The 118,297-nt window shown below is 41.5% G+C and overlaps 4 protein-coding genes across 4 annotated transcripts in view; 2 read left to right on the top strand and 2 right to left on the bottom strand.

Moving 5' to 3' along the window:
- Positions 1–9,341: 9,341 nt before the first annotated feature.
- LOC139158371 (cholinesterase-like) lies at positions 9,342–22,478 on the bottom strand. The gene is made up of 4 exons (XM_070735674.1): positions 22,463–22,478; positions 15,624–17,148; positions 12,682–12,836; positions 9,342–9,379 (listed from the first exon to the last, which is right to left on the bottom strand). Exons 1-4 carry the CDS (start codon positions 22,476–22,478, stop codon positions 9,363–9,365), a joined length of 1,713 nt encoding a protein of 570 aa, XP_070591775.1. The 3' UTR covers positions 9,342–9,362.
- Positions 22,479–28,690: 6,212 nt separating this feature from the next.
- Positions 28,691–46,557, bottom strand: LOC139158370 (cholinesterase-like). The gene is made up of 5 exons (XM_070735673.1): positions 46,432–46,557; positions 40,202–41,723; positions 38,421–38,575; positions 37,658–37,706; positions 28,691–28,707 (listed from the first exon to the last, which is right to left on the bottom strand). Exons 2-4 carry the CDS (start codon positions 41,716–41,718, stop codon positions 37,672–37,674), a joined length of 1,707 nt encoding a protein of 568 aa, XP_070591774.1. The 5' UTR covers positions 41,719–41,723; positions 46,432–46,557; the 3' UTR covers positions 28,691–28,707; positions 37,658–37,671.
- An 18,383-nt stretch (positions 46,558–64,940) lies between these two features.
- On the top strand, positions 64,941–96,296 carry LOC139158369 (killer cell lectin-like receptor subfamily B member 1B allele C). The gene is made up of 6 exons (XM_070735671.1): positions 64,941–65,279; positions 70,555–70,653; positions 81,379–81,555; positions 87,300–87,454; positions 91,092–91,198; positions 96,138–96,296. Exons 1-6 carry the CDS (start codon positions 65,189–65,191, stop codon positions 96,247–96,249), a joined length of 741 nt encoding a protein of 246 aa, XP_070591772.1. The 5' UTR covers positions 64,941–65,188; the 3' UTR covers positions 96,250–96,296.
- Positions 96,297–107,681: 11,385 nt separating this feature from the next.
- The window catches only part of LOC139158368 (killer cell lectin-like receptor subfamily B member 1B allele C), a 13,850-nt gene continuing 3,234 nt past the window's right edge, over positions 107,682–118,297 (top strand). The window contains exons 1-4 of the mRNA XM_070735670.1: positions 107,682–107,774; positions 110,201–110,365; positions 113,296–113,450; positions 118,046–118,155. Of these exons, the coding sequence (XP_070591771.1) occupies positions 107,744–107,774; positions 110,201–110,365; positions 113,296–113,450; positions 118,046–118,155 (461 nt within the window). The 5' untranslated portion in view covers positions 107,682–107,743. The remainder of the gene's footprint in view (positions 107,775–110,200; positions 110,366–113,295; positions 113,451–118,045; positions 118,156–118,297) is intronic.

Here is a 118,297-nt window from a genome sequence, read left to right as displayed (position 1 = left end):
CTCCTCTCCCTTACAATTTCCAGGATGGCCCTGCAAGATAGATCTGACCCCATTGCAGGCCGCTTCCAGTCGCCTGCCTTGTGTTTGACACTCCTGCTCTATCGTCGCCTCAAATGCCACCCATAACCATGAAGATCTCGTTTAGATGAATAATTTCCTGAACTGCAGTAATTAGCTGTTTCTCAAAATTAATTTTTTAAAAAAAGTTTAACTAAGAAGAACTGGAGGCATAAATCATGTTTCAATCTGTCCCCTGAATTTGAAGATTGTGCTAAATACCTGTGAGGGGTCCTTGGTCCTCTCTGAGCTTAGCTGTCTTCTTGCAGATGTTTCAGTACCCAAACTAGTAGCATCATTAATTTTAGTGGTGCACTGACAACGTTGCCATTTCAGTAATGAAATGTCTGCAGCATACAAGAAAATAACCAAGTTGTGAGAGCATTGAGGATTCCTCATTTCAACCCTGAGCTATAAATATTCTCTTTTACTGATTCCTATTTATGGATTAAGGGGATGGGTCGGCAGGTAAGGAAACTGGGTTTGTTGGCTGGAAAGTCAACAGCTCAGATTCGAATCCCAAGCACCATGCAATGAGGTGAGTTCCCCCCAGCTCCTGCCCCTTTAGCAGTTCAAAAGCATGCAAACGCAAGTAGATAAATAGGTACCATTTCAATAGGAAGGTAACAGCATTCCATGCACCTTAACCTACAGTCATGCTGGCCACATGACCATGGAAGCATCTTTGGACAAGGCCAGCTCTCTCAGCTAAGAAATGGAGATAAGCACTGTGCCTTAGAGTTGGACGCAACGGGACAGGAGAAAGCTTTGTTAAGGTATTCATGAACTGGGAGAGCCATGTTAACAAGGTTAGCCAATGAAGAGGCATAGCAACTAAGTCAGCCAATGGGAGCTAACCACTTCTGAGTCTGTGCAGAGAATAGAAACTGGAGCTTAAGCTTAAGGCTGGGTGTGGCTCACTCCACTCTGCACTCTCCTCTCTGTACTCTCCGCTGAAATGAAACTAACTCCTGCTTGTGTTTACTTGAAGAAATAATCTGCTAATGGTATTGTAAATTCATCTGTTATTATGTTTATAAAAAGTTATTGAATCCAGCTCAATCACTCATCTGTCTGTGCTTCTGGTTTTCAATTCTGCAAAAGCCCTTCATGGCACCGGACCAGGGTATCTACGAGACCGCCTTCTGCCACACAAATCCCAGCGACCGGTTAGGTCCCACAGAGTGGGCCTCCTCCAGGTCCTGTCAACAAAACAATGCCGTTTGGTGGGGCCCAAAGGAAAAGCCTTCTCTGTGGCGGCCCCGGCCCTCTGGAACCAACTCCCCCCAGAGATTAGAATTGCCCCCACCCTCCTTGCCTTTCGTAAGCTCCTTAAAACCCACCTCTGCCGTCAGGCATGGAGGAACTGAGATATTCTTTCCCCCTAGGCCTTTACAATTCATGTATGGTATGTTTGCATGTATGGATGTTTGGTTTTACAATAAGGGTTTTTAGTTGTTTTAGTATTGGATTTACATGCTGTTTTTTGTTACTGTTGTTAGCCGCCCCGAGTCTACGGAGAGGGGCGGCATACAAATCCAATAAATAAATAAAATAAATAAATAAAATACTTTAATAAACTTTACCTTTTTTATGGACGATATTACCTTGACTCTGAAAGCTTAGCTGCCAGCACTTCAGTCAATCATATATCTTGGGTCTCTCTATATGCTGCTGGCAATTATTTAATTTAATTTAATTTAATTGACTTCTATGCCACCCAATCCCGTAGGACTCAGGGACCAGTTCCTGGTTTCAAACTTTCAGCTTTGGGCCCATCATCTGTTTTCCGTGAAGGAATATTGGCACAGGGAATTCTGGACTCTCCTTCATAGTTCCCTCTAAGCTGGGTAGTGAGCAATCGCTCACTTAAAAATCATAATCAACTCAGAGTTTTCCAAACCTGCCCAGAAGCCGAGAGGGAAAGAGTGAGAGGGAAGGAGAGAGAGAGGAAGAGATAGAAACAGAGAGAAAAAAGAGAGGAAGGAAAAGAGAAAGAAAAAGAATGGGAGTAAGGAAGAGAGAAAGAAAATCAAAATCTAGTTTGAAACTAGCTCAACTATTTAAGTGGCATTTTGATATTGATAGAGTTGCCCTATTATGAGCTCACTGTTATAGACACACAGTACAGTATTTTATTTTGAAATTCTCTGAGGCAAAACAGGGTGGGTTTTTTATTTGTTTGTTTGTTTGTTTGTTTGTTTATTTATTTATTTATTTATTATTTTTGTGCCGCCCAGTCCCGAAGGGACTGCCGCTCAGACACGATACTTTTCCGCCCACCCACCCCAAAAATTAGAGGGAACGCTGCTCTCCTTCTCTTATCTCTATCCCCTTATGTATTTTAACATCATTACTACTACTAGCCACATAACTGGAGTCAAATATTTATGGAAGGATAGAAGCCCAGCTGTCTTTAGATAGCAATAGCACTTATACACACACTGCCCCACAGTGTTTACAGTATTCTCTGGCCATTTACAATGTAAGCGTATTACTTCCAACAGTCTGAGTCCTCATTTTACTAACCTCGGAAAGATAGAAGGCTGAATCAACCTTGACTAAGATTGAACTCCAGGTTGTGGGCAAAGTTTCGCTGCAATACATATTATTGTACAGACGAAAGAATAGAAGGAATAATGAGAGGGATACAAAAAATTAAAATAGAGAAGTTTCAGGAAATGGAAAGGAAAATATATCTAAAATGGTATAGAACTCCTGCCCAGTTGGCATATATGATTGGAGGACTAAGCCCTAAATGCTGGCATTGTGGTCGTGCAGTGGGATGGTACACACATCTTTGGTGGGAATGTGAGGAGATTCAAAAGTTCTGGACTTTAATACTGAAAAATATAAATGGAATAGTCAAAATGTATTGCGGGTAGGATGGGACATAATAGAAGGAGGTATTAAAGAAACTCAAGGAATGAAGACAGAAGAACAAGAAGTACTAAGGACTAAAGGGTTAAATAAGGTTCAGGAGGGAAGTGTTTTTAATAGGAAAGTGAACACAAGAACAAGGGGACACAATCTGAAGTTAGTTGGGGGAAATATCAAAAGTAACGTGAGAAAATATTATTTCACTGAAAGAGTAGTAGATCCTTGGAACAAACTTCCAGCAGACGTGGTTGGTAAATCCACAGTAACTGAATTTAAACATGTCTGGGATAAACATATATCCATTGTAAGATAAAATACAGGAAATAGTATAAGGGCAGACTAGATGGACCATGAGGTCTTTTTCTGTCGTCAGTCTTCTATGTTTCTATGATAAAAGCTGCTCATGCAACTATAGTATATGGAGGAAGGATAAAAGTAAATGGAAACTAAATGGACACTAAATGGACACTAAAATGATGGAATGATTATATATTTGAACAAGTACAAATGGAAATAACTCATATTATCTCACTGAACTGTTCACGGGATGAAAAAGCTGAAAGGATAAGAAAAAAATGGAAACTTTATTTTGCATGGGTGGAAAGGGATAAGGCCAATGAAGACATAAAGAAGAAATTGTCTAGAACTCTGACCCGGCTGGGGCTATGAAGAAAGAACTGAGGGAAGGGAGGGGGGGGGGGGCATGGGCGAAAAGTAAGAAAATAAAAATAAATATTTTTTAAAAAAATGCAGTCCACAAGACAATGTATTGCAATTATATTAACTAATGAACTAAATAAATTACACTGAAGAACCTGCAAAAAGAAAAAAAAAGTTTCGCTGCAATAATGCATTCTAACATTTGTGCCACCACGGCTCCTTTAGATGCTAAGTGTTGTGATTCAGTCTGAGGCTCCTCAGGGAACGGCTGGACCTCTGCCAGCTCCATGCTCAGAGGGGGAGGACGAGGAACAGGAGGAGGAGGAGGAGGCCCAGGCAGACGGGGAGGAGGAATATCAGGCCGAGGGAGAGGGAGAACAGCCTGAGTCCCCCAGGGTGGAGCTCTCCCCAGCAAGCAGCTTGGAGTCCTTAGATGAGAATGCACAAGCCATCATCGATCTCAGGCAGAGAAGAGCAGCACAACGAAGGGGACAATTAGCCAGGTATTTCCAGCCCTAAATAGGCAACAGCTGGGTTTGGGTGTGGTTCTCTCCAGAAAGGCTGAAAAGGCAGGCCCACCCTTCCTGTATTGTGGAGTATTATCTTTGGGAGTCCTGGGACCTGGCTGTGATCTTTGGCATCTCTGATTCTGGCTTGTGGCCTTGAAGGCTGAAACCTTGGGGGGGGAAGGCATGGGTCTTATTCTCTACAGTGGTGTGTGTGCCAGCAAGAAGTCTGCTGTATTGTCTGGCCGTCATGACTCTGCTGTGAAGCCTCATAGCCTGCCTGTTTGGAAGAACAGGTTTTTCTCTGTGTTTGTTTTTCAAACTATAAAGTGCCTTTGCTTTTACCAGCGTGTCTGGCTGCTTTTTTCAGTTGGTGTTGAAGTCTGGGGGCACCCAGACAGAACACTAAGCAAACATAGAGGCATTTAATAACAACAACAACAACAACAACAATAATGGTAATGATGGTAATGATGGTAATGATGATGATGGTAATGATGATAATGATAATAATGATAATAATGATGATGATGATGATGATAATAATAATAATAATAATAATGATTATGACAATGATGATGATAATAATGATAATGATAATAATAATGATGATAATAATAATAATAATAATGGTAATGATGGTAATGATAATGATGATAATGATGATAATGATAATAATGATAATGATAATAATAATAATGATGATGATGATAATGATAATGATAATGACAATGACAATGACAATGACAATGACAATGATAATGATAATGACGATGATGATGATGATGATGATGATGATAATAATAATAATAATAACAACAACAACAACAACTTTTTATTTTTATGTGTCAGGACCTCCGTTTGCTTGCGGCGCCGCTGTGGCGTCCTTTTTCATAAAAATAAAAATAAATAAAAATTAAAAATCAGTTAAAATAAAAAACGATGGGATTCCAGGGGTGGAGCTTTGACGTCACGTATGCCGGCAGGTTGCTAAGGACGCCAAGGTGATCACTTCCTGGATTCCCGGGGCGGCACTAGAATAATGGAGAGAGGATGGAATCCAGGAAGTGATGACCTTGGCGTCCTTAGCAACCTGCCGGTATACGTGACGTCAAAGCTCCACCCCCGGAATCTCTTTGTGGGATTCCCCAGCTCCTTTTGTGCCTCCCTCCCAGCCGACAGCTCCCTGGTGTTCGCCTTCCTCCGCTGCCACCGGCGCCTGGCTCCTCCTCCTATTCTCAGCAGAGGACAGCCAGGTGGTTGGCACAAACGCCAAACCAGAGCACAAATTTTTTAAAAAATTCGGTTTCGGGTTCGGTATGCCGAACACCACAAAATTCGGTACGGACCTTAATTGTACAGGTTCGGTTCTCCCAACATTAATTACAGGTTCAAGTTTGACTCAGCCTTCCATCCTTCCGAGGTGGGTAAAATGAGGACCCGGATTATGGGGGCAATATGCTGGGGCTGTTAAAAAGTGCTATTGCTAACATGTTGTAAGCTGCCCTGAGTCTAAGGAGAAGGGCGGCATAAAAATCAATCAATCAATCAATCAATCAATCAAACAAACAAACAAATAAATAAATTTTACATCTTGCAATATGGTAGAATCTAGAAATTTGAAGATCTCTACTATTGCTACTGTGTTGTCTAGTATTGTAAGAGTTGGAAGCATGGGCAGATTTCTCTTAAAGTCTATCACCATTTCTACAGTTTTGAGTGTATTCAACTCATGTTCATCCATTGGCACTTTATGTTTAAGAAAGTTTTTGTACTATTCACAGTACAGAGTGCCAGCTGGCTGAGTTAGTTCACCTGGGAGGCAGATCTACGGTAAATATTCCACCTCTTCCTCAAAATGCCTGAATTCCAGGAAGGATTTCAACATCACATTGTTAATTTCTCCAGGTTATGTAACATGATAATCAATCATTACATATTGGTCTATTTGCATAGCTACTCTTCCCTTCATGGAGGAGATATTTCATCAAACTGAACATTGCAATGATACCACTGCTGTCCTAAATGGGCAAAAACAATTACAGGTAATCCTCGACTTATAACAATTAGTTTAGTGACCATTCAAAGTTACAACGCCACTGATAAAAATGACCTATGATCATGCAGATGATGCCTGTTTCAAATGCCTGGCATTTGATTCATACTTATGACGGTTGCAGTGTCCCAGGATCATGTAGTTATCTTTTGTGATCCTCTAACAAACAAAATCAATGAGAAGGCAGATTTATTTAATAACCATGTTACTAATGTCAACTCTGAAGGAAAGAAGCCATCTTTTGCTGTCTCATAGTTGCCACAGACTCTGAAGCGGAGAAGGGAAAGGGAAATAGTCAAAACAAAGAAGATTTCTCAGGAGAACCAAGGTCATTCCAACAGGTGACAGTTGAAAGAGGAGAGGAGTGACCAAGTAACCTACCAACTCTTTCGATTGGACCATGTGACCTGTAATACCTGGAGAGGGAAATGTTTGCTCTTTTAACTATGCTAAAACTGCTGGAAACTTTAGAGTTGGTTTTCAGTAGCTGTGTTGATACAATGTATCCAAAAAACTGATCAACCTGTCTTGGAGTTCTGCTCTTGTTGTGTTACTTGGATTGCTGATAGAGAACTTCTATGATTCATGCAACTGAGCAAAAAAGATTTTTAAATGGGGTAAAACTCATTTAACGACTTATAACAGTTCATTTAGTGACCATTCAATATTACAATGGCACTGAAAAAAGTGACTTATGACTGTTGTTCACACTTATGACCAGTGCAGCATCCCCATGATCGTGCGATCAAAATTCAGAAGCTTGGAAAGTGGTTCATATTTATGATGGTTGCAGTGTCCCAGGGTCAAGTGATCAGTTTTTTGCGACCTCCTGTGAAAAGTCTGAGGCAGCTCATTTTTAAACGGTTCCTTTATTTGTTCAGCTCTTATTCGGAAAGTGACTTCAGCAAGGAACGCGTCTGGCTTTACACAGCGCCAGACGCTCCTTTTATACTTTTTGACTTCCCGCCGAAACCCAACTGTCAGCATCTTAGCCAATCAGAGGCGTTTAACAAAATGCAACTATTTACATTGCTTCTATACATACTCAACATCCTGACCATCAAAGTCAACGGAAAACCCAGATTCATTTAGCCACCATGTAACTAATTTAACAAATGCAACAACTCTGGGAAGAACCTCATAAAATGGGGCAAACTCAAGGGCAGGCTGCTACCCGGAAGAGGGGAAAACGCAGTGGGGTAGCCAAAATGGAGCTTCATCCCAGAGCACCCAGTTTGCACTGAAAGATGTTGAAATAAAATGCAGGGCATCCTGCATAAGCCACGGCCACAGTGTGGTAGTAAAAATTTTGGTAGCCCTTCACTGGGAAAACTCACTTCATGAATGTTTTCACTTAAGAGCATATATTTTGGGCTCCATTTGTTGCGTCCTGTCGGCTGCCAGCAGAGCTAGTAGTGGAATCCGTCGAGGAGGAGAGGGAGGGGGAAGGGATTCGCTTTGGGGTCTTTTGAAGGCTGTGATTAGGAAGCAGAATCAGAGGCAGATGCAGAGCGGGTGTCTCCTGTCCGCCCTCAGGTGGAGAGGCAGCTGACTTCAGGGATTGAGTTGACTGAGTGGGAGCAACAGATGGGGCCCATCCCAGATTTGTGTATGCAAAGAGAAGAGAGGAGAGGGGAATGGGGGGGATGGAATGGGGGAGAGGAGAGAGGAGGGGAGAGAGGGGAGGGGAGAGAGAGGAGGAGAGGAAAGGGGAAGGGAAGGGAGGGAAGAAGAGAGAGGAGAGGGGAGGGGAGAGAGGAGAGGGGAGGAGAGACAGGAGGGAAGAGGAGAGGAGAGGGGAGGGGAGGAAGGCAACAAGCTGATTCTCAGGAGAAAAAAAGTGGAGGACACTTGTTGTGTACATAAGCATGCTGCTTAAATTTGCATGCTGATCACTGATTGGCCACCCATGGGCAACAACGTTGAATGACTATCAGAGCAGACCACCTCCAAGGCAAGTTCTTAAAAGCGGCTTCCCTGGAGGCTGCTGGCATTCACTACAATAAAGTCTTATTCTAGCTACAGTGACTCCAATTCCTTTTGCTATGTGGCCCCCACCCAGTCACATGACCGCACAGCCACTCCCAAATTATTCCTAAATATTGAACCATTGCATTAAATCAGTCCATTCTATAGTTTCAGGGATTATGATATCACTAACCCTTAGGACTACTGTGTTCAGGCCAGGTTGATCTGATTCAATGCCCCTATATAGAGAGTTTATATGGGGAGCAATCCTGTGCACATTTCCACAATCACAGTGTCCCATTATTCCCCGCAGGCATGTATTAGTTCACAATCACAACAATAATAACAACAACATTCAGTGATACATAGAAACATAGAAACATAGAAGACTGACGGCAGAAAAAGACCTCATGGTCCATCTAGTCTGCCCTTATACTATTTTCTGTATTTTATCTTAGGATGGATATATGTTTATCCCAGGCATGTTTAAATTCAGTTACTGTGGATTTACCAACCACGTCTGTTCCAAGGATCTACTACTCTTTCAGTGAAATAATATTTTCTCACATTGCTTTTGATCTTTCCCCCAACTAACTTCAGATTGTGTCCCCTTGTTCTTGTGTTCACTTTCCTATTAAAAACACTTCCCTCCTAAACCTTATTTAACCCTTTAACATATTTAAATGTTTCGATCATGTCCCCCCCTTTTCCTTCTGTCCTCCAGACTATGCAGATCGAGTTCATTAAGTCTTTCTTGATACGTTTTATGCTTAAGACCTTCCACCATTCTTGTAGCCCGTCTTTGGACCCGTTCAATTTTGTCAATATCTGTTTGTAGTTACAGTCACAGTTACAGTTACAGTCACAGAACCAACACAGTCTGTAGAGTGTGAAGTTGCACAGTTGCTTTTGGGATCTTCAGATGGAATAAGAGAGGCTACCACTAAGGCCTGAAAGACCAAAAAATTGCTACTCCTGCAATGAGAAAAATCACAATCAAAACCCATTCATACCACAATGACCACATCAGGGTTTTTTTTTAATGTTTATTCTTAGCCGGTCTTCTCCAGGAATCACTTGCCACTCTAAGTTCTTCGCTAGTCCTTCTACATGTGTGTGGTGGTCCACTCTTTGTCTTTAGTTTGGGCTGCTGTTTCAGTGGTCAACAGGATTTGGTAGGTCCTGTCCCAAGCTTGGCTAGGTTTTTCCTCGTGTCAGCTTTTATCAGGACCCAATCACCAGGCTGGAACCTCTGAATAGCAAAATCAAGAGGTATTTGTGTTAGTAGTCTTTTGTTTCTGAGGCAAAATAAAGAAGAGGAGAGACTAAATAGACAGTTCTTTACTGACATACCTTTAGTTTCATATTGTGGTAATCCAAATATAATTGACAAATTAATAGTAAAGTTATTCGGATGGTATCATTACAATTCTATGGAGTTTAAATTTGACTATATAAGTTCGAAATATAAGCAAAATAAGAATGAAAATGTAAATTGTGTTAATCTCAACTTATATATGTTATCTCTACTTAGTGAAAAATTACTATATATTAACTTGATGTATTCATGAAAATCACTTTTTATAGTCACAGCATTAAGTTTTTACCTTTGTGATGTGTACCACCTACAGTTCACATTTTGGAAATACTCATTTAATGTTTTGTTATGTCCTATGTGTTATGTTTGTTTGTTTTTTTCCTTTTTATAATCAATAAAAATTAATTAAAAAAAAACATAATTTAAGAAGGTAAAGTTTATTTTATTTATTTATTGGATTTATATGCCACCCCTCTCCCAGGACTCGGGGCAGCTTGCAACATATAATAAAAAACAATAAAATACAATGGCTAAATCCAATTAATTAAACTAGATAACTAACCTAAAATACCCAATATATTCAAAATCAATTGTACACATTCAGACCTCAGCCATGCATAATATTCATCAGCCAGGGGGCCCAAGATCTAATTGTCCAAACCATGGCGACATAAGTGAGTCTTAAGACTCTTGCGGATGGCAAGGAGGGTGGGGGCAGTGCGCTTCAGCCAAAAGATGATGATCCAAAGTCAGTTGTGGATCAAGGAGGATGCCCAAGTTGTGGACCCCCCCCCCCCCCCGAGTAATGGACGGACAGATGGAAGTGTCCTTGGGCAGCAGGGTTGAATCTGAGCATGTTAACACCCATCCAGACCCTAACACTAACCCCCTCAGAGAAGGTCCGCAACTTGGGCGTCCTCCTCGATCCACAGCTCACATTAGAGAACCATCTTTCAGCTGTGGCGAGGGGGACATTTGCCCAGGTTCGCCTGGTGCACCAGTTGTGGCCCTACTTGGACCGGGAGTCACTGCTCACAGTCACTTATGCCCTCATCACCTCGAGGCTCGACTACTGTAATGCTGTCTACATGGGGCTACCTTTGAAAAGTGTTCGGAAATTTCAGATCATGCAGAATGCAGCTGTGAGAGCAATCATGGGCTTTCCTAAATATGCCCATGTTACACCAACACTCCGCAGTCTGCATTGGTTGCTGATCAGTTTCCGGTCACAATTCAAAGTGTTGGTTATGACCTATAAAGCCCTTCATGGCATCGGACCAGAATATCTCCGGGACCGCCTTCTGCCGCACAAATCCCAGCAACCGGTTAGGTCCCACAGTGTTGGCCTTCTCCGGGTCCCGTCGACTAAACAATGTCGTTTGGTGGGACCCAGGAAAAGAGCCTTCTCTGTAGCGGCCCTGACCCTCTGGAACCAACTCCCCCCAGATATCAGAGTTGCCCCCACCCTCCTTGCGTTTCGTAAGCTCCTTAAAACCTACCTCTGTTGTCAGGCATGGGGAAATTGAGATTTTTCCTTCCCCCTAGGCTTATAAAATTTATGCTTGGTATGTCTGTATGTATGATTGGTTTCTTAAATTAGGGTTTTTAAATTCACTTAAATATTAGATTTGTTTATATTGTCTTATTATTGTTGTTAGCCGCCCCGAGTCTACGGAGAGGGGCGGCATACAAATGTAAAATAAAATAAAATAAAATGAAATGAAATGAAATGAAATGAAATGAAATGAAATGAAATGAAATGAAATGAAATGAAATGAAATGAAATGAAATAAAATAAAATAAAATAAAATAAAATAAAATAAAATAAAATAATAAAATAATAAAATAAAATAAAATAAAATAAAATAAAATAAAATAAAATAAAATAAAATAAAATAAATAAAATAAAATAAAATAAAATAAAATAAAATAAAATAACATAACATAACATAACATAACATAACATAACATAACATAACATAAAATAAAATAAAATAAAATAAAATAAAATAAATAAAATAAAATAAAATAAAATAAAATAAAATCAGCCTCCAGACACTGGCACATCACTTCCACTGCTTCACTGAGTGGACATGGAGAGACTGGCAGTAAAGTCAAGTTTTAGAGATTGCACTATGAGTGAGATGGGAGATTTCAATATTTATATTTATTAGATTAGTATGCCACCCCTCTCCAAAGACTCGGGGCAGCTCACAAAAACAACAACCACACAATACACAGAATACAAATCCAATATTAGATAAAAAGCTAAATTTAAAACCTATAAATATTAAAAACAATTGTTACTGCACAATCACACCATTCTCATGTATTACAGTCAGAAAAAAGGTGGGGGGGGAGAAATAGTTAATCCCCCCATGCCTGGTGACATAGATAGGTCTTCAACATCTTGCAGAAGGTGGGAAGAGTGGGGGCAATTCGAATCTCCAGGGGGAGTTGATTCCAGAGGGCCGGGGCCGCCACAGAGAAGGCTCTTCCCCTGGGTCCCACCAAATGGTATTGTTTAGTCGATGGGACATGGAGAAGACCAACTCTGTGGGACCTAATTAGCCGCTGGGATTCATGCGGCAAAAGGCGGTCCTGCAGTATTCTGGTCCGATGCCATGTAGGACTTTATGGGTCATAACCAACACTTTGAATTGTGCCTAGAAACTGATAAGCAACCAGTGCAGCCCGCAGAGTGTTGGCAAAATGTGGGCAGACCTAGGAAGCTCCACGATAGCTCTCATGGCCACATTCTGCATAAATGATTTAAATAAATGTATAAATGCATTATATAAATGATGTTTTAAAATATCTTTTTCATCAACCACTACTCCTTTCCAAATGAAGCTGCCCTTTGCAATTGACTTAGAGGAATTTTATCAATGACGATGATGGTCAAGTGGTGAGCCCGATGTTTTGCGATTCACTATTGTTGTTGTTATCTTTATGTGGTCAGCTAAGGCTTACTTAAAGGACATTACTAGAGACTCAACTTATGGGACGTCATGAAATTTGCTTGCTCTACAAAATTTATCACTGGCGTTACAAAATTGTCCAGTGCAAAATCAAATGAATGTTTCAGCAAAGACTATAAGTAAGATCAAGTTTTAGAAATTGCTCTATGTGTGAGATGGGCGATCTCTACATTTGATATATAAATGATTTTTAAAAAATATATTTTTCATCAACAACGACTCCCTTCCAAAGGCAGAACTAATAGCTGACCTTACCTGTCTCTCCAGCCTCTGAAAAAAGTCTGTTTAAAAAACCACAGTGTTCTACCACCCTTTCCTGGAATGGCTCGGTATTAAGAAGGAAGAAATTCTGCTCTCTGGCATTATAGAGTGGCCACTCATCCTTGGTGGCTGCTGACCCAGTGGGATTCCTGTGGAGAAAGAAAAGGACATTGATGGAAACTAATCAAGGGGAGAACCAATCTAGAAATACAGTGGTACCTCATGATACGAACTTAATTGGTTCCAGGAGGAGGTTCGTAAGGTGAAAAGTTCATAAGATGAAACAATGTTTCCCATAGGAATCAATGTAAAAGCCAATAATGCTTGCAAATCCTTCAGGAAAATCCCAAACTTTAGAAGGGAGGCGAACAGAGGGCAGGGAAGAGCAGTTAAAGGGGGCGGGTGAAAGAAGCAAAGCTAGGCTAAAGGGTGAGTGGGAAGGAAGAAAGGCAAGGGGGCACCCCTCCTTTTTCTTTCTTAAAAAGACACCCCCCTCAGTGCTTGCAAAAACGCCGTCCTCCTAGTTAATTCAGTGGAGTCTTTTCCCCCCTCCAAGCCACCCCTCCCTTTTCTTTCTTAAAAAGATACTCCCCTCAGTGCTTGCAAAAACGCCATCCTCCTAGTTAATTCAGTGGAGTCTTTTCCCCCCTCCAAGCCACCCCTCCCTTTTCTTTCTTAAAAAGATACTCCCCTCAGTGCTTGCAAAAACGCCGCCCTCCTAGTTAATTAAGTGGAGTCTTTTCCCCCCTCCAAGCCACCCCTCCCTTTTCTTTCTTAAAAAGATACTCCCCTCAGTGCTTGCAAAAACGCCGCCCTCCTAGTTAATTAAGTGGAGTCTTTTCCCCCCTCCAAGCCACCCCTCCCTTTTCTTTCTTAAAAAGATACTCCCCTCAGTGCTTGCAAAAACGCCGCCCTCCTAGTTAATTCAGTGGAGTCTTTTCCCCCCTCCAAGCCACCCCTCCCTTTTCTTTCTTAAAAAGATACTCCCCTCAGTGCTTGCAAAAACGCCGCCCTCCTAGTTAATTAGGTGGAGTCTTTTCCCCCCTCCAAGCCACCCCTCCCTTTTCTTTCTTAAAAAGATACTCCCCTCAGTGCTTGCAAAAACGCCGCCCTCCTAGTTAATTAGGTGGAGTCTTTTCCCCCCTCCAAGCCACCCCTCCCTTTTCTTTCTTAAAAAGATACTCCCCTCAGTGATTGCAAAAACGCCGCCCTCCTAGTTAATTAAGTGGAGTCTTTTCCCCCCTCCAAGCCACCCCTCCCTTTTCTTTCTTAAAAAGATACTCCCCTCAGTGCTTGCAAAAACGCCGTCCTCCTATTTAATTAAGTGGAGTCTTTCCCCCCCTCCAAGCCATCCCTCCCTTTTCTTTCTTAAAAAAAGGGGGGAAGAAACCCCTTCATCTTAGCAGCAGCGGCTTGGGTTCGTAAGGTGAAAATAGTTCAGAAGAAGAGGCAAAAAAATCTTAAACACCGGGTTCGTATCTTGAAAAGTTCGTTAGAAGAGGCGTTCGTAAGATGAGGTACCACTGTAAGGAGAAATTTCCTGACAGTGAGAACAATTGATCAATGGAACAGCTTGCCTTCAGAAGCTGTAATACGCTTCATTATTTGTTTGTTTGTTTGTTTGTTTGTTTGTTTATTAGATTTGTATGCTGCCCCTCTCCGTAGACTCGGGGCGGCTCACAACAATAACAAGAACAATGTAAAAAACAAATCTAATAATTAAAAAAAACACTAAAAACCCCATTATTAAAAGCAAACACACACACAAACATACCATGTATAAACTGTATAGGCCCGGGGGAGATGTCCCAGTTCCCCCATGCCTGACGGCAGAGATGGGTCTTAAGAACTTTATGAAAGGCAAGGAGGGTGGGGGCAGTTCTAATCTCCGGGAGGAGCTGGTTCCAGAGGGTTGTGGCCGCCACAGAGAAGGCTCTTCTCCTGGGTCCCGCCAAACGACATTGTTTAGTCGATGGGACCCGGAGAAGGCCAACTCTGTGGGACCTAACCGGTCGCTGGGATTCGTACGGCAGAAGGCGGTCCCGTAGATATTCATTGCTGGAGGTTTTTAAGAAGAGATGGGACAGCCACTTGTCCAGAATGGAATAGGGCCGTGATGGTGATCCTCTGGCACACATGATACAGGTGGCACATGGAGCCATATCACAGGCCACACGAGGGGTTGCCTTATGTCAGCTCCAGCACGCATTCACATGCTGGCCTGCTGATTTTCAGCCTTGGGAAAGGCCGTTTCACCCTCCGGATGCTCCAGGGAAGCTTCCCTGAAGCCCTGGAGGCAAAAAAAAAAATCACCCCAAAAAATCACCCAATGGACAAACCAGAACTTCCGGTTTGCTGTTGTGCTGTTTTTATTTGCAGTTTGGAGGGTTCAGGGAAGCTTCCCTGAATTCCCGGAGCCAAAAAACCCGCCCAATGGCAGGAGCTATCTCCGTTTCCCACCCCCCTCGGCAGCCCGAGAAGCCCAGAATGTGGCTTCAAGTTGTTGGGGTCCAGGGATCAATTATCTCAGAAAAGCAGCCAATTATCCCTAATTGAGGGCAGCTTCCACACCAAAGGATTCTTACCCCCCTGCCCCATCAGCTTAGGCGGCTCTTCCAAACCGCGTGCTCTGAGCGACTGGCAAGCAGCTGCGTCAGCTCTTGCCAAAACTCTTGTGACCCTTCTGGCTCAGGGAGAACAGACAATGATCTGATCCACGGCACTCGGAGTAAGGGGAGTGCATACATTCGCCACCGTGCCTTCCGTCCCCTGTAGTAATGTTTCTATTTTACTTGTATCATGTATATAAACATTGTAAACATTAATATGTACTCGATGAAAGAAAACAATAAAATAAAATAAAGTGCATTTGTTGAACGGAAGGGCTTCATTTGCATTTAAAATACCAATCTGTAGAAATAAAGTGAACCACTTACCCACTTCTGGCAAACTCTGCCCAGTAGTGCATCATCTCACGGCTCAGTCTGGCTTCAGCCTCTGTGTATGTTTGATTGACAGGCATCATTGACTCAAGGGTTCCAAACACAAAAGGAACCTCAGCACCGTGAGATGCCCCAATCCATTCAGGCCAGACTGACCATGAAGGGCGATGTGTGAATAAATAGGCATATACAGGACTCCCAGTTTTCCTGGTATTTCCTACAACTTTCCTGATTGGGCATGCATAGAGCCAATCTGTATAGAATTGGGACAGAGCGGAGCGGTATTGTGCTGGGCCCTGTTGTCCTTCACTGTACTTCATTGCAATAGTCCGAATAAAATCTTCAGTTGCATTGGGCACCAACAGCCCTATCCCTTTCAGAAGCTGCTCCTGATTGATGAGATTGTCGGTGATGTTAGGGAAAACATAGTGGACAAGAGGGGCCGCTTCATCAGAGGTTGCACCTATGAGGACTGGTTTGATCTGAATTTGCCCCTCCTCCATGAGGTTTTCTGGATCACCAAGTAGAAACTCCCCATCTATAGTTGGCTTGAAGGGAAAATTCAAAATGAAGCCACCTTTGCGGAACAGAGCTATTTCATGCTGAATAAGTTCAGAAACATTTTTTGTTTGCAGACAATGCGCAAGGCTGATATTATTGTCCTTGGAGCAACCTAGCAGACGAACAAATTCCAAAGCTAACCGTTTGGCTTCCTCAGGAGACCTCCAAGAATCGAAGCCATTGGCTGTTCCACTCTGGATCACCGCTTGGGCAAAAAGGTCCTGGCTTTTTGGTGTGAGAAGATGGAAATTCACAGAAGCTGCTCCAGCACTGTTTCCAAAAATGGTCACCCGAGAAGGATCTCCCCCAAAGACAGCTGCATTCTCTTTTATCCACTCCAGGGCCAGTTGCTGGTCCCATAAACCTAGGTTCCCTGGAGCAGCTGGTGGCAAGTACAGAAAGCCCAGGGCTCCCAAGCGATAATTGATGGTGACCACAATGACGTTCTCAGTGGCAGCCAAATGTGTCCCATTGTAGATGTCCACAGAAGACGTGCCGAATGCAAAACTCCCTCCGTGTATCCAGACCAAAACTGGCACTGGTGAGGAAGATTGTGAATGTGGCACCCAGATGTTGAGGGAAAGGCAATCTTCCGACAGTGGTGTTTTAGGAGACAATATCTCTGCTTCAGGGGTATCCCGGGAAATAAATTGAGGACAGGAATTACCAAAGCTGGTGGCTTCCAATGTTTGATTCCATGGCTGATGTGGGAGAGGTTTCTGGAAACGCAACTTCCCCAGGGGAGGCTCAGCATAAGGAACGCCTAGATAGGCTGTCACAGATCCATTGTCAGATAGGAACTGCTTGCCCTTAATAGGGCCACTGCTGGTTATGACCACTGTGTCCTCATTAGAAGCAGAACTGGAGGCTAATGGACAGGAGATGAGGAGGAGGAGGCAGCATAAGAGAGACGGGCATAGCAGACAAAGCATTGCAACAGTAGGATGAGTCGGTGGACCTGGAAAAAGTTATAACCAATATGACATTACAGTATTCATGATTACTTTATTGTGATGATGGGGCTACTTTTTTGCTGAGGACACCAGTGGTGAGCAGGGAATGACTTAGTCAACTTTGCCCTTCTCCATGATGTATGGAGAACGTTCTAGAAGGACCGCTTAGAACTCTTGATCACTGATCCCCTTGTTCAGCAAATGGATAGTTTTACACAGAATTACTAGATCTTCCCAATACAGTGTTGCTATGTATTATCTGTGCTCTAACATTCTAACTTATTTTATTTTTATTTTATTTATTTTGTCCAATACACAATACATAAAGAAGAAAATAGACATGTAGTAATATATATAAAGAAAAGGATAGAAGAAAATATATAAAAATAGAGGAGAAGATATATGAAAGGAAGAAAATATATATGATATATGAGATAAAGGAAAGACAATTGGACAGGGGGCGAAAGGCACACTAGTACACTTATGTACGCCCCTTACTGACCACTTAGGAACCTGGAGAGGTCAATTGTGGATAGTCTAAGGGAGAAATGTTGGGGGCTAGGGGTTGACACTATTGAGTCTGGTAATGAGTTCCACGTTTCGACAACTCGATTGCTAAAGTCATATTTATTACAGTCAAGTTTGGAGTGGTTAATATTAAGTTTGAATCTGTTGTGTGCGCTTGTGTTGTTGCAGTTGAAGCTGAAGTAGTCATTGACAGGCAGGATGTTGCAGCATATGATCTTGTGGGCAATACTTAAATCATGTTTTAGGCATCATAGTTCTAGGCTTTCTAGACCCAGGATTGTTAGTCTATTTTCGTAGGGTATTCTGTTTCAAGTGGAGGAGTGAAGGGCTCTTCTGGTGAAGTATCTTTGGACATTTTCAAGGGTGTTGATGTCCGAGTTGTGGTATGGGTTCCAGACAGATGAGCTGTATTCAAGGATGGGTTTGGCAAAGGTTTTGTAGTGGTGAGTAGTGTGAGATTGCCGGAGCAGAAGCTACGTAGGATCAGGTTAACAACTCTAGAAGACTTTTTAGCGATATTGTTCCAGTGGGCTTTAGCACTTAGGTCATTTGATATTAGTATTTCAAGGTCTTTTACTGAGTGGGGGTTGGCTGTGAGAATTTGTTTATTCAGTTTATATATGAGGTTTGGATTCTTTTTGCCGATGTGGAGGGTAGAGCATTTGTTGGTTGATATTTGAAGTTGCCAGGTGTTAGACCAATCTGAGACAAAGTCGAGGTCTTTTTGGAGAGTAGATGTGTTGTCCGTGGTGTTTTTACATCGTCAGCAAAAAGAACACAGTTGCTTGTGATATGATCGCAGAGGTCGTTGATGAAGAGAATGAATAGAGTAGGACCTAGTACGCTGCCCTGGGGAACACCACTTTTGACAGGGACGGGGTGGAAATGGCACTTCCAATTTTGACAACTTGTTGCCTATTTGTCAGGAATGCAGTAATCAAGCTGTGGAGGAATCCTGAAATGCCATAAGATTTGAGTTTTAGGAGTAGTTTGTCGAGGACCACTGAGTCGAAGGCTTTGCAAAAGTCAATATAAATTGCATCAATGGATTTTCCTTGATCTAGGTGGGTAGTCCAAATGTTTTTGCAGTGAAGTAGTTGTAGGTTGCAGGATAATTTCTTTCTGAATCCAAATTGTTTGTTACAGAGTAGGTTATTAGATTCTAAGTAAAGGTGATTGATTGATTTATAATTGATTCCATGATTTGTTATCATTGTTACTTATTCAGAATCCTGTTCTGGAACCTGGTGTACTAAACCCTATCTTGTAAATTATGGCTAAGGTATAAGTGAAATAAATAACAATGCTGCTACCTTGTCAAGACCTTGACTATCTGTCAGAATGGTCAAACAATTGGCAACTCCAAATCTCAACCAACATGTTTTGTCTTATACATTGGCACAAAAAATCCAAACACAAAATACAAATTGGGTGGGTATGACCTTGTAGACAACCCTTACTTTGTCGAAGACCTTGGAGCAGGGGATAAATTCTTCCAGTTCGGACTGGATTGGGTGTACTGGTAGAGTTGGCTGCTGGTGGTTCGCAGAACTGGCAATGATGGCTGGCGGGCCATGACCCCAAACCAGTCCTCCCGTCACTGCTCACTCGACCTGTCCCACCCAGTCTCTTCTCTGCAGCTTGCCTGCCTGAAGCGCTACACCCCTGATTTGCCTGCCAGTTAAGCCTGTGAAGTCGCAGCATACCTAGCTGCCCAGTTCCCCCCTACCATCCCAGCCTGCCTTCCCTACTCCATACCCCGCCTGCAGGCCTGACATGCTTTCCTGCCTTCCAAGTGGCCTTCCCAGTCTTCCCCTGGCCAACATGCCAAGGCAGGCAAGAGGAAGGCCTCAGCGACATATTAGAAATTGTCAAGGTTTTTTCCTGCCTGAAAGAGACAATATTATGTAAAGCTCAGTATGCTAACCTGGGAGTGGTATAATCTGAGCATGTGCAAGAATGAAGAAGGAGAAGGGTGGAATTTAGCGTGGAATTTGCTCTTGATGTTTCTGATGGAGAAAGATGTCTGTAGAAAGTGTTCCTGTAAATATGGTACTGTAATATTTATTTGTGCACCTATAAAATTTGTTCTGAATCTCAGCCACATGCAGTCACTTGTTTCTCAAGCTTCTGGGTTTTAAATGCGAACTCCGACAGGTTATGCAGTGAAACCCAGAGAGAAATATAAAACTTATAAAACATAAGACTGCATGGTGAATTTAAAGGCTGAGAAAAGTGGATCAGGATGGCTGAAATTGACCTTTAGGATAGTTCAGTCCCAAAGCTGGGAAAGAAGAATTATTTAATATGGGCTGCTAAGATGGAGTACTATTTAAAGACAAAAGACTTGTGGGACATTTTTGAACCCACCCACCCCAAGTACTTACAGCAGCAGAAAAGAAAGCCCATGTCAAGGCTATGGCTTATAAGTCTCCAAGATGAACAATTTATGGCAATGGCAGATATAAATTCAGCTAAAGAGCTTTGGCAAAAATTGAGAGCCATCCAGGTGACATAAATGAACCTGCTTGCAATGTTGTACAATTATGTTTAGGGCTTGTATGCAGCCAGGGGACAAAAATGCAATTTTTATTTCTGTAACTACAGCATCTGTCTGGAACCCATACCACATTTCAGACATTAACACCCTTGAAAATGTCCAAAGATATTTCACCAGAAGAGCCCTTCACTCCTCCACTCGAAACAGAATATCCTACGAAAATAGACTAACAATCCTGGGCCTAGAAAGCCTAGAACTACAGCGCCTAAAACATGATTTGAGTATTGCCCACGAGATCATATGCTGCAATGTCCTACCGGTCAATGACTACTTCAGCTTCAACCGCAACAACACAAGAACACGCAACAGATTCAAACTTAATACGAACCGCTCCAAACTTGACTGTAAAAAATATGATTTCAACAATCAAGTTATCGAAGCGTGGAACTCATTACCGGACTCAATTGTGTCAACCCCTAACCCCCAACACTTCTCCCTTAGACTCTCCACGATTGACCTCTCCAGGTTCCTAAGAGGCCAGTAAGGGGCGTACATAAGTGCACTGGTGTGCCTTTCGTCCCCTGTCCAATTGTCTTTCCTTTCTTTTACCCATCATATATATTCTCTTCCTTTCATATATCCTCTCCTCTAAGTTCACTTTTACCCTTATATATATATTACCACATGTCTATTTTTCTTCCTATGTATTTGTGTATTGGACGAATGAGTGAATGAATGAACGAAATAAATAAATAAAGAAAGAAAGAATGAAAGAAAGAACAGTTTAGGTGAGAGCTGGAACACTATTTAAGCTATATTTGAAAGCAAGCCAGAAGGAGAGCTGAATTTAGAAAGATTAAAGTCATGCTTGCTGAAAGAGAAAATAAAATGTTTCCATTCCTAAACTGAGAGCAGAATTGGCTAACTGTTAGTGGAACTTGCATCAAATTGCCTGCATTGCCTAGCGACCACCAGCCAGAGAAGGAAGTTCCAGAAGGGATATCCTACAGAGAACGCCCACATGTCAAGAGTTGCTACGTTTGTGGGGAGACAGACCATTTGCAGAGGAGCTGTACAAAAGCAAGAAGTTTGCAGCAAAGACTTTTGCAGAAAGACTTTGCAAGCAAGAAAAGCACACGAGGACCACATCGCAGTTGCAAAGGGTTGCAGCAAAGAAAGCAATGTAAAGTGGTTAATAGACAGCGATGCAAGTCAAACTATTGTAAATAAATACTGTAATTTGTTTTGCAGATTTTCTCCACAGAACCCTCTAGAGCAAAGGACAGTCACTATCCCTGGTAGGCAGCCTTGAAAAGAGCCATTACACATCTGTCCATAATTGAAAGCAGTTAAAGAACCTGAAAGCCAATAACAGATACCTGAGATACAAATACCTGTGTAGCTAAGCACTCAGCCCTCCTGTTCCTTGCTGCACAGCCAGAGCTGGGTTCCTGCCTGTTTGGACTGGTAACTATAGAACCGTGAATTAAAAACAGGGACTGGCATTGATGAAAACCAGAACCTACCCCTGTGCCCAGCCAATGCAGGGCTACAGGGAAGTCAGGGGGCCAGAATTGAGTACTAAGTTGATGTCTCTGGAGGTATAAATGAACAATTTCCCCAACTCTGAAAAGCTGACATACCATGATGATACATCTAATATCACAAAACATCCCTGGTGCTTGATAAGTGGACAAAAATGCCAAATCCACTCTGAACATTTGGGTAACTGTGCGATGAACCAGTAATAAAAATTTCTAATCCAGCCTAAACATTCCCCTGACTATGCTTCAAGTCATAATACAGGGGGTGGACAAAGAAATGGAAACACTTGACTTTTTGGCATTGTTTGAACATGTTCCAATCAATCAAAACTTGACATATTTTAATGTTTTTTTAAATTCTGTTATTTGATGTGTTTTTTTAAACTACCCTTTTTTTTTACAGAAATTTAAGGAAATTGGTTATAACTTTCTAGAAATGGCAGACCTCTCAGACTTTCAAAGAGGCCAAATTGTTGGTGCTCGAATGGCAGGCGCTAGTGTAACAGAAAGTGCCTGAATGTTTGGCATTTCAAGAGGTAATGTCTCAAAAGTAATGACTGTTTTTGAAAGTGCACGTCTGGTCGAAAGTTGAAGTTGTCTGAGAGAGACGGTCGGACTCTAAAGCGAATTGTTAGAGCGGATCGCAAGACCACAGCTCCTAAAATCACTGCAGAGCTCAATAGACACGTACAGAACCCAGTTTCCACAAAAACTGTTTGAAGGGAGCTTCACATATCTGGGTTCCACAGAAGAGAGCAATCATGGCCTTCCCAAGATATGGGCTTCCCAAGATATGCCCATGTTACACCAACACTCCGCAGTCTGCATTGGTTGTCGATCAATTTCCAGTCACAATTCAAAGTGTTGGTTATGACCTATAAAGCCCTTCATGGCATCGGACCAGAATATCTCCGGGACCGCCTTTTGCCGCACGAATCCCAGCGACCGGTTAGGTCCCACAGAGTTGGCCTTCTCCGGGTCCCGTCGACTAAACAATGTCGTTTAGCGGGACCCAGGAGAAGAGCCTTCTCTGTGGCAGCCCCGACCCTCTGGAACCAGCTCCCCCTGGAGATTAGAACTGCCCCCACCCTCCTTGCCTTTCATAAAGTTCTTAAGACCCATCTCTGCCGTCAGGCATGGGGGAACTGACACATCTCCCCCAGACCTATACAGTTTATATATGGTATGTTTGTGTGTATGTTTGTTTTTAATAATGGGGTTTTTAGCGTTTTTTAAATTATTTGATTTGTTCTTACATTGTTCTTGTCATTGTTGTGAGCCGCCCCGAGTCTTCGGAGAGGGGCGGCATACAAATCTAATAAATAATTAAAAAATAATAACAGCTGCAAGGTGTTTCCATTTTTTTTATCCACCCCCTGTATATTAAATAATACATTCAATTCAAGCCATAATTCAGTTAGTGAGTCTTAGGCAAAAAGGTACTTACAAAAGAAATTCAACTTGTTGGCTTGCAGACTGTCAATGGCAATGCTTGGAAGAAGATTGACTGATGCTATATAAAGTGCTCAAAACACTTTGATTCATGTGTCGAGATGATGCATTGGAAAATGTTTTTATATCCTAATCTTCTTGCCCACATTTTTATCCCCCCCGCCCATTCTAATTATACACAAAACAAGGAACAAGGAAATCAACTCTTTTGGATTTATACCCATGACGAAGCCACATGAAAGGAATAAATCGGTTCTGAGAGTCATTCAGGAATTTTAGATGCTCCTTATACATCGAGACCTAATTGTAAAATGAAAATAAGTTTCAGCTGACTATCCTGTCATTTCACATCCAAATTCCTCTTGCAATACTTTAAATAGTTTTTAAAATTTGATTGAACAAGCTGGTGAGGAATTCTGGGAGTTATAAGCCCACACATTTTAAAGTTGCCAAGGTTGAAAAACATCTACAGGGATCTCCCTCAGTTTCTTTTTTATCCTGGAAAAACCCTTTTAATAAATTTCAAGTCTTAAGGAACCCCTGCATAAAGATCACAGAAATATAAAAACATTGCAATACAGTTAACTTTCTAAACCTAGACAATACATGTTTTACAAGAGCATAGCAATAGGCTAGCAGCTCAGTTACATTTAAAAATGTCCATTAGGGTGAACAGTAGCATAATTCAAGGTGGAAAATTAATTTACAGATTTACAATGGGGGTTTTTCCTGTCACAATCTCTTGTAGAATCTCTTGGTCTGAGGAATCCCAGTTGAGAAAGGCTTCAGTATTAATATAATATATGAGTATCTTCCAAACTCCCCCTTCAATTTTCAGATAGGGATTATTCAAAAGTAAATTTAGTATATTGATTGTTCTGCCTGGCCATGGGCCACCCAGAAACGAAGTAATTAATCAAACACACACACACTCACAGACTTGTAAAAAGGAAGCAAAGAGGTTCTCTTTATGTATAGAAAATTGCAAGCCTCGGTGTCTGCCGGAGTAATGTTAGTTTATGAGTCCAACAGTTCAGAGTTAATCACTCAAGTCAGCATAGAATGAGCCGGTGCAGCAGGTAGAGTGCTGTACTGCAGGCCACTGAAGCTGACTTGCAGATCTGAAGGTCAGCGGTTCAAATCTCGTCACCGGCTCAAGGTTGACTCAGCCTTCCATCCTTCCGAGGTGGGTAAAATGAGGACCCGGATTGTGGGGGCAATATTGCTGGCTCTGTTAAAAAGTGCTATTGCTAATGTGTTGTAAGCCGCCCTGAGTCTAAGGAGAAGGGCGGCATAAAAATCAAAAAAATCAAATCAAATCAAATCAAATAAAAGCCTTTCTGGCTTATGTCAGCCAAATTAACTCATGGCTTGAGCGTCAGAATGTCCAAACATATCCACAGCAAACAAAAACCACAATTCATCAAAGTCTTACTACAAAAACTGAATGATAAACTCCCATATCGTCATCTGCAAACCTCCCCTTTTTTCAAGGCTGCAGCAGTGTCATTAATTCTTAGCACCTGTGACCTAGAATCTGTTTCTGTATTTCCGCAGTTGCTCTTGGCGTCCCAGCATTCTCCTGACCCGAACATTGAGAATAGGATCATTCATTAAATCCTCCCCATCTGATTCAGATGAAACTCTAGCTGGAGATCTGACTGGCTCCATTTCCCTCTCTGCCTCTCCAACCCCTTCCTCATTCCTTTCTCCTTCTGGTTCACTGTCTGATTCCTCCTCCAGCTAAATGGGTCTTCTGTGATCAGGCGGCTCCCACTCTTCTGAGTCAAAATCAGCAGCCATAGGAGCTGGCCTGAAGCCAACCACAACATTGATAAGGGTCAAAATTATACATCTGTTTCAATACCTCCAAATATGCTTTGCAAACGTTAATATAGGAAATACAAAACAATTTTGATTAAAAGCTGATATCATTCAAGATAGGTCCTACAATATATTTCTAACCTTGTCCATAGTTTTGAAGTTAATTGCTTGGATTCTTTAGAAAAATCGAGGTCATACTGTTATTATGCCACCAGACTAGAAATTTGGGGCCCAGACAAACCTAGAATTTTGCCATCTTCGATCTGACCTAAGCATAGTACATAAAATTATCCGCTAACATGTCCTACCTTTCAATGAATGCTTTAGCTTCAACTACAACAATACACAAGCACACAATAGATACAAACGTATGGTAAACTACTGCAAACTTGAATACGAATTCAGTAACAAAGTTGTCAATGAAAGAGTAGTAGATCCTTGGAACAAACTTCCAGCAGATGTGGTTGGTAAATCCACAGTAACTGAATTTAAACATGCCTGGGATAAACATATATCCATCCTAAGATAAAATACAGGAAATAGTATAAGGGCAGACTAGATGGATCATGAGGTCTTTTTCTGCAGTCAGTCTTCTATGTTTCTATGTTTCTATGTTTCAATGCCTGCAATACAGTACCTAACGCTATGGTTTCTTTCCCAAACCCCCAAAACCTTAACTTTAGATTGTCTACTGTCAACCTCACCCCATTCATAAGAGGTCTTTAAGGGGCATGCATAAGCAGTAACAGGCAGCCAAAAATTTTACTGCCACACTGTGGGTATGGCTTATTTTGTGGGTGTGGGTAGATGCTGGCCATGTGACCAGGTGCCCATGTAGCCATGTGACCAGGCTTGAACAATCATCATCATTCAAGTGAACTGTTAAGTCCTCGACTTACAACCTCACCAGTGTTGCTCGCTGGGGTGACAATTTGCTTTGTGTTTCCCGTGCTCTCCTTCCTGGGTCATCCCCTGCCTCAGGCTGGGTAGCTAGGTGAACGGGTGCCAATCAGCTGTTGAGAAAAGATGGGGGAGGAAAAGGGCGCCCTGCAACTCCTGCTGGTGCTGCTCTCCCTACCGTTTTCCGAGAAGGAGGAGGAGAATGGGTGGTTTTTTAAAAAAAATATTGGAAAGCTAAGGGAGAGTTACAAGGTTATTATTACCGCACAATGCCTTTTCATCTCAGTTGTGGGCAGAGTGAGGGCTTCTCAAGGGGAAAAAGACCACAGCGCAGACCTCTTTGGCGTGGCTCACCTCGGCTCAGCTCTCCTTTTTTTCCCCTGCTGCTACTGCTGCTTCATCTGTACTCCTCGTTTTTTCCTATTTTCCTCCTTCCTGGCCTCGGGAGGTGGCCGCATGAGGCTGGGGGGGAGCTGGGTAGGAGAGAGGGAAGCTTGCCATTATTTCATATTTTTTTAAAGACAGATTTTTTGGGGGGTTTTAGGACTATCCTCCTTATCCAATCCTCCTGAAAATTATTCAGGTAGTCATTTCTATCTTTTTAAACATTGCTAAGTGTGATTTTTCAGTTCTCTTGTAACAGTATGCTCCTTGGCCCAGTCTAACAAGTGTGTCTTTTATTGTATTTGACAGTATCATCAATGGAATCCAGACTGAAAGCACAAAGAGTAGAGAGGAGTCTTCCCTGAAACCTTTCAAGAGGACATTGAGAGTTTGGCATATAGGAAGGTAATGGAGGTAGTTTCAGTAGATAGTTGCTAAGGGAAAAACTCTGAAAATCTCAACTCTTTAATGCTATGAATTTCTGCTAGTTGGGCAACAGGTGGACTTACCTTTCCAAACCAGTACACATGGATGTTTTTTACAGCACGTGAGGAAAACATCTCTAATTAAATGGATCATGTCTTAATTTAAGCATCCTGCCTAAATTGGTTTCTCCACATCAAGGCATATTAAAATAACTTTGATTGCAATACCTAGAATATCAAACCTGCCCATTTATTAGATCTAAGGAGCTCACCCCCATGAAAAAGATATGTGAGTCATTAGGTTACAGCAAAATTTTGCAGAATTCTGGTTTCTTTTATTTGTTTTTCCATATTGTATCAAGTTCTTATATTATTATTATTATATTAAAGGCATTTTTATCTTAAGAACTCAGACAGTATTTATTAAGAGGTTCTTTTTGAGGGAGAGGGATTAATTAAAAGCCTGCCTCAAATCAATATATAATAAATTACTTCTAGCAATTTATTATTTTAACAGCAAAAGTGATGTGGGTTTTAGTTGTCTCCTTATTTGTCTTCCAAGATCCCACCAGTCAGTCTCTGAAAGGAAAATGGATGCTTCTGGAAGGTTCTCTGGTGCAGCTTGTCATCCCTTCCTCGCTTTAAAGAGAGAAATAAACACGCAACCTAGGTTTTCAAATGGTGCCTTTGAGATATGGATGCCATTTTCAAAGAGGTTCAACCCAAGTGGCAGCCTTCATAGTAGGCCAGTTCAACACACAAGGAAAGCAGAGGTTCCAGGATGCTCTTCTCTGTAGTACGGTAGAATAAGAAAATTTTATTTAGTTTTGTTTATTATATGTATCTCGCCTTTATAATTTTTACAAATAACCCAAGGTAGAGAACATATCCCCCATTCCTTCCTACTCCCCCCTCCCCAAAATAACAACCCTTTGAGGTGAGTTGGGCTAAGAGAGAATAACTAATCTAAATCTGTCTATTTATTAGACGAGATCTCAGAACCACTGAACTATATCTTTCAAATATCCTAGAGCACTGGGGAACTGCTGGGGGACTGGAAAAAAGCTGATGTAGTTCCCATCTTCAAGAAAGGGGGGAAAAAACAGATCCAGGAAACTATAGACCTATCAACCTGACCTCAGTACCAGGGAAGATTTTGGAAAAGATAATCAAACAACGAATCAACAAACACCTATAAATAAAGTAATAACCAAAAGCCAACCTGGATTTGTCAAAAACAGATCATGCCAGACTAATTTTATAGCAATCTTTGACAAAGTGACAAAATTAGTGGACAAGGGGAAATCTGTCGATGTGGTTTACTTGGACTTCAGTAAAGCTTTTGACAAAGTAGACCATAACCTACTACTAAATAAAGTAGAAAAATGGGAGATGGACAGCAACACCACCAGATGGATTCAAATCTGGCTAACTAACTGCACTCAATGTGTAGTGCTCAGTGGAACTACATCTACATGGAAGGATGCATGCAGTGGAGTACCCCAAGGCTGTGTTTTAGGCCCAGTACTCTTCAACATCTTCATAAATGACTTGGACGAGGGGATACATGGGGAACTTATCGAATTTGCAGATGACACCAAACTGGCAGAAATAACCAACACTCCAGAAGATAGGCTCAAAATAAAGAAGGATCTTGACAAACTTGAACAATGGGCTCTATCTAACAAAATGAAATTCAATGTGAAAAAAGTAAGGTTCTACATTTAGGCAAGAAAAACAACATGCACAGGTACAGTATATGTTGTACGTTGCTCAACAGTAGTAACTGTGAAAGGGATCTTGGAGTTCTAGTGGACAACCATTTAACTATGAGCCAGCAGTGTGTAGCAGCTGCCAAAAAACCAACACAGTTCTAGGCTGCATTAACAGAGGGATAGAATCAAGATCTGTGAAGTGTTAATACCATTTTATAAGGTCTTCGTAAGGCCACACTTGGAATTCTCCATTCAGTTTTGGTTGCCACAATGCAAACAGGATGTTGAGACTCTAGAAAAAGTGCAGAGAAGAGTGACAAAGATGATTAGGGGATTAAAGGCTAAAACATATGAATAACGGTTGCAAGAATTGGACATGACTAGTTTAATGAAAAGAAGGACCAGGGGAGACATGATAGCAGTGTTCTAATGTCTCGGGTTGCCACAAAGAAGAGGGAGTCAAGCTATTCTCCAAAGCACCTGAGGGGAGAACAAAAAGCAATGGGTAGAAACTAATCAAGGAGAGAAGCAACTTAGAACTAAGGAGATGGGTTTATCCTCTATCCTGGTGCTCCTTGACTTCTCAGTGGCTTTCGATACCATCAACCATGGTATCCTTCTGCACCGACTGGAGGGGTTGGGAGTGAGAGACATTGTTTTAGGGTGGTTCTCCTCCTACCTCTCTGGTCGGTCATAGTCGGTGTTAGTGGGGGGGGGGGTCAGAGGTCAGCTCCTAGGTCCCTGCCTTGTGGGGTACCTCAGGGGTTGGTCCTGTCCCCCCCTGCTGTTTAATATCTACATGAAACTGCTGGGTGAGATCATCCAAGGGCACGGGGTGAGCTACCATCAGTATGCTGACGATACTAAGCTATACATCTCCACTCTGTGTCCACTCAGAGAAGCAGTGGAAATAATGTGCCATTGTCTGGAGGCTGTCAGGGTCTGGATGGGTGCTAATAGGCTCAAACTCAATCTTGACAAGACGGAGTGGCTGTGGGTACTGCCTCTCAAGGACACGTCCATCTGTCCATCCATTACTCTGGGTGACTTTAGAACACCAACTTTCAGCTGTGGTGAAGGGGGCGTTCACCAAGGTCTGCCTGGTGCACCAGTTGCGGCCCTATTTGGACAGGGAGGGTTTGATCATGGTCACTCATGCCCTTATCACCTGGAGGTTCGACTACTGCAATGCTGTCTACATGGGGCTATCTCTGAAGAGCACTCAGAAACTGCAAAGTGTGCAGAACGCAGCCGCATGAGAAGTCATGGGCTTACCCAGACATGTACATATCTATCCAACACTCTGCAGACTGCATTGGCCACCAATTGGATTCCAGACACAATTCAAAGTGTCGGTTATGACCTATAAAGCCCTACATGGCATCAGGCCAGAATACCTATGGGACCACCTTCTGCCGCATGAATCCCAGTGACCAGTGAGGTCCCACAGAGTTGGCCTTCTCCAGGTCTCATCAACTAGATAATGCTGGTTGGCAGGGCCTAGGGAAAGAACCTTCTCTGTGGTGGGCCCAGCTCTCTGGAATCAACTCCCCCCGGAGATCCACACTGCCCCCATCCCCCTTGTCGCCAGGCCTGGGGCCATTAGATTCTTGCCCCCTGGCCGATGAATGAACTGATTGAATGAGAATGTTTTTTTAGGGTTTTTAGTTTTAGATTATATATTTCATTAATTGGACCAGAAATGTTATGTATTGTTTTACTATATGTTGTGAGCCACCCCAAGTCTTCAGAGAGGATCCTTTCTTCTTGCATATTTACTTTGGTGTTGAACCAGAAAGGTAATGTGTATTTTATGGATTTGCTTTTGATTAAAACCTGTTTTCTTTTACATTCAGAGCTTGTATTCTTAACACTTGTTGCCTGTTATTTATCCACTTATGCAGAGATCCGGAAATGCCATAAGATTTTAGTTTTAGAAGTAGTTTGTCATGTACTACTGAATTAAAGGCTTTACATGTCTATATCAATTGTGTCTATTGCTTTACCCTGGTCGAGCAGTGAAGTCCATATGTTTTTGCAGTGTAAGTGTTGCAGGGTGCAGGACATTTTTTTTCTGAAGCCAAATACTTGTTAGAGAGTAAGTTGTTTGTCTCTAAGTAGAGGATAATGGGTTGGTTTATGATTGATTCCATGACTTTGCATGTGATATAACATAAAGAGATGGCAAGGAGCTGGTTCTGAAAGATATTTCATAGATGATGCTATGCTGGTTGAGAGCTTTTTAAAGAAGTAGGCACAAAATCTATCAGGGCCAAAAGATAGAGATGGATTTGGGTTATGCAATGCCTTTTCAAAGGCATCTTCTGTGAAACCATCATGTAGTACATCATTGTGATTTGTTGTGATACAATTGGGAAATGTGGGGCTTGATCCATTGCTGTTTACAAAGACTGAACCAAAGAATGTGTCGAAGAGGTTGGCCTTAACAGTTTCATCATTACAGTCTTGGCCCTTTTAGTAGTGGGATAGATCTCGAGTCTTTAAGTTTGTTGTTTACAAAATTATAGAAGGCCTGGGTGGATTTTATGTGTAGTAAATTTTCCTCTTGTTTGCTGTGATAACTGATAGTAGCCATAGTCTTCGGAGAGGGGTGGCATACAAATCTAATAAATAATAATAATAATAATAATAATAATAATAATAATAATAATAATTATAATTATTATTATTATTATTATTTTGATTGAAGATTTCTTATTGTTATGGGTAATGAGTCACCTCAAGGAGGGTGGCCTAGAAATCAATCAATCAATCAATCAAACAAACAAACAAACAAACAAACAAACAAATAGTTTTTCCTGGTTTGGGGGTTTATTAGTGGTATATAGCGTATAGTTTGTTGGTTCTTTTCACTTCACACACAAAAAATGTTATAATGATCTTTGGCAGTGTTGCAGCCAGTAAACCCAGTTTGCCAATCAAGAGATTAGAAGTCGTCAGTTATGAGATCCTAGTTGGCTTTTCTGAAGTTATACTTTGGGACTCTGTCATTATGATCGTCTTTGTAAGGAGATAAGTTGAGACCAAAGTCAATTATACTCTGGGTCACTGTTGGAAAACAGTTCATTTATTTGAAGAGTGAGTTGAAACCATTGCAGAAACCATTGCAAGACAGTTGTTGATTCTAGTGCTTTTTTTTGTAACTAGTTGATTCAGTCCCTTTGTACATTCGTTTAGGGTCCAATTAATATGAGATAGATTGAGGTCACTGAGAAAGATAAGAGGGTATGGGCAAGAGGCTGCCCATGTTCGTAATGAAGTTAGTTTGTTCACATGTACAAGATCATAATCAGGGGCTCTGTTTAGGGACAGCTCACATATGATGGTCTCAGGAAGAGAAAGCTCTTGTGTAACTTGAATATTTTTTTAGATTTAAGAATTTTTTTAAATAGAAGATACCAACACTACCTCCTCTATGGATTCCATGGTCGGACCTGTAAATATGACAGTCTCTTACTGTGATAATGGAGTCATGGAGGGATAAATTCAGCCATGTCTCACAGGCAAATATAATGTTGAGTACTGTATACCCATATTAGTAAAAGGAGGAATTCTGTATTGAGATATTCATGAACTAGGAGTGTCAGTGGTAATAAGGTCAGCCAATGAATAGACACTCAGTCAGCCAATAGGAGCTAACTACTACTGAGTCTATGCAGAGAAACTGTAAGGTTAAGCTTAATGTTGGGTGTGGTTCCACTCTCCATTCTGTACAGTCTATTCTCTGCATTATGTCTCCACTCTGCACTAGAAACTGCTTGCTGTTTTACCTGCAAATGATTGAAAAGAAAATACTCTGCAAATGGTATTGTAAATACTGTATCTGTTATTATGATTATAAAGAAGTTATTTAATTCTTTATATGGTGTAAGCTTCTGGTTTTACTTTACACCAAACTTCAATATTCTATTATTTTGTTTACAAGGCTTCTTGCATTAAGTAGCTTGCATTTGAGGTGCTCTGTATTCCCTTTATACTAAATATGGTGGGGTTTATGGAATCCAAATCCAGGACCCAAAGCATGCAATCAAGTCTTGCTGCGATATTTACTGTTGACAGTGTACACTGGAGAAATTCCCTTGAGAAAATAGTGGGAGGAACTCTTGCAGAGAAAAGGATTCTGTCAAGCTGGTCCCAGCTTGGATGTTTAGGAAAGAAAGATCCTCAAATCCATTTGTAGTGAAAGGTATACTTTTACTAAAGTCACGTGGTTATAACGCAAGAAATGTTTATCTGAGTATTCCTGTGTACCTCTTTTCCGCTTCTCCAGGGCCCTCCCATCTTGACCAATTTTAAGACTTCAATAATATTAGGAGTTTTGGTAACAATAGCAATAGCATTTAGACGTACAGTGGTACCTCTACTTATGAAATTAATTCATTCCGTGACTAGGTTCTTAAGTAGAAAAGTTTGTAAGAAGAAGCAATTTTTCCCATAGGTATCAATGTAAAAGCAAATAATGCGTGTGATTGGGGAAACCACAGGGATGGTAGAGGCCCTGTTTCCACCCAGGAGATTCCTAGAGAGGCCCCACAGAGACTTCTCCCCACCTTTTCCGGTTATAGTTTCGGAGGCTCAGGTTTGTAAGTGGAAAATGGTTCTTGAGAAGAGGCAAAAAAAATCTTGAATGCCTATTTCTTATCTAGAAACGTTTGTAAGTAGAGGCGTTTGTAGGTAGAGGTACCACTGTATATACAGCTTCACAATGCTTTACAGCCCTCTCTAAGCAATTTACAAAGTCACCATATTTATTTATTTATTTACTTATTTATTTATTTTGTCCAATACACAATGAGGGTTTTAGTGGGTATATATCTATATACACATAGTAAAATACATGATGAAGGTTATAGAGGAGATACTCATAGTAAAATATATCTAAGAAATAATAGAAAAGAAGGTATAGTAATAGAACATATCAATGAAAGAATAGAAGAAGAGATATAGGAATAGAAAAAAGGTATAGGAGATATAGGAAAGCAATAGGACAGGGGACGGAAGGCACTCTAGTGCACTTGTACTTGCCCCTTACTGACCTCTTAGGAATCTGGATAGGTCAACCATAGATAATCTAAGGGTAAAGTGTTGGGGGTTTGGGGATGACACTATGGAGTCCGGTAATGAGTTCCACGCTTCGACAACTCGATTACTGAAGTCATATTTTTTACAGTCAAGTTTGGAGCAGTTAATATTAAGTTTAAATCTGTTGTGTGCTCTTGTGTTGTTGTGGTTGAAGCTGAAGTAGTCGCCGACAGGCAGGACGTTGCAGCATATGATCTTGTGGGCAATACGTAGATCTTATTTAAGGCGTCTTAGTTCTAAACTTTCTAGGCCCAGGATTGTAAGTCTAGTCTCGTAGGGTATTCTATTTCGAGTGGAGGAGTGAAGGGCTCTTCTGGTGAAGTATCTTTGGACATTTTCAAGGGTGTTAATGTCGGAGATGCGATATGGGTTCCAAACAGATGAGCTGTATTCGAGAATATCTTGCCCCCAGCAATCTAGGTCCCCATTTTACCCACCTCGGAAGGATGGAAGGCTGAGTCAACATTGAGCCTGGTGAGATTCGATATGCCAAACTGGTGGCAGCTGGTGATCAGCAGAAGTAGCCTGCAGAACTGCAATCCAACCACTCTGCCACCCTGGCTCTTTAAGAGCTTTAAAGTTTAGTGCCTCTTTGGAGGAGTTTGCATTTCATGGCAAGATGCCAGTGAAGCAAAGTAAGCGGAAGCCATTATTTATTTATTTATTTGCTTGCTTGCTTGGTAGCTTGGTTGGTTGCTTGTCAAACATGTACAAGATAGCAAGTATAGGCATGAACATAAACATGTAATGCTCTCTACATGGGGCTACCTTTGAAAAGTGTTCGGAAACTTCAGACCGTGCAGAATGCAGTTGCGAGAACAATCCCATGTTACACCAACACTCCGCAGTCTGCATTGGTTGCCGATCAGTTTCCGGTCACAATTCAAAGTGTTGGTTATGACCTATAAAGCCCTTCATGGCACCGGACCAGAATATCTCAGGGACCGCCTTCTGCCGTACAAATCCCAGCGACCAGTTAGGTCCCACAGAGTTGGCCTTCTCCGAGTCCCGTCAACTAAACAATGCCGTTTGGCGGGACCCAGGGGAAGAGCCTTCTCTGTGGTGGCCCCGGCCCTCTGGAACCAACTCCCCTCAGAGATTAGAATTGCACCCACCCTCCTTGCTTTTCATAAACTTCTTAAAACCCACCTCTGCCATCAGGCATGGGGGAACTGAGATATTCTTTCCCCCCAGCCTTTGCAATTTACGCATGGTATGTCTGTATGTATGTTTGGTTTTTATAATAAGGGGTTTTAAAGTTATTTTAGTATTGGATTGGATTGTTGCATGCTGTTTTTATCATTGTTGTTAGCCGCCCCGAGTCTACAGAGAGGGGCGGCATACAAATCCAATAAATAAATAAATGAACAAAGGAAGTAAATACATATAAATGGGGACAATAAGATAGGGATGGTAGGCATGCTGGTGTGCTTATGGTTACACCCCCCTTTCTGGACCTCTTAGGAATGGAGTGAAAACAGGTAGACAGCTTGAGATTGAAGCTGTGATGGTTTGAAGCTATAACAATGGAGTCGGGTAGAGCATTCCAGGCGTTGACCACTCTGTCGCTGAAGTCGTATTTTCTGCAATCAAGTTTGAAGCGGTTTACCTTGAGTTTGTATCAAATGTTTGCCCGTGTATTATTGTGGTTGAAGCTGAAGAAGTCATTGACAGGCAAGATGTTGTAGCAGACAATTTTGTGTACTATGCTTAGATTGGACTGCAAGGCAGCACAGTTCCAGATTTGTCCAAGGCCAAAATTTCAAGCCTGGAGGGATAGGGAAATGTATTTATTTATTTATTTATTTATTTATTCATTCATTTATTCATTCATTCATTCATTCATTCATTCATTCACTTATTCACTTATTCACTTACTCACTTACTTACTTACTTACTTATTTTGTTTGTTTATTTGTTTATTTATTTGTTTGATTGATTTTTATGCCGCCCTTCTCCTTAGACTCAGGGCTGCTTACAACATGTTAGCAATAGCACTTTTTTAAACAGACCTAGGCTATTGCCCCCACAATCCGAGTCCTCATTTTACCCACCTCGGAAGGATGGAAGGCTGAGTCAACCTTGAGCCAGTGATGAGATTTGAACCGCTGACCTTCAGATCCACAAGTCAGCTTCAGTGGCCTGCAGTGCAGCATTCTACCTGCTGCGCCACCCCGGCTCATAGCAGACCTGACAAATTCACTTATATTTACACATTTCGAAATGGAGGTGGATTTATATGCATGCATAAACATTGGTGATTAATAATATAACTGATCTTAAGTTATTAATTGCCCTTCTGTTACGGAGAGAGGATAATGGTCTTCGTTAGAAGAAATATTTTCATGTTGCGATTCAGGGATGCCCATAGGAATGTTCTGATAACACTTATCACTGGGCTACAAGGAGACATTTGCAATGTCTCCATTTGTCTGTTAAATAATCTCATTCATACGGAAACTGATTTCACCCACAGGTTCAATTTCATTCTTACATTTTCTTTTTCTGAGCACTGTGTAATTTTCTCTGTAAGTTACTCTTCGTGGCTCATTCCTTCCCTCCCTATGCCCAAGATCTGTGCTTGTTTATCTATTTATTTTTATTTATTCATTTGTCCAATACACAATACATATGGAAGAGAATAGACATGAAGTAATATATATAAAGATAATATGTAAAAATAGAGGAGAAGATATATGAAAGGAAGAAAATATATATGATATGTGCGATTGTTGTGGTTCAGCCTGAGGCTGCTCAGGGACCAGCTGTGTCTCTGCTGGCTCCATGCCCGGAGGAGGATGACAGCGAAGAGGAGGGGGCTGAGCAGTCGGACGGGGGAGGGGACAGCCAGGAATGGGATGAGGATGAACAGCATGAGAGCGCGGGGGGGGGGGCTCTCCCCAGCCAGTAGCTTGGAATCATTAGGGGATGACGCACAAGCTGTCATTGACATGCGACAGAGACGTTCAGAGCAAAGAAAGGGGCAGTTAAAGAAATATTATCACCATTGAATTAGGAACAGCTGGGTTTGGGTGTGGTCCTCATCAGCAGGGTTTAAAAGGCAGGCAAGCCCTTGAAGCCATGTGGAGTGTTATCAATTGGAGTTACGGTGTCCTGCTTTGTTCTCGGCGTCTCTGTTCCTGGCTTGTGGCCCAGCAGTTTGGAAGACCCGTGAGAGGTGTAGGTCTGCTATCTACAGCCTCGGCTTGGCAGCAAGAATCCTGTATTGCTGCATGGACTTTTGTCTTCGTGGATATATCTGAAGATACAGCATTTTCCTGTTTGTAAGGACATTTTTTGTTACCTGTGTTTTTCTTGAATTTTATAAACTGCCTTTGCCTTTTACCGGTGTGTCTGGCTTCTCTTTTTGGGTTGGTCTTGGCTTCCGGAGTGACCCAGACAGAACAGAGATAAAGGAAAGACAATTGGACAGGGGACGAAAGGCACACTAGTGCACTTATGTACGCCCCTTACTGACCTCTTAGGAACCTGGAGAGGTCAATCGTGGATAGTCTAAGGGAGAAATGTTGGGGGTTAGGGGTTGACACTATTGAGTACAATAATGAGTTCCACGCTTCGACAACTCGGTTACTGAAGTCATATTTTTTACAGTCAAGTTTGGAGCGGTTAATATTAAGTTTGAATCTGTTGCGTGCTCTTGTGTTGTTGCAGTTGAAGCTGAAGTAGTCATTGACCCATAGGACATTGCAGCATATGATCTTGTGGGCAATACTTAAATCGTGTTTTAGGCGCCGTAGTTCTAAGCTTTCTAGGCCCAGGATTGTTAGTCTATTTTCGTAGGGTATTCTGTTTCGAGTGGAGGAGTGAAGGGCTCTTCTGGTGAAATATCTTTGGACGTTTTCAAGGGTGTTGATGTCCGAGATGTGGTATGGGTTCCAGACAGATGATGAGATCTAGAGGTTTCCCCAGGTTCCTCTTCCACAAAGGCTATGGGCATCAGCTAGGAGAGGTTCCATTTCACACAGTGAACCAGAGCCACAAAAGTGCTACTTACGGTAACAATGGTTTGGAATGCCGATGTGAAATTACTATTTAGAAGGAAGTCTAGCCCCCTTCTGAAATCATCCAATTGGATCCCAATTGACGGCCGTTACTACAATCAAGCATTGGATTCCTACCTCCTGTCTTCTTCCTAGTCCGATGAAACAGAATCACCTTTGGACTCGTCTGCAGAACAAAGAAAAATGAAATATCAAGAAAGGTGTACATCTTATCACTAAAGCATCTGAATCTAGAAGTAGGATTCTGAGGATTCCATCATTCATGGCATAATATATATTTATTAAATATACAGTATATCAAAACATTATTGTTTGTCACATGGTCAGCCTGATGTTTAGACTGGATTTGACATTTTTATCCATCTACTTTGTCCTTTCCAAAAACCTGGAATGGGCAGGTATTTTTCAACGGTATTAAAGTTATCATTGCAGGATGTAAGCTATTCCAAATGAAGCTGCCTTTTGCAATTGACCGAGAAGGATTGATTGATTGATTAGATTTGTATGCCGCCCCTCTCCGTATCAATGATGATGGTGGTCAAGTGGTGAGCCCGATGTTTTAGGATTCATTATTGTTGTTGTTGTTGTTATCTTTGTGTGAGCAGCTAAGGCTTACTTAAAGGATATTACTAGATACCCAACATATGGGACGTCATGAAATTTGCTTGCTCTACAAAGTTTATCACTAGCATTACAAAATTGCCCAGTGCAAAATCAAATGAATATGTTTCAGCAAAGAATGGTAGTAAAATCAAGTTTTAGAAATTGCTCGATGAGTGTGATGGGCGATCTCTACATTTGATATATAAATGGTTTCTTAAAATATATTTTTCATCAACGACTACTCCCTTCCAAGGGCAGAACTAATAGCTGAACTTACATGTCTCTTCAGCCTTTGAAAAAAGGCTCTTTAAAAAACCACAGTGCTCTATCACCCTTTCCTGGAATGGCTCAGTATTAAGAAGGAAGAAATTCTGCTCTGTGGCATTATAGAGAGGCCACTCATCCTTGGTGGCTGCTAACCCAGTGGGATTCCTGTGGAGAAAGAAAGGGACATTGATGGAAACTAATCAAGGAGAGAACCAAGCTAGAAATAAGAAACTTCATGATAGTGAGGACAATTGATCAGTGGAACAGCTTGTCTTCAGAAGCTGTGAGTGCTTCATCGCTGGAGGTTTTTAAGAAGAGATTGGACAGACTCTTCTCCAGAATGGAATAGAGCAGGGGTGAAATTCTGCAGGTTCAAACAAGTTCTATGGAACTGGTGGTGGCCGTTATGCACAATTCGGAGAACTGGTAAAAGGCACCACTGACTGGCCCCTCCCTGCCCCTCCCACTCACTCCTTCTGTCCTCAGGCTCATACACACAGAGCAAAAATGAGAAGGAGACAAGAAGCAGCCAGGTTGAATGCTAGAAGACTTGGCTGAACTTTACTGTCAGTTCTGTGGGTGAAACTTGGTGGGGTGGTGCAGCCCCACCTTGTGATGAGTGACATCAAGTTGGACACACCCGCTCAGTCACATGACCTCCACCAAGCCACACCCAGAGACCCAATAGGGAAAAATGTGAATGTCACCCCTGGAATAGGATCTCCTGCTTGGGCAGGAGGTTGGACCAGAAGACCTCCAAGGTCCCTTCCAACTCTGTTATTCTGATGTAGCTCTTTTCCAAAGAGACTGGTTTTGACTTGAGAAACCTGCTACCGAGGGGAACTGCCAAAGGGGACTTTGAAGCAAAGGTGGAGTTTGGCTTGGTGAAATCTCTTTTGTTTCTCCTTGCTGATCCAAACCCAGGTCATCTCTTCATAGAATCTTAGATCTGCCAGTCCCAATCCTCACATGCTGGGCACCCTCCATCTTGTCAGTTTACCCTTCACTACTTACTCCCTTGCAAGCATTTTCTTGTTCTTTTAATAGTAGAATAATGCACTTATGATTCACTTAACAACTGTCTTGCTTAGCAACAAAAATTCTAGGCTCAACTGTGGTTGTAAATCATAAACTACAGTGGTATCTTGGTTTTCGAATGATTTAAAATTTGAACAAATCGGTATTTGACCAAGAAATTCGTAAAAAATTTGCTCTGAAATCCGAACAAAGATTTGGAACTCAAACACCCCAGATGAACCGAGTCCAGCCAAAGGGCGCACATGGTGGCGGCAGAGGCAGGAGCGGAGGCCGCGTGGCAGCAGGAGGCGCAATCTGGGCAGCAGCGGCTGACAGAAGACACGTGGGGCTGCCAGACAGCTGAGAGGCCCCACAGTGGCATCGGCGGCAGGGATGGCCACGTGGGCCACCAAATGGCTGAGGGCTCTGGGACAGCAAGATCAGCGGTGGTGGTGGCGGTGATAGCCGCATGGGCCACCAGACATTTGAGGGCCCTGGGGCAGTGAGATCAATTATGCTGATAGTTTCCTATCTCCCATATTTTGGTTCTCAACCAAATCAGTTCTCGACTACACTTCCAGAACGAATTATGGTTGAGAACCAAGGTACCACTGTACTTATATTAATACAACCTGAAAACATATGCAAAGGAATAGCATGCATTACTTCATGGCTGCATTACTTTAGATATAAAGTACATTTGTTGAATGGGTTGTGTTTGTGCTTTCTTCATATTTACAATAGAAATCTATAGAAATAAAGTGAACCACTTACCCATTTCTGGCAAACTCTGCCCAGTAGTTCATCATCTTACGGCTCAGCCTGGCTTCAGCCTCTGTATGTGTTTGATTGACAGGCCTCACTGATTCAAGGGTTCCAAAAACAAAAGGAACATCAGAACCGTGAGATGCCCCAATCCATTGAGGCCAAATTGACCATGAAGGGCGATGTGCAAATAAATAGGCATATACAGGACTCCCAGTTTTCCTGATATTTCCTGCAGCTTCCCACAATGGGCACGAAAACATCCGATCTGTATAGAAGTGGGACAGAGCGGAGCGGTATTGTGCTGGGCCGTGTTGTCCTTCACTGTATCTCGACGCAATCGTCCGAATAAACTCTTCGGTTGCATTTGGCACCAACAGCCCTATCCCTTTCAGAAGCTGCTCCTGATTGATGAGATTGTCGGTGATGTTAGGGAAAACATTGTGGGCATATGAGGCCGCTTCATCAGAGGTTGCACCTATTAGGACTGGTTTGACCTGTATTTGCCCCTCCTCCATGAGCTTTTCTGGATCACCAAGCAAAAACTCCCCATCTATGGTTGGCCTGAAGGGAACATTCAAAATGTAGCCACCTTTGAGGAACAGAGATATTTCATGGCGAATAAATTCAGAAACATTTTTTGTTTGCAGACAATGTACTATGCTGATGTTATTGTCCTTGGAGCAACCCAGCAGATGAACAAATTCCAGTGATTTTTGTCTGGCTTCCTCAGGAGTCCTCCAAGCCCAGAAGGCATTGGCTGTTCCACTCTGGATCACCGCTTGGGCAAAAAGGTCCTGGCTTTTCGGTGCGAGAAGGTGGAAATTCACAGAAGCTCCTCCAGCACTGCATCCAAAAATGGTCACCTGAGAAGGATCTCCCCCAAAGACAGCTGCATTCTCTTTTATCCACTCCAGGGCCAGCTGTTGGTCCCATAAGCCTAGGTTCCCTGGAGCAGCTGGTGGCAAGTACAGAAAGCCCAGGGCTCCCAAGCGATAATTGATGGTGACCACAATGACATTCTCAGTGGCAGCCAAATGTGTGCCATTGAAGATGTCCACTGAAGAAGTGCCCATTAAATATCCCCCTCCATGTATCCAGACCAGAACAGGGACTGATGAAGAAGGTTGTGGGTGTGGCACCCAGATGTTGAGGGAAAGGCAATCTTCTGACAGTGGTGTTTTAGGAGACCATATCTCTGCTTCAGGGATATCCTGGAAAATAAATTGAGGACAGGAATCGCCAAAGCTGGTGGCTTCCAATGTTTGATTCCATGGCTGATGTGGGAGAGGTTTCTGGAAACGCAACTTCTCCAGGGGAGGCTCAGCATAAGGAACGCCTAGAAAGGCTGTCACGGGTCCAAGGCCAGATAGGAACTGCTTGCCCTTAATAGGGCCACTGCTGGTTATGACCACTGTGTTCCCACTGGAACCAGAACCAGAGGCTAATGGAAAGGGGAGAAGGAGGAGGCAGCACAAGAGAGACGGGCATAGTAGACAAGGCATTGCAGCAGTAGGACAAGTCATTGGACCTGGAAAAAGTTACAACCAGTATGAGATTATTCCTATACTCTATAAGCAAGGTTGGGCTGCTAGCCGTAACTAGTGTTGGGCGAACCCAACAAAGTGTGGGTTCGGCAAACTCACCTGAACTTTGCTGTGAAGCTCGGGTGAGTTTGCCGAACCCAAACCCGAGCAGCAGCAAGCCGCCGCGGTGTCATTTTCTGTAAAAATAAACAAGAAGGTGGGGAATTTCCCGCCTCCTTTTTCTTCCTTTTATTTTTACAGAAAAGGATGCCACAGTGGTGCTGCAAGCAAAAGTAGGTGGGGAATCCCATGATGGGATTCTGGGGGCGGGGCTTTGACGTCACGGCGACTACTTCCTGGCCAGCCGAAACGGGGAGGAAGGAGTCTCTGTGATGTCAAAGCCCCGCCCCTGGAATCCCTTCGTGGGATTCCCCACCTCCTTTTGCTTGCCGTGCTGCAAGCAAAAGGAGGTGGGAAATCCCACGAAAGGATTCCCCACTCTCCTCCTGGGCAGCGGCGTTTCGGGGTGTTCGAGCAAACGCCAAACCCGAACCCAAACTTTACCCAAACTTTTAAAAAAGTTTGGGTTCGGGTTCGGCATGCCAAACACTGCAAAGTTCAGCACGAACCTGAACTTTGCAAGTTTGGTTTGCCCAACACTAGCCGTAACGCTAAATTGGGTTCACCACTGCGGCTCATGAGTGCTTGTGGGGCCAGTGCAATTTTACTTCTGCATCTGTGGAGATAGCAAAATTGCTGACGGAGCTGCAGGTGTGCCTGTGTTTTGGAGAGGTTGTTTTGCTTCCGTGCATACTGAAACACGGGCACATCTGCAGCTCCGTGCGTGATTTTGCTATCTTCACATGTGCACAAGCAAAATCGCGCTGGCAGCGAGTCCAATTTAGCGTTCTGGCTGGAGCCCACCCCTGTCTATAAGTCCACCTTATGCCAGGTCGTGATTACTTTATTATGATGGTGAGGCTACATTTTTGCTTATGGAACCAATGGTGAGCAGGGAATGACTTAGTCAACTTTGCTCTTCTCCATGATGTATGGAGAACGTTCTAGAAGAACTGCTTAGAACTCTTGATTACAGATCCCCTTGCTCAGTGATTGGACAGTTTTACACAGAATTGCTAGCAGATCTTATACAGGGTTCACAATACAGTGTTATTATATATTATCTGTGTTCTAAATTTCTAATTTATTCCAGAATCCTGTTCTGGAAAAATTAAAAATTCTGCAGACTTACTCACTTGTCAGTTTTAAAGGGATTATTTTTTATTCAAAAGAAGAAAGAAGCTTCCGAGATGACCAGGCTGTATCCTGCTCACACACACACACACACACACACACACACACACAAATCACGAAAACAGCAATACTGTATTATATATTGCAAGAAGATGCATTGACCAACTGGATTCTGTCCATAAAGGCCCATGAGACATTTTTATATATTTATTATCTCATTTTTCATTTAATTATTTTACAAAATATTTACACATATATTCTATATTTATCTTATTGCGTTCAAGTTTCCTTTTTTACCATCCTCCCTTCCTTTTCTTTCTTCTTCCTTTCCCTTCCTCTTTCTCTTTCTAAAACTCCTTAGAAACATAGAAACATAGAAGATTCCTCATGGCCCATCTAGTCTGCCCTTATACTATTTCCTGTATTTTATCTTAGGATGCATATATGTTTATCCCAGGCATTTTTATGAATATGAATAATGTTGAAGAATATAAATACAGTACTTCTCTTCCCTCTCTCCTTCTTCTCTTCCCTACCTCTACTCCTGCCCTCTTTCCTAGCTCTTTTCTCTCCTCTCCTCTTCTTTCCCCCTCTTTCTTTCTTCCTTCTTCTCTCTTCCCTTCCTCCTTCCTTTGCTGTACTTTTTCCATTTTTCTGGGATTTATTTGTTTATTTATTTATTTATTTTATATATATATATATATATATATATATATATATATATATATACACACACACACACACACACACACACACACACACACACAGATAGAATTGTCGGCTATCAATAAAATTAACTGCCTTGGAAATGGCCCTGGGTTGGGCCGAGAGGCAAAAAAGGAGCTGTGATGTTCCTTCAATATACCAGGGTGATTCGACACAAAATGTAACCCTTCCCTGGTACAGAGCTGAAGGGATTGGATACTGTAGCCTAGAGGATAATTCTCTGCCTTACAAGGCAAAGGTTGCAGGTTCAAGTCCCAGTGGTTATGGCTAGCTGATGAGGCCAAAATAAGGCCGAAATAGATCTATCCTAGTCTCCCTTAATTTTCAAATTCAGCTTAAACATGTGACATATATATATATATATATATATATATATATATATATATATATATATATACACACACACACACATAGTAAAATACATGATGAAGGTTATAGAGGAGATACTCATAGTAAAATGTATCTATGAAAGAATAGAAAAGAAGATATAGTAATAGAACATATCAATAAAAGAATAGAAGAAGAGATATAGGAATAGAAGAAAGGAATAGGAGATATAGGAGAGCAATAGGACAGGGGACGGAAGCCACTCTAGTGCACTTGTACTCGCCCCTTACTGACCTCTTTGGAATCTGTATAGGTCAACCGTGGATAATCTAAGGGTAAAGTGTTGGGGGTTTGGGGATGACACTATGGAGTCCGGTAATGAGTTCCACGCTTCGACAACTCGGTTACTGAAATCATATTTTTTACAGTCAAGTTTGGAGCGGTTAATATTAAGTTTAAATCTGTTGTGTGCTCTTGTATTGTTGTGGTTGAAGCTTAAGTAGTCGCCGACAGGCAGGATGTTGCAGCATATGATCTTGTGGGCAATACTTAGATCATGTTTAAGGCGTCTTAGTTCTAGGCTTTCTAGGCCCAGAATGGGATGGTATTTTAGCAACCTTTAATTCTTTTATACAGTCTTACATTTTTCATATTTTATTCCATATATATTCCTTTAATCAATTTCTTTTATCTTTGTCTATTAATACACTTCAAATTTAAGATTTTCTCCCCCCATTCCATATCCCCTCCTCTCTTTCAAGTGTTGCATCTGGGTTACCTCATTTGCTTATATTCAAACATATTTATTCATACTCATTTTTTAACCATCTATAAAACTTCCCCCAAGTCTTGTAATATAATGAATCCTCTTTATCTTTTAATCTTAATGTTAATCTGTTCATTTCAGTGCAGTCCAAAATTTTCTTTATTATATGCTCATCTCCAGGAATGATTCCTGCTTTCTAATTTTGCGCAAATACAATTCTAGCTACATTCTGTATGTATTATTAAATATATATCTTATTTTTTGTATTTTTCTGGTAAAATTCCTAAAAGAAAGATTTCTGATTTTAAGTCTGGCTTTTCTTCCACCATTTTTCCTAACCATGTTTGTATCTTAATCCAAAATTGTAAATGTCCACCACATATGATAATAAGAACCTGGTATTTTCTATCATTTCCAACATTTTACTGATTTGTCTTTTAAACATTTTTTTTCTGGTGACATATGCCATCTATAAAACATTTTGTACAAATTTTCTTTATATACAGTTGCCATGATTAATTTGTAATTTCCTTTCCATATTTGTTGCCATTTTTCCAATTATATTGTATATCCAAAATTCCTCATCCAAATTATCATTGTTTCTTTTACCACTTCTTCCTCTAATTCAACAGATAATTATATAATTTCTTAATCATTTTTCATCACTCCCTATCAATATCTCACTATCAATATCTAAATATATGTTGTTTTTTATCTTTTTCATATCTTGATTGTATTTGCAAATTTGTGAATCAGTCTGTCTTAATTCTGTTTCTCTAGCTCTTGTTTTGTTTTCATTTCTCCTATTTCTGTCAAGCTATCCTTATGTCTTATAACATTTCTTAAGTTAATAATATTTGGACGTACAAGTGCTTCCATTGTTGAAAGCCCCATTGTTATTTCCATATAATGGTTTCCTTTTACTTTTTCCCACATTCTTGACAATCTGTTTCTTAAACAATGCTTCTGAAAATATGAATGTATTTTATTCTTCCCATACCACAAAAAAGCATGCCAACCTACTTGCAAACCATGACCTTCCAGAGTTAATAATCTTACATTTCACAGCAGAATACATTCTTTCAACCATGTTAATGCTGCTGCTTGATAGTATATTTCCAAATTTGATACACCCAAAGGACCTCTCAATCTTGCTTCCTGTAGAAGTTTCATTTTAATTCTGGCTTTCCTCCCTTGCCAAATGAATTTCCTTATTATCTTATTTAACTTTTCAAAAAAAGGTCTTTCAAATTTAATCAGAATTGTTTGGAACAAATATAACATTTTTGACAATTAATTCATTTTAATTATCAACCTTTAGCACCAATCAATGGTATTTGTGACACATTTTTAAATGTTCAGTTGACTGAGTTTTATGTTTAATGAATAAAAGAGATAATAATAATAATAATAATAATAATAATAATAATAATAATAATAATAAGACAAATTCGCCATTAGTCAAAGGCATCCCATGTCACCCCATGACATCCCATGACAACACCTCTAACAGCATAAAACATCAGTATCTGCCTATCCCAGGTCCTTGATAAATAGACAAAAATGCCATAATATATTAAATAATACATTCCATTCAAGCAATAATTCAATTAGTGAGCCTTAGGCAAAACGGTACTTACAGAAGAAATTTGTTTTGTTAGTTTGAAGACTGTCAATGGCAATAATTGGAAGAAGACTGACTGATGCTACGTAAAGTGTTCAAAACACTTTGGTTCACGTATCGAGTGGATGCATTGGAGAATGTTTTTATACCCTAATCTTCTCTTTATCCTCCGCGCCCATTTTATACCCTAATCTTCTCTTTATCCTCCGCGCCCATTCTAATTATATACAAAACAAGGAACAAGGAAATCAACTATCCTGTCATTTCACATCCAAATTCCTCTTGCAACAATAGTTTAAATGGTAAACCTGATTGAGCAAGCTGATTGAGGAATTCTGGGAGTTAAAAGTACACACATTTTAAAGTTGCCAAGGTTAAAAAACGGTGATGTGCAGGACCTTTTCTCAGCCTTTTTATCCTGGAGGAACCCTACAATAAATTTCAAGTCTTAAGGACCCCTGCATAAAGATCACAAAAATATAAAAACATTTTTATTTATTTTATTTATTCATTTGTCCAATACACAGATACATAGGAAGAAAAATAGACATGTGATAATATAAAAGAGGGTGAAAGTGAACTTAGAGGAGAGGATATATGTAAGGAAGAGAATATATAAGATAGGCAAAAGAAAGGAAAGACAATTAGACAGGGGATGAAAGGCACACCAGTCCACTTATGTACGCCCCTTACTGGCCTCTTAGAAACCTGGAGAGGTCAATCGTGGAGAGTCTAAGGGAGAAGTGTTGGGGGTTAGGGGTTGACACAATTGAGTCCGGTAATGAGTTCCACGCTTCGATAACTCGATTGTTGAAATCATATTTTTTAGAGTCAAGTTTGGCGCGGTTCGTATTAAGTTTGAATCTGTTGCGTGCTTTTGTGTTATTGCGGTTGACTGGTAGGACATTGCAGCATATGATCTTGTGGACAATACTCAAATCGTGTTTTAGGCGCCATAGTTCTAGGCTTTCTAGGCCCAGGATTGTTAGTCTATTTTCGTAGGATATTCTGTTTCGAGTGGAGGAGTGAAGGGCTCTTCTGGTGAAATATCTTTGGACATTTTCAAGGGTGTTGATGTCTGAGATGTGGTATGGGTTCCAGACAGATGAGCAGTAGTCTAGGATGGGTCTGGCAAAAGTTTTGTAGGCTCTTGTGAGCCTACAAACATTGCAATACAGTTAATTTCTAATCTAAATAAGAGCATAGCAACAAGCTAGCAGCCAAGGTACTAGATTTAAAAATGTCCATCAGGGTGTGCAGGAGCATGGTACAATGTACAAAATTAATTTACAGATATACAATGTGTTTTTTTCCTGTCACAATCGCGTGTAGAATCTCTGGGTCTGAGGAATCCCAGCTGAGAAAGACTGCAGTATTAATATCCTATGAATATCCTCCAAGCTCCCCCTTCAATTTTCAGACAGGGATTATTTGAAAGTAAATTTCGTATATTGATAAAGACCAAAATTATACATTTATTTATTTTATTTATTTATTTTGTCCAATACAAATTGAAAGTTAAAGAGAATAAAAACATGTAGTAGTAAATATCAGGGAAAGGATAGAAGAAAAGATATGAGAATAGAATACGTCAATGAAGAATAGAGGAAAGGATGTATGAATGGAAGAAAAGATATATAAAATATAGGAGAGACAATTGGACAGGGGACGGAAGGCACACTAGTGCACATATGCTAGCCCCTTACTGACCTCTAAGGAACCTGGTGAGGTCAATTGTGGATAGTCTAAGGGAAAAATGTTGGGGGTTGGGGGTTGACACCCATGGAGTCCGGTAATGAGTTCCACGCTTCGACAACTCGATTGCTAAAGTCATATTTTTTACAGTCAAATTTGGAGCGGTTGTTATTAACTGCTGTTCTGTTCGGGTCGTATGTGACCCGAAGCCAAGTTTGAGTCCCTGTAAAAAATTTTCCCTGCATATCTGAAACTTGAAATTTCATGACTATTCATCATTTCAGGGGTTCTCTCTATGATAATTTTTTTGGGGGGGTGGGGGGCTTAGTTTTTGCTGGGCAAAAAAAGTTAAAAATCTTCTGTTCCCGGGTCACCCTGACCCGGACCGAAAACTCTTCATTTGCAGTGCTTATGTTTGGTCTTTTTGAAAGCTTTTTTCACTTGGAAAGTAGTCTGAACATTTCTGCACACAATGATATGAAAATTGAAATGAAAAAAGTAATTCTTATTGGTTTATTTTGCTGATATAATGCACGCCCCCCCGTTTTTGTGAAAGTTTTTTCAATTTATGGATAGTTTTGCTTGCAAAATGCATTCTATTTTACTGAAGTTGGTGTGGGATTGGTAGCTTGAACATTTCTGAATATAAGAAAAATATAAAGGAACTGAACAAAATGATTCTTACTGGTTTTTTAACATCAGAAATAAGGCCTCCCCCCCCCCTCAGCTGCTTGCAACCATTTTCACTTTTTTTTTTTTTATGCTCCAAATCCGAAATATTATTTAAAATCTTAGGCATTTATTTACTCAATTTAACAATGCTGACCATCAAAAAAATATTTGTGGGGGTGGGGGAAAATTTTTTTTTCTGGGCAAAAAAAAAGTCACACTTAGTCTGTTCGGGTCATATAGACCCGGACCAAAATGATTTTTTTTAGGCACTTGAATTTGGTCTTTTTGAAAACCTTTTCAACTGGAAAACTAGTTTGAACATTTATGAACATAATGATATGAAAATTGAACTGGAAAAATTGAGACTTATATTTTTATTTTGATCAAAAAGCCCCTCCCCCCATCCTTTTTTAATTTCGTGTCAATTTCTATTTTTAAGGCTACAAATCCCTAAGGAAATTTCCCCAAAAAGGTTTGATATACTAAATTGAACATTTCTGAATATAAGAAAAATATAAATGAACTGAAAAAAATGGTTCTTATTGGTTTATTTTTGCCACAAAAGGGCCACCCCCCCTCGGCCTTGCTGTGTGCCATTATTGTCACTGTTTATACATATTTGTCTAGAAATATTTGGAATATCCTTTTGAAAATCAACCACATTGTAGCCAGAGAACTAATTTTATGAAACAAATCCATTTTACTAAAAAAAAGTATGTAAGTTTGAAATTAACAGCATAATTTTTATATAAATTGAAATAATTGAGGCATACTGTATGTGCAAAATAAACCAATATGCATCAATTTTTCCAGTTCAATTTTCATATCATTATGTTCAGAAATGTTCAAGCTACCAATCCCACACCAACTTTAGTAAAATAGAATGTATTTTGCTAGCAAAACTATCCATAAAGTGAAGACTATGTAAAAAAAAACGGGGGGGGCGTGCATTTCATCAACAAAATAAACCAATATGCATCAATTTTTCCAGTTCAATTTTCATATCATTATGTTCAGAAATGTTCAAGCTACCAATCCCATACCAACTTTAGTAAAATAGAATGTATTTTGCAGGCATAATTATCAATAAACCTAAAGAAAATTCACAAAAACGGGGGGGGCAAAATAAACCAATAAGGATTAATTTCTTCAGTTCAATTTTCATATCATTGTGTGCAGAAATGTTCAGACTACTTTCCAAGTGAAAAAAGTATTCAAATTGACCAAACATAAGCACTGCAAATGAAGAGTTTTCGGTCCGGGTCACGGTGACCCGGGAACAGAAGATTTGTTACTTTTCTTAAACAGAACAGCAGGGTTAAGTTTGAACCTGTTGCATGCTCTTGTGTTATTGCGGTTGAAGCTGAAGTAGTCGTTGACAGGCAGGATGTTGCAGCATATGATCTTGTGGGCAATACTTAGATCATGTTTAAGGCGTCATAGTTCTAGGCTTTCTAGACCCAGGATTGTAAGTCTAGTTTCGTAGGTGGAGTGAAGGGCTCTTCTGATGAAGTATCGTTGGACATTTTTGAGGGTGTTGATGTCCGAAATGCGGTGTGGGTTCCAGACAGATGAGCTGTATTTGAGGATGGGTCTGGCGAATGTTTTGTAAGCTAGTAGTGTGAGATTGCCGGAGCAGAAGCTACGTATCTAATAAGTTCCAATACCCTCCAAATATGCTTTGCAAACTTTATCTATCTATCTATCTATCTATCTATCTATCTATCTATCTATCTATCTATCTATCTATCTATCTATCTATCTATTTATCAGATTTGTATGCTGCCCCTCTCTGTAGACAACAATAATAAGACAATATAAACAAATCTAATATTTAAGTTAATTTAAAAACCCTAATTTAAGAAACCAATCATAGGAAATACTATGGTACCTCTGCTTATGAACTTAATTCGTTCTGTGACCAGGTTTGTAAGCAATTTTTCCCATAGGAATCAATGTAAAAGCAAATAATGTGTGTAATTGGGGAAACCACAGGGAGGGTGGAAGCCCTGTTTCCTCCCAGGAAATTCCTAGAGAGGCCTCAGGGAGGCTTCTCCCCGCCTTTTCCGGCCCTGTTTCCTCCCAGGAGATTCCTAGAGAGGCCCAGCAGAGACTTCTCCCTGCCTTTTCCGGTTACAGTTTTGGAGGCTCGGGTTTGTAAGTGGAAAATGATTCTTGAGAAAAGGCAAAAAAATCTTGAACACCCAGTTCTTATCTAGAAAAGTTCGTAAGTAGAGGTGTTCTTAGTTAGAGGTACCACTGTACAGAACAATTTTGATTAAAATCTGATGTCATTCAAGAGAGGTCCTACAATATATTTCTAACTGTGTCCATAGTGGGTTTTGAAGTTAATTGCTTGGATTCTTTAGAAAAATAGAGTTCATATTGGTATATATGGGCAATCAGAAAAAAATGAATGAGGGAAAGATTTTTTAAAAATCCTGTTATTGTATTCTAGCTATAATTAAGATAAAGAAAATTTAATGGTTTGTCATTATATTAAATTGATGGCACATAATTAATCAATTAATCAATATGGGGATTCCTCCAAATCTATGCGTCTGTCTGTCTGTCTGTCTGTCTATCTATTAATATATGTAATATGTTTATATTACAACTCCTAGCTTTTCCCCAGATCTCACTAGATTTTAACCATTTATTTATATTCAAATTTATCTGCGACAATTTGAAATAAAGCCAATTTAAAACATCAAGTAAAACCCCAGTTTTTACAGTTGCATAAACATGTTAGACAAGAGGAAATTTATGTAACTAATTATCTGAGTAACCTAATAATATGCCAAAGTTGTATCTATTTATTTTGGAATGGAGCATTTATACTGTAACAGTGAACAAGACGTAATGTTATTACAGTATTACATGAAGTCCACAGAGGACAATCTGTAATCGTCTCAGCTTTATTTATGCTCACAGGGGATTTGATACTCAACAAAACCAAACAATATTCCAATAAACATAACTCTATGTTGATAAATATTGCTGTATTGAACATTTGTTTATACATATCCTGCCTTTGATATTTGTATAAATAACTCAAGTCAAAGAACATAACAAATGCTCTTTTTTTTTTGTATTTTCCCCACAACAAAAATCTTCCCCACAACAAAAGCAAAATGACTTAATGTATTATTGGCATAGAAAACTGTTGTGGTTAGCTCTGGCCCAGCTCCTGCCCCAAGGACTGTGGATGTGGGGGAGACATCCACATGCTGCAGGCCTGTTTTGCCCCCGGTGGAATCTGCTGGTGAAGGCTCCTCTAACCAAGAAGACATGAGTGACAGGGAGGAGAAGAGTGTGGCAGACAGCTCAGAAGGAGATCAATTATCTAGCTCCTCCTTGGATTCAGAACAAGAGTTAATGATACAGCCACGCATGCGGAGAGTGATTCATAGGCAACAACAACTGAGAGATTATTATCAAAGAAAATGAGGCCACCTGTGGTTGGGTGGGGCTGTGGTAATTAGTGAGGCTGCTATAAATAGCAGCCTGTGGGGTTGGCCATTGTGGAGGATTATCTGATCGTTTGGTGTGTTTCATGACTGCCTTACTGACTTTGACCTTTTGTGTGCTGATTTTTCCCTGCTTTGAAACTAAACCAGAGCATTTAGGGTTTACCCAGCGAGCGTCTGATTCTCCCTCGCTAGATTCTGAACTCATAGCCCCATCCTGTGGCTGGTCTCCCACCTGTTCTACTACTTGTAACCCCGGGCCCCCCACTAATTCATAAACACTATCTGAATCCGAGTCCTCAATATCTTCATCATCCTCCAAATGATCAGGAGTATGTACAACAATTATAAATAAATGACATTACATGATTCCTTAGCTGCAGTGATTTGCTTAACAACTATGGCAAAAATTAGGTTGTAAAATTAGGCCTGACTCACTTAACAGCTGCGTTTCTTTACAATGGAAATTATGGCCCCGGTTGTGATCCGAACTCAAGGACTACCTATAGATAAAATCTTGTCTCCTCCAATAATTTAGAATCTAAAGGCAAAGCCACTTTCGCCTGTCTTTCTTGCGAAATCCAAATTCTTGTAAATGTGGAAATTATTGAAGGAAGAGAAAAAGCTATTTTTTTTCTTTCCTACACCGTGGCTAATAAAGCTGACAAGGTGTGTTGAACAATTATCATTATTATTATTATCATCATCATCACACCAGGGGATTTCCCAATAGGAAGTTATAAATTAATCTTCCTCATCCTTCACCTACACTGTAAAAAGGAACATTGCAAAAAGGAGTATATACACCAGGAGTGTCAAACTCAAGGTCCTTGGGCAGGATCTAGCCAGTGAGGTGCTTAAATCTGGCCCACGAAGCCAGCTTGGAAATAGCAAAAGAGTGGTCTGTGGTGCCTTTGGCAGGCAAAATGGGATGCAGGGGGGGCATTTTGGCCAACAAACTGCTGCAGGATGCATCCATCCCAACTCTTCCCCTCCCCATGGCTCTTGAAAAAAATCCATTTTGACACCCCGATCTACACAAAACCGTTGACTCTTTGATATAGACTTCCTTCTTCCTGTTCTTCTCATAGGTGCAGAAACCACAAAGTCAAAATGCTCCTGGTGTTTCTTATTCAGAGACTAATTATTTCAACTTTAAATTCTCACCCTCCTAAATCTTTGCTCCAGTCAAGTCTCAACTTGCCCAGAACTTCTTTCTGGGATATAAAATGGCTGTGGGGATCTGCTTGGCTGGTTCAGATATATCGTTGCAACTTGAGCATTTCAACATGTTTTCTATAAGAAAGAATAGTTCCTTCATGCTATATACTATATACCAGTGATGGTGAACCTATGGCATGGGTGCCACAGGTGGCACATGGAGCCATATCTGCTGGCACACAAACTGTTGCCCTAGTTCAGCTTTAATGTGCATATGTATGCCGGCCAGCTGATTTTTGGCTCACACAGAGGCTCTGGGAGGGCATTTTTGGCTTCCAGAGAGCCTCTGGGGGGATGGGGATAGGAACGAACCAAGGTCATTCCAATAGGTGGCAGTTGAAGGAGGAGAGGAGTGATCAAGCAACCTACCAACTCTTTTGATTGGACAATGTGACTTGTGACACCTGGGGAAGGAAAATTTTGCTCTTTTGCTAAAACCGTGGGAAACTTTAGAGTTGGTTTTCAGAAGCTGTGTCAATATAATGTATTCAATAAACATGTTCTTTGAGGAATCAATCGACCTCATAGTTCTGCTTTTGGTAGATGCATTACTTGGAATTCTGACAGCTAACCTAAGAACTTAAACAACTCTGACAAAAAAATATTTTAAAACGGGGCAAAACTCGTTTAGTAAGTGTCTTTCAATAGAATTTTTTTGCTCAGTTGTGGTCATAGATCCAGGACTACCTGTACTATAGTCATAGTGAGGGAAAACTCTACTGCAGTGAAATAACAAAATATTTTGCTATTAACACTTTAACCAATTTTTTTCCTATACAAAGGAAAATGTGGTATTTTTGCTGCAATGAAATTGCCCACAAATTTCACAGTGTTCACAGTGAAAGCTTTTCATTAATTCATTCATAACTGAGCCAGTTCCATTTGCAGTGAGGAGACCAAAAAAGCACTGCCAATTGGCCCAGTCAGATCATTTGTTGCCCAAATGGTCAGTGCTTAGTGTGGACCACTGGAGAACGCCACTGCTGCTCAGGCCTCCACTTGAGTGCTACATATAAAATACACAGTGGCATTATAATTGCTGAAGTATGTATCTCCTCAGTTAAATTATTCTGCTTCAGTTCTCTGAACCTCAATAAGAATTTAATAATTCTTAATAATATATCTTTCAAAGGTAAGCCATGTTTTTCTTTCTTTCTTTCTTTCTTTTGTTCTTTCATTCTTTCGTTCTTTTTTTCTTTCTTTCTTTTGTTCTTTCATTCATTCTTTCTTTCCTTCCTTCCTCCCTCCCTTCTTTCTTTCTTTCTTTCATTCTTTCATTCATTCTTTCTTTCTTTCCTTCCTTCCTTCCTCCCTCCCTTCTTTCTTTCTTTCTTTCTTTCATTCTTTCATTCATTCTTTCTTTCCTTCCTCCCTCCCTCCCTTCTTTCTTTCTTTCATTCTTTCATTCATTCATTCTTTCTTTCCTCCCTCCCTCCCTCCTTTCTTTCTTTCTTTCATTCTTTCTTTCCTTCCTTCCTTCCTTCCTCCCTCCTTTCTTTCTTTCTTTCTTTCCTTCATTCTTTCTTTCCTTCCTTCCTTCCTCCCTCCCTTCTTTCTTTCTTTCTTTCTACCTGGAAATAGTGAACCCTTTTTGGCCCCCCCACCCCAGCACTTTGAATCCCGCCGGCCAAGAGCCCTCGGGCAGCAGCTTCTGCCAGACACGGGCAATGAGCGGGACAGAAGGGCGAGGAGAATCAGGAGGCTCCTTTGGCGGCTGGGGGCTGCCTGGCTTTGTGATTTTGGCTGGGGGGGGGAGTTAGGAAGGTCCTACTTCTCCCCCCCCAGCCAAAATCACAAAGCCAGGCAGCCCCCAGCCGCCAAATGAGCCTCCTGATTCTCCCCGCCCTGTGGAGAAGTGTGGACAGCTGCGTCACTAAGCTCCACCCCTCCATAACCCCACCCCCATATGACCAAAGCCCCACCCCCACCCCCACCGGGCCATGGAAAACTGGTCTAGCTTAAAGCCGGTCCCTGGTGCAAAAAAGGTTGGGGACCTCTGCAATACACAATACATATTGAAGAGGGTAGACATGAAGTATTATATATAAAGAAAAAATATAAAAGTAGAGGAGAAGATATATGAAAGGAAGAAAAGATATATGATATATGAGATAAGGAGAGATCATTGGACAGGAGACGAAAGGCAGGCTAGTACACCCCTTACTGACCTCTTAGGAACCTGGAGAGGTCAATCGTGGATAGTCTAAGGGAGAAATGTCCAACCCTCCACTCAAGTAGGTGTCCCTACACCTTTTCAGACAAATGGCAGTCCAATATCCCTTTGAAAGTCTCAAGTGTTGGAGTTCTCACGACCTCCGCAGGCAAGCTAGTTGATCGCTCTCATTGTCAGAAATGTTCTATTTATTTCCAGGTTGAATCTCTTCTTGATCAGCTTCCATCCATTATTCCTTGTCTGGCCTTTTGGTGCTTTGGAAAACAGCCATACCCCCTCCTCTCTGTGGCAGCCCCTCAAGTATTGGAACACTGCTATCATGTCATCCCTGGTCCTTTTCCTCGCCAGACTGGCCATGCCCAGTGCCTGCAACTGCTTTTCGTATGTTTTAGCTTCCCATCACCTTATCATTCTGGTTTCTCTCTTTTGCTTTTTCTCTAGAGTTTTAATGTCTTTCCAAAACTGCATGAAGTACAGTGTACTCTAGGTGTGGTCTAACTAAGGCTTTATAGAGTGGTATTAGTACCTTCTTAATCCTAGATTGTATCCTTCTGTTAATGCAATTTAGGATTGCATTGGCTTTTTTGACTGCCCCTGCAAATTGCTAGCTCATATTTAGTTGGTTGTCCACCAAGACTCCAGATCCCTCTAGCAATCACTACTGTTGAGTATGGTTTCACCCAGTTTATATGTATATCTTTGGTTTTTCTTACCTAGGATTTTACTTTTCTCTGTATTGAATCTCATTTTATTACTTATCAGGCAAATCTGTTGTTTCCCAGATCAATAGCTGCCCATTTTTTATTATTCATTTATAGGGCTGTAGGAGCTCCTATCTGTCTCATTTAATTATTTTTGGATGGGATGGGTGTGTTGGATGTAATATTCTGTTTTCAGAATATTATATCCAACAATGTCCTTGAGATTGCTGGTAGCTTGGCTAGCTTTTATGGAAGTTGGTGTCCCAAGTTGTCCTATGTTAATTAAAAGCAAATATTATTAATGCCTTTCCAATAGGTTTCCGGTCACAATTCAAAGTGTTGGTTATGACCTATAAAGCCCATTATGGCACCGGACCAGATTATATATGAGACCGCCTTCTGCCGCACGAATCCCAGCGACCAGTTAGGTCCCACAGAGTTGGCCTTCTTCGGGTCCCATCGACTAAACAATGCGGTCTGGCGGGACCCAGGGGGAGAGCCTTCTCTGTGGCGGCTCCGCCCCTCTGGAATCAGCTCCCCCTGGACATTAGGACTGCCCCCACCCTCCTTGCCTTTCGTAAACTCCTCAAAACCCACCTCTGTCGTCAAGCTTGGGGGAACTGAGAAACTTTCCACTTGCCTATGTAGTATCTGTGCGCAACATGACTGTGTGTATGCTTTTATTTACTGAGGTTTCTCCTTTAGATTTTTTATATGTATAATTGCTATTTTAGATTTTAATTATTAGATTTGTCATTATGTATTGTTTTTATCACTGTTGTGAGCCACCCCGAGTCTACGGAGAGGGGCGGCATACAAATCTAATAAATAATAATAAATAATAATAATTCTGTTAAAGATGCCTTTATATTCTGGTAATTTATTATTCTTTGTGAGCAGTAAATAACATCCTTCACTGCACAAACTTTAAGATTTCAACAACATCAGCAATTTGGTATCATTATTATTAATGATTGAATTTATTGTGGCCACCAGATATAAAAGAAGTAGGGCCTTCTAACCTTTTGGAAGCCAATTTTTCAAACAATGATTTTCTCTTACAGAAAGCAAAATACAAACATCTGGAAGAGCCATGGTGGTACAGTGGTTAGAATGCAGTACTGCTGCCTACTTCTGCTGACTACCGGCTGCCTACACTTTGGCAGTTCGATCCTGACCAGCTCAAGGCTGACTCAGCCTTCCAACCTTCCGAGGTGGGTAAAATGAGGACCCAGTTTGTTGGGGGCCAATATGCTGACTCTGTAAACTTCTACTTTTATTTATTTTATTTATTTATTTTGTCCAATACAAAATACATATTGAAGGGAATAGACATGAAGTATTATATATAAAGAGAAGATATAAAAATAGAGAAGATATATGAAAGGAAGAAAAGATATATGATATATGAGATAAGGAGAGACAATTGGACAGGGGATGAAAGGCAGGCTAGTGCACTTATGTATGCCCCTTACTGACCTCTTAGGAACCTGGGGAGGTCAATCGTGGATAGTCTAAGGGAGAAATGTTCGGGGTTAGGGGTTGACACTTCTGAGTCCGGTAATGAGTTCCACGCTTCGACAACTCGATTGCTAAAGTCATATTGTTTACAGTCAAGCTTGGAGCGATTAATATTAAGTTTGAATTTGTTGCGTGCTCTCTTGTGTTGTTGCGGTTGAAGCTGAAGTAGTCATTGACAGGCAGGACGTTACAGCATATGATTTTGTGGGCAATACTTAGATCGTGTTTTAGGCGTCATAGTTCTAAGCTTTCTAGATCTAGGATTGATAGTCTGCTTTCGTATGGCATTCTGTTTCGAGTGGAGGAGTGAAAGGCTCTTCTGGTGAAGTATCTTTGGACATTTTTTAGGGTGTTGATGTCCGAGATGTGGTATGGGTTCCAGACAGATGAACTGTATTCAAGGATGGGTCTGGCAAAAGTTTTGTAGGCTCTGGTGAGTAGTGTGTACTTCTTCTGACTTCTTTCCACTTCTACGTAAAACAGATAACAAGTTGGTAGATGTCCCTTCATAGTGATTATCAGATGGGGGACGGGTAGAGACTACGAATTCCTGCTCTGAAGAAATAACAACTTAAAAAAAAACATACTGGGAGTGGCATTCATTTAATAAGAGACTGCACACTACAGAGAAAGAGACAGTGGTCAGGCTCGTGAGAATAATATGTTTTCTGTTTGCAAAATAGCTTTTAAGCCTGCCTTTTTTTTCTGACCAGACTTAGTAGCTAGCATGTCTTATGATGCACAGGAAATAAGAAGTTGTTCAAAAATGTGTGGTTTCAGCCAATGCAGCAAATAATGTCTGAGCCAGTTCTCGGCAATTGAGAATTTTTTTAGAATCTCTCCATGACTGTAAAAAGTAAAGTAATATCTGAAAAACAGATGCTATATTCTGGTCAATGCAGGGCTGTCTTCCTAAATGCAATTTGGCTTTGCCAGATGTAATATAACATGGTTAAGCAGCCCTAACACATCCCTTGTCTGATGTTCTGCTACATTAGGACTGCAATTCTCAAAAATTATTTATTTATTTATTTATTTATTTATTTATTTATTTATTTATTTATTTATTTATTTTGTCCATTGCACAATGAGAGTTATATTGGGTATGCATATAATAAATATATAATGAAGGTTATAGGGGAGAAGAAATAGGAATAAAATATATCAGTGAAAGAATAGAATAAATATAGGAAAGAAGAATGGTATAGGAGATATAGGAGAGCAATAGGACAGGGGACGGAAGGCACACTGGTGCACTTATGTATGCCCCTTACTGACCTCTTAGATAATCCAAGAGTAAAGTGTTGGGGGTTTGGGGATGACACTATGGAGTCCGGTAATGAGTTCCATGCTTCGACAACTCAGTTACTGAAGTCGTATTTTTTACAGTCAAATTTTGAGTGTTTATGCTCTCTACATGGGGCTACCTTTGAAAAGTGTTCGGAAACTTCAGATCGTGCAGAATGCAGCTGTGAGAGCAATCATGGGCTTCCCCAGGTATGCCCATGTTACACCAACACTCCGCAGTCTGCATTGGTTGCCGATCAATTTCCGGTCACAATTCAAAGTGTTGGTTATGACCTATAAAGCCCTTCATAGCATTGGACTAGAATATCTCAGGGACCGCCTTCTGCCGCACGAATCCCAGCGACCAATTAGGTCCCACAGAGTTGGCCTTCCCCGGTCCCGTCGACTAAACAATGTCGTCTGGTGGGTCCCAGGGCCCCGACTCTCTGGAACCGGCTCCCCCCCCGGAGATTAGAACTGCCCCCACCCTCCTTGCCTTCCATAAACTCCTTAAAACTCACCTCTGCCGTCAGACATGGGGAATTGAGGCATCCCCCCCTCCCCCAGACCTATACAATTTATGTATGGTATGTCTGTGTGTATGTCTGGTTTAATAATGGGATTTTTTAAATGTTTTTTTAAAAATTTATTAGATTTGTTGTGAATTGTTCTATTGTATGTTGTGAGCTGCCCCGAGTCTATGGAGAGGGGCGGCATACAAATCTAATAAATAAATAAATAAATAAAATAAATAAATAAATAATATTAAGTTTAAATCTGTTGTGAGCTCTTGTGTTGTTGTGGTTGATCCAAACTATCATCCAATGGTTAGAATTGGAATCCCAGGATATGTTGAACTACAATTCCTAGCATTTTGTGCCTTTGGCCATGCTGGTGGAGTTTGTGGGTAGTGATTGGACATTGATTAGACAGTTTCTTCTCCAGATTTATTACAGTTGTGGACCTCCAAATATTCTTCACTTATGCTTTTCCAACTTATGGTTTCTCAATCATGCAATATTAAAAGAAAAAAATATTAATTATATGGAAGAAGAAATTAAATATTTTATGGAAATTAATTGGAATGATGATCTCACAGTACAAAACCTTTGGGACACGGCAAAAGCCTATATAAGGGGACTGACCACCATATATACTATAGGAAGAAGCAGGAACAATAATAGAGAGGTTAATGAATTACAGAAAAAAATAGGGGACCTGGAACAAAAACTAACAATAGGATCAAGAATAGAGGAAAACAGGGAGGAAATTGAGCTATAAAATGAATATAATAACACAGGAAAAATTAGGACAAAAAAATTGAAAGACAAAACAATACTATTTTGAGCACGCCAACAAACCAGGTAGGTGGTTAACTTATAAATTAAGAAAGGAAAAGGAAAATAAATAAATAACTAGAAGATGATAAGGGACATATAAAAACGACACAGGGACTAATAGAAGAAATAATATTTAATTACTACAGAGAGCTATATAGGAAAGAGGAAATTAAAACAGACGATATTCAAAAATACTACAACAGAGAATATAAATGTATAACAGAAATTGATAGAGATATATTAGAAGAAGAAATAACAGAGAAGGAATTGGAAGAAGCAATACGAAAACAAAAGAATAATATAATGCCAGGGCCAGATGGCATGACAGCGGAGATGTATAAGGAATTGATGAACCCATTAAAGAAGTTATTACCAGTACAGTATTGTTTAATGAAGTTTTAGAGAAAGGCTTAATCCCTCAAACATGGAAAGAATCAATAATTACCTTGATCCCCAAAGACGAAACAGAAAAAAAAACCAAAACAAAATTTTAGGCCAATCTCTCTACTCAATGTTGACTACAAAATATTTGCAACAATAATTGCAGAGAGATTTCAAAACATAGCTAATAAATATATATACAGTATTCTGATCAGAATGGATTTCTTCCAAATAGATACTCTATATTTGAGATAATATAAGAACAATCCTAAATGCATTGGAGTACTACGAAATTAATTCAGGAAAATCAGTAGCATTTGTATTTCTCGATGCTCAAAAAGCATTTGACACATTTATGCACTTGTAGTTTTTCTCACCATAGTGTTCATGTGGTGGGAGAAGCTGAGCTTGTCCAAATTCTCTATTCTCCAATTATTCATAATCCAGGAGCCCTGTTCCCATTACCCTGCCATATCTCCGAGAGGCAGGGCTGGCTTCACCAATCATTCTTGGCCCAAGGGGATTTCAAGCACCTGGGATGCGGCTTGTCTCATCAAATCCAGGTGCTTCAGCCTCTAATGTTCCTGTAGCAAGCTGCCTGATGCCAGTATCTTATCTCCGTAGCGACCCAGCAACAGAGCTGTGTTTCTGTAGTGACCTGGCACATCAGGGTGCTTGACAACTTCTAGAGTTTTCTATTTTTTTATTGTTTTCTTGTAGAAAATTTGAAACTGGAAATAAAAATTACATTTGGGGGGGGGGGGGGAAAGCATTTGACAATTTGAACTGGGATTTTTTTATTAATAAATTTAAAATGATGAAATTTGGACCAAAATACATAAAAATGATAGAGGCAATCTACACAGAGTAAAAAGCTAAATTAATTGTAAATGGAGAACTAACAAAACAATTGAGCATCCAAAATGCATTAAAACAAGGCTGCCCAATGTCCCCCTTGCTTTTTATATTTACGTTAGAAACTCTATTACAACAAATTAGACAAAGCGTACATATACAAGGCCTCAAAATTAGAGAACAAGAATACAAAGTGCAAGCTTTTGCAGACGATATAGTCTGTATATTGGAAAACCCACTTGAATCAGCAGAATACCTTCTTAAAGAAACAAACAAATTTGGGAAAGTAGCACGTATGAAAATACAGTAAACAAAACTAAAACTAAATCCAAGATAATAACTAAAAATATGAGTAATCAACAGAATCAAGAATTAGAAAGACATTTAGCAATACAAGTGGTTAAAAAAACTAAATACTTAGGTATTGTTATATCTGCAAGATGTAGAACATTAAAAAAGGATCGCTACATCATATTAAGCAAACAAATAGCTAAGAAATTAGAGAATTGGAATAAACTCCCGATTTCACTATTGGGAAGAATTTCAGCTATTAAAATGTCCATACTTCCCAAAATACTGTATTTATTTCAATGCATTCCAATCAAATTAGACCAAAAATATTTTCAAGATTTAAACAAAATGATAATGAGGTTCAGTTGGGTAAAGAAAAAAGTGAGAGTAAGATTAAAAGACTTCCAAGATAATAGATAACAAGGAGGATTCGGAGCACCAGACATAGAGTTATACTATCAAGCAGCAGAATTGCAGTGGTTCACTGAGTGGATAACATTAAAAAATGTCAGATTATTAACTTTAGAAGCACATGAACTGCAAACACGTTGGCATAGCCTTTTATGGTATGGGAAACATAAAGTACACTCACATTTCTATAACCATAATTAGATAATCCCTTCATAAAATCTGTTTGAAAATTAAATCCTGCCATTATATAGAAATACCTGTATGGATCTCCAGTATGGAGGCTCTCATATATCCAAAGGTAATAAACCTACAGAGAATATTAAAGTACAAAGAAATATTGGATGCTCAGGGTAACTTAAAAGACTGGGAAAGTATAAAACGAAAAGGCATAACCCTAGACTGGTGGACATACTATCAAATCAAATCCAAATTTAATGAAGATAAAAAGAAAGAGGGAATTGCAAACAAAAGAACTATTGGAACTAGGAAGAAAATTCATAACTAGAATATATAAATATTTATTAAATTATAATATGGAAGTAGAAATTGTCAAGGGATGTATGATCAGCTGGGGAAGGAATTTTGGATACAGTATAAACTTGGACCAATGGGAGAAAATTTGGACCTCCAATTATAAACTGACAAAAGCCACATCTTATAAAGAAAATTTATATAAAATGTTCTACAGGTGGCATCTTCCACCTGCGAGACTTGCAAAAATGTACAAAAACATGGACCCTAAATGTTGGAAATGCCAGGAAAAGGAAGGAACTTATTATCATATATGGTGGTCATGCCCTAAAATTAAAAAACTGTGGATCAAAATATATAAATGGTTAGAAGAAATAATACAACAATAGATTAATATGGAACCAGAAACTTAGGGGAAAAATATAGGTACATCAATCAAGACATTTTTACAGCAACAAGAATAGTAATGGCACAACACTGGAAACAACAAAATACCGAGCGATAGGACTATTATTTTAAAAATATTAGAGTGTGCAGAACTGGACAAATTAACATATACATTGAACAACAAAGAAGACAGAATTTTATGAAAGCTGGAATATGTTATATAGCTGGATAGAGAAAAGAAAGGAAACAAGGAGAGTAGAGGAAATAGCAGAAACCTGTAGAGTGTAAAAATATTGATAGAGAATTAGGGAATGGATAATAATAACATCTTAATGCTTGCATGTTGATTGGATTATATAAAATGTAGATACTGAAATATTGATATTAATAAGAAAATAGATTGAAAGTAAAAAACTGTAAAAGAAATACATTTAACTGTATGAAATATGACAACAATATAGTTTACTGTAAAAAGAAGAGATTTAGAAGTTGCATTTTTTTTCTTTTCTTTTTTTCTTTTTTCAATTTTTTTCTCATTCTTTTTTCTTTTTTCGCTTTGTTTGTATGTCTGCACATATGTATTTATGTTATGTTATGTGTGTACAAGTCTAATCAATGTCCTGAATGTATTTTAATATTTATATCCACTAAAAATTATTTTTAAAAAACAATGGTGATCAAAAGAGAAGGTTGCAGCAATCACCATTTGTCAAGGAGAGCTTCTCAAGGACTTCCTAAACGGACCTTAGAAATACACATCTGGTTTTAGTGGCAAAGAACGTGGCTAGGCTACAAAATGGGAGTTACATATGATGTTGCAATTCTTTCTCTAGGGCAAGGGAATCGCCATGTGATGTAACAGGACTTTCCCCCCCTTCGTTAAACTGGGCGGGGGCAAGGGCAGCACGTATCACAGCCAGCCCATGAGCTACGAGTTTGACACCTAGGGGGCAGTGAAGGGCTCTATTTACTTTTCCCTACTGGTACAAGATCCTGAAACTGGTGTCGGCACACCCAACACATGTGCACGCACCTCTGTGCAAGATTTTGTTTCTGCACATGCACCCGAAGTGGTATCTCGCATGAGGACACCTGTGTGGGCGAGATTTCGGCAATTTTTGTCCCTTTTTTTTTGCTTCTGCGCATGCGTCCTTGCATGAGATTTTACTTCGGGTGCATGCAAAGAAGCAAAATATCACACGGAGGCATGTGCACACCTGTTGGGTGTGCGCGCAGTCGGGTCGGTCTCCAGAACCCATCAAAAACCACTAACGGATCGCTGATCCCATTTGTACCGGATGGGGCCCATCACTGCTAGGGGGTGAAGATAGATGAGATACCATTTTAACTTGAAAGTGGGATTTCAGAAATAGACAAATAAAATCCACTCATTCTCAATGGGCAGATTATACTGGACGGATGAAAATGGGGAGGGTGAACATGAAAAGAGAGCAGATGAAACGGCGTGTCCTGGATTGGGGCATAGTTGCCATCCTGGGCTACTGTAGTTTCTTTTGTGTGGGTGGGTGCAGAGGTATTCCACCTGTTGAACCTCCTGGCCTGTTAGTGGAGATCACAAACATAGAATGAAAAAGAGGGCTGTGTGTGAACTTTTAGTCTTAGTTTCCTTTGTAAAATGCAACATTGACTCTTAGCTTCACTTGCACTGTTGTCTGGAAACCACCTAGAAAAGAACACATTCATATTCTCTTAGAGATTTTCCTCTTTTCAGCGTAGGAGCACATAACCACAATTATACATGGGCAGAGAGAATATAATTAACACTTAGGAGAAGTTATAGGTAGCATAGATCAGCAACACTTCCGTTACTCATGTGCGGGCGTATTAAGAACGCCTCGCTTACACCTAACCTGTCTATTTTGGGTTGCAGTTGACCATGGATACCGGTCTGGTCTATGCAGACATCATATGTTCTGCAGATTCCTCATCGAGAAGAAGCTCAAATTTCATTGCTGTTCCACAGGCAGGTAAGATCATTTATTTCAGGACAGCCTCTCGGACTGAGAAAGGCAACATTCTTTCTGAAAGGTCTTCCATTTCAGCCTTTTATATATGTATATATATAAATTATATAAGTAGAAGCCCATAGCCAGTAGAGGGTAGGAATAAGGGGTGCAAATAAAGACCCAGATTTAAGTTATCACTTGGTTGCAAAGCTCACTTTGAGCCAGTCACAATATTTCCCAGGTCAATTTCTCTCCAAAGATTGTTGCTGTAGAGATAACAGAGGGGTGGCACACTACATATGTGTATTTAGCTTGTAGGAAAAAAAACCATTAGATATCATGCAATATTGATTGTAATAACAGAAACAAGTATAATATCCGAGATACTGCTGACAAGAGTGGCTCTGCCTTGTTGCATCTTCTCATAGAGAAAACAGAAAGAAATTCTTTGCACTGGATGTCCTGCAGGTTAACTTTGCTCCCCAGTAATTGTACAAAAGTTACACAAAGCTTAGGGGTCCTTGATGAATGCAGTAATGCAGAGCACTGCGGACTTTGGCACATTAAAAACAAACTGTGGTTGCATTGTTCTGTCATGTATAAAACATTGGCAAAGTGGATCTCTAAAAATACTTGTAAGAATGCAATGGGGAATAGGTATCAAGTACAATTTGAACAGAGTTCTATGTTGGTTAGCTTTGTGCTAAGAGAAAGGCATATTTTATTTCCCTGTGGTTTTACAGATACCAAGAGCTGCCAACCATTACCTCTAAAGGTTAATGTGGCTTGGTACTAGAAATTGTTCTAAATGTCTTGTTCTTCACCTACCCATGCCCATCAATCCTTGAAACAGAGAAACATAGAAGATTGACGGCAGAAAAAGACCTCATGGTCCATCTAGTCTGCCCTTATACTATTTCCTGTATTTTATCTTAGGATGGATATATGTTTATCCCAGGCATGTTTAAATTCAGTTACTGTGGATTTACCACAGTCTTGGTACTTGAACTCTGAAATTTGATCAATTTGAACTTTGATAGGGATCTTCCTCTCTTATCTTCTGAGATAGAAGAACACGGAGAGCCTTTGTTGTTCTTTTTCTTCAATGTCAAAATTGGTTCTCATTACAATTGTTTCACATGTGCTTATTTGCGTCTGTGGAGATTTTCACAGGTCTTGGTTTTTTTGTTTGTTTGTTTGTTTGTTTGTTGTTCATTTTGTTTGTTTGTTCGTTTGTTGATTTGATTTGATTTCTGTGCCGTCCTTCTCCTGGGACTCAAGGCAGCTCACAGCATGTAGAAATCAAACATTACATATTAAAATCCGCATAATTAAAAGTTGCAACATATTCATGCATCATCCATCATACATTCATTAATTGGGTGGGGCAAGGTATTAAAATTTGAATGGCCCCAGACCTGCCAGCAGAGGTGGGTCTTTAAATGTTTACACAAGACAGGGAGAATGGAGCAGTATGGAACTCGGAGTGGACATTTTACCCACCTCGGAAGGATGGAAGGCTGAGTCAACCTTGAGTCGGTGGTGAGATTTGAACTGCTGAACTACAGGTAGCAGTTAGCTGAAGTAGCCTGCAGTGCTGCACTCTAACCACTGCACCACCCCCACTCTGAACATCCTCAGGGTTCTGGAAAGTAAATCTTGTCACCCATAGTGTTTGTCTTTTAGAACAGGGGTGTCAAAATGGCGGCCAATGGGCTGAATGTATAATATGTGGGCCATACCCACCCCAGTTCTGCAAAAGGAAAAAAAAACCTTAAATACATTCAAATTTTACTTCAAAACTGATTCTTCTTTTTAAAAAGATCAGTTATAATTCACTTAATTCAAATTGAATCAAATTTGAATTAAAATGATTGAATTTGTAAGCCGCCCAAATTCAATCAGCTTAACTTGGCATATTAGCAAAAATTAAGAAAAATGTAACTGTCATGCATTTCATCTGAGCAAGTTTTAAAATTCTTTGTCCAATACAGAGTGCTAATATAAACTGCAAAATAATTTGGCATGTATTGATTTATGAACAGCTCCTAGAAATTGTAATGTAATGTTGTTATTTCTGATAATACTTAATGGACTTTTGCTGTTTAATAGAGGGGGTTGAGATATGAAATGAAGAAATATATTTTAAGGGATGGTAATAACCTGTTAAAATGGCTAAGATAATGAATTTGTTGATCAGAAGGTCAGCAGTTCAGCGGTTCGAATCCCTAGTGCGTAACAGAGCGAGCTCCCACTACTTGTCCCAGCTTCTGCCAACCTAGCTGTTCAAAACCATGTAAAAAATGCAAGTAGAAAAATAGGGACCACTTTGGTGGAAAGGTAATAGTGCTCTGTGCACCTTCGGTGTTTAGTCATGCCGGCCGCAATACGACGGAGACGTCTTTGGACAGCGCTGCCTCTTCAGCTTAGAAACAGAGATGAGCATTGCCCCCTAGAGCCAGGAATGACTAGCACACATCTGCAGGGGAACCTTTACCTAATCAATTGTTAATGTAGATTAATATAGATTATACTTGCTAGGAACGACTAGCACATATCTGCAGGAGAACCTTTACCTTATAAGCTGTTAATGTAGATTATACTTGCTTGGGATTTTTCTTTTTCCTCTCTCTTTTCCTTTTTCTATACTTTTAAATTTATTCTGTAGTTTTTACTTGTATAATATAATTTTTAAGACAATTTATTTATTTGTTTGTTTGTTTGTTTGTTTTGTATACCGCCCCTCTCCGCAGACTCGGGGCGGCTAACAACAACAATAAGACAATATAAACAAATCCAGTATTTTAAGTTAATTTAAAAACCCTAATTTAATAAACCAATCATACATGCAGACATACCATGCATAAATTTTTTTGTAAGCCTGGGGGAGGAGAATTACTGGGTGGGGGAGAGAAAGTTGACTATAGCCAATACCATTGTTTGGAAATTTATTTATTTAAATATATTTTATGTCCTTGCTATTTACTACACAGCAATGTGTAACCAACATTTAAATTTAACTATAATTTCAATCGGGAAACTGTAAGCATCTTAAACCCAGCCAAGTCTAAAACTCTGGGCAATTCCTGGAAGCCTCGCATCAGACAAATTAGCCATCAACAAGCACATAAATATAAACAACATTTGTGTACCATTCAAAAGAGACAGTCAAAAAGCTTAAAGCAGAATATCATTTCCTCAGCCAGCAATCAAGATACAGATAAACAGGGATTAACATCAGAATTAATACCATACCAATAATCAAGCAATAAACAATATCCCAATTAAAGAATTACTAACTCGGTTAGACAATCAAGCCCTAAACAACAGCTTTATCAAGAAACTAGCAAAAAGGGAATAATATTCCCAACAACATTGCTGGGGCAAGGCATTGTATATAAACAGAAAGCAAATCCCACTTCTTTTAGCACTGATGATGTTACCTGCTTCAGTAACGAAATGTCTGCAAGAAAACAACCAAGCTCAAAAATTCAAGCTTGAGCTGCAAATATTTTTTTTTCTATTGGAAACATTTGGATTAAATAAAATGGACTAAAAGCATTAAAAAAAAAAAAGTAACACAGGACAAAATGCAGTCTGCTGGGTAATACATAAAACAAAACCAAGTTTTTAAAATTATACTTTTATTCATTAAATAAAAAAGCAAAAATGAAGAAAAGTGAAACAAATGCATACACATTTGCAATACAGTGGTACCTCTACCTAAGAACGCCTCTACTTATGAACTTTTCTAGAAAAGAACCGGGTGTTCAAGATTTTTTTGCCTTTTCTCAAGAACCATTTTCCACTTACAAACCTGAGCCTCCGAAACTGTAACCGGAAAAGGCAGGGAGAAGCCTCCGTGGGGCCTCTCTAGGAATCTCCTGGGAGGAAACTGTAACCGGAAAAGGCAGGGAGAAGCCTCCGAGGGGCCTCTCTAGGAATCTCCTGGGAGAAAACAGGGCCGGAAAAGGCAGGGAGAAGCCTCCAAGGGGCCTCTCTAGGAATCTCGTGGGAGGAAACTGTAACCGGAAAAGGCAGGGAGAAGCCTCCGAGGGGCCTCTCTATGAATCTCCTAGGAGAAAACAGGGCCGGAAAAGGTGGGGAGAAGCCTCCGTGGGGCCTCTCTTCGAATCTCCTGGGAGGAAACAGGGCCTTCACCCTCCCTGTGGTTTCCCAAATCACACACATTATTTGCTTTTACATTGATTCCTATGGGGAAAATGGCTTCTTCTTACAAACTTTTCTACTTAAGAACCTGGTCACGGAATGAATTAAGTTCATAAGTAGAGGTACCACTGTATAAGATGGGGTGAAAAGGGGACAGAGTAGTAACAAAAAAGGCATGCCTCCAAGTGGGAAAAACAACAAAATATATAAAAACGTCCTACACAGCAGTGGATTGTTCCCTGTTTGGCCCAATTCTGCAAACCGATAGCGGCGGCAGTGGGAGACTCCACCCACCTGCCCAGGATGCTTCTGTGCCTGCACAAGAACACACATGTCATGAGAGAACCAGTAGTGACAGGTTTTAGAACCCACTACTGATCCTACAATACATATTTTAAAATTGAGTGGCAAAATGAGAGGGAGGAAAGCTTGTAACAATCAGAAAGGGAATTTGGAATAAGGAAGCAAAAGTTTATTTGGCAAAGGCTTGGAATATCACATGCCTGCAACAGAAGGTCAAGGAGGACATGTTGAGCTGAGCGATTCAATAACTTGCCTTTCTAGCATGACTTACTTACTTACTTACTTACTTACATTTATTTGTTTATTTGTTTGTTTATTTATTTATTTATTTGTTTGTTTGTTTTTGTTTGTTTGTTTGTTTATTGGATTTGTATGCCGCCCCTCTCCATAGACTCGGGGCGGCTAACAACAGTGACAAAAAAACAGAATGTAAAAATCCAATACTACAACAGTTAAAAACCCTTGTTATAAAACCAATCATACATACAAACATACCATGCATAAAATGTAGAAGCCTAGGGGGAAAGATTATCTTAATTCCCCCATTCCTGATGGCAGAGGTGGGTTTTGAGGAGCTTATGAAAGGCAAGGAGGGTGGGGGCTATTCTAATCTCTGGGGGGAGTTGGTTCCAGAGGGTCGGGGCCGCCACAGAGAAGGCTCTTCCCCTGGGCCCCGCCAACTGACATTGTTTAGTTGACGGGACCCGGAGAAGGCCCACTCTATTTAGTAGAAGTGTCAGACGATCTGCAAAATACATAAGATAAAGCTCGTATCTACTTAGGTTAGAGTAACATCCCAAATGTTTTTATTTGAATTTTGCAGATCACAGAATATGCCCTCGTTGGCATCGGATTGTTCTATGGATTTCTTGCACTGGGAATGTTCTCTTGATGGTGGCTGTGATACTGATGTGGGTTAATGGTAAGTATCGTAGGAGGGGAGAGCACGACAAAGCTCCATAAGTAAGAATGAAATGTACTCAGCAGACACCCCTTTCCGATTCAAGGATTAAAAGCATCCCTTCTCGTAGAAGGGTAAATAAGACAGCTTCTCAGATCCAGTTTTCTTTATAAAATACAGTGGACCCAGCTTTAGCATCCTTCAAAACTTGTCCCCTCCCCACTCAGGTTAAGGAAGTCTTAAACAAGGGTGGGTGCTGACTTACCTTGCAGCCGGTTCACTTCCTCCCAGGCCATGTGCAGTGCTGAAAAATCTGCAAATAAATAAATAAATAAAAGCCAAAAACAACATAGTGACCGTATACACCGTTCCAGAAATGAAACTTCTGCACATGCTGAGAAGGAAAAAAAATATTTAAGGAAATTCAAAAATTTCTTTTTAAAAATCCAAAACCAAGAGGGTGACCACATGCACAGTGCTGGAAATCCTGCTTCTGCACATGCTCAGAAGAAAAAAAAATCAAAAAAAGGTGGCGGTGCCCATGGACTTGCACCGACTGAACCAGTTCTGTGATGTCATTGTGACATCACCAGAAGGTCACCAGTTCAGGTGAACGAGTCAAAACTGGAGGAACCCACCTCCCCTCCTAGATTGTATCAACAGAGAAATAATATCAAAATATTATTATTATTATTATTATTATTATTATTATTATTATTATTATTAATTAGTTTTGTATGCCACCCCTCTCCGGAGACTCGGAGCGGTATCAAAAACACATGAAGTGTTATGGCTACTTTAAGATGTACTGGGATTAATAATACCATAACAAGATCAATCCAGACAAGACGGAGTGGTTGTGGGTACTGCCTCCCAAGGACACGTCCATCTGTCCTTCCATCACCCTGCAGGGAGAGCTTTTGCCCCCCTCAGAGAGATTCACAACTTGGGCATCCTCCTCGATTCATGGCTGACTTTAGATCATCATCTCTCAGCTGTGGCAAGGGAGCGGTTGCCCAGGTTCGCCTGGTGCGACAGTTGCGGCCCTATTTGAATAGGGAGTCTTTGCTCACAGTCACTCACGCCCTTATCACCTCGAGGTTCGATTACTGCAATGGTCTCTACATGGGGCTATCTTTGAAAAGTGTTCAGAAACTACAAATTGTGCAGAATGCAGCCACACGAGCTATTATAGGCCTACCAAGATATGCCCATGTCTCTCCAGCACTCCGCTGACTACATTGACTGCCAACTGGTTTCCGGACACAATTCAAAGTGTTGGTTATGACCTATAAAGCCCTACATAGCATAGTACCAGATTACCTATGGGACCACCTTCTGCCGCATGAATCCCAGCATCTGATTAGGTCCCACAGAGTTGGCCTTCTCTGGGTCCCGTCAACTAGACAATGTCATTTGGCGGGTCCTAGGGGAAGAGTCTTCTCTGTGGGGGGCCCGGCCCTCTGGAATCAACTCCCCCCAGAGATTCACACTGCCCCCACCCTCCTTGCCTTTTGTAAGAACCTGAAAACGCACTTATGTCGTCAGGCCTGGGGTCACCAGACTCCAGCCTCTGCCCAGTAAATGTATTGGATGTGACAGTATGCATGTGATGGTTTCATTTTAAAAGATTAGTTTTAAGATAATTTTTAAATTAACTATTTTATTAATTGGCTTAGAAATGTTTTACATATTGTATCTTTTTTATCGAAATGTTGTAAGCTGCCTCGAGTCCACGGAGAGGGGCAGCCTATAAGTCAAATAAATAAATAAATAAATAAATAAATAAATAAATAAATAAATAAATAAATAAATGAATGAATGAATGAATGAATAAATAAACAAATAAACAAACAAACAAACAAACAAACAAACTGTAATACTGGGTCTAGTTTTGGACACCACAATATAAAAGAGGTGTTGAAACTCTAGGTAGAGTGCAGAGAAGAGCAACAAAGATGATTAATGGACTGAAGGCTAAAACGTACAATGATCAGTATCCCAATCACGTTACTGTATGTCTAGAGTTGTGCGTGGATGTTAACTGGTTTGTATTGGATATTGAGATTGTATTTGTGATTAGAAGTGTAAAGAGATTATTCTACCTTGTTGCTGTATATAATATAACATGGGATTTTTGCTGAAATTTTAAAATTAAGGGAGACTAGGATGGCACCATTTCGGCCTTGTTCTGGCCTCATCAGCTAGCCACACCCTTACTGGGATTTGATCCGGCAGCTTTTGCCTTGTAAGGCAGAGAATTAACAGCTGAGCCACCAGACCTGATCCCTTCAGCTCTGTACCATAAAACACACACACACACACACACATATGTCACATGTCTTTGCTGATTTGAAAATTAAGGGAGACTAGGATAGATCTATTTCGGCCTTATTTTGGCCTCATCAGCTAGCCATACCCTCACTGAGACTTGAACCTGCAGTCTTTGCCTTGTAAGGCCGAGAATTAACCTCTAGGCTACAGTATCCAGTCCTTTCAGCTCTGTACCAGGGAAGGGTTACATTTTGTGTCGAATCACCCTGGTATATTGAAGGAACATCACAGCTCCTTTTTTGCCTCTCGACAATATATATACAATATATATATATTGTACTGGTTTATGTGTCTGAACAGTCCATTACTATTACCATTCACACCTAATGCTGTTTTTGAGTTGTTTTGTGGATATATTTTTCCCTAAACAATCTATCAGTGTGCATGCACATTGGCGAGCTGGTCTTCACACATGCATTCATGCCAAAAACTGGAAGACCAGGTGGCCAGTGTGCATGCACATGCTGGAAACCAGGAACACATGGGCCAGGCAGCTGCTCTTCCCGTTTACAGCATGCACACCAGGGGTGGGTTCCTCCTGGTTTGGACCAGTTCACCTGAACTGGTAGCATCCTGCTGGTGATGTCATCATGACATCATCAAACTGGATTGGTCGGTGCCGGTTCATGGACGCTGCCATTTTTTAAAAAAAATTGAATTTCTTTTTTTCCTTCTGAACATGCGCAGAAGCTGAGTTCTAGCACTGTGTATGCGGTCGCCATCTTTTTGGGGGCTTTGTTATTTCTTTATTTATTTCGGATTTTTCGTTTATGTCCATGAGGTGCGCCGACGCAGTGTGGGATGGAGCGAACCGGCAGTAAGGTAAGTTGTAACTCATTTCTGACGCGCATGCTCCCATTTCAGTACTCAATGCCAAAAAGGTTTGTCAACACTGATATAGGGTGCCATTCTTGAACATGAGGTTGGACTAGAAGAGCTCCAAAGTCCTTTCAACTCTGTTATTCTATATTCTAAACTGAATTGATCCTGAGTGGACACAAGTGGGCACAGTTGGAATGTTCAGAGACTGCAGCTAGTCCAAAATTTATTATTTATTTATTTATTAGATTTGTATGCCGCCCCTCTCCGGAGACTTGGAGCGGCTTGCCAAGGCATATCCATATCTCACGATCACTCCACGAGCTGCATCAGCTACCGATTGGTGTCCAAACGCAATTTAATGTGTTGGTCATTACCTATAAAACCCTACATGGCTTAGGACCAGATTACCTATGGGACTGTCTCCTGCTTCACATATCCCAGTGGCTGGTCAGGCCCAACAGAGTCGGCCTTCTTCAGGTCCTGTCAGCCAAGCAATGCCGACTGTCATGGCCTAGGGGAAGGGCCTTCTTTCTGGCAGCTCCAGCCCTTTGGAATCAACTCACCCCAGAGATTCGCACTACCCTCACCCTCCCAGCCTTCCGAAGGTTTTAAAAAGACACCTCTATTGGTAGGCCTGGGGCTATTTAGCATTTATCAAGATCAGGCCTACCTGAGAGAATATTCCAAATTGCAGAGAGAAGAATTGTATAACTTGAACAATGTAAAACTGCCTAGTCATGGTGAATATGCAAACTATAATGTAACCTGATTGGCTGACAAAAGTACATAATGCACCTTTGCATAGGTGTTGGTGTGGCTTGGCTTGGCTTGAAGATATTGTGGCTAAGTATAGTTTAGAGTGGCTTGTAAATTAGGTGGATTGTGATGGATGAAGAATTGTACTTGTTGTATCCTGTAATGGCTACCTTGTAACTCTGTAAATAGTTTGTTCCTCTTTCGGCGCTGTCTGAGGCCAAGCAGGAAGTCGCTCCTGATTGGCTCAGACGCGGCCGGCTCTGGCTTTGGCGGGAACCGCAAATATATAAAAGGAGCGGTTTCTCCAGCCAGAGTCAGTCGGTACTCGCTGAATTGTCACTTTGCCTTGCTGAGCTGTCACTTGTTCTCTGAGCTGAATAAAAGTACCGATTGCTCAAAACCCTGTCTCTGGGTCTACTTCACTGGCGACGAACGGACGGAAGAAACTTCGCGTGCAACATGGACAAAATCCAGATCGGCCAGGCTCCGGAAATCTTCGATCCCGAGAAATCGACATGGGACGAGTACATGGCCACCTTCGAGATCTTCCTCGAGGCGGCGGGAATGCAGGACGCCGAAGCCGATCGCAGACGGGCTATTTTCCTTAACTACTGCGGCGCAGAAATCCGCAGACTAGCCCAAACTCTCACCGAACCAGAACAAGCAAGAGCCACAGCGTGGGACGTCCTACAACAAAAACTGGCGAGCCACTTCAAGCCGACCAAACCAGCCATGGTTTTTCGGCACCAATTCCACATGATGGTTCAGAGAGAAACCGAGTCGATCAGCCAGTTTACAACGCGGCTGCGAACGGTACTTGCTCAATGCAAGTTTAAAGACCCGGAAGCTCGCCTCACCGACGCCCTGGTTTTCGGCATGAAAAGCAACACGGTGAGAAATAAACTCCTCATCGAAGAAGAGCCGACTCTACAAACCGTAATTAAACTGGCGCAAACCGCAGAAGCAGCCGACGCGGCGGCGAGAGAACTGAAAGAGCACGGAAGGCGAGAAATCATTGCGAAAATCGACTCCGTGTCTCCCAGCGCCGTGGAAACAGACAACCCCAGCCAACAAAGTTCCAGCGGAGACAACTGCCTCCTGGTGCAAGACCAGCCGAGACACCTGAGAGCTACTCACCCAGCCCCCTGCGCGGGCTGCCGGGGAAATCACCAGCACCATCGATGCCCCTTCCGAGACGCTACATGCCGCCGTTGCAACCGGAGAGGCCACATCGCCATCGCATGCAGAGCAACAGCGCCAGAGGACACATTTGCCACACCGCAATACCAGCGACCTCAAAACCAGACCCCCCCAAGCGCGAGAAAGGAGACCATTCCGCAACGCGGGTCAAAGGAACTACTCAACCGCTAACCGCGACTACTATAGAGGTAACTCTCAATTTTCCGTGAATAACACGGCAACCAAAAAGGGGGCTAAAATTGTTATATCACTGTTACTCAATAACCAACCTTGCTCAATGGAGCTGGATACGGGCTCTAGATATACCATCATGCCCTGGGAAAAATTTAAACTGTATATGCCTAATGTATCTAAGGCTGACCTAAATCAAACCTCTTTGGTGATTAGAGACTTTCAGGGGGGAGTAATCTCGGTCTTGGGAACAGCAAATGTACCTATCGCATTCAAGAATGTTAAATGTACCCTTCCCATGCTTATTGTAACAGGGGCCAAGCACTCTCTTCTGGGTTTAGCATGGATGGAACCACTGGGGATCGAGATTTCGGGTGTGTGTAATGTAAACTGTTGTGATATGCCTAACTTTGTGAAAGAGTTCCCTGAAGTGTTCAGCCCCACACTGGGATTGTATAAGGGGCCCCCTATATCTTTCTCTATTGACCCCAAGGTCCCACCGATCAGACTAAAACCTCGCAGGGTCCCCCTGCCGCTCCTCCCCAAACTAGATATACAGCTGGACAAACTCATTAGCCAAGGTATTTTGGTCCCTGTGGAGCAGGGGCCATGGGAAACTCCCATAGTTACCCCTCTGAAGCCAGATGGCTCTTTAAGAGTTTGCGCTGATTACAAATCAACCCTAAACAAGGCACTCCAACACCACCCCTACCCCATCCCGGTTGTGCAACAACTGCTACACTCCCTGGGGGAGGGGAAAAGGTTCGCAAAGATCGACCTGGCGCAAGCTTACCAGCAACTCCCGGTCGATGAACAAACAGCAAACGCTCAAACAATTGTAACGCACAGGGGGGCTTTCAAATGCACGAGGTTACAGTTTGGGGTAAGCATAGCCCCAGGAATATTCCAGAGCATCATGGAACGCCTATTGTCAGGGGTAAATGGGGCCATTCCATACTTTGATGACATCTTAATTGCAGGGGAAAACCAGGAACAAGTAAACAAAAGAATAAGGGAAGTACTTAAGAGGTTACAGGACAAAGGTTTAAGAATCAAGCCTGATAAATGTGTCTGGGGAACCAACAGTATAGAATTCCTAGGATATAAAATAGATAAGGAAGGTATCCACCCCACAACAGAGAAGCTGAGAGCAATTAGAGAAGCCCCAGAGCCACGAGATAAGAATGAGTTGCAGGCATTTTTGGGCCTCCTTAATTTTTATTCCGTTTTCTTAAAGCAGAAGGCAACAGTAGCAGAGCCTCTCCATCGTTTACTCCAGAAGGAAGCCCGCTGGACATGGGGGAAAACTGAACGTGAAGCTTTTTCTCAAATAAAAAATTTATTAACCTCTAAAAGTGTAGTAGTCCAATATAGTGCTTCACTACCCATTAGGCTCACGTGCGACGCTTCGCCGTACGGCATAGGAGGAGTCCTAGCTCACGTTCTACCTAATAAGACAGAGGCCCCAATAGCATTTTTTTCTAGAACCATGACCAGCACAGAAAGGAATTATAGCCAGTTAGACAAGGAGGCTCTAGCATTAGTGGCAGGGGTAAAGAAGTTTCACAATTACATTTTTGGAAGAAGCTTTGAGCTAGTCACGGACCACAAACCCTTACTAGGCCTGCTAGCCCCCAACAAGCCCACTCCACCTTTCATGTCTCCAAGACTAATCAGATGGGCTCTTTTCCTCTCTGGGTATCAGTATGAGCTCACCCACAAGGGGGGGAAGGAAATCAATCATGCAGACGGCCTAAGCAGATGCCCCATAGCAGACTTAGTGGAAGACCCTGTTCCTTCCACAGATGTGTTAATGATAGAACTCGAGGAAAACCCACTAACCACAGCAAAAGAGGTAGCTGCACACACGCAGCAAGATCAAATCCTTAAACAAGTGGTGAACTGTGTTCTAAAGGGATGGCAAAATGATGTTGTGAAAACTGAATTGTGTGATTTTAAAAACAAAAGACTTGAATTATCGTATGTAAAAGGTTGTTTACTGTGGGGGGATAGAGTGATCATTCCCAAAAGCCTAAGGGGAAAGGTACTCAAAATGTTACATGTGGGTCATCCTGGGATTGTCAGGATGAAGAGCCTGGCAAGGGGGCATTTATGGTGGCCAGGGCTAGATGCTGATATTGAAAATTGGGTTTCAAAGTGTGATCCGTGCCAAGAGTCACGACCCAGTCCCCCCAAAACAACTCCAGCTGAGTGGGAACAGCCTGCTGGTCCTTGGTCTAGAATCCACATTGATTTTGCTGGCCCAGTGGGGTCTCAGTATTTTTTAATAGTGGTTGATGCTTTCTCAAAATGGTTGGAAATAATAGCAATGAACAACATAACCACAAGTGCCACTATCAAGGTATTGAGCAGACTGTTTGCATCCCATGGTTGCCCAGATCTCTTAGTGTCTGACAATGGGCCACAGCTGACAGCCAGGCAATTCGAATTGTTCCTAGATGGCCTAGGGGTCAGGCATGCCCTCATCTCGCCTTATTCGCCCTGGGCTAACGGATTGGCAGAACGTTACGTACGGGTGGCAAAGGAGGCATTGCGCAGATCAGGCCCTGGAGATGTGCAACAGAACTTGGACCAATTCCTACTCACCCAACACATTACCCCTAACTCGCACACACATGTAAGCCCTGCAGAGTTATTGATGGGAAGGAAATTGTGGTCACCACTAGACAGGTTAAACCCAAGGTTCTGTGTTAATAATAACCAAATGTGTACAAAACCTGAAAGGGAAATGTATTTGGGACAAAATGTATATGTAAAATGTTTTGATGGAAATGTAAACTGGATGAAGGGAATTATTGTTAAGCAAAATGCACCTAAGACCTATGTTGTTAAACTAGAGGATGGTCGCTTGTGGAAACGACACATAGACCACATTCGGAAGCGAACAGAAAATCAATTGCCACAAACCGCTGACATGGACTCTCCCCCTTCAACAGACTTTAGTACATTGCCCGAAATAAGAGACACGCAAAGAGACTTATCGGGCCAGGGGGAACCATCCAGCGACGCCGAACCATCCTCGTCCTCCGAAGCCTTCGTTGGGCCCGCCAGGCCAAGTCCGCAACACCGGGAGAACAGCGGCGAGCCATCCTCCACAGTCGGTGGCGAAGGAGAAATTGAACTGCGCAGGTCAGCGCGAGTTCCTCAGAGGCCCCACCGATTGGACGACTTTGTCACATGGCTTCTTGATGGATGTGTCCAACTATGAGGGGAGGGGTGTTGTATCCTGTAATGGCTACCTTGTAACTCTGTAAATAGTTTGTTCCTCTTTCGGCGCTGTCTGAGGCCAAGCAGGAAGTCGCTCCTGATTGGCTCAGACGCGGCCGGCTCTGGCTTTGGCGGGAACCGCAAATATATAAAAGGAGCGGTTTCTCCAGCCAGAGTCAGTCGGTACTCGCTGAATTGTCACTTTGCCTTGCTGAGCTGTCACTTGTTCTCTGAGCTGAATAAAAGTACCGATTGCTCAAAACCCTGTCTCTGGGTCTACTTCAGTACTAAATATTGTAACTGAGAATAGTAGGTAGAGAATTGTGAGTACTTTGTATATTAACTACTAGAGAGCTACAGTGTAAATAGTTAGTGTAGTAAATATTTCCTAAGAAACTCTGTAGTACAGGTACATTCTTCAATTATCCTCAAGATAAAGGTTCCTGGTCTGAGGCAGGCTGCTTAGCTGCTGTGGCTATCTGGGTGGGCTAGCTTCTGCAAAACGCTATTCCAACAGCATTTGGCATCTTGCTCCGGCCGATAATATGAGAGTACGATTGTGATGGACGGATGTGGTTGACTGGTTTTTAATGCCAATGGGTTTTAGAATTTAATTTTAACTTTGGGTTTCTTACGTGCTATATTTTTGTATTTGCTTTTACTTTGTGAGCTGCCCTGACTCCATGGGAGAAGGCTAGAAATCCAAATAGATAGATAGATAGATAGATAGATAGATAGATAGATAGGTAGGTAGGTAGGTAGGTAGGTAAGTAGGTAGGTAAGTAGGTAGATGATAGATAGATGGATAGATAGATAGATAGATAGATAGATAGATAGATAGATAGATAGAAAGATAGGATAAAAAACCAATGACCCAATAAATCACATTGTTTATGTTCTGTGACCAAATCTCAAAGATAACTGCTGTTCTGACCTAGTAAGAGGGGATAAATAATAAAAAGACTATTGAGGTGGGATTGTTTTATTGTATGCTGTGAGCCGCCCTGAGTCTACGGAGAGGGGCGGCATACAAATCTAATAAATAATAATTATTATTTAAAATACTCCAATGTCATGTTGTAATTTGTACCTCGTTTCTCTCTTTATCATTGTTTACAGGCTTAATACATTTATGTTGAAGCTGCAATGTGATTTGATTGCCATTAAGAGAGCCAGGGCTTTGGCTGCAACAATATACAACGGGGCAATCCCATCTTAATGTTGTACTTGCAGACAATTCTCTCAGCCTTTCCCCTAGTTCAGTGAAGGCAAACTTTTTTTGGTTCACGTGCCAAAAGGGGCGTGTGTAGTGTGGTAGCACGTGCCTATACCAATTCCCTCTCCCCCAACACTCACGTGAACCCCCTCGATCTGCCCCCACGCATGCACATAGGCCTTTCTGAAGCCTGATAGGTGGGGGAAAAAATCCCAATGGGCAAACCGGAAGTTTTTGGAAAACTTCTGTTTTGCTGTTGTGCTGTTTTTTGCATTCTGGGGCTTCTGGAAGCTTCCCTGAACCTTCCGTAGTGCAAAAAACAGCACAACGGCAAACCGGAAGTGCATTTTCCGAACTTCCCTGAAGTCTCTGGAGGGCAAAATGGCCTTCCCGAAGGCCAAAAATCAGCTGGACAGCATGCACATGTACACTGGAGCTGAAACATGGCAAAATCTCACATGCCCTTGAATATGGCTCCGCGTGCCAACATCACAGAGCTAGTCCATCATCTTTTTCATCAGGCACTTGTCTTGCTTAATAAAGAGATCAGGAGAATGCAAACCATCGCATGGTGTTTTGTGGTCTGTCAGTTTGTTTAAAGAAGAAATCGCCCCAGGTGAAAATACTAAAGAGACCCAGTTTGGTGTAGTGGTGAAGGGACCAGGCTAGAAGTCAAGAGTTCTAATCCCACCTTAGACATGAAACCCAGTTTGGTGACTATGAGCCAGTCACTGTCTCTCAGCCCACCCTACATTACAGGATGCTGTTGCAGAGAAAATAAAAGGAGGAGGAAGTATTGAGTGTGTTCTTTGCCTTAAGTTATTTATAAAAATAATAAAAGCAGAACATCAGCAAAATAATAAAGTTTGTTAGAGGCTAAATGGAGCCTTAGTACTGTTTGAATATTATTATGAATCCTTGGCAGAATCCAGATGGAACTCTCTCTATATCCAGAATGCAATATCTGTGACGTGCAGTTTTAATTATGTAATTATAATTCTGGCTTAATGTTTTAATAGGCCTGGGTGGCTGTTACTCAACAGCAAGTAACAGAACCTCACAAAACTCCCAGGAAATGACTGGAATTTCATATACACATCAATGCAAAGAAGATGAAAACAAACCAAATAAAGAATTAGAAAAATTCAGGACTTGTCTAAGGCAACATTTGTGTAATGCTACATATCCACTTGCAGGTAACGCTTTCTATTTTTAACTGAAATGTTTCCGTGACCTTTGTTATAATTTTCTCAGAAATTTTGATACCCAAATATATCTATAATCTCTTATTGATTGCTGAATTGCATTTCTGGAATGCCCATCTTCCTCAAGGAGACATCGTCTACCTCAGGGATGGGTTCCTCCCAGTTTGGACCGACATCATGTTGATGTCACCGAACCATATCAGTCATTGCTGTTCCATGGGTGCTACCCTCTTTTTTCTTTTAATGACAAACCATTTTTCTATATATATTACATTTTCCTGATAAAGAAATAAAGGGAGCCTAGTACAGATATATATCAAACTACAGTGGTACCTCATGATACGAACCCCTCGCCATACGAACAACCCGAGATACGAAACCGGGGTTCAGAAATTTTTTGCCTCTTCTTACGAACTTTTTCCGTCTTACGAACCCGCCGCCGCCGCTGAGAAGCCCCGTCGCTCGGCTGTTGCTTTTTGAAACAGCCGGGGGGCTTCTCGGCGTCCTCCTGAACCCAAACGCCAAACCCGAACTTCCGGGTTCAGCGTTCGGGAGGCCGCCGAGAAGCCCCCGGCTGTTTCAAAGGACGACAGCCGGGCGGCCGGGCTTCTCGGCGGCCTCCCGAACGCCGAACCCAGACGTTTGGCAAAAGTTCGGGTTCGGGAGGCCGCCGAGAAGCCCCACCACCCAGCTGTCGCTTTTTGAAACAGCCGGGGGGCTTCTTGGCGTCCTCCTGAACCTGAACGCCAAACACAAACTTCCGGGTTTGGCGTTCGGGAGGCCGCCGAGAAGCCCCCCGGCTGTTTCAAAAGGTGACACCCGGGCGGCGGGGCTTCTCGGCGGCCACCCAAACCCGAACTTTTGCCGAACTTCCGGGTTTGGCATTGGGAGAATGCTGAGAAGCACCCAGCTGTTTCAAAAGGTGACAGCCGGGCGGCGGCGGTTTTTTGCATTTTCTTTTCATTGCACGCATTAATTCATTTTACATTGTTTCCTATGGGAAACAATGTTTCGTCTTACGAACTTTTCACCTTACAAACCTCCCCTGGGAACCATTTAGGTTCGTAAAATGAGGTATTACTGTATTTAGTTCTCATCAGCTAGTCATATCCTTCTGGGATTTAAACTTGGGCTGCTTGCCTAGCGAGATAAGTTAGAATCCAACCCTGAGATATATATGTATATAATCAAAAGAATAGCAACAAAGTATAATCATGGAAGCCATTGAAATAGAAAAACACCCCCACAATATGAACAAACATGATGATACTTCCCACCTACCAGACATCTGAAAACCAGCCCTCATTAACAAACATATCCCAGCCATACAAACTGAAACCAGACACAGAACAACACAGGACACTACCACCACTCGCCTCCACCAGACCCAAACACACACACACAGAGAAGACCAAATAAAAACCTCAAACTCATCCCTGACTAGACAGAGTGGCTGTGGGTTCTGCCTCCCAAGGACAATTCCATCTGTCCATTCATCACCCTGACACACACTACAAAACAGCTAAATAGTCTGCGAACTCCAACTACTCAGGATATCACCCCAATACACAAACATCAACTAATCAGCATACATCCATTACATCAATGACCCCAGGTGTTACCCCACTGACTCACCAGGAAGTTTCAACACAGCTTGCAGCTGCTGAGCCAGAACTCCACACACACACACCAGTATTTATAGAGGGAAAGCAGCTCAGGTCTCGCTGTGTTCGCCCTAGCACAAGGACAAAAGCTCCAGCGTTTGGATGACGAGTGGGACATTGTCAAAACATTGCCAGAAATCTCTGAAACTTACACGGGAAGAAACCCGAATATGCCAAGACCTTCATACACACACACACACACACACACACACACACACACACATACTGTATACTGTACATATATATACTGGATACTGTAACCAGGGCCACCATCAGGAATTTTGGGGCCCCATACAGCCTAAGTGTCTGCCCCCCCCCCGCCATTTTAAAACTATTTTAAGTCGCCAAGCCACTCCATCCCCCGGGGATCATTTCCCGCTTCACGCCAAGCGAGGCGGTCCCATAGGCCAGTGTTTCCCAACCTTGGCAACTTGAAGATATCTGGACTTCAACTCCCAGAATTCCCCAGCCAGCAAACGCGAGGAGCTGGAAAGGACGAGGGGAGAGAAAAAGCAGGGTACCAGCAGTCAGGCGGGTGTCTTGAGGGGGCACTCCCATCTGGAAAGAAGGGAAGAAAGGCGAGGGCGAGCTATGAAGGAAGGAGGGAGGGAGGGAGGAATGGTAAAAGGGGCGATCAAGAGAGGAATGGGTGAATGAATGGACGGAGGGTGGGAAGGAAGGAAGGAAAGAGGGAAGGGACAGGAACAGAAGAAGGGTGCAAAAAAGCAAGGAAAGGTGTGAAAGGGGAGAGTAAGAGAGGAAGGAGTGAAAGAAGGGAATGAGGGAGGAAAGAAGGGAGGAAGGAAAAGGAAAGCAAGAAATGGAGGGAGGAAAGGAAGGAAGGAAGGAAGGAAAGAAAGAAAGAAAGAAAGAAAGGGGGAAGGGACAGGAACAGAGGAAGGAAGCAAGGAAACTTATGAAAGGGGAGAGTAAGAGAGGAAGGACTGAAGTGAGGGAGGGAGGGAAGAAGGTAGGAAGGAGAAAGAAAAGAAGAAATAGAGGAAGGGTAGGTAAAAGAGAGAAAGAAAAAGAGCAAGAAAGAAAGCAAGAAAGAGAGAAAGAAAGAAAATGAAAGAGAAATAAAAATAGAGAGAGGGAATGAAAGAAATGGAAGGAGGGAAGGAAGGAGAGAAAGAAAGAGAAAGAAAGAAAGCAAGAGAAAGAAAGAAAGGCAACTTCAAAGAAAGGCTCACTGAGCATCTCTCACTCTCTCTCTCTTTCTATCCCTCTTTCTTTCTTTCTCTTCCTTTCTCTCTCTCCTCTTCCTTTATCTCCTCTTTCTCTCTCCCTCTCTCTTTCTCTCCCCCCTCTCTCCCCCTTTCCCTCTCTCTTTCTCTCTCTCCCTCTCTTGCTATCTCTCCCCCCTCTCCCTCTCTCTTTCTCTCCCCCCTTTCCCTCTCTCTCTCTCCCCCTCTCTTGCTATCTCTCCCCCCTCTCCCTCTCTCTTTCTCCCTCTCCCTCTCTTTCTCTCTCTCCCCCCTCTCTCTTTCTCTCTCCCCCCTCTTTCTCTCTCTTTTTCTCACTTTCTCTCTCTTGTTTTCTTTCTGTCTCTTTTGCTTTCTCTCTCTCTCTCACTCTTTCTCTCTTGTTTTCTTTCTCACGCTCTTTCTCTCTCTTGTTCTCTCTCTCTTGCTATCTCTTTCTCTCCCCCCTTTCTCTCACTCTCTCTTTCTCACTTTCTCTCTATCTTGCTGTCTATTGCTCTCACTCACTCTCGTTCTTTCTCCGTTCTTCTCAGCGGTGATGCGTGCACGCCCTGCCTGTCTCACCTTTGCCGAGAGCACTTTCGTCCCGGGCTCTCAGCAAGGGGGTTGCAGGAGAGATGTGGCAGGCATTCTCTCAGCGGAGGCTGGCGAATGTGATATTCAATGTCGGGGGTGCACGGGCGGTTGCGCGCGCTCCCTATCTTCCTGCTAGCCCACTCGGAATATTCAAAATAAGAAAAGTCTGTGCCGGTGAAGGTTTTTCTTATTTTGAATATTCCGAGTGGGCTAGCAGGGAGATAGGGAGCATGCGCAACCGCCCGCGCGCCCCCGACATTGAATATCACCTTTGCCAGCCTCCGCTGAGAGAACGCCTGCCCCGTCTCTCCTGCAACCCCCTTGCTGAGAGCCAGGGACGAAAGTGCTCTCGGCAAAGGTGAGGCGGGCAGGGCGTGCGTTCCGGGTGCGGGAGGAGGTGGCGGAGGAGCAGAGGGGGCAGATCGGGCAGGCGGTGGGCAGCGCGGAAAGGTCGAGGGGGCCAGAGGCACCGTGGGGAGGCAGGGGCAGCCACAGCTCCCTTCCCTTCTGCTGCCGGCGCCTCCCCGCCCCCCCGCGGGCTGGCGGGGGGATGGGGACTGCGCGCCCATGGAAAACGGCACGCGGCTGAGAGAAAGAGAGAGGGGGGAGAGGGGCTTACTACCCGCTGCGGCTGTCGCTGCCGCCACCATCACCCTCCCGCTGCGCGCCGCCCTCCCGCTGCCGCTACCCTCCCACCAGCCCCAAAGCTCACCTGCTGCAGCCGCCAGGGAAGCTCCAGCCAGGCGGGGCGCTGCAGTTGCCGGAAAACTTGAAAGGCGCTAAGAAGGAAGCTCAGCTTCCTCTTCTCACAACTTTTTGAACAGTTAGGGGCCCCGGCCTTCTGGCGCCAAATTTGCAGCTCCTTGCACATGCGCAAAAGGGCCCGGTCTTTTTCTTTTCTGAGGTGACAGTCTGCGCATGTGCAAGGAGCTGCTGACTGCGGGCCCTCTAATTGGTCAATTTCACCGGGCCCGGTACGGGGCTCCCAGTAATACCCGTCTATCGGCGGCCCTGACTGTAACCTAGAGGTTAATTTTCTGCCTTACAAGGCAAAGGTTGCAAGTTCAAGTTCCAGTGAAGGTATGGCTAGCTGATGAGGCCAAATAAGGCCGAAATAGATCTATCCTAGTCTCCCTTAATTTTCAAATTCAGCAAAAACATGTGACATATGTGTGTGTGTGTGTGCACGTGATACCATATTTTTTGGAGTATAAGACGCACTGAAGTATAAGACACACCTAGATTTTAGGGGTGGAAAACAAGGAAAAAAGTATTTTGAACCAAATGGTGTAGTAATATATTATTTAATAAAATATTAGTGTAGCCGAATACTTTTTACAAACTTCAAACTTGCCAGCGTTAAGACTAGTGGACTTCAACTCCCAGAATTCCCCCTCCAGTCATGCTAGATGGGGTAATTAGAAAACAAAACCAGCCCCATTATTGCAAAACAAAATGGGCTGGTTTTAGCCTGTTTTCCCCCCACAAAATTGAGAAAAAGTGTGGGGAGCCTGCAGAGAGCTCCTGTGTGCTGGAGAATGGCAAAAATGTCCCCATTTTGGTGAAAAAATTACTGTTTTTCACAAATTGAGGCATTTTTGCCTTCCCCCCACCAGTCTTAGGCGCTCTCTGCAGGATCCCCAGACCCTCATCCCACCCCATTTTTGCAAAAACATGGGTGAAAATGGCTCAGGTTTTTGGAAAAACAGGGGCATTTCTGCCGTTTCCCAGCACCCAAGAGCTCTCTGCAGGTGGAGGATGGGGGACTTCAGTACAGCAAAAATGGCTGCATTTGGTGTATAAGACGCACCGACATTTCCACCCTCTTTGGGTGGGGGAAAGGTGCATCTTATACTCTGGGAAGATAGATAGATAGATAGATAGATAGATAGATAGATAGATAGATAGATAGATAGATAGATAGATAGATAGATAGATAGATAGATGCTTTTGCTAGTTGATTGGTGTGTATATTTTTATAATTATTTTTATTTTTTTTCTCTTGTTAGACTAAAATAAGAGTGCATTGTTTTATATAACTGCATCCACAATGAAGAGAGTTGGAAGTCACCTTATATTTTAGCCCTTTAATGAAATTTAATAATATTCTTTTTAAAAAGAAAATGTTAACCTATGCAAACCATGAAATTGAATGAATGACCCCCAACCCAGTAAAAAATAAGAATTTTTAAATGGAATCCCCTCCTTACCTTTCCAGAGCTTGAAATATAACTGTAGGGTTGGTTACAGACATAATTATTTTAAAGAAAAGATTTGTTTTCTTTCCTAGAAAATGGATCCTGCAGTGTGTGTCCTCTAACCTGGCTTCCGTATGAGGACAAATGCTACTGGATTTCTACTAAAATCCAATCCTGGAACGAAAGCTACAAGGATTGTGCAGCAAAAAGATCTCAGCTATTGGTTATTTCTAGTACAGGACAGCAGGTAAAAGAATTTGTCACAGATTAAGAATCCAAAGCTTTCTTACTATTAATAATTATAATAATTATTATTATTATTAATAATAATAATAATTATTAATAATAATAATTATTATTATTATTAATAATAATAATAATAATAATTATTAATAATAATAATAATAATTAATAATAATAATAATAATAATAATAATAATAATAATAAATTAATAATAATAATTTATTAGATTTGTATGCCGCCCCTCTCCGAAGACTTGGGGCAGCTCACAACACATTACACAATGTACAAATCCAATATTAAAAAACAGATTAAAACCCTTATCATAAAAATTAATCACCCAAGCAAACCATACATAAATGAAAATGGCTAAGGAGAATATCAATTTCCCTGGCGACATGGGTGGGTTTTTAGGAGCTTGCAAAGGGCAAGGAGGGTGGGGGCAGTCCTACTCTCTGGAGGGAGTTGATTCCAGAGGGCTGGGGCCACCACAGAGAAGGCTCTTTCCCTTGGTCCCACCAGACGGCATTGCTTAGTCGATGGGACCCGGAGAAGGCCAACTCTGTGGGACCGACCCAGTCGCTGGGATTCGTGCAGCAGAAGGCGGTCCCAAAGGTATTCTGGTCCGATGCCATAACCAACACTTTGAATTGTGAAAATTGATCAGCAGCCAATGCAGGCTGCGGAATGTTGATGAGACATGGGCATATCTTGGGAGGCCCATGATCGCTCTCGCAGCCACATTCTGCACGATCTGAAGTTTCCGAACACTTTTCAAAGGTAGCCCCATGTAGAGAGCGTTACAGTAGTCGAACCTCGAGGTGATGAGGGCATGAGTAACTGTGAGCAGTGACTCTTGGTCCAAATAGGGCCGTAACTGGTGCACCAGGCAAACCTGGGCACCAGTTGCGGTCCTATTTATTTATTTATCTATTTAATTTATTTAATTTTAAATAAAAATATTTCAGTGGTTGGACTAGCATTTACCAGCAGGTTTCAGAGCCCAGGCATCAAACTTGCTGTATCATTTTGATGTCATATGACGTATCACATAATTTTTTGACTTAGCTGAGCTGGGATAGGTGTGGAAGGCATGTGATGCATCTGGCCAGTGGTCTCCCAATTGGACACCCCTGCTTCAGAGGAAGTGGGATTAGCCAAATGAATACATAGTAGGAACCTTCCCACATGGACGTTTACTTTGATGTATTCCATCTTTTTCTATCTGAAGGATAAGCAGGTGGGGTGAAATCCACTTGTTATTGTTCCTCACCACATCAGAAGCACAACCAGCAAAATATCAGAGAGCTGTTTGGGCAGTAAATTCATTTGGAATAATTTAAAATAGAATAACAAAGTTAGAAGAGACCTTGGAGGTCTTCTAGTCCAGCCCCATACCCTTTCAGAAAAATGGTTGCCCAATCCATTGTCCAATGTCCAAAGATATTTCACCAGAAGAGCCCTTCACTCCTCCACTCGAAACAGAATACAGTGATCCCTCTATTATCGCGAGGGTTCCGTTCCAAGACCCCTCGCGATAATCGATTTTTCGGGATATAGGGTTGCGAAAGTAAAAACACCATCTGCGCATGCGCACCCTTTTTTCTATGGCCGCGCATGCGTAGATGGAGGAGTTTGCGTTCCCCGCTGCCCACGCAAAGGGGAAACCCGATTCGGCTCCTCGCTGCTGCTGCAAGCTACCGAGCAGATCAGCTGCTGGGCGGCCGAAGGAACCTTCCCTGGGTCTTCCCCCTCTTGCTGGCGGGCGGGCGAGCGGCGGGCATCAGCGAGGAGCCAGGGTTTCCCCTTTGCGTGGGCGGCCGGGAAGACCCAGGGAAGGTTCCTTCGGCCGCCCAGCAGCTGATCTGCTCGGTAGCGCAGCAGCAGCGAGGAGCCGAATCGGGGTTTCCCCTTTGCGTGCGGGGAAACCCCGATTCAGCTCCTTGCTGCTGCTGTGCTACCGAGCAGATCAGCTGCTGGGCGGCCGAAGGAACCTTCCCTGGGTCTTCCCGGCCGCCCACGCAAAGGGGAAACCCCGGCTCCTCTCTGATGCCCGCCGCCCGCCGCCCGCCAGCAAGAGGGGGAGAGATAGAGAAAGAGAGAGAAGGAAAGAAAGACATGAGAGAGGGAGGAAGAGAGTGTGAGAGAGGAAGAAGCAAGATAGAGAAAGAGAGAGAGAAAGAAAGATGAGAAAGGAAGGAAGAGAGTGACGTCATCGGGTGGAAAAATCGCGATATAGCGTTTCGCGAAGATCGAGATCGCGAAACTCGAGGGATCACTGTATCCTACGAAAATAGACTAACAATCCTGGGCCTAGAAAGCCTAGAACTATGGCACCTAAAACACGATTTGAGCATTGCCCACAAGATCATATGCTGCAACGTCCTACCAGTCAATGACTACCTCAGCTTCAATCACAACAACACAAGAGCACGCAACTGATTCAAACTTAATACGAACCACTCCAAAACTTGACTGTAAAAAATATGATTTCAACAATCGAGTTGTCGAAGCGTGGAACTTATTACCGGACACAATTGTGTCAACCCCTAACCCCCAACACGTCTCCTTTAGACTCTCCACGATTGACCTCTCCAGGTTCCTAAGAGGCCAGTAAGGGGCGTACATAAGTGCACTGGTGTGCCTTTCGTCTCCTGTCCAATTGTCTTTCCTTTCTTTCATCTATCATATATATTCTCTTCCTTTCATATAACCTCTCCTCTAAGCCCACTTTCACCCGCTTTTATATTATCACATGTTTATTTTTCTTCCTATGTATTTGTGTATTGGACAAATGAATAAATAAATAAAATAAATAAATCCCTTCTTAAAAACATCCAGTGTTGGAGCATTTACAACTTCTGGAGGCAAAGTTTTCCACTGATTAATTGTTCTAACTGTCAGGAAATGTTTTTGTTTGTCATATGTGTTTGTAAATAAAAAAAAATTCTAATTAAAAAAAAAAGGAAATTTCTCCTTAATTCCAAATTGCTTCTCTCCTTGATTAGTTTCCACTCATTGCTTCTTGTTCTGCCCTCAGGTGCTTTGTAGAATAACTTGAGTCACTCTTCTTTGTGGCAACCCCTGAAATATTGGAACACGAGTCCTTCTTTTCATTAAACTAGACATTACCAGTTCCTGCAACTGTGCTTCATATGTTTTAGCCTCCAGTGCTCTAATCATCTTTGTTGCTCTTCTCTGCACTCTTTCTAGAATCTCAACATCTCTTTTACATTGTGGCAACCAAAATAAATGCAGTATTCCAAGTGTGGCCTTACCAAAGCCTTATAAAGTGGTATTAACACTTCACGTGATCCTGATTCTATCCCTCTGTTAATGCAGCCTAGAACTGTGTTGGCTTTTTTGGAAGCTGCTGCACACTGCTGGCTCATATTTAAATGATTGTCCACTAGGACTCCAAGATCCCTCTCATAGTTACTACTGTTGAGCAAGGTACCACATATATTGTACCTGTGCATTTTGTTTTTCTTGCCTAAATGTAGAACCTTACTTTTTTCATCATTGAATTTAATTTTGTTAGATGGCGCCCAATATTCAACTCTTTAACACAGTCTCAGTAATAGGCCATGGTGAGGGATACCAATAGCCATTCTTGTAATGAAAATTAAATGACATTTTATAGGAGTTCTTCCAGGACAAAATAAGTGATGGAGCATGGATTGGGCTCACATTCAAATTGCCAGAGGAGAAGTGGATGTGGGTCAATGGCTCACCATCAAACCAAACACGGTGAGTGTTCAAGAATCCATGGAAGAAAACCTCTGTAAAGTAGTGGGGGTTTTTAGAATAAAGTTTTTTAAAAAGAGAGGTGTATATATAATTTAGACACCTAGAGGCATTAGAAGCATCTTAAAAAGATTATAAAGCTTTCACTTCATCAATGAAGGAACTACATCAGTAGAACTGTGAAAAAGGTATGCCTAAGACAGAGTCAGAGGTGGGTTCCTCCCGGTTTGGACCGGTCCTCCAAAACCAGTATCAAACTGCTGGTGATGTCACAATGATGTCACAGAACCAGTTCAGTCAGTGCTGGTCTGTGGGCAGTGTTCCCTCTAATTTTTTAAATAAATAAATAGAAAAATAGATAAATAGATAAATAAATAGATAAACAGATAAACAGATGATAAACAGATAAATAGATAAATAAATAAATAAATAAATTCCCTTCTTTTTTATTAAAAGAAATTAATAATAAAACAAAACCAAAATCTATTACTATTAAAACTAAAAAAACCAGCAAAACCAAAAACACAACTATTAATAAATCCATGCTTTAAAATCTTCATTTCTTAAATATTTATCATAGTATTATAGTAATCTAATAATACTATGAAAATCTATCTGAACATCAATGCATCAATTAATATATTTCCAAGCTCAATTAATCTTCAGGCACTTAGCATTTACTATTATTAACTTTCATCAATCTTCTACATTCCAAGTATATTTTAAATTCATAACGCAAAGTCATAAAATCATACAGTACATATCATAAGCCCCTTATTTATCCTATGTATCTTTCATTAATTTTAACTATGTAATTCTATAAAGTTCTAAAATTCTAATCCAATTTTACGAATTAATACATCCTAATATTAAACAACATCTAAATATATCTTTTACCATCATTCAATGGTCAATTCATATTTAATAATCAATCATCCCTCCTCAAATTTCTACCACTCTTGCCAAAGGGAAGAAACCATGTTGTTTTTCAGTAGTCTGTGTTTTTCTTTTGATATTTGTTATTTTTCTTTTTAATTATAAGCTACCAAAGGTTTTTACGCAGCTGAGAGACATGAAAATTAAAGTATATTAAGAAATTGGATGATTGATATTGTTTTGCTGATCTTAATCTGCAGTAAAGCTGTTTTGGTTTTTAAAAAACCCACCATATTTTACCTCAGAGAATTTCAAAATAAAATACTGTGTGTCTATAACAGTGACCTCAGAATGGGGCAACTCTGCTAAGTATCAAAATGCCACTTTTGATTTTCTTTCTCTCTCTCTCTCTTTCTCTCTCTCCCCCTTCCTTTCTTTCCTTCTCTCTTCCTTCCACTTTTTTCTCTTTCTCTCTTCCTTCCTCTCTTCCCTCTTTCCTTCCCTCTCACTCTTAATTTCTCTCTTCCTCCCTCCCTCCCTTTCTCTCTCCCTCTCTTTTCTTCTCTCTCTCTCCCTTGCTTTCTTTCCTTCTCTCTTCCTTCCACTTTTTTCTCTTTCTCTCTGTTCCTTCCTCTCTTCCCTCTTTCCCTCCCTCTCACTCTCTTTCTCTCTTCCTCCCTCCCTTTATATTTCTCTCTTCCTTCCTTTCTCTCTCCCTTTCTCTCTCCCTCTCCCTCTTTCTCCCTTTTCTCTCTTCCTCCCTCCCCTCCCTTCATCTCCACTTCTCTTTCCCTCCCTCTCTTTCCCTTCTCTTTCCCTTTTTTTTCTTTCTCTCTACTTCTCTCTCTCTCTGCTTCTCTGGTGGGCCCCACCTCCGTGCCCTCCCCTTGACTCTGCTTCCCGCCACTACCGCGCAGCTCACCTCAGTAGAAGCCTTGACGCTTGGGTTGAGGCTCTTGGTGTCAGCGGCCACCATGGCGCCATTGCTGAGGTTGTTGTCATGGTGACTGCCCTGCGCCGGACAGCAAAGCTAACTGCCCAGGAAAGAGATGCAGGAAAGTGGCGTGTTTGAAAAGTGCGCCGCTTTCCTGGGCAGCCGGCTTTGCTGGCCAGCGCGGTGGCGGAGGAGGAGGTGGAGTTCAGGGCCGAGTAGGCCGAGCTCAGGCCCATCACCCCCGGCTCCAGGGGGCAGCCCCTAGCACAGCGGTGGGGGAGGAGGCCAACGCCTCCTCCAACGCCGCGTGGGTGGGTATCAGAGCTGGGGCAGCCTCATCCCTGGCTGCCGACGCCAAAGCGGGGAGGTGAGGGGAAGGTCCTCTGTGCGGGAATTTAAAATTTCCGCTCTGAGCGCTAAAAACCAGTGGGTGCTGCCATCTTTTTATTTGATTTTTTTTAAAAAAATTCCAGCTTTGTTTTTCTTCTTTACATGTGCAGAAGCCAGATTTCCAGCATTGTGCATGTATCATCATCTTGTTTTGGGTGGTGGTGGTGGTTGTTGTTATTATTATTATTATTATTATTATTATTATTATTATCATTATTGCTACTACTACTACGACGACGATGACGACGACTTTGGATTTTTTTGGCATTGGGCATGCACATACGTACCCTGCAGTGTGGGAGGAAGCAAACTAGCAGCGAGCTAAGTTAGAACGCACCCCTGGACACAATCCATGGCTTCATTATTTTGGCTTTCTGCTGCTATTAGAAATCCTTTCTATATTCATTCACTGTGTATGCTGTCCAACTCCCTATTTACTAGGGCAAAGCAGGGGAGGGGGGCCTTACAATTTAAAAAAATGTCATTAGCACTCTTTCTGGGAGTCATTGAGGCTACTTGGAGGTTTAACTGTGCCCTCAGGGCCACCTGAATAGTGCAAATGGGTGTGGAACCTTCTTGGAACTGCTGAAAGGACTGTGTTGTAAACAGGAGATACTGTAGGTGGCGACATATCTCTCTCCATCTGTTTAGAGAGGGCTGTTCAATCTTAAGGCGCATGGCCTGTTTGACTCCTCTTTCAAACCAGTATTCCTCTCTGTCCACAATGTGGACTGTGCTTTCTTCAAAATAGTGGCCTTTGTTTTTCAAATGCAGATGGACTGACGAATCCTGTCCTCGTAGATTTATTCTCCTATGTTGTGCCATGCGTTTGTGAAGTGATTATTTTGTTTCTCCAATGTACAGATCTGTAGATCAGTAGTGAGTTCTAAAACCCATTACTACCACTTTGCGCGCACGTGCAATGCTTCTGTGCCAAAGTGCAGTGTGAGTGGGCAGAGCCTACCACCACCACCGCTACCGGTTCACAGAACTGGACTGAACCAGGAGCAACCCACCACTGCTGTACATGCTTCACTGCATTGTACTGCACATATCACTTTACTCAGTTTGTGCTTTATCCTTTGGGTGGATAAGCTTCTGCTTATTTTTGGGGTTTACAGTGTATATGTATATTGTGTTGATTGAAAGCCCTCCTATGTTTTTCAGGTATTCCTGCAATATACGGAATGATAACACTTTCATTTGTTGTTCTCTTCTTTGTCTGTTATGGAGGAGCTGCTGCTGGGTCTTTTTTTGTTTGTTTTTTTTAATTGATGAAGGCCCATTTGGAATAGCCACAAGTTCTGAGGGCTTTCTTGGTATGTTTTACTTCTTTTTGTTTTCCATCTTTGCTGGTAGGCAAACTTTCAGCCCAGTGTTCACCTTCATTTCATGCTCCAGTGGGTAATGAGAATCAAAATGTAGATGCTGATCTGTGAGTGGGTGGGATGGGGGTGGGATTCTGTAAAGGTCAGTGTTAAGGCTTCTTTTCTTTCTGAATATGTACTGCACAATCCAACAATTGAATAATTTGCTCAACCTCTAATTGATTAGGCTGTAGTGTTTCAAATTTCTCCATATCTCCTCCATATCAATTTTCATATATATTTAGTAACCTTTTAAAATAGTAAATGCCCTTTAAAATAAAAGAATCTATAAATAAAACCCCAAAAAACTTGCAATAACAAATTCAAGTGGAAAAAAGCTGAATAATATAAAACCAATATTGCCAAATTAATAAACCAAATTAACAAACCTAATTAATAATAATTCCTTTAAATAGGTATTAAAAAAAGAAAAAATAAAGATACAGTATAGGATTTAAGGTTAAAAAGGAAGAATAAAAGAAAAGGTAAGGCATAAAAGGAAAGCACAGTAAGAAAGAAAAGAAAAAACAAAAAGAAAGAAAGAAAAAGAATCTTTCTTCTTTTTCTTACAAACTTCCCATGTTTGTGCTTTAGTGTGTGATGAGAATCAAAATGTAGATAGTAATCTGTGAATGGATAGGATGGGGGTGGGATTCTGTAAATGTCAGTGTTGAGGCTTCTTTTCTTCCTGAATATTGTACTGCACAGTCCAACAATTGAATAATTTGCTCAATGTTCCCAATGCAAGTTCCAGAAAGCTCCACAATGCTCCTCAAGCCATGAAGTGACCTGGGTGTATCTGTATCAAATTTTTTGAGTTTTATAAAAATTTTGCTTCTCTTTTTTGGTGTGTTGAATGTAACAAATGCACAAACCCAGAGTCACTTTTAATGATTCCAGAGAGTCAGTTTGATCTAGTTGTTAAGGCAGGTTAGAAACCAGGAGCCTGTGAGTTCTAGCCCCTCCTTAGGCATGAAAGCTAGCTAGGCGACATTCAGCCAGTCACTCTCTCAGCCCAGCTCACTTCACAGGGTGGTTGTTATGGGGAAAATAAGAAGCTGAAGGAGAATTGTTTATGTTCCCTGCCTTGTTCTACCCATAAAGTAATAAAGGCAGGATAAAATTCTAATGATAATATTTTGCAGCTCCAACAACAAAGAAGGCTCTGATTTACTAAATGTAACATATTTATGGAGGTCTCACCTTCCTATATCATACCATTTTGCATGTGCTTGTATACCTTTATGCGTATTTGTATGCGTTTTTGTAGGGGGGAAGGAAGGCTGTAAAAGGCAGGTGTCTCTGTTGATGGAACAGGTGACTCTTGTTTACCCTTTTTCCTAAACTGAAGGTACTTTTCTCTTTTCCTTCCCAGACCCCAAAGCTTAAAGGCTGACTGTGGTACAATAATAAAGAAGGGAATTGCCTCCGATATGTGCAATGCAGAGCTTCCCTGGATTTGTCAGAAACCATCTGTAATCATCTGAGGATTTGCATGCAGAAATAAAAATAGAATTCTCCTTCCCCTTGTAAATGTTGGCTGCCTTTTTCAGCAATGGCTGTTCCACCGCAGAGCAAAGAGGTGCTATCTGAGGAAACGGCTGCTAAATCTTTATACCAGCCTGTTGTGGATGAGAAAAGTAGCATAAAAAGTGACTTCTAAATAAACATGGTTTTGTGGAATCCCCAGCCCATGAAAAAAAAATTGAGCCCTTAGAAAACCCTATGCACACTCCTATGCAACTCTATTTAAAAATAGAGTTCAATAAATACCCCCAAATAAGATATCCTCCAATAATAAGCCCAATTGGGTGTTTGAGTGCAATAAGGCAATAAGGCCAAGTGCTTGTTTCAGGGTTCAAAAAAATATAAGACAGGATCCTATTTACGGAGAAACATGGTAAAATAAAATAAGTTATAGTTGCATCTTTAAATATAGCCTGTCATATGAAAAAGAAACCAATGGCTATCTTTAGAGATATGGTGGTTGTTTCTACTATGTCTCTTTATGTTGTTTCTACTATGTCTATGTCCACCACACAATATCTTCAGTTTCAGATTTTTAAGATTTAAGATTTAATTGGATTTGTATGCTGCTCCTCTCCGAGGACTCGGGGCGGCTCACAGCATGTACAGAAAAAAACAGGAAACAGTAACAACACCTTTCAAATTGATATAGTTTTGGCTCTTCCCCAGTATTGCTATTGTTATGTTTAGATATAATATGGGATTTAGTTGATATGGATGGATATTCAATGTTTAAAGACAAGTATTTTCTTTTTCTTTTAAAGGATAAGTATTATAAAATAAGGGCTAAGAAATATACATGTAACAGATAAATAAAGATGTATGGAGAAGATTGAATCATGTTGGCCTAAATGTATTTGATGGGAGAAAGCAGCTTACAAGATGTATTAGTGAATAGCATCCTAAATTTGAATGAGGAAATAGAACAATTTTTTTGGATCCAGGTGATAAAATTAAAGGAGGCAGCATTTGATGGATGATAAATACCGAATGTAAAAATATATGAATTATGGTATTGTAATTTATAATTGAAGATATGAGATATTGCATATTTGTACGAGTGGAGAAAACTCACCCTTCTATCTCTGGATTTCCAGTCAACCTGTTTTTGGGTTTGGTGGATTCCGATTGTACTTGGATCATTGCTGCAGAGTTGTCTGAGGATTCTGCAGCTTTGTCTTTGTCGACCACATCTTTGAAGGTGGTTTCCCTTTGACCAAGGAGTTTCTTTTCCAAGGTGAGATCCCTCATGCCCAGTATAACACATAGAAACATAAAAGATTGATCACAGAAAAAAACCTCATGGTCCATCTAGTCTGCCCTTATACCATTTCCTGTGTTTTATCTTAGGATGGATATATGTTTAGCCCAGGCATGTTTAAATTCAGTTACCGTGGATTTACCAACCATGCCTGCCACTGTTCCCCCTAAGCTGAGTTGTGCGCTCTAGCGCACGAGATTTCAATGCTCAGCGTGGGAATTTCTAATTCCAGCGCAGAGGTCAGACCTCTGCGCTGGAATTGGAAATTAGAAGAACTGTTGCTGCTCTGCAACCATAGGGCAGCAACAGTTCATTTCAAATAAAGGCGGGAAAGAAAGGGGCCAATTGCAGGCCTGCTTTCTTCCCCACCCCTTAAACCCTGGGTTCTTGTTCTTTCTTGTTCAGCTGCCGGCCGCTGGGTAAGGTAAGATAACCATCCCTGGGGGGAGGTAGTGACGACGGGGGGCCCTGGGCTTAGCACCGCAGCCGGCCACCGGGCTTCCTACCATCTGTGGGGGTAGCGGCGACTGGGACCTCTGTGTCTAGTGGCATGGCCTGCTGCCAGGCCTCCTACTATCCATGGGGGTGGGGGTGGTAGCAGCGACCAGGGGCCCTGGGCCTAGCAGCATGGTTCGCCTCCAGACCTCTAACCCTCTGTGGGGGCGATAGCAATGACAGGGAGGGAGAGAAAGAAAGCGAGTTGGAGAGATAGAAAGGAAGGAGGGAAGGAGAGAAAGAGAGGGGGAGATAGAAAGGATAGAGAGAAAGAGGGAGGGGGAGAAAGAGAAGAGAGAAAGAAAGAGAGAGAAAGAAAGAAAGAGGGAGAGATAAAAGGGAAAGAGGGAGAAAGGCAGGAAGAGAAAGAGAAAGGAGGGAGAGAAAGAGTTTGGGAGAGATAGAAAGGATAGAGAGAAAGAGGGAGGGAGAGAAAGAGAAGAGAGAGAGAAAGAAAGAGAAAGAAAGAAAGAAAGAAAGAAAGAAAGAGGGAGAGATAGAAGGGAAAGAGGGAGAAAGGCAGGAAGAGAAAGAGAAAGAAGGAGGGAGAGAAAGAAAGAGTGGGAGAGATAGAAAGGATAGAGAGAAAAGAGTGGACAAGGACAACGATGGAGTAGACAAATACAACGATCGAGTGGACAAAGACAACGATGGAATGGACAAAGACAAAGATGGAATGGTCATCCTCAATGTGAGAGACAGACGTGAGAAACTCTAAGGCGAGCCAGACTTTTTTGACTTATAATTAAATCCATTTATTTATGAATATATTGGATGTTGATAATGTTTTTGATCTGAGACTGACAGACTAAACCTAAAGTTCTCGAATACATCTTGGTATTTCTAGAGGGAAAGATCTATCATTTGCAATGGCTATTGTAAGAGGCTAATCTTAGGAAGTTTCAAGTGTTGAATGATTACTGTCCATTTGAAAATATACTATTGAAAATATAGAATTATGGATGTCAGAACTCACGCGTGCGTGATACATATTTGTAACTCAGTATTATAATAAGCCTATGAAGCCACAGATTTAGTCCTTGATCTTTCTGTTGAAAAGGATCTCAGGAGAACAGGAGTTGTGTTTCTCTGTAGTAGAATAAACTAAACATATTTGTATTATTGTATTTTTTTTGTGATACACAGTGCCATGCTGGGTGATGATAGTAGAAGCCAATTTATGGAAGACACCATATTAGCATTAGACAGACCAATTATTTGATTTTCTATAAATGACAAGCAACCAACCAAACTTTTATTAAACTAGTAAGTTAACTGTGAATGCAGTTGGATGTATTCCTGTAGTTAAAAAAAATAGATAGAATATTTGGATCCCATTGCCGGATGTATTTGACTTGGAATGCTCACTTCTAAAGTGGTATCAGCTGAAATTGTGTGTATCTCAGTGTAGTGGAGTAAATGAAAGATAGTTGATTTAAGATATTTTGCTACATACCTAATTAAAAAAAACTTAGCATACTAGTACAGTAATACCTCGTCTTACGAACCTAATTGGTTCCCGGGGGAGGTTCACAAGACAAAAAGTTCGTAAGACGAAACATTGTTTCGCATAGGAAACAATGTAAAATCAATTAATCCGTGCAACGAAAAAAAACGAAAAAAAAATGCCGCCGCCCGGCTGTCACCTTTTGAAACAGCTGGGTTCAGCGTTCAGGAGGCCGCTGAGAAGCCCCCCGGCTGTTTCAAAAGGTGACAGCTGGGCAGTGGGGCTTCTCGGGGGCCTCCTGAACGCCGAACCCAGAAGTTCGGCAAAAGTTCGGGAGGCCACTGAGAAGCCCCACCACCCGGCTGTCACCTTTTAAAACAGCCGGGGGACTTCTCAGCGTCCTCCTGAACTCAAAAGCCAAACCCAAACTTCCGGGTTCGGCGTTCAGGAGGCTGCCGAGAAGCCTCCCGGCTGTTTTAAAAGGTGACAACCAGGCGGCGGGGCTTCTCGGAGGCCTCCCGAACGCCAAACCCGGAAGTTCGGGTTTGGCGTTCGGGTTCAGGAGGACGTGGGAAGCTCCCCGGCTGTTTCAAAAAGCAACAGCCGGGCGGTGGGGCTTCGCAGCGGCGGCGGCGGTGGGTTCGTAAGAAGAAAAAAGTTTGTAAGAAGAGGCAAAAAATTTCTGAACCCCGGGTTCGTATCTCGGGTTGTTCGTAAGACGAGGGGTTCGTATCATGAGGTACCACTGTACTTGCACTCCTCCATTTATTTTATCTTCTGCTGTAGTGTTGCTATAAAGCAAATTATATAATGGAAATTCAATGTCAAAGGTCTTATTTGATTACTCATTTTTAGATCTTTTGTGGTTTTCCAGATCTCATAATTGCAGGTGAGAGCCTATGAAACGACAGAATAAAGGATGTAGAATTATTATAACTACATCATTCAAGTAGAAAGCTTTTGTTTTGCCCCTCAATTAATTTCAAAAATAAGTTTATTAGATCAGGAATCATACATTCCCCAGTTACCCTTTGAAGCATTTGACCACATAAACGAGTCAGCATTTAGTATTTATGATCGAAAGACACAAAAGAAGAAATCTTAGAGTAGCATGAGAACTGAAGAACCAGGATGATAGGTAATTGCTTCTGATAGTGAAAGGAAGCCCCTGATCTTGTTGCAAAAGAAATTGGCCTTTTAGGCCAATCCGGAGGTGTGACACAACGACATAGAAGAAGGAAACAAGAAGAGAAAAAAAAGCTTAGATGAGCGGACAAGTTCGAGAGGGATACATTCAGGCAGATTTTCAACATCTAGGAGGAAGAGTTAAGAAAGATTGCCTTTTTGCTAATTTATTGACATTAAGGACCACAGAGAAAGACTCCCTGAAGGTAAAAGTGGTGATTGCTATTGGGAGTGGAAGTTACAGCAGAGGACTTTGACAGAGCAAAGAACAGTGGGGAAGTACAGTCCTGATCCAATCTGAAAACCCTATTGCTGCAGGATTTAAATTCTACTTTGGAAAAACTGTGTGAGCAAAAAGGCTTGAAGGACTGACAGAAAGAGAAGAAAGTAAGAGGAAATGAGCCGAAGGAATTTGAGATTAGAGGATGACAAAGCAAAAGATGGGGAGACATTTTGTCTTTTTGAAGGGGGAAATAGAAGACCTATAAAGATTGAGCAAGTATTGAGTACTTTGAAGAAAAAAATACTATAAGCTTACAAGTAAACCGTATTAAAGTCAAACATTGATTATAACAATAATAGAATGTAAAATTAGACATATGCATATATAGTATTTTGCATTTAATTATTTTGATTGTTGGATTCTATATTTATACATAGCATTTTTTGTTTAATTATACTAATTTTTTATTGATATATAAGAATAAGAGTTCTGAAAATTGATAGATAGTTACAGAAGAGTATACAGAACTGATAGATAGTTTAGAAGAGTAAAAGATTAACTATTTGCTGATTAACTGATAAATTTGAAACAAACTTGATTTTTGGTGAAGGAAAAACAATAACTGTAATTATATAATTTTCACTAAAAGTAAAATAGACCTATATAAAGAAGGGAAGGGTATAATTAATTTTGGGAATTGATTGCTAAAACTAATTAATTGGTGGTAGAGAGTAAAGTGGAATTTTGTTCACAAATAATGAGAAAAATCGTGATAACATATATATTGATTGGCGATAGAGCATTATTAACAGTTCGAAGTCGTGCATGGCATATTGGAACAAGCTTTAGAGTATACTAAAAATGACTAGCACAATGTCAAACAATGACCAGAACTGGAAAAAAGATAGTTACTCCATCCCCATCCCCTGCAGGCCAATGTACCACTGACAGCATGATGGGGGAGAGAGTTGGTATAAATAAAAACTCACAAAAAATGCAAACAACCCTCCCATGGATTGAAGAAATGATGGTTAAAATGCACTAGGCACGATGAAGAGATGAGGGGTAATAGGGGAGACATAAAGGATGATATTAAGAAAAGTAGACAATCAAATGGGAAAATTGGATGAGAGAATGGAGACAATTCAGGAGGTCTTAACAAAAAATGAACAAAGGATGAAAAAAATTACTAGCACAGAACTGCCAATACAATACTCAGATTGAGGATTCCTTTTGCTGAAGTGCATTATTTTACATTTGGAAACATTAAACTGCAGTTTCCATTGCTTTGACCATTTATCTAGTGAAGCTAAATCATTTGCTATATTACAGACGCCTCCAGGAATATCAACCTATTACACACTTTAGAGTCATCGGTAAATAGGCAAATCTTCCCTACCAAACCTTCCTCTATGTCACTCACGAAGATATTAAAAAGAATAGCACCCAGAACAGACCCTTATGGCACACTGATTGTAACCAGGCTCTGCTCAGAATAGTCGCCATTAACAACAACCCTCTGATATCTGTGCTTCAGCCAGCTGCAAATCCACTTAACTATCGAGACCAGGGATTAAGTCCAAGCTGCACTATAAATATTTTTCTGCAGGTCAACTTTGAAGGAGAGAGTTGTACACACAGTTCTTGCTTGGTTTAAGATTGTGCAACAAATGTAAACATGGAGAATAACTGAAATAACAATGGTGATCAAAAGAGAAGGCTGCAGCAATCTCCATTTGTCAAGGACAGCTTCTCAAGGACTTCCTAAACGGGCCTTAGAAATATACATCTGGTTTTAGTGGTGAAGAACATGGCTAGGCTACAAAATGGGAGTTGCATAAGATGTTGCCATACATTTTCTGGGGCAATCAGTATCGCCATGTGATGTATCAGGACTTCCCCCCCCCTTTGTTAAACTGGGCGGGGGCAAGGCCAGCATGTATCACAGCCAGCCTGTAGGCTGCGGGTTTGACACATGGGGGCAGTAAAGGGCTCTTCTTACTTTTCCCTACCGGTACGAGATCCCGAAGCCGGTGTCGGCGTGCCCAACATATGTGCACATGCCTCTGTGCAAGATTTTGTTTCTGCACATGCACCTGAAGTGGTATTTCGCATGAAGACACTTGTGCGAGGGACATTTTGGCAATTTTTGCCCACTTTTTTTGCTTCTGCACATGCAGATTTTGCTTCGGGTGCATGCACAGAAGCAAAATCTTGGGTGGAGGCTTGTGCACACCTGTTGGGCATGTGCGCAGACAGGCCGGCCTCCAGAACCCATCAAAACCCGCTAATGGATCACTGATCCCATCTGTACCAGGTGGGGCCCATCACTGCTGCAGGACGAGGATGGATGAGATACCATTATAATATGAAGGTGGGATTTGAGAAATAGACAAATAAAAGCCACTCATTCTCAATGGGCAGATAATAGTGGATGGATGAAAATGGGGAGGGTGAACATGAGAAGAGAGCAGATGAAACAGCATGTCCTGGATTGGGGCATAGCTGCCATCCTGGGCTACTGTAGTTTCTTTTGGGTGGGTGGGTGCAGAGGTATCCCACCTGTTGAACCTCCTGGCCTGTTGGTGGAGAACACAAACATAGAAATAAAGGTGGGGTGGGTGAACTTTTATTCTTAGTTTCCTTTGTAAAATGCAACATTGACTCTTAGCTTCACTTGCACTGTTGTCTGGAAACCACCTAGAAAAGAACACATTCATATTCTCTTAGAGATTTTCCTCTTTTCAGCGTAGGAGCACATAACCACAACTATACATGGGCAGAGAAAATATGCTTAACACTTAGGAGAAGTTATAGGTAGCGTAGATCAGCAACACTTCCGTTACTCATGTGTGGGCGTATTAAGAACACCTCGCTTACACCTAACCTGTCTATTGTGGGTTGCAGTTGACCATGGATACCGGTCTGGTCTATGCCGACATCATATGTTCTGCAGATTCCTCATCCAGAAGAAGCTCAAGTTTCATTGCTGTTCCACAGGCAGGTAAGTTCATTTATTTCAGGACAGCCTCTCGGACTGAGAAAGCAACATTCTTTCTGAAAGGTCTTCCATTTCAGCCTTTTATTTGTTTGTTTGTTTGTTTTGCCCAATACAGAATAATACACAATGAGGGTTATAGAGGATATAATCAGGTAGAATGTATTAAAGGGGGAATAGAGGAGAAAATAAAGGAGTGAAATATAACTATGAGAGAATAGCAGAAAAAGATATAGGTATAGAAGAGAAGATATAGGAGAGACAATAGGGGTGGTAGGCACTCTGGTGCACTTATGTACGCCCCTTACTGACCTCTTAGGAACTTGGTGAGGTCAGCCGTGGATAGTCTAAGGGTAAAGTGTTGGGTGTTTGGGGATGACACTACAGAGTCCGGTAATGAATTCCACGTATGTATATATAAATTATATACCGTAACTAGAAGCCCATAGCCAGTAGAGAGTAGAAATAATAAAAGACCCAGATTTAAGTTATCACTTGGCTGCAAAGCTCACTTGTTGACTTTGAGCCAGTCACAATATTTCCCAGGTCAATTTCTCTCCAAAGATTGTTGCTGTAGAGATAAGAGAGGGGTGGCCCACTAAATATGTGTATTTAGCTTGTAGAAAAAAAACATGAGATATCATGCAATATTGATTGTAATAACAGAATCGAGTATAATATCTGAGATACTGCTGACAAGACTGGCTCTGCCTTGTTGCATCTTAGAGAAAACAGAAAGAAATTCTTTGCACTGGTTAACTTTGCTCCCCAGTAATTGCACAAAAGTTACACAAAGCTTAGGGGTCCTTGATGAATGCAGTAATGCAGAGCATTGCAGACCTTGGCACTTTAAAAACAAACTGTGGTTGCATTGTTCTGTCATATATAAAACATTGGCAAAGTAGATCTCTAAAAATACTTGCAGAAATGCAATGGGGACTAGGTATCTAGTACAATTTAAAAGAGTTCTGTGTTGGTTAGCTTTGTGCTAAGAGAAAGGCACATTTTATTTTCCTGTGGTTTTACAGATAACAAGAGCTGCCAGCCATTACCTCTAAAGGTTAATGTGGCTTGGTACTATAAATTGTTTTAAATGTCTGTTCTTCACCTACCCACGCTCATCAGTCTTGGTACTTGAACTCTGAAATTTTATCAATTTGAACTTTGATCAAAAGGCAGTTCAGTAGGGTTCTTCCTCTCTTATCTTTTATTTGTTTGTTTGTTTGTTTTGTCCAATACAGAATAATACACAATGAGGGTTCTAGAGGATATAATCAGGTAGAATGTATTAAAGGGGGAATAGAGGAGAAAATAAAGGAGTGAAATATAACTATGAGAGAATAGCAGAAAAAGATATAGGTATAGAAGAGAAGATATAGGAGATATAGGAGAGACAATAGGACGGTGGATGGTACACTTATGTACGCCCCTTACTGACCTCTTAGGAACTTGGTGAGGTCAACCGTGGATAGTCTAAGGGTAAAGTGTTGGGTGTTTGGGGATGATACTACAGAGTCCGGTAGTGAATTCCACGCTTCGACAACTCGATTACTAAAGTTGTATTTTTTACAGTCAAGTTTGGAGCGGTTAATATTAAGCTTATATCTGTTGTGGGCTCTTGTGTTGTTGTGGTTGAAGCTGAAGTAGTCTTTGACAGGCAGGACGTTGCAGCATATGATCTTATGGGTAATACTTAGATCATGTTTGAGGCGTGTTAGTTCTAAGCTTTCTAGACCCAGGATTGTAAGTCTAGTTGCGTAGGGTGTTCTGTTACGGGTAGAGGAGTGAAGAGCTCTTCTGGTTAAGTATTTCTGGACATTTTCGAGGGTATTAATGTCAGAAATGTGGTATGGGTTCCAAACAAATGAGCTATATTCTAGGATGGGTCTGGCGAAAATTTTGTAAGCTCTGGTAAGTAGTGTGAGGTTACCAGAGCGGAAGCTACGTAGGATTAGATTAACAACTCTTAAGGCCTTCTTAGTGATGTTGTTGCAATGGGCTTTGGCATTTAAGTCTTTAGTTATTAGTACTCCGAGGTCCTTGACCGAGTGGGGATTATCTGTGATAATTTGTTGATTCAGTTTGTATTTGGAGTTTTGATTCTTTTTGCCGATGTGATGGACAGAGCATTTGCTGGTTGAGATTTGGAGTTGCCATGTGTTAGACTAATCAGAAACAGAGTCTAGGTCTTTTTGGAGATCAGTTGTGTTATCGGTGGTGTAGAAGAGTTTTACATCATCTGCAAAGAGAACACAGTTTTTTATTTTATTTTATTTATTTATTATTTGGATTTGTATGCCGCCCCTCTCCGAAGACTCCGAAGACTTGCTTGTGATGAGATCGCAAAGGTCATTTATGTAGAGAATGAAGAACTACCTTGTGGGACACCACTTCTAACAGGGACAGGGGTAGATATGGTGCTTCCTATTTTAACCACTTGTTGTCTGTTTGACAGGAATGCTGTAATCCATCTGTGGAGGGATCCTGAGATGCCATAGGATTTGAATTTTAGAAGTAGTTTGTTGTGGACCACTGAATCGAAGGCTTTGCAGAAGTCAATATAAATTGCATCTATAGATTTTCCTTGATCAAGATGATCATTTTAGTTGCTCTTTTCTGTACTTTCCTCTAGGCCCAACCCAGGGCCATTTCAAGGCAGCTAATTTATTCATAGCCGACAACTATATTCTGTATGTATCACATATTTTTGCTGAAATTTTAAAATTAAGGGAGACTAGGATGGCACCATTTTGGCCTTGTTCTGGCCTCATCAGCTAGTCACACCCTTACTGGGATTTGATCCGGCAGCTTCTGCCTTGTAAGGCAGAGAATTAACAGCTGAGCCACCAGACCTGATCCCTTCAGCTCTGTACCAGGGAGCAGTGTTCCCTCTAATTTTTTTGGGGGGTGGGCGGAAAAGTATAGTGTCTGAGCGGCAGTCCCTTCGGGACTGGGCGGCACAGAAATATTAAATAAACAAACAAACAAACAAACAAAAAACCCACCATTTTGCCTCAGAGAATTTCAAAATAAAATACTGTACTGTGTGTCTATAACAGTGAGTTCATAATAGGACAACTCTATCAATATCAAAATGCCACTTAAATAGTTGAGCTAGTTTCAAACTAGATTTTGATTTTCTTTCTCTCTTCCTTACTCCCATTCTTTTTCTTTCTCTTTTCCTTCCTCTCTTTTTTCTATCTGTTTCTCTCTCTTCCTCTCTCTCTCCTTCCCTCTCACTCTTTCCCTCTCGGCTTCTGGGCAGGTTTGAAAAACCTGTTGATGATGATTTTTAAGTGAGCGATTGCTCACTGCTCAGCTTAGAGGGAACTATGCCAGGGAGGGGCTATATTTTTTTATGTCGGATCACCCTGGTATATTGAAGGAACGTCACAGCTCCTTTTTGTCTCTAGGCCCAACCCGGGGCCATTTCAAGGCAGTTAATTTATTCATAGCTGACAACTATATTCTGTATGTATCACATATTTTTGCTGAAATTTTAAAATTAAGGGAGAATAGGATGGCACCAGCTTGTAACATTCAGAAAGGGAATTTGGAATAAGGAATCAAAAGTTTATTTGGCAAAGGCTCGGAATATCACATGCCTGCAATGGAAGGTCAAGGAGAACAGGCTGAGCTGAGCGATTCAATAACTTGCCTTTCTAGCATGACCTTGTTATTGTTTGGTAGAAATGTCAGGCGATCTGCAAAACACATAAGATAAAAGCTCCTATCTACTCTCGTAACATTCCAAATGGTTTTGTTTGAATTTTGCAGATCACAGAATATGCCCTCGTTGGCATTGGACTGTTCTATGGCTTTCCTGCACTGGGAATGTTCTTTTGATGGGGGCTGTGATACTGATGGGGGTTAATGGTAAGTATTGTAGGAAGAGAGAGCATGACAAAACTCCATAAGTAAGAATGAAATATACTGAGTTGACATCCCTCTAAGATTATCTGTCTGTCTGTCTGTCTATCTATCTATCTATCTATCTATCTATCTATCTATCTATCTATCTATCTATCTATCTATCTATCTATCTATCTATCTATCTATCTATCTATTTACCTATCTACCTATCTATTTGGTTGGTTGGTTGGTTGGTTGGTTGGTTGGTTAGTTAGTTCAACTTCTATGCTGCCCAGTCCCAAAGGATTCAGGGTGGCTTACAATAAACTATATAACTACAATACAATAAAAAAGAAGTTGAATATAAAATTTATTTTATTTATTTATTTTGTCCAATACACAATGAGGGTTTTAGTGGGTATATATCTATATACACATAGTAAAATACATGATGAAGGTTATAGAGGAGATACTCAATAGTAAAATATATCTAAGAAATAATAGAAAAGAAGATAAAGTAATATAACATATCAATGAAAGAATAGAAGAAGAGATATAGGAATAGAAGAAAGGTATAGGAGATATAGGAGAGCAATAGGACAGGGGACGGAAGGCACTCTAGTGCACTTGTACTCGCCCCTTACTGACCTCTTAGGAATCTGGATAGGTCAACCGTAGATAATCTAAGGGTAAAGTGTTGGGGGTTTGGGGATGACACTATGGAGTCCGGTAATGAGTTCCACGCTTCGACAACTCGGTTACTGAAGTCATATTTTCATATTTAATATTGAAGTCACATTTTCATATTCTAAAACAATAAAAACCCCATTTAAAAAAACCATGATAGAACAGTCACAACAACATGCATTCATATGATTTGGCCATGGTGGTTGTTAGTTTATGGCATTTCAAGGATTAAAAGCATCCTTTCTCATAGAAGGGTAAATAAATAACTTCTCAGATCTAGTTTTCTTTATAAAATACACTGGACCCAGCCCCTTAACATCCATCAAAACTTGTCTCCTCCCCCATTCAGGTTAAGGGTGCAGCTGGTTCACTTCCTTCAGGGTCAGGTGGGCCTGCCTTGTGGGCGCACGTGCATGCGCAGTGCTGAAAACTCTGACAATAAATAAAAGCCAAAAACAAGATGGCAACTGCATGCACGTGGCTTCTGCACATGCTCAGAAGAAAAATAATTTTTTAAAGGAAATTCAAAATTTTCTTTTTAAAAAGCCAAAAACAAGATGGCGACTGCATGCACAGTGCCAGAAACGCGACTTCTGCACATGCTCAGAAGAAAAGGAATTTTTTAAAAGAAATCCTAAATGTTCTTTTTAAAAAGCCAAAAATAAGATGGTGACCGCATGCACAGAGCTGGAAACTGCGGTTGTGCAAATGCTCAGAAGAAGAAAAAAATCCAAAAAAACCTCCAAAAAAGATGGCGACGCCCACATACCATCACCAGCTGAACCAGTTCCGTGATGCCATCGTGACATCACCAGCAGGTCACTACCAATTCAGGCGAACTGGTCCAAACTTACCTCCAATCCTCGGTTGCACCAATGTACAACTCTGGAGTTGAAAAAGTAGCACAACGTCAAACTGGAAGTTCAGAAAACGCACTTCTGGTTTACCCATTGTACTGTTTTTCCTACTCGGAGGCTTCAGGAAGCTTCCCTGAACCCTCTGGAATGCAAAAACAGCACAACAGCAAATTGGAAGTGAATTTTTTCCAACTTCCTGTTCCGTTGCATGAGGGTGAAACGGCCTTTCCCAACGCGGAAAATCAGCTGGCCAGCCACACGCCTGCACACTGGAGCTGAAATATGATGAAGTCTCGCATGTCCTCCAATATGGCTCCGTGTGCCACCTGTGGCACGCGTGCCATAATTTCGCCATCACAGGCCTAGTCCATCACATTTTTCTTCAGGCCCTTATCTTGCTTAATAAAGAGGTCAGGAGAACGTAAACCATCGCATGGTGTTTTGTGGTCTCTCAGTTTGTTTAATGAAGAAATTGCCCCAGGTGAAATTGCCCCAGGTAAAAGAGAGCCGGTTTGGTGTAGTGGTGAAGGGACCAGGCTAGAAGCCAAGAGTTCTAATCCCACCTTAGACATGAAACCCAGTTTGGTAACAATGAGCCGCCCACTCTCTCTCGGACCACCCTACATTACAGGATGTTGTTGTGGAGAAAATAGAAGAAAAAAGAAGTATTGAGTGCATTCTTTGCCTTAAGTTTTATTATAAAAATAATAACGGCAGGACATCAACAAAATAATAAAGTTTGCGAGAGGCTATCAAAAGGTGCTAAATGGAGCTTTAGTACTGCTTGAATATTATTATGAATCCTTGGCAGAATCCAGATGGGACTCTCTCTATCCAGAATGCAATATCTGTGACATTGTGCAGTTTTAATTATGTGATTATAATTCTGGCTTAATGTTTTAATAGGCCTGAGCTGCGGTTTTTTAACAGCGAGAAACAGCAGCTCACAAAACTCCCAGGAAATGACTGGAATTTCAAATGCACATCAATACAAACAAGATGAAAACAAAACAAATGAAGAATTAGAAAAACTCAGAACTTGTCTAAGGCAACATTTGTGTGATGTTACAGGTAACTGTTTCTATTTTTAACTGAAATGTTCCGATGACCATTGTTATAATTTTCTGAGAAATTTTTAACAGCAAATATATCTATCATCTCTTATTGATTGTTTAATTGCATTTCTGGAATGCTTATCTCCCTCAAGGAAGCATCATCTACCTCAGGGGTGGGTTCCTCCCAGTTCAGACCAGTTCGCCCAAATCTGCAGTGACCGTCATTGCTGTTCCGTGGGTGCTGCCATCTTTCATTTCCAGCACTGTTCCGGCAATTTCTGGCATGCGGTCGCCATCTTGTTTTTGGCCACATGGAAACAGTTGCTTTTCATAACAAACCATTTTTCTGTACAAATTACATTTTACTGATAAAGAAATAAAAGGAGTCTAGTACAGGTCTATATCAAACACTTTAGCTCTCATCAGCTAGTCTGAGATTAAAGTTGGGCTGCTTGCCTAGGCCAACCTCTAACCACCGGAGGAAGTGAACTGGCAGTGAGGTAAATTAGAATCCACCCCTGAGATATATTATTATTATTATTTATTATTAATATTTATTAGATTTGTATGCCACCCCTCTCCGCAGACTCGGGGCGGCTCACAATAATAAAACAATGTACAGAGAACAAATCTAATATTTAAAAATATCTAAAACCCATTATTTAAAAGAACATACAACACAAGCATACCATATGTAGGCTTGGGGGAGATGTCTCAATTCCCCCATGCCTGACGGCAGAGTTGGGTTTTAAGGAGTTTTCTAAAGACAAGGAGGGTGGGAGCAATCCTAATCTCTGGGAGGAGCTGGTTCCAGAGGGTCGGGGCCATCACAGAGAAGGCTCTTCCCCTGGGTCCCGCCAGACAACATTGTTTAGTCGATGGGACCCGGAGAAGGCCCTCTGTGGGACCTAACTGGTCGCTGGGATTCGTGCGGCAGAAGGCGGTCTCAGAGATATTCTGGTCCGATGCCATGAAGGGCTTTATAGGTCGTAACCAATACTTTGAATTGTAACCGGAAACTGATCAGCAACCAATGCAGACTGCGTAATGTTGGTGTGACATGGGCATATTTAGGGAAACCCATGATTGCTCTCGCAGCTGCATTCTGCACGATCTGAAGTTTCCGAACACACTTCAAAGGTAGCCCCATGTAGAGAGCATTACAGTAGTCGAGCCTCGAGGTGATGAGGGCATGAGTGACTGTGAGCAGTGACTCCCGGTCCAGATAGGGCCACAACTGGTGCACCAGGCGAACCTGGGCAAACGCCCCTCTCGCCACAGCTGAAAGATGGTTCTCTAATGTTAGCTTTGGATCGAGGAGGACGCCCAAGTTGCAGACTCTCTCTGAGGGGGGTCAATAATCCCCCCCAGGGTAATGGATGGACAAATGGAATTGTCCTTGGGAGGCAAAACCCACAGCCACTCCTATATAGATATATAGAGATAGAGATAGAGAGATATGTAGATGTAGATGTAGATAGAGAAAGAGATATATAGAGATACCGTATTTTTCAGAGTATAAGACACCTAGATTTTAGAGGTGGAAAACAAAGAAAAAAGTATTCTGAACCAAATGGTGCAGTAATATATTATTTAATAAAATACCAGTGTAGCAAAATACTTTTTAAAGCAATGTACACTTTTTACAAACTTCAAACTTGACAGCTTTTAAAACTTGTGGACTTCAACTCCCAGAATTCCTCCTCCAGTCATGCTAGATGAGGTAATTAGAAGGCAAAACCAGATCCATTTTTGTGAAAAACAGTCCGTTTTTAGTCTGATTTTTTCCCCCACAAAATGGGATGTGGTGAGGGTCTGGGGGGCCTGCAGAGAGCTCCTGGGTGCTGGGGAATGACAAAAATGCCCCCATTTTTGTGAAAAATGGCTGTTTTTCACAAATGGAGGCATTTTTGCCTTCCCCCCAGTTCTAGGAGCTCTCTGCAGGCTCCCCAGGCCCTCACCACATCCCATTTTTGTGAAAAAAAAAGGTGAAAAATGGTCACTTTTTCACAAAAACAGGCATTTTTGCCATTGCCCTGCAACCAATAAGAGCTGGGGCGGCGCAGCAGGTAGAGTGCAGTACTGCAGGCCACTGAAGCTGACTGTAGATCTGTAGGTCAGCGGTTCAAATCTCATCACCGGCTCAAGGTTGACTCAGCCTTCCATCCTTCCGAGGTGGGTAAAATCAGGAGCCGGATTGTGGGGGCAATATTGCTGGCTCTGTTAAAAAGTGCTATTGCTAACATGTTGTAAGCCGCCCTGAGTCGAAGGAGAAGGGCGGCATAAAAATTGAATGAATGAATGAATAAATAAATAAAACAAAAGCTCTCTGCAGATGGGTGTGTGTGTGTGCTTCAAGATAGAAAAAATGGCTGCATTCAGTGTATAAGATGCACCAACATTTCTACCCTCTTTTGGGGTGGCGGATGTGTCTTATACTCTGAAAGATAAGGTAGATAGCTAGATGCTGTTGTTAGTTGATTGGTGTGTATATTTTTATAGGGTTTTATATATATTTTTTCTCTTGTTAAACTAAAATAAGAATGTATTGTATTATATATATAACTGCATCCACAATGAAGAGACTTGGAAGTAATCTTTTTTTAATGTTAATTTTGCTGTGTTTCTTATTCCCTTCTGAAACTTTCCCTGTTGTCCCCCTCACCCACCTTTTTTGTTGTTGTTATGTTTTAGCCCTTATACGAAATTTACTAGCATTCTTTTAAAAAAAGAAAATGCTAACCTATGCAAACCATGAAATTGAATGAATAAATGAATGACTCCAACCCAGTAAAAAATGAGAATTTATTTATTTATTTATTATTAGATTTGTATGCCGCCCGTCTCCCAAGACTCCCCTCCTTACCTTTCCAGAGTGTGAAATATAACTGTACAGTTGATTACGGACATATTTTTTTTAAAGAAAAGATTTGTTTTCTTTCCTAGAGAATGGATCCTGCAGTGTGTGTCCTCTAAACTGGTTTCCGTATGAGGACAAATGCTACTGGATTTCTACTTCAATCCAGTCCTGGAACGAAAGCTACAAGAATTGTGCAGGAAAAAGATCTCAGCTATTGGTTATTTCTAGTACAGGACAGCAGGTAAAAGAATTTGTCACAGATTCAGAATCCATAGCTTTCTTATTTTTTCTATTTTTAATTTAAATAAAAATATTTCAGTGCTTAGACTATCATTTACCAGAATGTTTCAGGTGATAGTTCAGAACACAGGTGTTAAACTCACCACATCATGTTGACGTCGCATGACGTGTCACAGCATTTTTGCCTTGAGCTGGGATAGGCATGGCCAGCATGTGATACATCTGGGCCATGGGCCCCCAATTTGACACCCCTGCTTCAAAGGAAGTGGGATTAGCCAAATGAATACATAGTAGGAGCCTTACCTCATGAATGTTTACATTGATCTTACTTTGATATACAGTAGTACCTCTAGACACGAGCTGCTCTACATGCGAGTATTTCCAGATACGAGCTAGGAGGTGTTCTGTCTGGGTGCCCCCAGACTTCAACACCAACTGGAAAAAGCAGCCAGACACGCTGGTAAAAGCAAAAGCACTTTATAGTTTGAAAAATAAACACAGAGAAAAACCTGTTCTTCCCAACAGGCAGGCTATGAAACTTCACAGCAGAGTCCTGATGGCCAGACAATACAGCAGACTTCTTGCTGGCACACCCACCACTGTAGAGAATAAGACCCACACCTTTCCCCCCCCAAGGTTTCAGTATTCAAAGTCACAAACCAGAATTCCAAGACGCCAAAGATCACAGCCAGGTCCCAGGACTCCCAAAGATAATACTCCACAAGCCAGGAAGGGTGGGTCTGCCTTTTCAGCCTTTCCAGAGAGCACCACACCCAAACCCAGCTGTTGCCTCTTTAGTGCTGAAAGTACCTGGCTAATTGTCCCCTTCGTTGTGTTGCTCTTCTCTGCCGGAGATCGATTATTGCTTGTGCATTTTCATCTAAGGAATCCAGGCTGCTTGCTGGGGAGAGCTCCCTCTCGGGGGACTCTGGCTTTCCTCCCTCTCCCTCAGCCTGAGATTCCTCCTCCCCATCTGCCTGAACCTCCTGTTCCTCATCCTCCCCCTCTGAGCAGGAAGCCGGCAGAGGATCAGACGTTCCCTGAGGGGCCTCAGACGGAATCACAACAGAAGGGGAGAAACATTTCTGTTCAAGCTCCGAGCTGAAATTTGGGATACGAGCTGAACGTCCACTAGGTGGCGCAAGAATCCTTGCTTTTGGTTATCTTGGAGGGGAAAACAAAGTCTAAAGCAATTTGTTCCAGATACGAGTTTGCTCGAGATACAAGCTCCCTTCTGGAACCAATTATGCTTGTATCTAGGGGTACTACTGTACTTCATCTTTTTCTATCTGAAGCATAAGCAGAAGCACAACTGGCAAAATGTCAATGTTTGGGCAGTTAATTCATTTGGAATAATTTAGAATAGAATAACAAAATTGGAAGGGACCTTGGAGGTCTTCTAGTCCAACCCTATACCCTTTCAGAAAAATGGTTGTCCAATCTCTTATTTGAAATATCCAGCGTTGGAGCATTTACAACTTCTAGAGGCAAGTTGTTCCACTAATTAATTATTCTAACTGTCAGGAAATTTCTCCTTAGTTCTAGGTTGCTTTAGTTTCCACCCATTATTTCTTGTTCTTCCCTCGGGTACTTTGAAGAATAACTTGAGTCACTTCTTTTCATTAAACTAGACATACACAGTTCCTGCAACCGTTCTACGTCTGCTTTAGCCTCCGGTCCCCTAATCATCTTTGTTGCTCTACTCTGCACAGTTTCTAGACTCTCAACATTTTTTTTACATTGTGGTGACCAAAACTGAATGTAGTATTCCAAGTGTGGCCTTACTAAGGCTTTATAAAATGGTATTCACACTTATTTATTTATTTATTTATTTATTTATTTATTATTTGGATTTGTATGCCGCCCCTCTCCGAAAACTCGGGGCGGCATACAAAAATCACTTCATGTGATTTTAATTCTATCCCTCTGTTTATGCAGCCTAGAACTGGAAAACCAGATCCGAATCTGACCAAACACTTGTAAAAGCTCATACAGTAGTACCTCTAGATACGAGCTGCTCCACCTGCGAGTATTTCAAGATACGAGCCACGAGTGGAGAGAAATTTCTTTTCGAGACCCGAGCTCAAATTCGGGTTACGAGCTGAGCGTCCACTAGGTGGCGCAATAATCCTTGCTTTTGGTTATCTTGGAGGGGAAAAACAAAGTCTAAAGTCATTTGTTCCAGATACGAGTTGCTCGACATACAAGCTCCCTTCTGGAACGAATTATACTTGTATCTAGGGGTACTACTGTATTAAGATTTACAAAGTGGCAATCAGGTCAACAAGATGTGCATACAATGTTGGCCTGATTGTGTCTGTGGAATACCGCTGAGGCGCCCTGTTTAGGGTGACTCGCTCCCTCCTTAATCAGGGGGCAGTTGAGGAACCTTTGCAGGGTAGTGCTGAGGCATTTAACCAGTTTTTCACAGATGAAATCGCTCGGATCCGGACTGGTCTTGACTCCAATTGGAATGCAGAGTCGACTGACCTGACCTGACCTGTTTGGAGCAAGTTTGACCTGGTGACACCTGATGAAGTGGACAAGACCTTTGGAGCTGTGAGTTCTGCCATCTATTTATTGGACCCGTGTCCCTCCTGGCTGGTTTCGACCAGCAAGGAGGTGACATGGAGCTGGGTCCAGGAGATTACCAATGCTTCTCTGAGGGAGGGGTCATTCCTGGCTCCCTACAAGGAGGCACTTGTGCGCCCCCTCCTCAAGCAGCTTTCCCTGGACCCAAACGTTTAATAACTATCGTCCTGTCTCCAACCTTCCCTTCATGGGGAAGGTTGTTGAGAAGGTGGCATTGCTCCAGTTCCAGCGATCCTTGTAGGCCCTCAACAGTCAGGATTCAGACCCGGCTACAGCACGGAAACTACTTTGGTCGCGCTGATCGATGATCTCTGGCGGGCCCGGGGTTTATCCTCTGTCCTGGTGCTTCTTGACCTCTCAGCAGCTTTCAATACCATCGATCATGGTATCCTTCTGCGCTGACTGGAGGGTTTGGGAGCGGGAGGCACTGTCCTTCAGTGGTTCTCCTCCTACCTCTCTGGTCGGTCGCAGTCGGAGTTAGTGGGGGGTCAAAGGTCGACTCCTAGGTCCCTACCTTTTGGGGCTCCTCAGGGGTCAATCCTCTCACCTGTTGCTTAATATCTACATGAAACTTCTGGGTGAGATCATGCAAGGGCATGGGATGAGTTACCACCAGTACGCTGATGATACTCAGCTGTACAATTCCACCCCGTGTTCACTCAGTGAAGCAGTGGTAGTAATGTGTCATTGTCTGGAGGCTGTCAGGGTCTGGATGGGTGTCAACAGGCTCAAGCTCAATCCAGACAAGATGGAGTGGCTGTTGGTACTGCCTCCCAAGACACGTCCATCTCTCCTTCATTACCTTGGGGGGGAATTATTGACCACAACTTGGGCATCCTCCTCATTTCACAGCTAACTTTAGAAAACCATCTTTCGGCTGTGGCGAGGGGGGCGTTTGCCCAGGTTCGCCTGGTGCACCAGTTGCGACCTTATTTGGACAGGGAGTCTTTGCTCATGATCACTCATGCCCTTATCATCTCGAGATTGGCCTACTGCTCTCTACATGGGGCTACCTTTGAAGAATGTTTGGAAACTTCAAATCATCCAAAATGCAGCTGTGCGAGCAGTTTTGGATCTTCAAAAATATTCCCACATCTCTCCATCACTCCGCGGATTGCATTGGCTGCTGATTGGTTTCTGGACACAATTCAAAGTGTTGGTTATGACCTATAAAGCCCTACATGGCATAGGACCACATTATCTCCGAGACCGCCTTCTACCGTACAAATCCCAGCGTCTGGTTAGGTCCCACAGAATTGGTCTCCTCAGGGTCCCGTCAACCGGACAATGGCAGCTGGCGGGGCCTAGGGGAAGAGCTTTCTCTGTGGGAGCCCCAGCCCTCTGGAATCAACTCCCCCCAGAGATTCGCACTTCCCCCACCCTCTTTGCCTTCCATAAGAATTTGGAAGCGTATTTATGTCACCAGGCTGGGGGTCATTAGACCCCAGCCTCTGTCCAATGAATGTATCTGGTATGATAGTATGTGTGTGACTTTTTGATTTTAAATGTTTAGTTTTAAGAAATTTTTTAAAGTTATTATCCTATTAATTGGCCTAGAATGTTTTATTTATTGTATTTTTTACTAAAATGTTGTAAGCCGCCCCGAGTCCACGGAGAGGGTCAGCATGTAAATCCAATAAATAAATAAATAAATAAGTAAATAAGTAAATAAGTAAATAAGTAAATAAGTAAATAAATAAACAAACAAACAAACAAACAAACAAACAAACTGTTGGCTTTTTTGGCAGCTGCTTCACACTGCTGGCTCATATTTAAATGGTTGTCCACTGGGACTTCTAGATCCCTCTCACAGTTACTACTTGCTCAGCAAGATACCACGCATACTGTACCTATGCATTTTGTTTTTCTTGCTTTTTTCACCTTTGAATTTCATTTTGTTTGACAGCGCCCAATATTCAACTCTTTAACAGAATCTCAGTAATAGGACACTGTGAGGGATACCTATAGCCATCCTTGTAATGAAAATTAAATGATATTTTATAGGAGTTCATCCAGGACAAAATAAAGAAATTGGAAACATGGATTGGACTCACATTCAAATTGCCAGAGGAGAAGTGGATGTGGGTCAATGGCTCTCCATTAAACCAAACACAGTGAGTATTCAAGTATCCAAGGAAGAAAACATCTGTAATGTAGTGGAGTTTTTAGAATAAAGGTAAATAAAAGAGAGGTGTATATAATTTAGACACCTAGAAGCAGTAGAAGCATCTTAAAGAGTTTACAGGTCAGCTTTCA

The sequence above is a fragment of the Erythrolamprus reginae genome, chromosome 2, assembly GCF_031021105.1.
Source record: "Erythrolamprus reginae isolate rEryReg1 chromosome 2, rEryReg1.hap1, whole genome shotgun sequence".
Classification (NCBI taxonomy): domain Eukaryota; kingdom Metazoa; phylum Chordata; class Lepidosauria; order Squamata; family Dipsadidae; genus Erythrolamprus; species Erythrolamprus reginae.
This window is presented reverse-complemented; position numbering and strand designations above follow the sequence as displayed.

Coding starts and splice junctions, on each gene's coding strand:
- LOC139158371 (XM_070735674.1), bottom strand. Junction 12,837..15,623: donor GCAGAGTTTGCCAGAAGTGG/GTAAGTGGTTCA, acceptor CTTTCTCCACAG/GAATCCCACTGGGTCAGCAG.
- LOC139158369 (XM_070735671.1), top strand. CDS start 65,189: ATGGATACCGGTCTGGTCTATGCAGACATCATATGTTCTGCAGATTCC. Junction 65,280..70,554: donor CATTGCTGTTCCACAGGCAG/GTAAGATCATTT, acceptor TGAATTTTGCAG/ATCACAGAATATGCCCTCGT. Junction 91,199..96,137: donor TCACCATCAAACCAAACACG/GTGAGTGTTCAA, acceptor TTTCCTTCCCAG/ACCCCAAAGCTTAAAGGCTG.
- LOC139158370 (XM_070735673.1), bottom strand. CDS start 41,718: ATGACTTGTCCTACTGCTGCAATGCCTTGTCTACTATGCCCGTCTCTC. Junction 38,576..40,201: donor GCAGAGTTTGCCAGAAATGG/GTAAGTGGTTCA, acceptor CTTTCTCCACAG/GAATCCCACTGGGTTAGCAG. Junction 37,707..38,420: donor TTCAAAGGCTGAAGAGACAT/GTAAGTTCAGCT, acceptor TTTGTTCTGCAG/ACGAGTCCAAAGGTGATTCT.